This window comes from Pempheris klunzingeri, chromosome 17 (genome assembly GCF_042242105.1).
Source record: "Pempheris klunzingeri isolate RE-2024b chromosome 17, fPemKlu1.hap1, whole genome shotgun sequence".
NCBI classification, from domain to species: Eukaryota; Metazoa; Chordata; class Actinopteri; order Acropomatiformes; family Pempheridae; genus Pempheris; species Pempheris klunzingeri.
Window position 1 is genome coordinate 22,716,699 of NC_092028.1, and position 104,863 is coordinate 22,821,561.

At 43.6% G+C, this 104,863-nt stretch overlaps 9 protein-coding genes across 11 annotated transcripts; 5 read left to right on the plus strand and 4 right to left on the minus strand.

Moving 5' to 3' along the window:
• The first annotated feature begins 242 nt into the window (after positions 1 to 242).
• atp6v0a1a (ATPase H+ transporting V0 subunit a1a) lies at positions 243 to 15,246 on the plus strand. Of its 3 annotated transcripts, none has more exons than XM_070847555.1 (22): positions 243 to 307; positions 1,498 to 1,669; positions 2,233 to 2,311; positions 2,520 to 2,617; positions 2,715 to 2,843; positions 3,459 to 3,544; positions 4,097 to 4,223; positions 4,371 to 4,453; positions 4,539 to 4,632; positions 6,607 to 6,819; positions 7,686 to 7,836; positions 8,001 to 8,140; positions 8,316 to 8,482; positions 8,567 to 8,657; positions 8,892 to 9,010; positions 9,103 to 9,319; positions 9,420 to 9,527; positions 9,650 to 9,757; positions 10,402 to 10,446; positions 10,903 to 11,020; positions 11,907 to 12,078; positions 14,106 to 15,246. In XM_070847555.1, exons 2-22 carry the CDS (start codon positions 1,553 to 1,555, stop codon positions 14,197 to 14,199), a joined length of 2,556 nt encoding a protein of 851 aa, XP_070703656.1. In that variant the 5' UTR covers positions 243 to 307; positions 1,498 to 1,552; the 3' UTR covers positions 14,200 to 15,246. The 3 variants fall into 3 exon arrangements, with proteins under 3 accessions (XP_070703656.1, XP_070703657.1, XP_070703658.1); XM_070847556.1 differs by having other exon boundaries at positions 10,429 to 10,446; XM_070847557.1 differs by lacking the exon at positions 10,402 to 10,446.
• Positions 15,247 to 24,752: 9,506 nt separating this feature from the next.
• Positions 24,753 to 36,349, minus strand: stk17al (serine/threonine kinase 17a like). Its single transcript, XM_070848637.1, has 7 exons — positions 36,132 to 36,349; positions 32,399 to 32,611; positions 28,705 to 28,849; positions 27,854 to 27,980; positions 27,703 to 27,751; positions 27,221 to 27,400; positions 24,753 to 26,521 (listed from the first exon to the last, which is right to left on the minus strand). Exons 1-7 carry the CDS (start codon positions 36,242 to 36,244, stop codon positions 26,230 to 26,232), a joined length of 1,119 nt encoding a protein of 372 aa, XP_070704738.1. The 5' UTR covers positions 36,245 to 36,349; the 3' UTR covers positions 24,753 to 26,229.
• A 20,423-nt stretch (positions 36,350 to 56,772) lies between these two features.
• Positions 56,773 to 59,065, plus strand: hsd17b1 (hydroxysteroid (17-beta) dehydrogenase 1). The gene is made up of 6 exons (XM_070848428.1): positions 56,773 to 56,869; positions 57,052 to 57,213; positions 57,291 to 57,470; positions 57,580 to 57,673; positions 57,775 to 57,958; positions 58,910 to 59,065. The coding sequence occupies exons 1-6, from the start codon at positions 56,773 to 56,775 to the stop codon at positions 59,063 to 59,065; spliced, it is 873 nt and encodes a 290-aa protein (XP_070704529.1).
• A 2,105-nt stretch (positions 59,066 to 61,170) lies between these two features.
• Positions 61,171 to 64,400, plus strand: LOC139216927 (coenzyme Q-binding protein COQ10 homolog, mitochondrial). Its single transcript, XM_070848175.1, has 5 exons — positions 61,171 to 61,356; positions 62,160 to 62,312; positions 62,783 to 62,975; positions 63,356 to 63,457; positions 63,915 to 64,400. Exons 1-5 carry the CDS (start codon positions 61,253 to 61,255, stop codon positions 64,065 to 64,067), a joined length of 705 nt encoding a protein of 234 aa, XP_070704276.1. The 5' UTR covers positions 61,171 to 61,252; the 3' UTR covers positions 64,068 to 64,400.
• A 1,608-nt stretch (positions 64,401 to 66,008) lies between these two features.
• LOC139217273 (complement C1q-like protein 2) lies at positions 66,009 to 66,881 on the plus strand. Its single transcript, XM_070848594.1, has 3 exons — positions 66,009 to 66,267; positions 66,348 to 66,482; positions 66,595 to 66,881. Exons 1-3 carry the CDS (start codon positions 66,018 to 66,020, stop codon positions 66,879 to 66,881), a joined length of 672 nt encoding a protein of 223 aa, XP_070704695.1. The 5' UTR covers positions 66,009 to 66,017.
• Positions 66,882 to 67,322: 441 nt separating this feature from the next.
• Positions 67,323 to 73,583, minus strand: mylk5 (myosin, light chain kinase 5). Its single transcript, XM_070848723.1, has 15 exons — positions 73,465 to 73,583; positions 73,081 to 73,263; positions 72,579 to 72,614; positions 71,439 to 71,566; positions 71,168 to 71,321; positions 70,498 to 70,809; positions 70,302 to 70,410; positions 69,833 to 70,036; positions 69,530 to 69,747; positions 69,316 to 69,439; positions 68,449 to 68,601; positions 68,239 to 68,368; positions 68,050 to 68,137; positions 67,823 to 67,963; positions 67,323 to 67,742 (listed from the first exon to the last, which is right to left on the minus strand). Exons 2-15 carry the CDS (start codon positions 73,193 to 73,195, stop codon positions 67,537 to 67,539), a joined length of 2,118 nt encoding a protein of 705 aa, XP_070704824.1. The 5' UTR covers positions 73,196 to 73,263; positions 73,465 to 73,583; the 3' UTR covers positions 67,323 to 67,536.
• A 13,084-nt stretch (positions 73,584 to 86,667) lies between these two features.
• On the minus strand, positions 86,668 to 88,809 carry fzd2 (frizzled class receptor 2). Its single transcript, XM_070847505.1, has one exon. It carries the CDS (start codon positions 88,786 to 88,788, stop codon positions 87,163 to 87,165), a length of 1,626 nt encoding a protein of 541 aa, XP_070703606.1. The 5' UTR covers positions 88,789 to 88,809; the 3' UTR covers positions 86,668 to 87,162.
• Positions 88,810 to 89,690: 881 nt separating this feature from the next.
• Positions 89,691 to 94,981, plus strand: moto (minamoto). Its single transcript, XM_070848235.1, has 6 exons — positions 89,691 to 89,738; positions 90,826 to 90,998; positions 91,690 to 93,175; positions 93,720 to 93,854; positions 94,540 to 94,717; positions 94,791 to 94,981. The coding sequence occupies exons 1-6, from the start codon at positions 89,691 to 89,693 to the stop codon at positions 94,979 to 94,981; spliced, it is 2,211 nt and encodes a 736-aa protein (XP_070704336.1).
• Positions 94,982 to 96,631: 1,650 nt separating this feature from the next.
• ccdc43 (coiled-coil domain containing 43) lies at positions 96,632 to 99,372 on the minus strand. Its single transcript, XM_070848190.1, has 5 exons — positions 99,191 to 99,372; positions 98,632 to 98,719; positions 97,900 to 98,035; positions 97,053 to 97,108; positions 96,632 to 96,870 (listed from the first exon to the last, which is right to left on the minus strand). The coding sequence occupies exons 1-5, from the start codon at positions 99,362 to 99,364 to the stop codon at positions 96,683 to 96,685; spliced, it is 642 nt and encodes a 213-aa protein (XP_070704291.1). The 5' UTR covers positions 99,365 to 99,372; the 3' UTR covers positions 96,632 to 96,682.
• Between the last annotated feature and the right edge of the window lie 5,491 nt (positions 99,373 to 104,863).

A 104,863-nucleotide genomic window follows, 5' to 3' on the forward strand; every position in this document is an offset into this window, starting at 1 on the left:
GATACCTTGTAGACAGTGAGGAGGGCAGAGAGGGGTATTTTTTATTTTGTTTTATTTATTTATTATTGAAGGGAGCCTCTGGACAAGTGACTTTAATTAATTTTTTAATCTTTTAATTGATTAATTTTATTTTTTTAATCTAAATTAATGCCGTTGCAGAGGACAGCCAGCGGGGGGCGCTAATGAGGCGTTCAGGGACCCTGAAATCAGCAGCAGAAGAAGAATCGGCTTCAGACCAGCGACCAGTTCACAACAAACAGCGAAGAGGAAACCACGAAGGAAGGAGCAGAGGAACCTCAGCCGAACAGTAAGGGCTTTACTAAACTACCAAACTACCAAACTACAGCTCAGATATCAAGTTTCCGAGGCGATAAAAGCCTGAAGCTGCTCCGGCGATGATGTTATTATTGTGGTTTGGTGGAATATTGGCCAACAGGTGCGCTTAGTTAGCGTTAGCTCTCCTGTTAGCCTCACAGCCTCTAAATCTAAAGCCACCTCGTTCTTCTAAATAACAACCTGATTCCAGAAAACGTTCATAATAACACCACTACAGTTAATATTCTGCTTTATAACTGTTTATATTTCGTCAATTTAAACCCACACTTCAGCTAACACTTGCTAATCTGATTAGCATCCGTCACTTAGTCACTTATTGTTGTGCTAATGTTAAGTAACGCTAGCTAATCATCACACGTTGTGACTGTGTGGCTTTTCTACGTTAATACTTCTATGTGATGTTAACAGTCTGGGTGGATCGATGTCCAGGTGGCCGTGGAGGTGACATCAGATATTTGACACCAGCTCTGACAGGTGAAGCTGCAGTCAGGGAGCGTCGCTAAACTAGCTAACATGTTAATATCACCACCTGAATGGGATCCAAACAGGAGGGGCTTTACCTGTGTAGGTGTGTTAAGTGTCACCGTGTTGTGTAAACCCTTTTTTTTTTACTGAGGAAATCGGTTAATGGGCACTTTAAGAGAGTGTTGGGAGGCTTACTGGAGCTGCAGGTCACATGCTGCCTTGTAATCCACAGATAACGTTAAGCTCTGTGTGGTGGTTTTACTGTAGGAAGTGAGCTGCTTGGCTCAAACCTCCACCGTTTAATATGAAATAACAAACATTATTCCGGCATTGACTCATAATTTTGCACTCATAACAACAGAAACATTCAGTTTTACTGGCACAGAGAAAACTCTAATACAGCATAACCACATTCCTGCACCGATCATGAGATCAGCAGGAGGGAAAGCTCATATACTCTTTTTTTTTTTCCTTCTCTCTTTTTGTCACACACCAACTTCTCACCCTTGTGCTAAACTAACACACCGCTGATACAGGCCTCCCTCATTAGAGAGCTTGGCACCGGTGTGTCATGCAGAGAAAAGTGTTGGATGTAGAACTTCTCAGATCCCTTGTGTTTTACCAGAGGTCGTCTCTCATGTACTGTAAGTACAAGCAAAGATTTGAGTGTCACTAATGGACAATGTCCATGTTTAGTTTCTAGAGATCCTGGTTCATTTGAGGGTGCTGAGCACTCGGATCCTTCTCAAACATGGGGGAACTCTTCAGAAGTGAGGAGATGACGCTGGCTCAGCTCTTCCTCCAGTCAGAAGCTGCCTACTGTTGTGTCAGCGAGCTGGGAGAGATCGGGATGGTACAGTTTCGAGATGTAAGTCCACTTTGTTATCTACACATCCTGCTTTGAAACCTGTTCTCCTAAGCTGGTACCTGCTGCGTAAAGAGTTTCGCTGGGCACAAACACTGTAAAGGCACCACTGTCATCTGTGGTGGTGATGAAAACAACCATATCAGTGACATTGTTGAGAAAGTGCATGCCTTCTGCATCGTGTTCATCATGTGCTCACAGCTGACCCTTCATTCCACGCATGAGAAAGCCCATTCCTGACAGGCCCTGAGGGGAGCTTTGTGCTAGACGGGCTGTAAGAGAGTAGGGCTGTGCATCAGCAGCACTATAATGATCATTTCATCACATTATATGTGGAAATCCTCCACCAGGTTGCTATAAATACAGAATATTTTCAAATTATAACACAGAAAAGGAGCTCTTTTTACACTTCTTAAAGAGATAATTGATAGATAGTCAGTGGATAGCTATGCAGATACTTCATTTGGCTCTTGGTTACTTTATCTGTGATATCTTTATCATGACAGTGTTTGTTCTGTTGCTTTACCATCATTTATGTTTTTGTTTCTTATTTCTTTTCCTTGCAGCTAAATCCTGATGTGAATGTGTTCCAGCGAAAGTTTGTCAATGAAGTGCGACGATGTGAGGAGATGGATCGCAAACTGAGTAAGTGTGAGCTCAGTCATGTGCCTGTTATGCCTCTCAGTCTCCTAAAACACAACAATACCTGTTTATGACATTTCCACTCTTGTGTACTTACTTACTAATCTGAGCGCTCCCTATTCTCATGAGGAAGGGTGGTTCCTTATGCAGACTAAAGCCTCTAGATGTACACCTGTATCCCTCCTTTTACCGTGTCACCTCTACCTTTCAGGATTTGTGGAAAAAGAAATAAAGAAAGCCAATATCCCAATAGTTGACACAGGAGAGAACCCTGAAGTCCCCTTCCCGAGGGACATGATCGACCTGGAGGTGACTGCTCTCTCTCTCTCTCTCTCTCTTTAAAAGATAAACCCTGAGCTTCATCGACTGCATCCCTCCGCTGACGCTTCTGTGTCTCTCCCCACAGGCCACATTTGAGAAGCTTGAGAACGAGCTAAAGGAAATAAACACCAACCAAGAAGCTCTAAAGAAGAACTTCCTGGAACTGACTGAGCTCAAGCACATTCTGCGTCGCACACAGCAGTTTTTCGATGAGGTCAGCTAAACTGTGCACGCAGGCCCGGCAGAACAATATGCTGAGGGCTTTCACTTGATTAGCATTGTCTAAAATCAGTGAATACAACTTGAGAAGCAGATTCATTGTTGTTTTTGTACTGATAGATTATTGTAAAACTTTTTAACATATTTACTGTGGTAACAGGCAAGAAAAACACACACACACACACACACACACACCCACACAGACACACTCGTGATTTTTTTTTAATAGTCGTTCACATGGCCTTGGCCCATAAACACCAGCTGTATTATATTAGTTTATATGCTGTAATTCCACTGCTGTTTGATACTGTGCACAGATTTAACTCTGTGTATACTTTTCCTTTGCCTGCTCACCTTTGCCCACATCAGTTCCACTTCATTGCCTTCACAAACAAAACCGTGTTCTCGTACAATGTTAAGCCGCCTTTTGTTAGTTCTTGTTAGCTTTAATTGAGGTGAATCATTTAGCCAAACACATCACTATTCAATCATTAACTGGCTGTAAGTGTGTGTGTGTGTGTGTGTGTGTGTGTGTGTGTGTGTGTGTAAATGCAGTTCCAGTAATGATCATGTGCCATTGTAGCTGATTTGTTAATTGACTCTTATGCAGATGGAGGATCCCAGTTTACTGGAGGAGACATCATCCACCCTCCTGGACCCCAGTGAGATTAACCGAGGGGCTCCTCTCAGACTGGGGTGCGTCTGTTCTTATGGTCTATTCTGATTCTACAGGATTAAGCTTTTCTCGGAGATCTCCATTCTGTGTACTTCTGCTATCTGGAGTGTCACAACAAGCCGCTCACCTCCCACACAACAGCTTAGTCAGGCCACCTAAAGAGTTCAGAATCCACATCCACAGCTTATAAGACAGAACTAAAGAGTAGACAGACATTATTATTACTCTGATATAGTGAAGACGACTGACTGAATTGAAGCAGATGATATTTATCTTTCATTTCATATGTTGTTGAGCAAGCTTTCACACAAGGTCTCCTCCAGCTGTTAAAGCAGAAGTTGTCTCAGGCTTTAAAGTAATGAAATATCTATGTCTATAAATTATATATAACAATAGGCTATAAAATTGGAGACATGACATTTAGCATTTGGATAATGTCACTTACAGCTTGTATATACAAAGGGCTTCTCATTTCTTTAGACTCTTCAGGCAAAGTTTTTAAGTTAAGGGCATTTTATGGTAGATTTATTGATACACCAACAACAATGACAGGCTTTTTCCATCTGGTACAGATTTGTGGCTGGAGTCATTGGCAGGGAACGTATTCCCACATTTGAGAGGATGCTGTGGAGGGTTTGCAGAGGAAATGTGTTCCTGAGGCAGGCAGACATTGAAGATCCTCTGGAGGACCCGACTACGGTTAGCCCTGTTAAAGAAACGAACGTTAACTTCAGTAGTCTCTGAAAATGTATTTTCTGACTATAAATTGAGTCAAGAACTACACTGATGTCCTGGGAAGTTGGTCAGATGTGATGCTAACTGACTAACTGTGTGATGTTTCCACAGGGTGACCAGGTCCACAAGTCTGTCTTCATCATCTTCTTCCAGGGAGACCAGCTCAAGAATAGAGTGAAGAAGATCTGTGAGGGGTAAGTGACTGGCTGACATTTGTACAATTGTATGAGGTGTTCCTCACTAGCAGCTCCTTATCTTCGCTTCTTCACACGTCCTCAGGTTCAGAGCGACCTTGTACCCATGTCCAGAAACACCCCAGGAGAGGAAAGAGATGCTAGCGGGGGTGAATGCTCGCATTGAGGATCTGCAAATGGTAAATACACTTGCAGGGAAAACGCAATGTTGACTCACTACACATGAACTGGTTAGTTCTCCTTTTTTTCGTTGTTTTCTGCCTGATCATGAAGAGATTTTTTATAAATGTAGCAGAAACAGTCAGTAGAGGAAATTTCACAAGACATGAAGACATATCCGCCGTTTGCAGTTCATTCTTTTTCTCTCTCCGATGTTTTTTAGGCACTGACTTAATTTGATTTGTTTTGCACAAATGACGGCTGATAGAAAAAAAGAGCTGTTTGCTTCACAGGCCGCTGATGTAAAGCACAGATAAAAAGTGTTAGATGAATGCTGAAACTGCGTGGTCCCTGTGGACAAAAGCAGCAGCAGCAGCAACACTGCGTTTGAGCATCTTAGAAACCATTAAAAAATAGAAATTCACATCGGAAAATGAAGCTTGGGTTTTGGATTAAGAGCAGCAAACCTTGAGATGATTCCTGCCCACATCATCTTCCAACCATCCAGCCAGAGTTTCAGCAGGCAGTGCGACGGCTCTGGGAGGAGAGAAGATGGGATAAGAGCTAAGCTAACACAGCATGGACCTGAGGCTGCTCCTGACTAACGTCTGGCCAGACCAGCTGGAGCAGGAGGGGCAGAGAAGAGAGCCGTGATAAACTGGGGGGAATCGTTTCATGGGAATCATCAGGAAGACTTCTCAGTCACTTCTTTGACAGACACAGTGTACTGTAAATGTGCCAACAGCATGGAGGCAAAACTGCTTCCCCTTTTAGTGTTTTTATGGCATGAGATCATCACATCCTGCATGACATAAAATGTTTTTATTATGGTGCTCATGCTGGTGAACTTTGACCACCTCCAGCTGTACCTGCCTGGCTGTCTCCATGCCTCAGTTATTGTAACTGCTGATCAACATATCAGCTGTCCGGGCTTAATCTTTCCACAGAAACTTAGCAGTTGTTTTTGTGCCTGTAGTGTTGAATTCCTCCCCAGTGCCTCGTTATCTAGCACAAGGTAGAGCCCTGGGGAATCCCTCCTTCCTTTAGCTCACATGTATTGTATTCGCTGCAGCCTGGGTACAAGTGGATCTCTCATCTTATCTCACTCAGTCAGCCACTTGTGGCAGTTTTGTTCAAGCGTCGTGTACACAGATATTATTGGATGATTGACGGTTGGAGCCAAAGAACAACTTGCATGTGACAGATACTTGATATTTGCCACATGTCCTGTCTTATAAATCGATGGGTTTCCTCTCACGGCTTTGTACAATGTAGTGAAATGTAGATCTTGGTGTTAGAGGACACCATGTTTTGCCTGTTGCTACGTGGGCATGAGGGCCGAATGACAGAATGGCATGGATGAGGAAGAATGTCAGGCTATTTGGCCATCAACCAGTTATGTGTGGGCTATTAAGCTTCTCAACTGCAGGCGAGACGGAGCTTAAATATCCTGCTATTTGCTGATCATGGGACTTGGATTTAAATGTGAGTCATACAGCAGCATACCTGGGAATATCCTATATCTCTTTTGGGAAAACCATTACTCTTAAACATATGACTTACTGCTCATTAGTCACACCAGGACATGTAAACCCTTTCTATGAAAACTAAGGAGTGTAGGTTATTTTTAGCTTTTTTGTTACGATAACCTTTCCTGATTGTGGTGGACATTATAACTCTCATAGTTTCGACTTTCATTAGATAGATTTATAGACTGCCATTGATGATTTGTAATAATTAGAGTGTGCTGGTTTCCCTCTTCAATGGCAGTTTGGTTGGTAGTTGTACACTGGTCATTATAACAAGGAGTTTAAAATAAAAATGTCCTCAGATCCTCTAGTAGTTGCTAGAAAAGCACAGGATGAACCAAAATGGCAAAAAGGGTGTAAAATTAAACAGAATTGTGATCATAAAATCATGAATAACTTGTAATACAGTCATGTGAAAGATTTCATACTGACCACGGCCACCTCTGCTCTCGTCTGCCCCCAAAGGTGCTGAACCAGACTGAGGATCACAGGCAGAGAGTCCTGCAGGCTGCAGCCAAGACGGTCAGAGTGTGGTTCATCAAGGTGAGGAAGATGAAGGCCATCTACCACACCCTCAACCTCTGCAACATCGACGTCACTCAGAAGTGTCTGATCGCTGAGGTGTGGTGTCCCGTGTCCGACCTGGACTCCATCCAGTTTGCCCTGCGCAGGGGGACGGTGAGTACCTGAGCATCTTTAAGGAGAATATCCACCACTTAGTCACTTTAATTCATATTTTATTAACAGTCGGACAGCCTCGCCTTTTAAACTTGTCATGTGTTGAACGTAGCAGAACCAGTTTAAAGCAAACAAGTTTAAACTATATCAGTGCAAACAGGGTGTTCAGCCTTCAGTGGCCTCCAGCTTTTGTGTGCGCTCAACTATAAACCTCTTCACTGTCACTTACGGTCTATTTATTTTACTGCATTGTTGCCAAATGGACGAGTTTACAAGTTCACAAGTTCCTCAAAACAAGTAAAAAGAGTTCCAAAAAAATGTCTCAAATGTTTCTGAGTGAACCAAAAATAGAGCTTGGAGATCAGCTGCAGTCTGTACAAGTTTGGAAAATGCTTAATTTGAACCATTATTTTTTCAAGGTTAGGAATATGTTTGAATTCAGGAATACTCCACGACTAAATGTGTGATTTAGGGTATAATCTGGTGTTTGTAAACCAAAAATCTTTTAATGTTCCAAAAGAAACGATCCCATTATCATTTTGTTTGTTTTCTCCAATATTAACACCTCGTAAAATGAGCAAAGGGACAATATTGCAGTGGGTATAAAGGAATCTTGTAAACAATTTTTCACAGTTGCATTAATATTAACAATTTATATGTGATGATAAGGTTTTGAGAATCTGGATATTTTTGACTTGGGTACCTTGAATGTGCTTTATTAAAGTTTGATTTTAAAGAAGACCGTAGCTTCATCCTTCACAACAGAAGGAGGTTCCTAACTGAAATGGCCCAGTAGTTCATATCTGTGACAGGAAACGAGTGCGTGTCTGATCTTGTGTTGCGCGACACTGTGTTTCACACTTTAGGAGAAGAGCGGCTCCACTGTGCCTTCCATCCTCAACAGGATGCAGACCAAGCAGACCCCGCCCACCTATAACAAGACAAACAAGTTCACCTCAGGCTTCCAAAACATCGTGGATGCCTATGGAATCGGCAGCTACCGTGAGATCAACCCAGGTAAGATCCCTAAAAGGCTTGCTGCCTGCTCTGCCTCATCACCCATTATCACCTTGTTGTTGTGGCATGCTGTGTATCGTGACATGTTTCACTCATATGTTGTTTCACCTGCCACACCACCCTCCCCTCGTGGGATGCTTGGCTCCCGACCCTCTTGTCTCCAGCTCCATACACCATCATCACCTTCCCGTTCCTATTCGCGGTCATGTTTGGTGACCTGGGCCACGGGGTGCTCATGACCTGTGCTGCCCTGTACCTTGTGTTGAGAGAGAGCAGGCTGATAGCCCAGAAGAGCGATAACGAGGTACGGATCCCTTCATGGCCATCTCATCAGCCCTACGCCATCCTCACTGGTGAAGCAGCAGCCCCAGAGCTGCACAGGGCTTATTGCCTCTGTGGATATATGATCATATTAGCAGCTGTTCTTGTTGTAGAAACATTTGATTCCAGTTTATCTCTGATTCATTGTTTTGTGGCAGATGTTCAGCATGGTGTTTGCTGGGCGCTACATCATTCTGCTGATGGGAGTCTTCTCAGTCTACACTGGGATCATTTATAATGACTGCTTCTCCAAGTCACTCAACTTGTTTGGCTCTGGCTGGAGCGTCAGGCCCATGTTCGACCCTCGGCGAGAAGGCAACTGGACGTAAGCTACAGCTCTGACCCATCTTCCATTGTAGGTGTGCAGTAATTCAGCTCAGAAAACTGACTGGTGTTCTCATCCTCTCAGGTTTGAAGTACTGAAGGGAAATAAAGTTTTGCAGTTGGACCCAGTAATAGATGGAGTGTTCAACGGGCCGTACCCCATTGGCATCGATCCGGTGAATATTTTTCACTGTAATCTGTATTTGCTTTGTTCAGCAAAGTACAAACTGGCAGTACAGCCATTACATGCTCGTTAATGATAGAACATAAACCTGCTGATATAACTAGGTTTATTGTAATTGAATATTAAATCGTTCTCTAAAAAGATGTTGAACCTTAATAAATGTTAAAAAATACTGTGATATTTGATTTTAGTCCGTTTAACACTCTTTGACTGTCTTGTCTCTCAGATATGGAACATTGCCACCAACAAGCTGACGTTCCTGAACTCATTCAAGATGAAGATGTCTGTTATCCTGGGAGTCATTCACATGCTCTTTGGAGTCACACTCAGTCTCTTCAACCACCTGTGAGATATTCATCCCCACTTATACCTCTTTCTGTTTGGATTAGTTCATAGTTGCCAAGGGTGACAAAGTGATTGTTTGTGGTTCTCTGCAGGTATTTCAAGAAGCCACTGAACATCTACTTGGGATTCATCCCTGAGATTGTCTTCATGTTCAGTCTGTTTGGCTATCTAGCCATTCTGATCTTCTATAAGTGGGTCGCATTCGATGCACGCACTTCCAGGGAAGCTCCCAGTCTCCTCATCGCCTTTATTAACATGTTCCTCTTCAAATACAACGACCCCACTAACCAGCCTCTCTACAGAGGACAGGTACACGCATTCATATCTTCATCCTCTTGTCCTGAAATATGAACCTCAGCTGATTGTTCTTGTAATGTTGTTCTTTCTCTGTTCTCTCCTGAATATGTAGGTGGGCGTACAGTCACTCTTGGTGTTAATCGCCCTGGCTTGTGTTCCTTGTATGTTAATAGTGAAAACTGTAGTTCTGCGGAGACAGTATTTGTGGCGGAGAAACTTGGTAAGATATAGGAGACGTGGATGTGATATTTATCACATAAATAATACACTGCCCCTCAATCATAAACCCATAAAAGACGATTTAGCCCTTTAATGTTGTTATTGTGTTGTCTTCTATGTCAGGGGATGCAGAACTTTGGAGGGATCAGGGTGGGCAACGGGCCCACTGAGGATGAGGCTGAAATCATTCAGCATGACCAGCTGTCGCAGCACTCTGAGGAGGAGCCTGAGGTAACAGAGACACGTCCTCGTCACTAACAATCATACTGTGTTTGTATGGCACTTTTTTTAAAGTACACAGTCACAAAGTGCTTCATCTATAGTGCAAACACATAAGTGCAAGTGCACAAAAGAGAAGAGAGGAAGTTTTATAACAACCCACAGATTCAGCAGATCTGATGGGAAGGGGAGGGCTGTTTCAATCCCCTCTGGATTTAAAATGGGAACTGGGAACAGATAAAAGACGTTGATCAGACGATCGGAGTGGCTGACAGCTACAATAGGGACTCAACAGGTTATAGGATCTACTCACGTCTTTGAATAATTCAGTCCCTCGGCCACAGTTGGAAACAGAAATCGATAGCTCACGTTTCCACTTCCACTGTGGCAATGAAAAACATCAATTATAGATGGAGGTCCGGCTTGTCAGAAAGGCTGAACCAGCTTAGACCACAGTGAATGCTCCTGTGAGATGAGATGAAGAAATGCCACGTTAATGGTTCCTTCCGTTGTAAAATCCCCTGAGTGTACATGTTTTCATCCTCTAATGTTGTGTTCACCCTCTTTCCTTTTGAGTAACTGGTTTCTCTCATTACGTTTCTGTTGACTGATGTCTGTCTGTCCATCTGTGTGTGTGTGTGTTGTCAATAACCAAGCGTTGCCTTTTGTCACCTGCTGTCAAGGCCCGCGAGGAGGAAGAGGTAGGACAGGAGCTCACGCTGCACCTCCACCCTGCAACCTATCCCCTCCCATCAAAGTGCATGTCTAGCAATTCTGTCTCTTTGTGCCCCTGGCTTTGTATACCTGCTCTTAGCTGTGTCCCTGTGTGTATGTAAGTGTTAGTCGGTGTGTGGTCGGTGCTTTCCAGGGGTCACTTGTTGAAATATGGGTTGCAGGGATGTGCATGAGCCATCAGCAGGGCAGCTGATTCTTTGGCTTCACAGGGTCCTAAGACAGCGATGCCTCTTCTAAGTTTGGGGACTTGGGTGATGTACATTTGCGATGGCTGTCTTATTAATTACCTGAATGATCATGCACACACAATGAACCAGCCTCCTCCCTCGTGGACCTCAGGACCTGTCGTAGAGATGCTGTTCTATAGAGATCCATGCTGACATGCACATGTTATGGTTTGATGTTGTATCTCTGTTCTACAGTTTAACTTTGGGGATGTGGCAGTGAATCAGGCGATCCACACCATCGAGTACTGCCTGGGCTGTATCTCCAACACTGCGTCCTATCTGAGGCTCTGGGCCCTCAGTCTGGCTCATGCTCGTGAGTCACATTTCTCCTCCGTCTTTCATCGGTGTCCGACTTAATTAACACAACATTATACCAGTGTCTGTGTCGAATGCTCGTTTCTGATTGGCTGCAGTGTGTCTGCTGTTATTTGTTAATGATACCTACTAAGTAGTTCACTGCTCTGGCTGCATGATATCAACCTCAGCCTGTATTTAAAATAAATAACCATAGCAACGGGGACACCAGTCAGAGCCCTTGGTTACAATTTATTGCAGCTCATTAACAAGCCAGCGTATTTCCAGCAGTCGGTGTCCTCCTTCAGGTCCTCATCCTCTGAACGCCACAGGAAGGAGACTGGAAGTGACCGTCTGAACTCAGTGAGACTTTTGATCACAGAAGAGATCACCTCGCATCTGATTCGCTGTTCAGCTCGCTGCTTTAGTCCGAACAGACAGGAACGTTACATGTGACCATTGATTTGGGGATACAGACTTTGAATCTCGCTAGCATCACGTTAGCTCTCTGGCTCGTAGCTGAGAGCACTAGAAATATCCCCCGTTGCCCCGTCGTCTCTAAGGCACGTCCTAGTCCCTGGAGTATTGAACAATGGTTCCATTGCAGGAACCTTATAGGATGGTAATGATTGTTGCAGGTATTAGTCAAATCCTCAGGTGTTACCAGGGAAACGCAGGTATAGGTTGAAAAAGCTTCAGAATTTGGTTGCGAAACACATGAAAGTATAAATTAATGGTCTCTTTTTCTCTAAGTGGCCCTCCGAGGTGTCCGTAATCAGGAAGTAGTGGACTCTCTGTTCTCTGCTAACTCTTGATCCATAACGTCCTGATAATGAACACCTTGTCCGACATTATCCTCAAATGTAATACATGCACTGAAACCTCGTGTCCCTCTTTGTGTTCAGAGCTGTCCGAGGTGCTGTGGTCCATGGTGATGCGCATCGGCCTTTCTTCCAGCAGCTTCGGAGGCTTCATCCTTCTGGCCATAGTCTTTTACTTCTTTGCTGTTCTCACAGTTGCCATTCTTCTCATTATGGAAGGCCTGTCAGCCTTCTTGCATGCACTGCGACTGCACTGGTAAGTTGAGTAACCGTGTTTGTTTTCTTATTTGTATTTCATAATTTTTTAGGCTATTTCGTCAATCTAGTGTAGTTTTTAAGAATCTCAGAAGTTTTAGACATAACTAGTGTTAATCCCACTCCTCGTTCCTGAACGCTGGATTTTCTATTTTAAAAGAGGAGGACTTTACTAATGTTCAGTGACGAGTGATGTAAATCACAAACCTCTAGCTCCACCTGCAGGCTAGTTTTGACTTTGCTGTTTCTCAGACAACCATCCCAGGGTCCACAGAAATAGAGCTATAGAGACTACTGCTTCTAAAGTCAAACATGGGTCAGTTGAATACAGATCCTCTGCCCGAATGAGTGGTAGGTACAGTAGTGGTCCAGCTTCATGGGCAGTGAACGGGCTGTAATGGTTGCCATGTAATCCTTCAGACAATTGTACCTGATCAAAGTACATTTACTACCTGTGCTGTAGACTGTTAATCTAAGTGTCTGTGACAACATTATGGAAAGAATCCCTGCAGAGAGAGACCTGGAAGATCATTTTGGTTTGGTTCTATCACTCACTGCTAACACACCAGACTCCATTGACAAGAGCAGTAATTTTAACTCCCAGAATGCAGGAGTTGCTGGTCCACCGCTGCCTCAATGTTTGTTTGTGTTATTGTTGTTACACAAATATTGTGTTGAACTAACCCTTTAAAAGACCAAAGTCATACAAGAACACAAATAAAGTAATTTATCAAGTCAGCAGCTCCTGTGTAAAATTCTAAGTTTTGTCAGTTGAATCTGGTCTTTCCACTCATAACAATCTGAGCTGTCAGGAGCAAAAACCAGCACTTATAGTGGACGTACTTTGATCGGGCACAATTATCCTGAAGGATTATATTACAGCCATTGTAGCTTGTTCACCACCTGTTCTTGGCAGCCGGCTGAAGCGATCTACTGGACCAACTCCAGAAACCCAAACCCAAAATATGTAAAAAATAAATAAATAGATAAAATAAATAGGGTCCAGGTTTAAAACTACTGAGGAAATCCTTTCATTTAGTCACACATTTCCCAACAAATTGTGTAACACCATGGGCGTGTCTCAATTAGGAGCCAACCAATGTGGCTTCCCTTCAGCCGCTCTCTTTCCTGGCCTGTGGCCTGGAACATGTCTGGCCCTACTCAGTGTTATGCTTTCCATTTTTGCAGTGTGTGCAGAGCAGTCTATGATTCCTTGCTATGATCGGGATGAGCTTTTGTTGTCCCCTCATTAATGTCTTTGTCTGGCTTTGCTGAATGTCACCCTGTCTTTATAATCCACTGGCACATTTGCAGGGCATGCCTGTGTTGCAGCCACGTTTCTCTATAATTATCCTCTACACATAATGCTGGTGACTCAGCTTTCACTGAATGGCCTTCAGGGACAATCGGGTGCAGTTTTGTATGCAGGAACGTGAATTAAAACACCGATCATAGGACTTTCTTTCCAATGGCTTGTGTCAGTGATAACTGGTTTTCACACGTAAGTGTGCCAAAGTTACCTTTCATGTAGCTCCTGAGATATGCTGGAGAACATTAAACACCAATATACAGTATATGCAGAGAAATGACAGCATCTGTTTTCATTACAGGTGAGACTCTGCAAGTCTAAATATCTCCTTCAGTTTGGATTATTCTGGAGTATTTTTGCAAGAAAACATGCAGGGTAGGAGGATCTTTTTAAAACGACTGCTCGGCCACTTTCCGACATCAGACAGACTACGGAATGACGGGTGTCCGCGGCCACTCAGTTAAAAGGTCATTCAGCCGTCACTTACTGTTGGCCTTTTTAAAAATAGAGCCTGATCATTTTCCAGAAGGGAAGAGATTGGGTGTCTGGTCCCAGGACCGGGGCCAGGAGCAGGGATGTAGACGGTGCAGGTGTGTTCACACTGTGGAATGAAGAGCAGGGGTCACCAGCCACCACTGCTCCGCTCAGCATTACCCAGTAGGTCCCTGTGGCGCCGTACAAGACGCTCCCAGTCATTGTGCTTTTTGTTTTCTTTGCAGGGTGGAGTTCCAAAACAAATTTTACACAGGCCAGGGCTTCAAGTTCCTCCCCTTCACCTTCGAAAGAGTCCTGGACGGGAGGTGTGAGGAATAAGATCTGACAACTCCTCTTCCTCCATTAATATCACTGATCTCTTGAGAATCTACTTGGTGTTGAATAGTGATTTATTTTTTTTTGTGTGTGTGTGAGAGATGCAGTTTCCGACCACATCTACACGAGTGACTCGTTATCTATCAGACTGCCATTCGTTTTAAACTTCTCATCACTTTTTAGAATCTAAATCTGGAGCATCTACTCAGAAATTATACTATTCATTCGTTCATTCCCGAGAAAAATAGCATCGCCTGTTATGTGTCTTGTCGTAGTGAAGTAATTTTGTTTTACCTGTGTTTTACTTAGTTTAATATTATTTATGTAAATCTTTATAAAAACCTCCATTTCTTTTTCTACGTGGCGGTGTTGCACAAGCAATCATAAATGTGGTGTGTTATGTGCAAAAGTCTCGAATGATTTCGCTCATTCAGAGTAATGTGATGTGAGTGTTTCCTCCTCTTCTATCTCGTTCTCCACGTTGTTATATCCAGGTCGTCTCTTGTCGCTCTGTATCGGCATTGTTCTTCAGCAACAATCAACGTCTTGTGCGCAGAGCCTCTCATCCATTTGGTTTCAAACACTCATGCCCACTTTGCATATGCAGACGCCTCCGTTACGCTGCAGGCTGACCTCACACACACACACACACACACACACAACTGTAACGGTCCAAAGGGAATACAGTTTATCTTGCATCAGCATGTCAGTCAGTGCTTTTGAGGATGGAGATGAACTGATGGTTTAATTCTTCGCTGTGCTCTAACATTGCCCTAAATGATCTTTTCTCTGTCAATCTAAAGTACACAGAGAGAGTGAAGGATAATCTTTAGGTCACTAAATAACCACTGAAATGATTCTGCTGTGTCTGTCTGGCTGCTTTTTGTTCCTCGTGCTGATTTAAATTGTATCTTAAAGTTCAAAATGTTTGATCGTCACACTTAGAAGGGAGTGAACTTGGCATACAGCAGGACATGTTCAGATAGAATTAATTCTTCAGAGATTATTTACCACCCACATTAACTGTGCATCTCTGCGTCAATAAAGTGGAAAGAGCTGCATTACGTTGTGGTTTTGGTTTGATTTTTTTCATCCTCTTATGTTCTTAATAATGCAACAGAAGTGGAAGAAGTATTCAGAGTGTTAACTGAAGTGAAAGTAGTAAAGCCACACTACAATATGTACTTCAGATATTAAAGATAACACTACTCATTATGCAGGAAAGTAAAGATGTTTGTCTTGTTTAAAAGTGGTCGATAAATACTTGTTGCTTGAAACAAGAAAGAATAAAGCAGGCTGCTACAAAAGAATTATGAAAAATGTAACCTGACTTTAGAAAACTACTTCAAACAAGTTGAGTTGTATAAAAGAACGAATGAACTTTATACACTTAAGGACTGAAATTATTGGATAAGCAGATTTTGTGCATCACATTTCACAAACTGCTCTCATGTTTTATACTTTGGGTAAAAGTCAAATAAATGAGGTGGAATAAAAAAAAGAATATTTCACTCAGAAATGTGGACTTGAGTAAATGTACTCAATAACTTTCTACTACTTATCTGCAGGAGTGGAAACATCTTACGTATCTGACAGAGAAATATACTGTTGGTGTTAGAGATTCTGAGTCAAACCCTGTACGTGATGCCTTCAGGGACAGTGAGGGTTTCACTCCTCTTGGTGGAGCTATTGGACAGGTAGTACAGCTGCAGTGAAGCGTTTTCTTGTGCCCAGGTTGATGTTGTAATAAAAGTACCTACAGTTATGTACGTTGGATTAATGATCTCAGTTACGTGCTCCACCTCTGAACTTCGGTCTGGGATATGATTCAGGCCTCTCATATAGAAAATGACCTGTAGGTGCCCTTACTGTGCTATAAATGAATGTACATTTATGTATCCTAGTGCATAATGAACCTTTTCTTTATCATGACACTCATAGTTTAATCGGCTGGGTTCGCTCAGTCTACCTGTCTACAGGTATTTATGTTATAAAGAGTCCAAACAGAAAAACTCATTCGTGTCTCCACCTGTTTTCATAAGGTTTGTTTGACTTTCTCATCCTGTCAAAAGCAGAAAGAAAAATTAGGCTTTACACAATATTACATTTTCATAATTCAGTAGTGGAGGAACAAGTTCTCTAATACTAGTAAGTGTTGGCATCAAAATGTACTTTAAGCACCCAAAGTAAATATACTCATTATGAGTTTTAATTTAATGGATGTTCTATTTTTGGATTATAATTATTGACTGAAGTTGGTAAAGATGGAACACAGTTTTATTGCTTCACATCCTGCTGGTTAGAGTTTGAACCCCCTTATAATTTATTTATCAAATAAATCTAGTGGAGTAAATAGAAAAATATTTACCCCTAAAGTTTAAATATAAAGGAACAGACAATAGAAATGCTCATGTAAAGTAAAAGTAGCTTAAAATAGTGCTTTAGTTCTGTATACTTGAGTAAATATACTGAAACATGATGACTTCCCACCATTATAACGAAGCCATCAGAAGAATTAAAAGGTTTTTAGAGGTGTCACTGCCGCCTTTAAAAGAGTCTCGTCCCACACGAGCGCCTTGGGAGGCGTCGCTATAAAAACCTTTAGCCACTCTGGGATGAGGAACATCATGTTCTCTATCCTGCATATTTTTTCAAAGGGGGGTGGCTGCGATTAGCCACAACAGCCCAAAGTAATAATAGAGCTCTTTATTTATCTTGCAATTTTTTTGCACAAGCTCATTTAATTTGATATTTCCCAGCGTGTCATGTATAACCAGGGGTGAGAGCAAGCTTTCATAAGAGCCCCAGAAATCCTGCTGTGTTTACACTTCCACAGACTTTTACTCTGCAGTTTCAAAGCATGAACCCCAAAGAGACTGTGCTTATTATTTTGCTCCTTTATCTAAGGCAAACAGTAAGTGCACTTTAGTTTGGCAGAAAACCGTCTCTAGGAATGTTGTGTTTCTCGTAAGGTTACAGCAGATTTTTCTTTGGGATAACAGAGATGCTTTTGCAGCTGTTCTAGTGCTGCAGGCCTCCGTGTCCTCTTAATCCAGGCACTGAAAAACAGGGGTTTGGGATGATGTATTACCAAGTTAGTAAAAGCTCCATCAATGGCAACTAATGATCAATAAGTATCACTGTAAACAAATCCATACCTTATTGTGTGTGAAAGCACGGAGCTGTTTGTGTGTTCCTGTGGCGGACCACAGTCACATGTCTCATTAATCTGAAGGAAATCTGGATTCTCTGCACTTGCTGGCATTTGTTAAACATCGTGTGCATGTCTGTGGGATGAGTTCTTTCCTCTCTAAAGGTACTGTACAGCTGTGGAAGAGTACTGATGTTCTCTTTTCCTCTTCTGTTTTCCACCCACGCACATTTTAATCCCCAGCACTGACTTCCAGACAAATAATAGCTTTTTAAGAGCAGCTCACCATCTCATATCGCAGCACTGTTGTTATGAAAGGAACCATCAGTCTTGTCCTAACATCTTTTATCCAACATTGCAATATCTTTGACACAGACTGAGAAAAACATTTTTTCCAAGCACAGGTTTTGTCACCTGAAAGTATTCACAAGCATATGGAAAAGTTGAGCTAAGAAATGCCAACTTTTATCATGCCTGCCCAGTTTAAAATGCTTTTTCCATTACTTATCATACAATTATTGACCATGAAGGTGTAATTTAATGGTACTAACCCTGGATTTTACACACACACACACACACACACACACATATCTAACCCTAACCCTCAGGGACAGTTTTAACACGCTCACAATGACAGAATTAACATGCTAATGTTTAAAAGGTTAATCTTCTCGATCTGTTAGCATGCTAACGTTTACTTATAAGCACTAAACAACTCAGGAAGATGGGAATGTCATTAGTTTTGCAGCACTTTGACCTGTTGGTGGCGCTATAGGAGAAGTCAGAGTCCTTGGGATTCATCCTCTTGGGACTATGAATGCCTCCACCAAATTTTACAGAAATCCATCCAAAGGTTTTTAAGATATTTTAGTCTGGACCAAAGTGGTGGACCAGCAAACAGGCCGACATTAACATTAGCGTGGTGTTATAGTTTGTTTGGTTTTCACTGTGAAAATGTCTGAGACGATCTGTCCGCGCTGATAATTCCAGGTTTTGATCCTTCTTGACATTCATCTGCAACACAGTAGAAATAAAAGCTGTCATGTTGTCAAGGCAGACTGCCACAGGTTGTCACATCAGGAGTGATTGTGGCTGACAGACAGAGAAGGTAAACTTGTTCATGCAGACATGACTGACAAGCAGGTCTATTCGGCTAATAGAAGGCGCAGGTGAGTCTGGGAGAACGGAAGCCGCTCTTTCCTCAAAGGGCTCGTACCTTTTCCACACCACTGGGATTTTATTACCAGGTCTCCAGATAACATTGTTCTTCTAACAGTTTTCCACGACCTGTCTGACCCCCAGCTATTGTTTTCAAGCTCTTTTTTCACGCGCCGATTTGGCCGATTACATCAGGAAGCTTCAGACAATATGAAAATTTGACAGCAATGACAACGTTGAACACACACACACACACACACACACACACACACACACAAGCATGCACACACCTCCACACCTCTGGGGAGGAGAGTTGCATAACACAAAAATCCAGGAGAAAAGGACAAGGAGGAGAACGAAAAGAACAAGCGACATTCACATAAAGAGATATGACAGCTGACTTTTTGACTAATTAAGTGCTCCAGGAAACCTTGAAAACATTCCTGGAGGCAACAATTTCCACTGAAAAGTCACCAAGTTCTAGAAAAGGACACGTCTGTCATAATACTGACAGATCAACAAGAGGCGGCTCACACTGCCAACACAAACCAAACGAGATGAACCTGAGAGCTTTTATTACTAACACAAGCACTTCTCCAAGGTAAGAGACACTCAGGTACAGGTGGCATCTCAATCACTATTACTATCTTGACATGACATCACTTGACTTTTTTGCCTCTTGTTGTTTTCTGTTCTTTTTTGTGGGCACGTCCTCATGAAAACAGGTTTTTACATATAAATATTTTGTAGATATACACATGTTGGACTTTGAAGTTATAGAACCTCATGAGATATTTGTTTACTGTTGATTTGGGCTGTGTCTTGTTCACATACATGCGACTAACCTGAAAAACTGACTTGCTTGTCAGTAATATCAAATATCAAAGGACATTGAATGTCTTTGATAGTTGTGGGGATCCGTGGTGAGTCTGTGTAGGATCAGGGGCAACTAACATGTGATTATGGCCCTGTACTTAAGCACTGTGTCACTTCACAGTGGATATGTCTCGAGAAAGGTGACCCAACCACTGACCCTTGTAGAAGATAATCAATGCAGAGGTTGGAGAAAAAGGGAATTGACCTCTTTTTCTTTGGAACTGGTTTTCCAATTGATTATCTGCACCACAAAAGAGATACAGCATGCGGTGTGCTTGTTGCTTTCTATTTGTTAGTTCATGAAAAAATACCTGCAAATCTGTCCCCATCAGTCTCAGCTGTACTTTGTGTTTAGTGCTAATTCACCAGTGTTTGCACGCTGACATAATGACACAAGATGGTCAACATAGTTATACGTACTAAACATCGCCACTGTCATTGTGCATGTGTTTGCATGCTCAGAGCTGCTGGCTGTAGACTCTTTTTGTCGTATTGATTCCTGAACTTTCCTTCAAAACAGCACAGATATCTGTCAGGGTTGATTTATTTTCCCATCTTTCCACAACCACTTGATCTGTTTCAGGAATTTGTTATTGTCATGCTGAAATAAGCCAGAAGTGTCATCGCAGAGGAGTTCCTGTGTTTAACACTAGATACAACATATGACTCCCATCCATTTATACTGCTGCTCCTTAGTGGGTGACAGGGGGCAGTAAAAGAGAGAAAATGAAAGAAAAACAGCAGACTATCATTCTAACTCATCTCTAGAGTAAAGCATGTGTCTGATTCCTGAATGTAGGTACTCGACTGTGTGTGTGTGTGTGTGTGTGTGTGTGTGTGTGTGTGTGTCCTAAATAAGTCCCTAATCCAGTCTCATAGTAAACAAGGAGAGCGCTGTGGGTTCAAAATCAAGCGCTCGAAAAGCTCCAGACCACCAGAATCTGTTCCCTGTCAGTTTGAAGTCCTGGACTCCCTCCCAGGCTTGCAGCGAGTCAGCGGGCAGAGTTCATTGTGGGTACTCTGGCGCGTATGTGTGTATAAACTAAAGTTAAAGTACATGTGAGCGGGCATTCGTGTGCACCGCGTCCTGCAAATCCAAACAACAACTGGCAGTGTTTTTGTTTCTTTCCATGAGCTTATCCACATTGAAATTGAACCTTCCAAGGATTAACTTAGCAGTGTCCCTTGTTTTGGTTGGGCTCCTTGCACAGCTTTTGAGTTGAAAAGTTCTCTCTGGGCTGAGTGTGCCTATTGTGTGGCTTTTTTAGTATGTGTGTGCCAGTAGTGCCCCCACGTTGAGGGAGGATAGTCACCGCAGACGGAGGAAAACAGGCAGCAGCATCAGGTCGTGCTACTCTTTGTTAAGAATGCTTTTGTTGTTCTTCAACCGTTTCCAGGGACAGAATAAATAGCTCTGCTTAACCAAAGGCATTTGCCTCCCTCGCTGCTATAATATGAATGCACCACCATGAGAAACATATTACCAGCGGTTACGAGTGTTTTGCCTCTTGTGGAATTCTCTCTCTCCTTTGCTTTTGCAAGCATTGCTGTGACACGTGAAAGAAATGTTCTTCATTGTTTGTCCCGGTCAGCAGCTCGTAAGAGAACATTGAGAATTTCAGCCGGGCTTTGGTGTTTGTCACGGCCGGTCTTATCTCTATGAAATACTACAGCATTTTGGGACTCAGACACAGAATTCCAGGTATCTGTGAGGATTTGTTTTCTTGTTTTCAACCTTTCAAGGTCCGCTTGTACCAGCCACTGATATCCATCAGCAGGTTCTTGAACTTATTGTGGGCTTTATGTGGATCTTAAAGATCCTTGTGAAGGTCTGCAGTAAGGTCGACGCTGGAATGTAGCAGGAGTGAACTAATTTGGAGGGAGTGATGGAGAGGTCGGAGTGCTGAGGATGTAAACTGAGCAGATTCCTAAAATCATTTGATTGATAATACATTTGACTACATTGTGTGATTGAGATCATCGGTCTATACGGCTATAATGTAAAGGTGGGCTGAAGCAACATCTATACAAGACTGAAGAGTTAAAAAGGTCCACACAATTGGAGAGGTAGGCTGTCACTCACACACACACACACACACACACACACACACACACACACACACACACTCTGACATCAGTGTGCTTTCTCCGTTACGGCAATATAATCAGGAACATAAGCGTAAAGGAATTTCCCCGTTATATAAGGTGTGAGTGGAACTACTTCTGAGAAAATTGGTGCGCTGAAAGAGATCTAGAGATAGTGAGATTGAGAGAGACAGGGAGAGCAAAAAACATGACAGCCAGAGGAGAGAGAGAGAGACAACCGAAGCAGTAGGTCAGGCAGAAGGAGAGAGAGGGACTGGGAACACTTCATTTATGTCTAACCGGCGATGGAAAGAGGTCATTCATAGAGGCAGCAGGCTGGCCTTGGACATTAGGATGGGATAGAAATAAGGGTTCTTCATTGTGGGTGTCTCCACAGAAGGACATCTAATCATATACATGTGTGTACTGGCCTCTGTGGGTGACTGGTTACAACACAAAGACAAATGGATTCCAGTTCAGGTATCATGAAAGGGTCAGCCGTTAAAGTAGGACAAGGCACAACGGATCACAGAGCTCCACAACATGGGCCAAAATATACCCAGCATGCTTTTCAACCAATAGATGAAGAAAAACAGGGTAAAAGAACAAGACTAGGCGTCCACAGCCATGCTCGTGCTTGGAGGTATATGTTAATGTCAGCATGCCAACATGCTGTTTAAACCATGTTCACCATCTTAGTTTGGCTTATTAGCATGTTACATTAATACAATGAACACAAATTACAGCAGAGACTGATGGAAATTCTATTTACAAACCAGAGTTTAAACAAATTACATTTCAAACCTGATGGTGATGCTGAGTGAAAAGTCAAAATTTACTGCAATTTGTCCTGCAGGGGGTTTGGGCAACTTTAATGGAAATGCATCCAGCAGTTATTTAGACATTTTACTCAAAACCACAGCTATCAACCTGGTGGCGTCAGAGGAAAAGTCAGAGGATCGTCAGGATCATCAGGATTCATCCTCCCAGGTTTATGAATGTGTGCACAAAACTTCTTTGCAATCCGTCTAAAATTTGATATTTCAGTCTGGACCAAAGCGGTGGACTGACAGACTGACACTATCATCCCTAGAGACATGCAGCTCACATGGCTAAAAGGGTTTGAGACACACAGAGCTGCAAACAAGTAAATATTCCCTTAAATTGTATATATTTAATAATTTTTACATAAACTCATATTTAATTCCAGGCACAATACCTTTGTTGTAGTGTGTTCCTACACTGGCAGCAGCACATAGATGAGATGGATGCTGTCAAACTGTCTTTGGTTATATAACCGTTCGTTTTGACCTATGCAGTGCAGAATGTAGCCTTTCCAGCTTCCCTAGAGATTTACATCGTGAAATCCCAGTTCTGGATTTCCATGAACGTCAGGGGATCAATGTGTTATGGCTGGAGTTGCTGACAGACTTGTCTTTGTGCTGTGCGGCAGGTTAGCATGAGATGAAACGCCTGCTGAGTGCCTACAGAGGAACACATCTTACAGCCTGGCACATGTCAGACTCTAGGTTTCATATAGCTCCAGGAAAATCAAGTTATATTAATCTGCTCTGACTGTTTTTAAACAGACTCAAGGGAGACAAATGGATTTTACAATTTCACGTGGGAGGGGGGGGGGTTGAAAGCAGTATTTGTTGCCTGATGACATCAAAAACCATTAAGCAGGACCTTAGTTTCATTCCACAGAGTTTGTTGAGAGCAGGTTATCACAGTAAGCTTCTTGTCCACTCTTTGTATTTGTTTGGATCTCTAGGAGCCGAGTGTCCTGTTAGAAAGGCTGATTTTGCAGCACACTCTCCAGTCAGGAGACAGCAGTCTAAAATCATCCACTAAAAGATCCATCTTAAAGATCAAAGTCACAGCCACTGATCCTGAGAGGCTTTCTGAGAAACACCCACTTAATCAACCACTTAAATAACAGCGTGTGTGTGTGTGTGTGTGTGTGTGTGTGTGTGTGTGTGCTGCATGAAGTGTGGAAACAATGCCACCTCCCACTGAGAAAACAAACTCCATAAGGAGGTTAGGAGGGAAGAGAGACATAAAGGACGAGGTTTGAAAAGAGCATTTCTGGCATTCCTCAGCTCCATGCAGCAGCAGGATTTTTGTTTAGGGGAAGTAGTCGGTCCAGCCAAGAGCCATCAGAGCAGGACCCTGCAGGGAGCCCTGCTTTCTCCTTATTGGCCACGGCAGAGCTGAACTGGCCCGGTGCCGACCACCAGAGGAAGAGCACATTAAAGCAGGCATTCGGGATATTGGCAGGCAGGGATATTGTTTAACCTGACACAAGTAAACAAGCACATGAGTGTGTGCATGAGAGAGAGAGAGAGACAGAAAAAGAAACTTTACTACAGTGGACAGCGTTACTCCGTGTTCCTCCGCACAGGATGCTGGCATTTCCTGTTCAGAGAGGCTGCTGGATATTTCTGGACTGGCCTGAGAGAGGACTTTTATTTTCTTTATGATACTCTGTTTCTCTAAATAGACACGACGAGAGAAAAGCAGATGCTTCACATGTGATCTGGTCCAAACATCAGTATGAGATCTGCTTTTCTGCTTTCTACACACACACACACACACACACACACACACACACAGGTGAACTATCAGCACCAGGCAGAAACACTGAAAGGTAAACTCATCTGTTTCAGCACCGAGGGATACTGAGAAAATATGGAGGGATGATACAAAATATAGAAAGAAAGAGGATATAAAAGCATCTATCAGTCTGAGGGGTGTCAAGATAATTAACCAGAGAGGGAATAAGAAGGCAAAAAAGTGACTTCCCCTTTCTTGTGTTTTATTATTTGAGACAAGAGAGTTTTACCAAGTAAAGTCTGTTAAAACATGTCACATATATCCAATCATGGAATACTGATGATGAATACTGATTGGCCGTCACAGACGTGTAAATCATACGATGAGGGCTTGCTGGTTGACACTGCATCACTTTAAAGCATCTTTTACCAAAAAGTTGGGGCACCACTGTGTTTCCCAGTTTTGCTTGCATTGTTAAATTCCAGAGATCTGCAAATGGCACTAGAGGAGGATTCAGGGATCACCAAAGTCATAGGGATGCATCTTCTGGCAACCATGAAGGTCTAAACTTTAATGGCACTAAATTTTGGTATGGACCGGAGTGGTTCACTCAGCAGTGTGGCTGAGAAATGACTTACTGTGGATGGAAAACAAGCCTGGATATGAGTGAATCATGTGCCCAAATCTAGAATCATACATTTTCACTTCAAAAATCACAAATACAAGCAGAAAGGTTTGATACAAGATGTATTTTTCTTAATTACATTTTGCAATACATGCCAACAACATTTATTCATTTTACATAACGTCCACAAGGACAAGTGCAAACCTGCCTGAAGTTCATGAGCAGAAAACAACAGGAATAAGTAAAAGTTAACGTACAAAATAAGACATGATATAAGGATGTTAACATTCATATTCTGGTAAAAAAAAAATTAATCTTAACAACAACTCACAATATACATTTCAGTAATCTTTTTAAGAAACGCTTCCCAATTTCTCTGCTCCCGAGCGTCTGAAGGCAAACATCACATATTCATACAACTCTGGGCTCTTCAGTTCAGATCTTCTCTTGTTCATCTGTTACAATTCTAACAAAACACAACTGTTGTTTTAGCTACTCTCTCTTTCCAAGGCCGACGTCTCCACAATATTTAAAAGGGATCAAATCTAGAGGCAACCTTGCAGTTAAGTACAAAAAAACAACAACAAAAAAAACATGTGCAACTTGTGCAATAGCCAACAAAATAAAATTATTATATTAAACCAGACGTGAGGTTGAATAAGTGGCACTTTGTGGGAAAAAAGGTAATGTGACCAAAACAGTGGGTGGTTGAAAATGGTTAATATGTACAGTACATTGAATGACAGCTGACTGTGCTTGATGAGCCTTTGGTTTCTTACTATCACGCGGAAGTCCGATAACAAAATAAAAAAGTGCTTAGGATTGTCCTTAAAAAATAAAATGCTACCATTTCCATCTAAAGTCAGACATTGATGTGGCTTTGAATATTTAAGTGGGTGAAGTGGTTTAACAGACACACATAAATAAACACACAACAGTGGAACAGTTAACTTCAGCGTAGGTGCTGTCCTTTACTTTAATTCTTTTGTTAAGGAGAACCATCTGTCAAAACCCTTTACTTCCTTTAACAAAACTCATCACAGAAGGTATGTCTGGGTCAGCTGAAGCATAACTTGTTTTGATGAGAGCACACAGTGAGTGAAGTCATTTCCCAAGGAAGCGGGAGGCAGCCTCTCCTCTGAAACGCAGTTCAAAAGGCTAATTGGGTAAAAAGAGAAACCAGTGTGCGTGCCGGAGTGAACTCGCCAAAGTGTCGAGCTGAGCCCGGTTCAGTTCTGTCACTTTTAAGGCAGCGGTGCAGTCCTGCGACAAAGTATTTGTGTGTCCTCTCCTGCTCCGTTCTCCTGCATCTTCATTCCTCTCACATTCCTTCCACGCAATCATAAATCAGCACGGAGTAGCATGTATTGTTCAAACACACACACACACATAGAGGTATTAAACTACACACAGCCCAGCTCACAGACATCACAGCAGTAGAAGCAGCCAGCAGCAGACACACAGCATCCATATAGCATGGCCCTGAGTCAGATCAAGACCGAGAAGCTGCAGGCTCACTGGCTTTCAGCATCTGCTCCGTGCAGTTCGGATTGGTTCAGTCTCTCCACATGTGAGACGTCGCTCAGCAGATCAGCTCCTGCTGCATCTCGGGCCGCGTGGGGAAGGGAGGCTCGCTGAAGGAGAAGGCGTCACGACCCGCCTTTAACTCGCCCTGGCCCGGGCACATGAGGAACGACCCGATCAAGTCCAGCTCAGGGGAGGGAGCCGGGCTCTCGGGCTCCGACTCAGACTGGCTCGTCTCCGTCTCGTCCAAAGAGGAGGCCGACCGAGCGTGGAGGTGCGGGTGGGAGCAGGGGTGGGGGAGTGGGTTCAGCCAGGGGTGTTTGAGGCCTTCTTCTGCTGTGGCTCTCTTCCTGTACATACAAACACAATAACACTGTAGATGAGTGGAAATTCCCGAAGAGTTTACATAACCGATGGATTGCCTGGATCTTCTGATTCACTCAATCTTTCTCTCGCGGACGTCGGCCATATTCCTTTTCAACATTTGGTTTGGAAGACCACAAAAAAGCACTGTTTCGCTCTAGATTTTTTCCATCCGTCTCCATCTCTCACCGATTACTTAAACACTGAGGAATCTTTCACTTTTTCCAACGCTACCAGTAAACTGCAGCAATTAAAAGATACTGACTGCACGTTATGGCCTCGGATGTGAGACACAAGTGGCTGCTTCTTCTCATCAACAAAATGTTGTGGTAAATTAAGGGCACAATGTTAGAATAAGGGTTAGCATAAGGTTTAGAGTTAAGTTCATCACTTAACACTGATGCATTAGTATTTGGTAAAATGTCTCTTCATCTTTTTTTAAATGAGTTGAGGCTACAACCACCATTTGCAAATAAAGGAAATTACTTCTTATCTAAGTGACGCAAATCTCGTTACCACACACACTCATTCACATGAATGCGGTGTACTACTGCGCTGATGTAAAGCTGACTCACATCCTTTCTGAGAAAATCAGCTCAAAGTGATGCAGATGGAGACATTTAGGTTTTAACCATAACCCGAATATCTGATCTCGCATCTTCATCTTTAACTGCGAAGAGCCTCACCTGGGGTTTTTAACCAATAAGGACTTGATGAAGTCGACAGCCAGGGAGGAGATCCCCTCGAACGTGTCCTGTGAGTAGTCTATATTGATTTGGGAGATGTTGAGGAATGTCTCCTGCTTGCCATCACCCAGGAAGGGAGACTCGCCCGTCAGCATGACGTAGGTCAGGACCCCGATACTCCTGGCAGAGGGGAAGCACAAAAGGGATCGAGGTGATGAGTGACTTTTGATGGTTACAGAATCCGTCCTGTGATTCACTGTCGCACAACAACTTTGGCCGCCTTCAGTTAGACATTAGCTGCAAGTATAAAACAAAGATGAACTTGTGGTCAACTGTCTGGACGGCCTTCGGCACATTAAGGAGCTGACGTCACTGTCCTGAATATGTCTTTATTCCTAGAAGTAAAGCAGACTAAATGAGGTCTGCATGGCACCCTCTGGAATCAGGGGAAATAGTCACATTAACCACTGTAGCAAACTTACCACATGTCTGTCGCAGTGCTAATGGGTTCATAGTTCAGGATCTCTGGTGCTGCAATGGAAACACATGGCCCAGATTAGTCATGATGAATGGCACTCGAATTGAGAAGACACAGTCGACTCTGGGTATTTAAAGGCTGACAGCAGGACTCACCCACATACTCTGGGGTACCAAGGATCTCTCTGACTTCTGTCACATTGTCCATGCGTCTGGACAAGCCAAAGTCCACAATGCGAATGTCCCCCAGAGGTCTGGCACTCGTCAGCAAGATATTCTGGGGCTGGAGAGGACGCACACACAGATTAGACAGAGGTACGTTACATAATGACTAATGATAATTCAAAAGCCTGAGCTCCGACATCTCAGGTCAGATGTCAGACTCAATGAGTCGAAGCATTTGAGGTCAGTGGTACCAAGAGGAATTGGAGTCTGGTTCGTCAGTCAGCATCTAGCTGCTCCTTTGAGATTATCCCCTAAGCCTATCAGATGGGACTGTAAACAGGTAAGATATCCCTGCCAATCACTTGGACGGCTCCACGGTTTGTGTGTGCAAATAGCGTAGTGTACGCACAACTGTGATTCATTCGGAGTCAGACTGGCCGGATGCCAGAGCTGGATGTTAGATAAACTGAAGAGAAGAAGTCAGGCCAAGGCCGACTATCAGGCCACAACAGTCTCTCAGACCACAAGAGTGACTCTTGTGAGATTCATCTCTTGAAACTACTTAACTTCACATCATGCTGATATATACCAAAACATTTTAAGACATCAGTCCTGCTAAACCAAGTATGTGATGTGAGGGAGAAAGAAAATCTTAATGATGAGAGTATTAAAGAAAACACGACAGTTCACTCAGATTCCTTTAGCGGCTGATTCCTCGTGGGAACAGGGTCGTGACACACTGAATGAGTTGTGGTTGTGTAACAGCAATCACTCCTCCCCCACTCGACCACTCGGGGGACTAGATTGTCCTATATTGTCATATCATCTTTCAGCACACTTACTTTCAGATCCAGGTGCACCACATTGTTCCGATGCAGGAAGGCCACCCCAGTCAGGATTTGCTTGGCCAGCCGGACCACATCTTTCTCTGTGAAGGCCTCGTCGTTATCGGCAACACATAGGTTGAAGATTTCGCCACCGGCGGCGCTGGAAGGAAAGCACAGGAAGGAAAACTGAGAAAACAAAACAGGGATAAGATGAGAAGAAAAGAACTGTGCATGGACAGCCACCCAGTGGCGTTTAGTTTGGCTTACTTTCATTTTCGATTATTCATGTTAACATAATAAATTAGACCTTAAACTGCACAAATACGCCCTTCCTTTCAGTTTGAGTCCCACAAGTTGATTCCTACACATCCCATTTGCATTTCCTCTCTCTTTAAAATGACGTAACAGCCCATCTCCTCAGCAGTGTACTTCAAAGTCCATCCATATCTACATATCAATATATTACAATCAATATGATTTTAGGTATCCCACCTCTGCATGTACCTTTTCCCTCTCCTATTCCAGGGCCTTATACGGCCTGATGTATTTCTAGTTGACTTACTAAATCAAAGCAGGGGAAACGGAAACAGACATTGGCCAACTAATCAAAACCTTAACATTTTCTTTGAATAATTAAAAAAAAAAAAAAACTCATCTTAAGCTATGAAAGTAGGCAGAGAAGGATGAGGGGGAGATGTGTCAACTTCTTAACTTATGAGTCTCAGCCTGCATAGTTTTTTCAACAACTCAATGGTGACTTCTCCCATTTTTGTGGACAGAATAGGAAGATTCCTGCCTGGTCTTGCTGTGCTTGTGTAACAACGTTAAAGGTAAAGTGGAGACATGGTGGATTTACCTTGGATGCTCCATCAGTCAGATCAATGCCTGAAGCTGACAGTTCACCCAAAAAACTAGAGCCATGTGTGGGGGATTTAGATGGCACACATGCTTTTTATCTTCAGAGGAAAGCTTTGTGACCAGGCCCTGAGCTCGACTGTTACATAACCAGCACCACCCAATCCCCTGTTGGCCTCCAGACCCTGCACTCTTTATTCTCCTCAGCTGTGAAAATAGCACCCATGTTTTGGGGGGATTTTGAAGATATCCGTGATCGGTCCTCATAATCTTTTCTTGGCTTCCAGCTCTAAATACTTGACCTGCCACCTACAAACAAGCTCAATCCCAATCAACAGCCCATTAAGAGTTTAGAGAGCATCTGATGAAACGTTGATCTGCACATTTATACTGAATTTAAGCAAGTCTGGTGTTAGGATTTTCATTTGGCAGAGGAAATTAAAGACATGTGAGTGTGGTTGGATGGATAATAACAAAAAAAGAAAACACCATGTCTCTTATGGAGTTGGCGTGATATTGAAAATGAACTTGAACCTGTCAACGTAACACGGGTATGAACCATTACCATACCTGTCCGAACAATTAAAGGCTTGACGTGACAAAGTATTTCAATAACCTCATTAAGCTGTCAGCAGAAGGCCTGAGAGGATTTAAAATCTTGATAAAAACCATCATGTTAAACTGCACACATTCTGGCCAAGCACTTAAGAATGATCCGATACTTCCCTGAAGTCTAAATACTGTCCTCGCACTCTCCCTGCTTCCAAGAGAGTTAAGGCACACACTCCTTGTGTAGGAGTCGTCCTCCCCTGCACCGAGAAAAAAAAACCCACTGCAGCCAACATGAGTGAGGGCGCGTAGAGGATAAACAACCCAGAGACAAGAGAGGAGAACAGATGAGCCTCTATCTCTGAATAAGCTTGTATTAAGTGGGAAAGAGGCAAAAATATTTCTCTATTGTAAAGCGGTAAACCAGGTTAACCTTGTTTTAGTTCTGCAGGAGAAGATTTTCACTCGAAACCTGGGGGCTCTTTGACGTCACCTTATCATCACGGTGTCATCGTGTTTCTACAAGTCTGACCTGCTGCCTGAACTTTTTGGACAACGCAGGAAATGAAAGACGGCTTTCTGGAGAATTCGTCACCCTCACCATTTAGCTACCGTGTGCAAAAAAGATTCAGCGCTCAGAGGTGATGTGCATTCATTTTTCATCAAAGTGGCCATCTCTCAACCTAGTCATTACGCTGGGGCTTTCTGTGGTACTGACGCAAGCCGGAGCCACGCTTTCAAAGATGATTAGAATTCAACTTCTCGTTTTTATTTCTCTGGCAGAACCAAGGATGTGGTTGCGGCTACGAGAAGTGTGTGTATGTGTGTGTGTCTTTAAACCAGCGTGGTGTGCTACTTTTGGGAGCCTTGCTTGCTGCTTACATTTAAACACACAGGAAATGGAAAATCTTGCAATTCTTGAAACTCATGCTGAGATCAGAGAGATTGAAGATGCAGCTTTTCTGTGGCCAAGGTGTCTCACTATGAAGTGCTCATGCAGCTTTCCGGACAAATGTACAGTGCAGCAGATAACAACTGACAAAAGTGCGAGAGCTAGAACAATGTGCATGTGCTGGCCGCTTGATTGATGCAGGTGCAGCTTCATTTGGCAGCCAAAGGGGAACTGTGGATCAGTGCCGACTGACCTCCCGCTATGTTTTCTCTGCAGGCATGCAGGGGTGAACTATGGTGCTACTTCCCCTTTCACACTTCAGTCAGAGGTCAAACACAGCCCCCCCCACAGAGCGGCCTTTGTTCTGCAGAGGCATTCCATGTTTGTGGGGACGACTGCCGAGGACTGGGCAGGAGAGCGTTTCCTGCCTGAACGGAGAGTGGGTCAGGGGGACATAGTTCAGCTGAACCGCTCGGGGTTATCTTCCTTTAATGAGGCAAGCAAGGTAATTAAGATGCTAAGTGTCCTTTCCAAATCCTAATTAGAGGCCATCATTAAAAGCAGTCTGAGGACACTTACTGGACATGCATCATGTTATCGAGCACCCCACCACAGACTGTCAGACAGACAGACAGACAGACAGGGTCACTGAACCAGCAGCTCCACTACAGAGCTGAGCTATAAGTTCTCACAGTAGGGCCTAACTGACTCATTTTAAGTTTTATTTTCACACAGTGACTTAAGAGCATTTCTGCCACACTGGTATTTAAAGTGACAGTTCCTGACAGCTCTGCAGCATAACAAGAAGCTGAGGTGTTGGTGGCTACGACGAGACGAGCAACTAACCACAGAGAGAGAGAGAATTTCCATTTAAGGTAAAGTTCACATAATAATAGTGCAGGGCTTTGCATTTCACACGTGTGTGGTTCTCTTCCTGAGTGACATGCAGCTGTACCCTCAGCACTTCTAGGCCAGGAAGCGTTTTTTTTCCTCTCTTCTCCACAGATCAGACAGATAAGCTGACAATTCACATGAAAAACAACAAAGATGTGGAGTATATGTCTTGACTTGATGTAAATTGGTAAGACGTCATGTAAATGCTTTGTAAATGAGTTCTCTAGAAGCCAGTTTGGTGTCCTCAAATCCCCCAGACATTCAGCTCCAGAAAAACTCTTGTGTGTGCGATAATTAAAGGATTTTCATCTCCGTAATGATTGAAATCATTTTATCCCAGTTTTTCCTGGCATGGCTCAGATGCCAACAAGTGAGACAAGTTTGAAAAAGCATTTAGATTACCACCATCGCATTCCACAAGTGTGAAGGTGTCAGACAAGGCTGTCCAAATGTGATTTAGAAGAGTGAACTTTTAAAGACCTTTGTGTTGTTTCAGCAATATCTGCAGTGTTGTCTTACCACTCCAGAACGAGGATGATTTCGGTGTTGGTTTCATAGACCTCATGCAGCGCCACCACATAGGGGTTTGCCTTGGCCGACTCCAGCGTGGCGATCTCATTTAAGATGTCCATGCGGCAGTCCGCGCCCTTCCGTCGCTTTCGCAGGAACTTGGCAGCATACTGCTTCCCCGTTGCCTTCTCAATGCACTTTTTAACCACCGCAAACTTTCCCCTGGGAAACAAAGAGGGGAGAGAGCGAGAGAGTGATTAGTGAGGAGACAGAATAATCGCGACCACATTACTGGCTTTTCAAATATATTTGGTCAAAGATAGTTCTGTTCTGTATCCAAGTAGCCAACTGGACCACTGGATTAAATTTAGGTCGGTTAAACTGCAGTAAAATGAAAAGCTAAAATTACTGGATGTATTCATGACAGTTAAAGTGCTATGAGGTGAAACCTAGATTACAGTGCAAGACATTTGGAAAAGCCCGCCAACCGGCCACGAGTGCACCACTGTGGGCGAGGTTAAAGAACAGTTTAGAGATAAGAAGGTTAAGTGGCATCATTTGAAACAGAGCTGTTTCTGACCGCTGATATGTTCAGCTGAGGAGGCGTCATTACACACACACACACAGATTTCACTCTTTCTCCTCCTGCCTTCAGGAGTGTCTGACAGCAGGCAGATAAGACTGACCTGAATAGTGGGCAGGGACCTGATAAAGCTATGGCCACTTTACAGGTCAAGCAGAACAAAGAGATGCAATAACTTGGTTAAACTAGTGAAAGGTTTAAAAAGACCTTCATGTTTACAACCTCATCATTTCTCTGCATTTACACTGATGGATTCACAGGAGGAGTTAAGGGGTCAGCCACGGGTGTGCGCAGGATGTCCGATGCGTGGAGAATTGCCTCTCTATGTCAAGCTGACCACAATCACCAGCCGTCACTCCCAGGCTGATAATGAGGCCTTGTTCACCTCCCTTTCTGCACAGCTGACACAAGCTGGGACAAATGGAACTGTGTTGACACCTCCGCGCAGACTCTCGGCCAGAGCCCGCTTCTCCTTTGACAATCGTACAAAAGCTGACCAGTGGGCTAACGCAGCAGCCCTGAGACCGAGACCACCCACCTGACTACGGCTGGGCAGGCCGGGCGGGGGGTCTCTGCTGTTACAGTCAGGCTGGAGCCTACGCAGCTTGCTAAAACGGAGACACTGAAACCTCAACGCAGAGCTCCAAGTAACATCTCAATGTTTTAATGAGCTATAAACTACAGGGAAATGTGAAAAGTGAATGTAATGACTGAACTGGGCAGAATCTAGATGAAGTGGCCAAGTCAGAGAGATCCAGTCAGCATGGTGCCAGTCACTTTCCCACACAGCGTTACTCCAAGCCCACTGAGCTGCAGACCAAAAACAGCAACCGTTCTGGCCGGAGCCTGGTTCTGTTTTGGCTACTACCCCAGCTGCTATGAGGCCTGTTCCTTCTCCTTTCCCAGCCCCTGCAGAATGGTGACGACTCATTGTTCAGAGTGAAAAGGCAAAACCCATCACAGCCTTTTCATCCTTAATTAGCCAAGTTCAGAGAAGCTCACTGTGGGCTGGGAACTACATATGGAGTGAAAAGGAATGACCGCCGGCCACGGAAGGGAGCAACAGGAGGTCTTTTCGAAGGCTGACAACAGGTCAGAGGTTACTACACATGGCCATCGTCCAGCCGGCTGCCTTCACACTCACCGCGTTACTTGGCAGATGCACAGAAGCTTTAATGTAATATTTAACACAAGTTTAACATTAGTTTGTTTCCTTTTTACACAGTTAGCTCTGTTACAGTAGAGAAGCTCGGACTAGCACTAATGAGTGCTTTCTCAAATCCTGTCTGGATCCCCAAATGCAATTATGCAGATCAAACAGCTCATGTGCAGAGTTATCCTGTGCAGAAACCAGTCTGTCATCACGTATCAACTTTACTGTGACACACAAAACTAATTCCTCCCCAGCACTGGAGATGGTGATAATTTGATTGAGAAATTGGTTTCCTGTGGCGTCTGCGTTTTGTCTCCCTCAGCGGGGCACTGACTCACGTCTGGAGTGCAATGAGAAATGACAGCCCTCACAGCTCTCATTTGCCTGTTTCACAGACAGACTTGACGCACAACAACACTTCCCCTTCCTGCTTTCAGGCTGGCCACAATGATTTCTGTGCACAGGTGTGCAAGACACTGAAATATATAATGCAGAGCTTGATGATGAGAAAGTTTTTAAAATAAGGCCAATGAGCCTTGTTGCTCCTCTAAACACCAAAAGAGCTGAAAGAAGTGTTTGGTGGAATAATTCAACTCAGACATCAACAAGTTCTAATATGGTCAACTTCCCCCCTAATGCATGGACCATACAGCTGATCTGCTGGCATGCAGCACTATGTACATTCCTGCACTTAATGCGATTATGAGGCCTGATCTCAGGATGTTGTTGGTCAGACTCATGGGAAGAGGAGGGAAGGTGGATGTTGGGCTGAGGTAAGAGGATGAGAGGAGGGAGAGTGGGTGTTAAGAGGCTGCCGCAACCTACACTTTATAGGCAGCCTCAAGCCAACCCCCCCCCCTCGGCCCTGGCTGCTGTCCCAGGATGTCCCAGGGTGTCTGACAAGGAAAACTGGCTGCTACCAACCGACTCTTTATTTAGCGTGCCGCACTGGACTCCACATAGGAACAAAGTTGCAGTGAAAATGAGAGTTAAGGGGACAGATGTAGAACAGCTGTCGAATTAAGTGAAACTGCAGCTCATTGTGTTAATCCATAGTGCTTCATTATTGTCTGGCACTTTGGGGAATCCCCGCTTAAATACCACTGGAATGTGTGCCTCCTTTCCTGTGTATCACACATCAGTGAGAATGCATTTGGCTGAAGAACGACTGGGGGAAGTTGGCTGTTGGTGGTTGATGTCATGTTTCAAGCTGCATCTCCTGGGAACACAGGTACGGGACAGGGGAGCAGGTCCGTTCACCACATGGGATCAAATTCATATCACAATTGCTCCAAAAGCCAAAGAGGGTACTTCATGTTTCCAGGTACACTTTTTCATTAGATGGATGGATGCTTTATTAGCTTTGTTCTGCATTTAGTCACTTTAAAAAAAAACTGTAAAGCTCCAAACTAATGCTGAAGTTCAGCTCAAGGCATTTGAGGTTGTTTACATTTTCACCACCACCTGCAGTGGGATCGACCAGACCAGACCACAGCACCCCACAGCACCCCACACTACACCACACAGGTGGGCTTCGAAATAAACAGTAGCACAGGTTGTGAGGTTTCAAAGCCCACACAAAAATATCCTGCTTTCATCAAAGTGTGGACGCTGTTAACTCTGATTAAAGCCCCTCCTCAACCCACAAAACTTAATGGACCCAAGACCTTTACGTAACTCATTACTGCTCAGCTCCTTTTTAAACGAAAAGCTCAGAAAATCCTATTTTTTTCTCAGAAACCTGCAGCCAGGACGCACAAAAGTGCATTTCGGTTGCGCGTGCCAAAGCGCGTCTCCATCTGCGCCTCTGCTCACAGATGAAATGCTGCACTGGAAATATTCAATTAACAAGCTCCCCATTAACACGTGCACGGCAAATCTAATATGCTTACAAGATTTGCACAAGATTATCAAGATATTATTGCAAATCGCATTCCGCCAGCGCACAGAAGAGTGTGTTTCCATCAGTGAACGCTGGAAACGATCCACGCAGCAGACAGACTCACCTGCCCAGCTCTCTGCCCACCAGGTCGTAATTGGCCGTGAACGGGTCAGCTCTTATCCTCGTGTGGATTGTTGTCACCATTCCGTTTTTATTCATCGTTGCTGAATCTGGCATTGAAGTCGTGCTGGAAGCGAAACAATCTTCTTCTTCAAAAATACGAGAAAGACGATTTTCTGGTCCGTTCAAGTAAAAACTCGCATGATAAAAGTGTCGGCAGCAGCTGTGTCAAACTAAATCCAGTACAGGAGAGGGTGATGCCCTGCAGGAGCGTCACTCAGTCAGTGTGGTAGATTAGTTTGAGTGCTACTACACATTCCTGACAATAAACTCCTCGTCAGGCCCCGCCCCCTGCGATGACGCTCAGCAGAGGAGGCCAATGAGAGGACGGAGGACGGACCCAAGGTGAGCCAGCTGGGAAGTGCTGCCTTCAGGTGACAGGGCATAAACATAAACACTTTTATCATGAGTTTCAGTTTAATACCTTGGATGATAACTCAAACTAATAAAAGGGATGATGATGATGATGATGATGATGATGATGATTAGACATAAACAACCTGCTCAACACACACACACACACACACACACACACACACACACACACACACACACACACACACTCAAAACTTAAAAACATCAACATAAAGGAGGTCAAAGTACTGTGCTTATTATCCTCCTACAATTTACAGCAGACTAATAGTGGTGATGGACATATTTCAGCAGACTTTAACTAAACGAGGCAGGTAAAGAGACGTTTGATATGTATGATTAATAAGACACTTAATTGATTAACCTTTTCCCTCCTTATTTCGAACCCCATATTGTACCCATTGGCCCTAAATTCAAACAAAACTCAGCATGTCCATAATGAAGCAGAACCGCTAACGTGAGCTCACAAACATTTGAAGCATGTTCCAGGTTATCGCTGGTATGTGCTTCGCTGGGCTTGGCTGAGCTGCAGGTGAGACTTTTTCTCACACAGTGTTCAGTCATGAATGCAAAGCTGCCCTTGGGGTATGGCAGCTTTCTGCTTTCTCTTCCTTATCCGTGGGAGAGTTGTTTGTCTGCCCGTTGAACCTGCACGTCATCAAAGAAGAATTCAGAGCATCCCATTAGACAAGTCATCAGCTTGCGTGGCATCGCTGTGTCCTGCACGCTCACTTGTTTAGCTCAGGAGGGAAAGTCCAGTGATGACCATACACACAGATATCAAAACTGATCATCACAAGTGACCTCACAGTGAACGTAAACACAAGCCAGTGAGGAGAACTGATTGGTATTTATGGCACGCAGAGTCAGCAAATGTGACAATGACCTGGACTCCATGAGAAATGTGCCACCTAAGCTCCAAGGGCCTGCTGAAGCTAAAACTGTGAAGCTGCTAGAAAGACAGAGGCCTGGACCGACACACACACACACACACACACACACACACACACACTGTAAACCTTCCCCAGCTGAGAGTCAGTCCCAGACAACAAAGGAACTGGTGGTGGAGGCTGTGGTTTTGCGCCCCAGTTTACACCTTGTGTAAAGAACCATATGAGACAGAGTGAGACGTTTGCCTTCCTCTTCGTCTTCACTGTTGTGCCCTGCAGCACTTGGCAAAGCAGCCAGACTCATGCTGGATATAAGTCATCGCCATCTGGGGCTACAACTCACAATAGATAAGATCAATCATTTAGTTGATAATAGTTTGACTTTTTGAAGTTTTGTGTGACAAGCTCCCTAAAACCCAGATTTTGATACTGACATTTGTGGAACTGGAACTTCCAACTTATTAGTTATCTTAAAATGCTAATCGATGGTTAATCTGGTGTTTTAGCACTCATCAAATGGAAACATCATTCTCCTGAAGAAGGGGAGAGACTCATAGCAGCCTGTACTCTCCAAGTTTGTAAATGAGGACATGAGCGTTTGTCCTGCCCTGAGGGAGATGAAGGGAAGGAGTGGGAGAAAAAAAAAAGAAGAGATGACGGGCTGACAGGTCCCTCTGTGCTGCTGGTTTTATGGCTCATGGCTGAACACACTGCTAGCGGATGGTCACATGCCCTACATAGCTGTTATCTAGCACACAGAGCAGGATTTGTCCAATCTTACCATACCAAAGCTAATTTTGTTGCCCCAAACAGCAACTGATGTAAAAGAGACCTATTGAGAGTGGACATTCCTCAGGCCCTATCAAGTCATTAGTATCCAGCGACAAAGTTACATAACCTGTTACGCCTCCTCAAATTGTTACCTTAAGTCTAAGTGAGCCCTCTCCGAAGCCTTGACCCTCTTTTTCTGCCAGCCTTCCCATTAAAGCTGGGGTCAGAGTTCAGAGGAGCCACGTTAGAGAGGGAGCTCTACCCGGCCCCAGAGACCTAATGAAAACACATACCAGCGAATTAGCCTGCCAGCCTGAAGTTTAGCTAACATAAATATGAGAAGTTCAGCCGTGACCCAGGGGACGCAAACACTTTCTGAGCCACTGGAACAAGTAGGTCCAGTCATGACTGGGTCAGAAAACACAGCTCCTGCTTTTTACAAGACATCAACTGCAGAGTAGCTTCTGGGTGCTTTCCAAAAAAGTGTCCGAGATATGGATCTAATTGATGTAAAGAGGGCTGGTGATGGCTTTAACTGGGGTACAGGGGTATGTAATTATGTTCAAACCTTTGCCTGAGGTTGTATTTATGATAGTGAAGTGCAGAGACGTTCATAATGTCATTTCTTGATATAACACCCAGAGCAGGCAGCTCACCCCCCATTGCCATTCTTACAGAGAGTGATAGATGCTGCTTAGAGGGACAGGATCAGGGTAAATGTACACTATAAAGCTCTCTTATGACCCCCTTAGGTAAATGTGTTAGAGACACAGACAGTCTTTTGTCCACATTTTCAAAGATGTCCTTTCTCTCCTCTCGTTTTTGTTGCCCATGGGTGTGTTAAAAGAGGGGGTGGAGGTCTTATTATGTAAGTGTTTTTCTCTCATGACTTTGTGACGCTGTGCTGTTAAATGTCCACTGCTGCTTGGACGCCCGTGCGGTTATGTTAAGATCTCCTGCTCTGATAACATCCCAGACTTTTCCTTTCTGATTGAAGGGCCACAATGACCTGTTTCCACCCAGTGCCTATAACACAGAGGAGCGATGTATGCCTTCATCCGGCAACAGCAGATGTCTGGACGTTGAGGTGTCCTTGTTATAACGTTCTGAAGCAGCTATGTAGATGAAAGTCATCGAGTCTCACTGATAAAATGTTTTTGAGCCCCTTTCATGCCTTCGTTCCCTTGTTTTGCTCTCTGAATGATTGTAGCCTTCGGTCGATCTCTCTTAGGAAATTTGTCTGGTTAAAACAAGGCCTAAAAGACTACATGTGCAACATTGCAAAATGCTGAATCCTTACAGAACATGACTGCAAGCTGTCTAAATTCTCTATTTATGGTTCTTAGTTGTAAACTATTGTTTATGCAGAAAGAGGATTCCACGTAATGAAGGGGTTCAGACTCAGGAGAGCTCCTCAGTAATCTCACCTCAGTCGATAAGTGTTCCCTGTCTTCTTTGGGTTGCTCAAAAAGGGCTTCAGTACATATCTTATGTGTCATGTGTTGTGCAATTTGTAATTAACAAGCAGCTGATGCTTTGGCAAAATGCTCCATGTCTCTGCACTGGCAGACCCTAATTTGCTGGGAGAACTTGCGTGTACGTCACCACTTGGAGTTAGGAAAAGCTATCTGCATTTAATACATGAAGTCATGCTCTCATTACCTCTATAAATCATTTGCACAGTGGTGTAATGGTGGTGAGCCTAGGTCACACACTGGTGTGATCTTTAATCTGTTTGCGGTGATCTCAGTGTAAAGCAGTCTGAATGGAGCAGCAAAGGTCTCACACCTCATAAAACTAAACAGCTCCAGTTGATTTAAATGCTTAACACGCCACCCACGTCCCTTTCTCTCTCCCTTACAACTGCTGGCATTTCTGCCACATCAACTGTGGTTAACAAAAAGGACAAACATCTCCTCTGTGGTCTTACTGCGGAGGATCAGTGGGTTCCCAAACGCTGCTGCTGGAAGTCATTCACCTCAGGTCTGCAGGATGACGTGCAGAGCTGACGCTCGAGTGGTATTAAAAGATAAGTTCCTAATCCTTTTGGCAACAGAGAAAAACGCTGAAGGAGGGATAAAAATAAGACATCAGAATAGGCTTTGAGATCTCATTGCCTTGTTTATAATCTAAAGACAGCAAATGGCAAACCGTCCTGGAGGGGAAACAGTGTGTGGCCTCATCGAGAACCCTCAACTTTCAGTCAGTTATCGTAAGATTTAACAAAGTGAAGTCAACGTTAGAGCTGTACTTTCTCATCAGTCCACCATAATGTGAAGGGAATGGTTTTTATACCCATTAATAAAGATAAGCCAAGTCAAGCTTTATCTATACAACACATGTCATGTCTGCTTTTAAGACTGTTCAGTGTTGGAGATAAGGTAGCTAGTGTTCCTGTATGTCTGGGCTGAAAGCTGCACAAACAATCAGCACATTTTGTTTATTTTGTTGGATTTGAGGCGCAACAGTAATTTCAGCTCGATTAACTAAAATAAATAGAGAAACCACATTTTTTAATTGATCCAATGATACATAGGGGGAAAATAAAGTCATATATTTACAAATGACCCTAACCCTTAACCGTACGCCGACACCCTACACTATGACTGCCGCTTGCCTGATCTGTACCTCATAATGTCTTTTCAGGTTTATCTAACAGGGTCTCTGATTTTAACTCAAAGCAACTATAATATAACGTTTTTGGCCACAGACATTTGCTCTAAAAGCTCTAAAAACCCACTGCGTGCTCCCTGTTTGGCATCAAATGGCAGACAGACATAGTTAGTGACCAGCTGGTGAACATAGTGGAACATTTACAGGCCAAAGTGGCTGATATTTCCCTCAGGGGGTGGTGGAGACCAAAATCAGAGCTAAAAGAGATAGAATATTGGACCAGATGGACAGAAGCACAGCTCCAAATGAAAGCTAATGTTGCTTCATACCTGCTTGATGTATACTGAGCAACTGTTTACTAGCAAGTTAGCCATATTAGCCAAAAAGGTGAAGATATGTCTAAGTTGTGTTCACACCTTAATTGTGCTCAAAGTCAGTTATTGCAGGACGTTCCAGTAAAAACACCACATCCTGATGTCTCCGGAGAGTAAGACAACATGTTTTCTAACTCCTCTCCATCCTGACAGTTCCTCATTTGTCACATGGCTTACATGTCTGATTGCATTTCTGCTACAAATCAGCCAAAAACAACAGCCATGTTTGACGGTGCTACAGCCAGCAACAGAAGGTCAGCCACCTTCAGTGTACTAATATTTTCAAAGGGGCAACACTTATGGGTGTTAATCAAGTTTGGACAGCTGGCTTTGGTTCATCTCTCCTGACCAGAAAACCAATGGGGAAGAATTGACGTGATGTTCAGGATAAATGCAACAGATGGGGCACACTGAGGAAAGACTGAGCAGAGAAGTGGGATCGCTCAATTTAAACATCGCAGACTAACTGATTGCAGTGGAAAGCTTGAGTGTGACCTGCACATCTTTTTTTACAGACCTTTTTCTCTGGGTTGCAGCAACTGATTAGTGATCTTGAAGCTCACACTGTGTGGGTTGGTGCAGAGCAGCAGCACAGGAAGGGAACGTTGAGACCGAGAAGATGAAAGCTGCATTCAGGTTGAGGCAGCCGAGGAGACGTTTGCCACATCCTGCCTTGCTTTCTGGCACCGTGACCTCCCAGACCGGAGGAATTCATAACTATAGCTGTGTGCACGTCTGCTAGACACTGTTTGCGCATAAAGGCAGTGATTGTGGTAAAGTGCTTATTTCCTTCAGGCAACAGAAAAAAAACTGCATAAACATGTTCAACACAGGCATATGAATTAGTGAGACTGTAAGTGTAAGTGATACTGTGACCAGCCATGCAGCACTGTATTCACAGAGATAAAAGATATTAAAACATCTTTACTTGGTGCAATACAAGTAGAGATGTTTTAATATCTTTTACCTCTGTGAGCATAAAAGCATAAAATAGAGGCAGCATGTTGCTGAGGTCTGTCTCGCTGACTCCACATGCAAGAACTCTCCAAACAGCTTAACAATGCAAGGCCAAATTGGCCAAAATAGCTGCACGCAGATTTAGATATAACACCACCCCAGAGGCCTTTGGGGTGTGGGCATTAACAGATGCAGCCAGGCTTAAACATGGACAGACACACAGCACAGACAGACCAACTTAGAAACTGAAAGGGCTTTCTCAGCTGTTGCTTCTGTCTCCGGTCTCCATCCCCCATCACAGCCACACCATTGTCTCATTAATCCAACAACAGGCAACATGAAGCCTTTCACAGCTCAATTCACTGTACATGCTTTATGGCTACATAATAGTAGTATTCTTCAGACAGTATCAGATGGGATTAAATACAAATTTGGGAATTTAAAAAAGCAGACACCTTCTTGGATGAGATAAAATATCCTGGCCAGCGCGGTCCTGCACCCGTGGCCATCCATCAGAGGCTTATCTGTGTGGTTCGGTTGCCAAAACAAATTACTGTTGTCTCAGTTGGGGCTTGACGACATGGAAAAATAAAGTTGTAAAAAATTGTGATTACAGCCTGACAGTAATAAACATGATTTCCCAGCAAGCCGAGATAAAGACAGGGGAGGGAATTCAGCTTTGCGCTCCTTTCTGAGATGGTCAGATAAACCTAAAACTATGGTCAGCGGGGCAGGAAGAATATATTTGGTACAACTGTGAAAGAAAGTGATGGAAGAAGACATGCCAGTGGGTAGAAGAAGGATGAGAGGGGGAAACAGAGGAAATGGGGAAGCCGAGAAATCCATTTGGAATGTCTGAGTCAGGGGAGAAATGGAAAAAATGTATTTTAATTGGCAACTGAGAACTGCGAATGGGAGGCAGGGGGAGGTGGGGTGGGAAGAATTAAGAAACAGAGTAGTGTTAGTCTAGCTGACAGAAACATCCGTGATGAAAAGTGTCAGGAAACAAAGACAAATTAAATGGAGTGAAAAGACAAGAGGAATTCTAGAAAATCCTCTAAATTAAGGACCGTAAACAAGTACTTGAGGAGATAATTTGCTAACATTTCAAAGCTATTTGCTGTGACAGCGTCTTGCCAAGGGAATTTCCTGAATAATTTTGAAAAATGGGTTTGTGTCATGAAAGAAAATATTCCCCCGTGCAGCCACTGGAGATGATGACAGACAACATGAAACCTCTGGGAAAAACAATGCTGATGGATTAAAAAGTACAAGCTGGACTTCATGTAAATCACGTTTTGTACTTCAGTCTGCACCTTCTGTCGGTGAGCCTGCATGAAACAAATCCCACTGCTGCTGCCTGCAGGTCACTGCATTTCCATCACACTGGGCCCAGTGGCTCCAGAAACAGCAGGTAGATAGGACCATATGTCATCTGAGGCATGGCAGGGTCAAAGGTCGGCCTGCTACTAATGATTACCTGCTGAAGCGTGCTGCGCTGCCTCAGTTCTCTGTGTTTGTTTGCGTAGTCGTGGTGACGGTGCAACAAGCTACACACACACACACACACACACTCTTTCCATCAGCATCATGCCAGCTTTCATCGTCCTCTGGCCATGAATTCATTTAATGTGAAACAATATAAAACTATTATCAAATAAAACACACAACTGGCTCAAGAGTTTTACGACTTCAAATCTAATGAACGCTTGATTTTTTTTTCTGCCCTCCAGAATAAATGTGTGTGGGAGGATGACTTTGCTTTAAACCGTAGCCAAGTAGATCTCTAAAGAGGTTAGCCCCGGCCCTACATCCCTCCCACCACAAGGCCAGCGGGGAGAGCTTTGTGGTTTTGGTCTGTGGAAAGGTCTCAACTTAAAATGAGGTGAAAAATCATAACAGGCCTCATAAAAGACACAACGGTCAAGACTTTGTATGTAAAAACGGCACAATGTCTCATGAGCTAAGGTTTGCATGAGACATCCCAGAACTCTGCTGCGTATTAATGACTGCTTATTGTAGCAGTTCGCTCTGAGCTTTGTGTGCCGGTGTTTGCTTATGCATATGTTTGATTTGTGTTCGCCCGTTCCTGCGTATGCTGGAGTCGCTGTTTTGTGTTTGACCACATGTCAGCGGGCAGCTTGCTCTGTCGCCGTGTGGCCCTTTGTGACCAGCATGAGGGACGAGGTGAGGGGAGGTTTGGGTCAGAGGTCGGACAAAGTGGACAACCTTCTTTTTTGCTCCAACTGTCACACTTCGTGCCTGCTCTTTCATTCACATTGTGAACAGGTGCACCGTATAATGCAGAAAACAAGTCTCTTGCCTTTGTTCCTCGATGAATAATTTGTTATTTTGAAAAATAGCTCAGCACAAATACTGGAAACAGGGAAACAGCTCGCCTGTAACAAAATAACTCTGTCCGGCATGTAACCCCTCATAACAAATGACTGTTTTTACACATTGTAGGAATTAAACAGTTCCCCCAGTTTTCAGGCTTATTATTATGAATTTGTTTTTAAAGTCGGTGATGATCCATTAAGAAAAGGTTCACCCAAATTACACAAACAAAATCTGGTTGCAATGTTACATTCCACAGTAACAAAGAGTTGGACTGAATGAACTGTGCACCAACAATTACACCAAAACTTTCAGGCTAAAGCTTTTTTTTTTCCCAGGCTGGTGACAGAGGAGACGTCACCGGCTCATTAAATTCAGAAGGATTTATGAGTGTAAAGACACTCATCTAGTGTCTAAATTGCAAATGGTTTACTGAATTTCATGGTAATCTGCCTATTAGGTTACGATATTTTTTGTGTAGAAGCGATCATTTGGCCTGACAGTGGCGGTAGATGCTTAGGGAATTATCCACTGGGGACCATGCATAGCCAAACCAAAGTCCAGCGCCTGAAATGTATAATGTATTATTATGTATTATTTGGACTAAAGAGTTGGACAGAGACCAAACACACAGAAAAATACTGCTGATGAAGCTGATCCACAGCGCAGAAATCCATTTTCTCCACTTTCTGCAAACCTTCAGAAAGGTGAAGTAGTGATGAGGAGGGTTTGGACCACCGGCCTTCCTTCCTTTTCCCTGGAAATCATTCATCTCTCGGCCCACTGGCTGCTACTGTTTTCCTGGGTTTTGTTCTCATTCACACAAACAAACACTTCTTCATCCTCAGTAAATCTAGGGGCCGCTAGAGACCCCCATGAACCTAAACAAGAATCCAGCTGCACATTCGCTCCCATAACTTTATATTCTGTTCTCAGTTTCTTTAGCTCTTTTGCTTTTACCATTACAAGACCTCCCAGGGAGACACCTAGACCTAAGTGTATGCAGTCGTTTGTGTGTGTGTGTGTGTGTGTGTGTGTGTGTGCTTCCACTTGGTTAGCACTTGAGGACCCCACTGCTATGACTTATAGCTGATGTCGACAGCTAGTTATTCATGCATCCCTGCAGGCCTCTGCGTTAAAACTGCCTTCTTCATCACCCCCCTCAGCTTTTCGGCTGATCACATCACAAATCAGGCGTGACCCACAGCCACCAGTGAATCAAACATCTCTCAACATGCTTTCCACAGGAAGGAATTTGTTTGGCCGCCTTTTAACGTAAACGAATATTTTACACTCCTGATTTACAACCTTGTGAGGGATTTTAAGTGTACGTGCACTGTAATGCTGAGCTGGTGTGTTCAAGTGTAATGTGTAAAAGTGAAATGATTTTCCTCTTAAACAATATGTAAAGAGCTGGAGAGCGTCCAGCCTCCAGTGGTCTGCAGCTCCTTCCTGAATGTGAACATAAAACACTCACTGGCAGGAATTCAGATTGAGTCAGCCACCCTCCAGCCCGATGTCTGTGGCTACACTGAGGGCGTGTCCCCACTTTGATGGGACACCCGCCCCTGAAAGGCCCTCTTCTAATTCAAAACCCTGAAATCCCACAAATAAAGGCAAGGGTTAGCACCCATCTGTTAGGTTTTAACATAATCTTCCTAATCAATTCCACTGATTGGTCTGAGAGACCAGAGTTGGATTTTCATGTTTGGTCACAAAGCCGAGACATCTTTCATTCATAGCTTAGTATTTATTATGGACAGGGCCTCTTGTGTTAACAGACACTGAATTGCTCCTTTGTGTCTCTTCCTCGTCTATTGAGTGGACTGTCTGTTGGAGAGGGGACCATCGTCACTGTGGGACGGGGTTATTTGGTTCTGTGCAAGCATTCGCCTCTCAGGCCATAACTCTGAGATCAGTGAGCATGTTTCTCACACCCCTCACTCCAGCTGGGGGACAGGAAATGACTCTGTCTGCGACTGCGGCCGTCGTGCTGTTGTGTCTCGTGAGCGTTGTGATGGAAATGTGCAGAGACGACAAGAATGCAGCACCGAGATGCTGGATCTTGAGGAATCCCCCTGCTGACGCAAGGCCAGGCCAGAGGAATCTGCTGCCACATCCCCGTTAAACCAGAGTGAGACTGAGACTCGACAGACAGATGAATTATTTGGAAAGAATAGATCACTTTATTGTCTAAGTTAAGAACAACCTCAGGGCCTCATCCTCTTTTATATGAATAAACTGTGGTGTGAGCAGTGTCCATACAGACATATCACATGTTTTCATTAAAAATAGCTGCCTAAATAAGGAAGATACTTTTTTTTATTTCACAAAATTATAGAGTCTGGCAACACGAGGAGGTTACACAAGGATAATTTTACAATCACATCCAAGAAAACAAAGGGGAGTAGTAATCTCCTAAAAATATGACCTCCCCACAGCCTGACATCCCTCTCATGTACTTAATGAGGAGAACAGCATATGTCCACTGCAGGATGTGGAGCGAAGCACTGATCAAAGACCCCAGAGACACGGCGGTCATATGATCTGTCTGAGTGTGCTGTGAGCCTCAGACCGCCAAGAAAGCAATGAATTAAATTAGAATTAAATTCAGAGCTCCCCAGGATGAGGCCCAGAAATGTGTTTCCCAGAAAAAAAAGGTGCATATGTAGGTATATTCAAAAATGTGTTTATCATCTTTGAATGATTTTCTCAGATGACAAAAGTGTTTGTAACTCTGCAAACTGTCTGCAGTTTTAAATACTCCAACAGATGAACACAGATAATCAAATAATTGTTTTCTTCTTTCCTCTCCATTAATCACATCTCAAATTCATCTAATGACCATTTAGAAGGGACTGGCCCCCAGACTGGGAACCATTAAAACCATTCATTTCAAATATATATAATATATATCGGTCACAGGAGGATTTTTCTGCAGAACAAGAACTTATACTTATAATATTTCTGTACTTTTAAATGAATAATTAGATTTTGAACGCAGTGTTTTTGCATTGTTGTATCGACATGAGAAAAGGATCTGAATACTTTTTCAGTGGAGGCTCTGCAGCTCTTTTCCAACATTACACTGGTTAGGGTTAGGGTTAACCCTAACCCACTGAGAAACCTTTGTGATGCAGTAAACAGCGTAATTGTCCTTTAAAATGGCTAATTACTATAACAGTATCTATAGAGCATTAAAATAATTCAGTATCATTAATAAAGCCATTAGTTAGAACTTATAATCCTTATGTAAAGTGTGCTTTTTATACAATAGGATCAAACAATGGTGCTAATTGATAAGCTTCCCGTGACTGTATGCCTGAGGGTGTTGACGACACGGACACCACCCAATGCTTTCAGACACACTGATCCTGTCACCATCCAGAAATGAGCCATAAACAAGGAAGGAATGTGAAGGTGAGTTCATAACAGCTACAAAAGCAGAAACTGAGAGAAGCTGGAATGTAACTGAGAGTCAAACTGGTCCATCAGCTCAGTATAATGCCCATATTAGGCTGCAATACCTTTGGCTTTACCCACATGCCCATCATAAAGATTTGCCATGCATGTCACCGCCAGAATTATTTGATTTCTCAGGTCGGAGAAGTCACGGAAAAACTTCTACAGCCAGCAGCTAATAATGATGTGTCAGGGCTTCCCTCCTCTTCCTCGGAGCTACGCTATCTGCTGCCTCCACAGAATGCTGCTTTCAAAACCCAAATTATAGGCCAAAAAACTCTTATGTAATAATTACTGAGCAAAAATGTTGGGCTCAGATACAGCTGAGTGATCCGCTCATGCTGGAGGACTTCACAACTCCCGGAGGATCGTGCAGCGCTGCACGTTTCCCAGAGCTTTTTTACTGACCTTTGCTCTGTCATCTCGTAACCGCAAGACACATTCACCTTCTGTTCAACACGAGGATGTCTGTAATTGACCAGCATGTCACTGTGACCTCTTCTGTCCCTGTCGAAATGTTGTCATCATCTTAAACTCCCTTTTAATCATTTTAGAACACAGGAGAACCTCATTTATCTGTAATAGCAATAAAATGATATGGCAACACTGGGAGTGATGTGTGATCAGCACGTAGCACCATTTACAGTGAGCACGAGTGGACTTAACGGACTTGGCTCCCGATCTCGGTCATTTTATATGAAGGAAGCGATGTTGAGAGGTGATAAGACCCAGATGGGAATGTTTTGCATCTACATCCTCAGCTCAGACTGGGATGTGGTGTAGGAAAAAATGCATTTACATAATGCAACTGGCATTTAAAAAATTCCTGTGATAATAAAGAATTCTTCCTGGAGCCAAAAAGTGTTTCAGATTTCAAGAGGGGAATATTATTCTTCTTAATTTGCCATTTTTATGAGCAGTTATGGTATTTGACTATTACTTGTGCTTGTGCTCTTTCATGTAGCAACACTTAAGCCTCATATTTCAATTTCTGGAGCCAACAAGCACCAAATGGAAACTGGACTTTTCATCAAAGTTGCGTAATCGGGAGATGCCTCAGGTCTAAGTGAAGCTGTCGGTGAGCATCCAGCACCAGTAACGTCAGGCGAGGACAGAAAAAAGAACAGAGGATTACCATGGAGAGAAAAACAAAGAGTCTCTTAAAGGCACCATGTGTACCTTTTCCTGATCAGCAGCCTCACGTTTAGAATATCACTTAGGGTTAGCTGAGTTAACATTAGCCATCATAAGCTACTGGTCATACCGTTTCATAAGGGAAGTAGTATTGCTTTAAGGCAAAAACTTAACTTCCCTTTGCTTATGGTTCTTTATTGTTAGTTACTGTTGTAATCAATTAAACTGACAGGAATTACAGCAGGAAGTGAAACAGGAAAACACCCAGATACTCTAAGCAGTTAGACTTGAACGCCACGAGGTGCGGCTCTATCTAAAGTTCTTATTACAGGGCAAGGCTTTGTTTCACTGCAGCTTTCTTTCAAATGTACCCGTGAACAAAAAACATTGAATCAACCAATGAGAACGCCGGAGAGTCGGAAAAAAAAACATGAGAAAGCAGAACAGGTATGTTAGAAATGAGGACAGGTGACATTTGTCTCTGTTCTGGCGTATGAGAAAAGTATTCGTTGAGGTAATAACATGGATTAACTCTCAGTTGTGGGAGTGTGGGACATACGGGACCTTTGCTGAGAGCAGATGACAAAGGGCCCTGAGGAAATATGATCTTCTAAGCGCGTCAATTAGCGAAGGGGGATAAGTGCTTATGGTGATAGGCATTTAGCAGGTGTAAAACTTTATGTCATTGTGTTCTTGGCTTCTGAGAACTGAGGTCAAGGCAGAGCTTATGCAACTATGGAACTATGGTATGGGCCAATAAATGGGCTGTGTTCTCATAACAGTCACTGACAGACTGAGGTATCACTGCAGCTTCCCTTTAACAGCAAGCTTATGCAAGCTAATAAAATAGGTGGAGTATCCTCGACCAGCAGAAAACTAAAGAAAGCAGCAACAATGCAGACGCTTAGACAAATATCAGGACGAGACTCCATTATTTAAGACCTGCGTATCTCAGCTGCAGAGCACGATAGTCTTCTGTTGTGTGAAATGACTGCATCTGAGGGTCACAGGGGAAGTGGGTTTGGTTAGCAGCTGCTCATGAGAACACAGGAAAGAGCTGCAGGAATACAGAGGCAGACGTACATATGACTGCAAAATGCAAATCAAAATGTTTGCTTTTTTAAAAAAAAAGGAGAACATAGGTGTGTTATGTGCGGTGTGTTGTTTATACTTGTGGGAAGGTCTGTAAAGGAAGTGTCTCTCCACTTACTGTCATGCATGCTAGCACGGTGCATCATGTTATGTCTACACATTCAGTTACAGTGTGTTCAGACCGAGCTGTAAACAGAGGGTATCCAGGTAACCAGGTGGTGGGTGGAGTGCACCACAGATTTCATCAGTGTCTGTGTGAAGGCAAGAAAGCACATGGAGGAGCATTATTTAGAAATGATTCAGACGAAAGGAGAGAGAAACAGGGGGACACCAAGTGAGAGTTGTGCTGCTAAAACCTGCATTTTCCGCTGAGAACTCTTTTCATATGTTATCAGGTAAATACCAGCATGGCTGAGTCACTTGCCATGTCCCGACACACCACCCATCACTTCGTTTCACCACATCCCAGGTGTGAGCTACTGATGCATGGAGTGCTTGGCATTCTCCGCCCGATGCACCTGGAGCAGAGACACAGAGAGCCAAGAAAGAGAAGATAAAACACAGGAATGTGTGCTGCCGGACAGTTTCACAGTAAAGAAAACAGGTTAAACACTAATACAGCTAAAGATCATTGTTTAATTGTTTAAGTTTCACATTCCGAGCTGGCACACTTGTCCTCCAGTCCTTCACTTTCAGCCATTGACCCACTGAAGCTGCTCAGCCGTCTACTGTCTCCAACTGTATTTTCCCAGCCTGACCAGGGACTTGACCCAGGAAAACCTCCACTGATGAGATCTACACTTACACAGTCTACATTTTCTTGAGTATGTTATCTAACAAGCTGGATCTCGTGGCGGAACGAGGATCCGATACATAGTTTAGATACGTTTGTGCCTGTCCACCGAGCAGTAGTCACCATGATGGTGCAGCTGCAGGAGGCGTGCACACTCAAAATGTCCCGCTTTGACCTCCAGCTTAGGCCGTGACTAAGACATCAGTGCTCTGAACTAAATACAGGTCTCGTCTAGTCTCGGGACACACTGGAGGGCCTGAAGGCCAAGAAAAAGAGCAGGAACAGGATGTCCTCAATATATCAGGGAGAGAGAATGAATGCCTTGAGCGCTTGATTCAAAACTGAGGGGACATTTCCCATGACACAGTTCCTGCCATTTCCTGGAGCTCTGAGGTTTTGTACACAAACTTGATCCTGTGGAACGTCAGGTCAAACAGTGGCTCTGAGGGTTACAGTTGACGTAAAAGCTTCATGTCCAGCAAGCAACCGTATCCTCCGCATCGTCCCATGAATCTAAAATCGCTGGGAAAATACACATGTATAAAATATGATGCCCTGGTCCCTTCTCATGACAGCTTCTGGGTGACCTCTGACCTTGCCATGGAGCTGGAGTTTGGCCAGATCCCTCCCTTGGGCCCTCAGCAACATTTTAATGTTCTTGCACTTGAAATATTGATGGCTGCGACCCAACACAATGAATTATGAACTTGGAACTTTCAGACGGAATATATTTCTTTCGGCCGTCAGGTTCGTGGTTTGAACCCGGGACCTTTCTGTGTGGAGTTTGCATGTTCTCCCCGTGCTTGGGTACTTTGGCTCCTTCCCACAGTCCAAAGACATGCAGATTAAGTTAACTGGTGACTAACCCTAACCCTAACCCTAACCCTAACCCTAAATTGCCTGTAGGTGCTGGGATTGGCTCCAGCCCCCCTGCGACCCTTGAGGATAAGTGGTTTAATCAATGAATGGATGTATTTCTCTCTTTCTTAAGAATACAACTTGCATCTCAGTACACTTCTAAGATTAAGCAGGAACACATATTTATCATGATTAAGTCTGCGCTCCTGCAGCTCTGTTCTGAAAATGTGCTGATTCTGCTTCTGATTCTGTGTAAGTGTGTTCAAAACCATTCATACTTTCCACACGTCCTCTCCTGTTTCAGCCATGATGACTTTACCAGAGATGAGAGCACCGCACTCCCCCTATATTACCTTGTGAAAAATGCACTGGGTGTTTCTCAGGCTCTCCCTTTACTGAAGTAAACCTGCCATACGTCATCAGAACAGAACTATTAGCTGGAGCCACAACTCAGTCGGTCAGCAGTTTGTAAGCATTCATATAAAGTTATAGCCGCTCGTTTGGGTTTTCATCATCCGGGATTTCATTCTTTCGATCTCTCTCTCCAGTTCGAGTTGTCCCGTAGGCTGGATGGGTTTCACAGAACTGGGAACACTTTCTATTTTTACATATATCGTTCAAACACTGACACTTTATTTACTTCAGCAGTGAGCAGAGAGCTACATACAAGCATGCATACAATAGTGAAACAGAAGAACCTCTGGAGAGACACCAGAAATAATGTCTCCAGGCAAAACTCTTTGTAAGTAGAACAGTTGAGTGGCTGCAAATTTTGATGAATTATTAAAGACATAATTGAGGAAAAGGATATGGATTAAATGTATGTGTGTTGAGAAGAGAGACAGGGAAAGGTCACATACTCAGTAACTCTATCTCATCGGATTTAGACGCACACTTATAATCGCACAATCCATCAAGTCTAGACCAAAGCAGTCAAACGGTGGTTTCATGAAGTGAAACTAAATCTCTCAGACAGGTAAAGAGGAATTCGTTTGATATCAGATGAAAATGCTGATTTTATTGGCATGGAGACAACACTAGACAAAAACACCAATCAAAATATTAAGTTTCTGCTCCGACACCTTCCTAAAAATGTAAGAGTTGTATGTTTTCCTGAACAAAATGGTAATCAGATGATAATCTGACCTGCAGAAAATACAAAGACACAGCATCTCAACATAAGTTGTTGTTTTTTAGCCTCAAGTCTGTGTGGTTGGTTTGTATTTGGACTACAGCCATTCTGTGGCAGAATTACTTTTAATGTGCTACCTCAACCATTTACTTTGATCTATTTTAACTTTTAGCAAACTACTTCAACCATTTATAAGGTCTCGGAAAATTGTGATGCATGTTTTTGCATGATGAGTGATCCTACGTGAGTATTCTGACGTCCAGAGGCAGCTTTATTTTTATGTATCCTCCTCATTAAAGGGACACATTTCTCCATCCTGTTACTGGATGAATGGAGACCAACCCACTGCTGGTAATAGCTGTGTTCTATTCTATAGTATTCTTCAGTTCAGCTGAAACGCAGCTCATTTAACTTCGTTGCCGGCAACGGTGTGACATTTCAGCTGCACCACATCCACCATAACACGCCTTCAGCTGTTTCACTTCTGCTCATCACTCTCACATGGGACATCCTGCCGAGTACATCTGCTCCTGAAGCCACTCAGTGTTGTTACAGGCCTTGTATTGTGTCTGCACCATGCACTCATTACATGTGTTGCCCTGGAAAAGCACAGTGCAATGTGACTCAGTTGGCCTGGTCCTCCACAGGGTGAGCACATGAATGGACTGACACCAGGGAGCTATTGTGGGTTTCCTCCTGAAGCAGTAGCAGATAGTTACTTTGCTGTTGGCCTTGCAGTCACTGTGCAGAATCAATGACTGCTCCATCTCAAGCATCCCCCCCTTTGAGCACGAGGTCAGCCTGCTGCCTCCACCACTTCCAACAAACACTTCCTTTTCTCCCAGAGATGCTGCAAAGACACACGGCTTTGCACGTGCAATGTCTTTGCTCTTTCTGTAAGGCCTCCAGAAGTCTGTTTACTGTCTGTACCGTGGGCCAATCTTCTCGAGGAGGTGTTTTAAAGGCTTTTCCAGACCACTGTGCACCTCCACTCGACCTTCTCCTTGTAATTACTGGTCCACAGGGAGACCTTAGGCAACGTGTAGCAGGAAGCTGCCCAACTGCACTAGACCATGGACCATAGCATGTACCATGCTGTCAGGATGGATTCAGAGACAACTAATGGATGAAGTACAGCCCAACTTCTGAGTGTTGCTTGACTGTGCACTGGTGAGAGAGAGAGGAAAAATGACAGAAAGCTCAAAGCAGAATCTAATGAGCTTGAATTTTCTACTGGCATTTGCTTTTTCACTCAAGTTAAAGCACTTTGCTCAGTGAAGCCACAGAAACTTGGATGTGCCTCATTGCCACTTCTGCAAAAACAGCAACAATGCAACAAGCATATGGCAAAGCAGTTCATAGAACTATATGTGCATTCAAGCTTCATGACCCTGAACAAGATAAGCATTTAACAAAATGACAAATGCATCACGTTAAGTTGCAGGAGGTGGACCCTAACGCAAGACACAGGGGGCAGCAGGAACTGATGACTGACTTTATTCATGATTTACAGACACAACTGAAGAGAAACTATTGAAACTGAACAGAGGATCCAGCAAGAATGAGCAGAACACCAGGACAGAAATATAAACTGGTATAATGAGGGAATGAGGAACAGGTGGCAAGACATGACGAGGGAAAGGAGCAGATAGGCTGCAGAAAGACTGGGAAGAGGGCGGGGCTAACGAAGGTGATTCAGGACAGGTGTGGAGGGAAAAGAAGAGAGCCAGAGAGGCAGACAGGGAGGCAAAGGAAAAACAGGCTCAATCACTAAAAAGTCCAACTGAAATTAAAGAGACACACAGAGAGAACACAAAGAAGACCCTGAATCCATGACAGAATGGATGTTAACATCATGCCATGAAAAGAGCTCAAACTCAGTAACATCTGAGGTCAAGTGGTTCAAGACTTTTAACAATGCTTTGGGAGTCCTAGATATTTGAAAGAGGCTCAAGGCCTGCTGCTATCTGTCCCACAGACTCTGGGACAGCAGCCAAGCTGATGCCATCTCAAGGGGAGGAACGCAACAAAATGGCAGGAAATTCCTACTTGGTTTGCTCCCAAAAGGAATTCTTTCAAATCAGGCTGCTGAAATGTCACAGATGGATGCGAGGGCTTTTTTTTTTTACTGGCCAGAAACTCGGCTGTAGGAGAATCCATATTGGATGGCAACCTGTTAAAATGCAGACAGACTATGAGTGCCTTTAAACAATTACTGTATGTGTGGCTTGTTTGCAATGTAAAGATTTCCTGAGAATGAGTGACGCCTTTATTTAAGAATTCATTCAAACTCAGCAGAGTTTCTCTGTGGCTCATAACAGTTAGATGCAACGTTCATAACTTCTAGACTTTACACAAACTGACAGATGAATGGTTTGTACCTGAGGATTCGTCGCCATCTAGTGAAATTTCACTCACATGCACACGATGACGTTTTGTGATCACAACATATTTTCCAACTTGCATGATGGATAACTTGCACTGAATAACTGGCTCCTCTGGATCTGGACTTAGGCTGGAATTTCTTGCTTTAAAATGGGCCAAGTTTCCTCTTAGTTTCCTCTCAGTCCAACAGCATTTTATTTGCAGTGCCTGTGTTTGACATGCCTTAATCCTAAACGCTTGAGATCACAGACAACATTTTTTCAGATTAATATAGAAAGTCAAGTCAAGTCAAAGTTTATTAGAGCCCAAAACCACAAGGTATGTCTCAATCGCCTTTACATGTAAAGAAATGTAAATGAATGAAATGTAAACTGAAAATCAGTAACAGCAAATGTAGAAAAATGCATAAAAACTAAAATAAATTTCCAAAGTAAAATACAACAGTACACTCTGCACATACAGCTTCTGTACATTCATACCTGGATACAGATGAAAACATAATACAAACCCTGAATAATGATAATTTAGAGCTTAGGACAAACTAAATGAAGATAAAAGCTGGTGGGAATCGATGTGTTTTGAGTTTAGTTTTGAAACACTGGACTCCTGAAACCACTGATTTGAAAGGTTCTTATGTTTAGAAGTCTGTTGTTAATCTTGTTAAAGGTGAAGAAAATAAACTCAACTCTGTTTAATAAGTTTTACAGAGTTTTCACCAGCTGATGATGAGAAGTGGTCACAGCTCAGTATATGTTGAGTATATAAGAATATTCTGGGTATTGTCTGTTGAAGCTTGAGTCAAAACTACCAGAGCTGAACGGTTTCAGCAAACTCTCTGTTAGACGTCCCTAAAATAACAGTTTCCCTCATCACAAGCCTGGGAAAAAGGATAAGGCCTCTCATTGCAGGACCTTGTGGGAACAACATGGGAACTTCCCTCCTCGACCCCTTTAGCTCAAACCCATTGTGCTCCTTTCTGGCTGCTCTCGCTGTCATTGTCTTGAGGTGGTGAATGGAGGTGGCTGCATTCACGGCGTGTTTGAGGACTTGTGATGTTTTGTCGCCACCTGGTGCTCATAAGGTGGTGCAAGTTAACGGCTAAAGAGGTTAGAGAGCATCGTTATTGTTCACCTACAGATATACATTTAAATTCACACTTACATGATCATTGATCATCTCAGTCACAGGAAAGATACGCCAGTGGTTCCACGAGGCAAAGTTTGTTTCCCACATGCCTCATAGACAAAATCAAAACATTCTAACAAGGACGTGAGAGAAGAAATGGGAGGACTCCAGGTGGCCGATAACAGCAAGATGTTTAGGAGTAACTGGCCTTGTGATAGTGAAAGACGTGGAAACACCGAAGAAGAGTCTTCTCCCCTTTTCTCCAGCAGAACATGAGCGAGCCAGACTCCATGGACAAGAAGGTGGTGCTGATCACAGGCTGCTCCTCGGGAATCGGCCTGAGCCTGGCTGTCCGGCTGGCCTCTGACCCCAACAAAGCCTTCAAAGGTAAACGCAGCTCACGTCGACCAACCGTGACCTTTTATTTTACTCCCTATGGGCTAAAGTGTCTTAGGGAGCTTACACTGCAAACAAAGGATTGAGAAAACCATTTACTGTACCTTTTCTTTTGCACTTCCAGTGTGTGTAACTTCCTTTATACGTCTTTATAAGTGCTGCCTTTTGTTTAGTTTATGCCACGATGAGGAACCTGGCCAAGAAGGAGCGTCTTCTGGAGTGTGTGAAGGGCCTGCACAAGGATACCTTGGACATACTCCAGATGGACGTGACAGGCCGGCAGTCCATCCTGGATGCGAGGGACAGGGTTGTGGAGAAACGGGTGGACATTCTGGGTATGTTCGTGTCTCAGAGTGTCCTGATTAAGATCGTTATTTGTGTTTGGTAACGGTCACATTCTCACCACCCACAGTGTGCAACGCTGGTGTGGGCTTGATGGGGCCGCTGGAGGTGCAGTCCTTGGACTCGATGAGGCAGATTGTGGATGTCAACCTCCTCGGTACCATCCAGACCATCCAGGCTTTCCTGCCGGGCATGAAGGCTCAGGGCCAGGGCCACATTCTGGTCACGGGCAGCACAGGAGGGCTTCACGGTGAGGAATCTTTGAATGTCAACAGTATTGAATTTGTGCAGTTATTGTGATGATTTCACGCATGAAATTTCCAAAATAACCCATTTCTATACCTGATGGTCTCTCTCAGGTCTGCCTTTTAATGAGGTGTACTGTGCCAGTAAGTTTGCAATAGAGGGAGCATGTGAGAGTTTGGCTGTCCTCCTGCAACACTTCAATATCCAGTGAGTGTTTTAAAGTTTCCTGCATCTTATGTCTGTAGTTATTAGGCTGTTGGGTGTAAACAGATCTATTTAAAGTGTTAACTTGATGCTTCGTCCTGCAGTGTGAGTGTCATTGAGTGTGGTCCAGTCAATACTGACTTCCTGGTCAACCTGCAGAAAGCGGAGCTCGGAGATCCGCCGCTCCAACAGGTCGATGGCCGGACGCTCGGCCTCTATGAAAAATACCTGCAGCACTGTGACTCTGTCTTCCAAAACGCAGCACAGGACACCGAGGACATTGTAAAGGTGTGTTGTTTGTGTGTCTCCAGTAGATCATAGTAACACAGATCAATGACACTGGTGGAAACGGTTCATTTCTCAAGTGAAATTTTACCAAATTTGGTGTTTAAATTTTGACATTTTGTTATTAGAAACTTTTCACTCAGTATTTTCTCTTAAATCATCATCTTGGAAACACTAAATCATGTCTTGTTTACGTATTTTTAAACCCTTTCACACCAATCTGAAACATTTACTTTGGTCTGAAGCCTAAAGATGAATTGGATAAATGAATGTTCACTGACTCCGGTCAGGAAGGTGCTGCAGTCTGTGCATGATTTTGAAATAAGATTCAATTGCATGGCTGCACAATTCAACCTTTGCATTTGCATGGGACTTAAAAACAGACGGTAACTTCCTACAATACATTTAATTAGAGCAGCTACAAAAACCTCTGATCTAGTGTTGATGCTGGAGCCCCCTGTGGACAGAAGTGGCAGCAGTAGGTAGATTGAAGTGACATAAGGATTTTGTTCTGGCTCTCTGCTCAACACATGCAACACCAGCCAAACCGTGGACTAGTTTTGTTTTAGCCACTAACATAAATGCATATATTGATGTAAAACCACATGTATTTTATGTATAAAACATAAATATTACAGGCCTGTAATAAGAAGTGGGCTTTGAATCCTTTCAAATTCTCTCCTCCTTCCCTCCATCTGTTGAATGAATGACTAAGGTTGACTCTGTTTCTTTCCTGTGCTCTCACACTGTCCCTTTTTTATAAAATATGAACTGCACAGCTGTAGATTAATGTACCCGTCAGTATATGAAGCAGAGGTGTAGGGATGCATTTTCTACATCTACTTTAGCAGAGGATCAGCATGCTGATAAAGCTTGAGTTTATCAGAGGTCAGTGCCAGTTTAAGATCATCTCTGTAGCTAATCCCTGTGCTTGTGCTTGTTCTTGTCTCCAAGGTGTTTCTAGATGCCATCCGGTCACCCAGCCCTGCGTTCAGGTACTTCACCAGCGCTGTCATGCCTCCTCTCACCAAACTGAAGATCACAGAACCGGACGGCTCACGTTACATCAGCACTATGAGCAAAATCATTTTCTCAGCAGAGGAGCAATAATTTCTCAGCACCTTGTTTTTAACCAGGTGCAAACTTGCTCTTCTTGTATTTCATGATGCACTCTGACTCACTGCTCAACTGGAAAGTCAGTTCACAGGAGGGAGTGACTCCACGTTTCTATTTTTTAAATGTCACTTATCAAAAGTTACATTCGTCTCCACAATTTGAATAAACTAAAAAAATGAAAATATAAGTGAATGAAAGAAAACCTTTTTCTGGTTTGGGGAGAAATGTTTTAAAACAACAAGTCCAGCTTTTGCATTCCTGTCGGTTGGTTGTGTTGTTGCCACGCTGGCTGCCATGTTTTCAGTGAGATAGGACAGCTGCTTCTGAACAGGTTTTTATTCCACTGAAAACACAAGTGAGCAGGAAGAACTCCCAGAAAATCAGGCTGCGAGGAGTTCCTGTACGGGAATAGTGATGATGGTGATGGTTTTTGCATGAACGAGTACTGGATGTTCTTTTCTTGTGTTTGCCTTGAAACGCCCATAAATGAATAAAGTATTCTAACTGAACTGAATGACTTTGGATAATATCTGTTATTCACTCACTGCAGATTGAATAGTACAGTTGTACTTTGATTACTCTGTGTCTCTACCAACAGGAAAATCATTTCATTACAGAGTTACAGGTTAAGTGAGAAAGAAAAAGAGTAAATAAAGGATTCTTTCTATGTTCTCTTCTGACACGTGACTTTTTCAGACAGGAATCCTCGTGTTTTTATCTGAGAGGTTTTGTACTTTGAACGACACGTTAATCTCTCTGGCTGGTTGAACGACGGCTCGTCAATGATCAATACATCTGTCCAAAAACAAGTGAGCCGATGATGCTCATTCAGTGACGTCCTCACCAACCAGTGACATCAATGCAGTGACATCGTGACGACAACAGTGTTTTACCCTGAGACGGCACACAAAGTAAAATGCATTGATTAGTACTGTAATTCAAGATACTAGAAAAAGGAAGAAGAGAAGAGGTCAGTTAAATACTGTAAAGATAAGAAACTGTAAGTAAGCTGTACACAGGGAGTTTGACTGCCTCTGTTGGGTTTTTTAATGTCTGAACTGTATAAAGTTCATGGATGAAAGACTCAGTCAGGGCCAGCTGGAACAGCGTCCAGCCTCTGTGCCATCAGTGGACCAGTCTGGGGCCGTTAAGCTCTTGAGTATGTTCTCTTATAACCGGAGACAGGTCAGCCTCTCTGTACGTCCAAGAGTTACGTCTCTGTCTTTGATGAGGCTCTGAAATCCCTCCCTGATCAAGTGCCCTAATTAAAGTCTTAAGATCCTGAATAGGAGCGTACTCTACCTGTTCTGGCTGTGCCACTGCAGCAGCCCTCGGTCGTACTACACAGATCAGTGTAATGGGAGTTAGGTGAAACGTATTAGAATAACTTTTGCTTTCTTACTATCATGATTTAAACACTTTATTTTAGTATTTTAGTATGAGAAAGCTGCTGGTTGGCCATCCCTGCTCTACTTTACTACACCGACTTTGAATGGCGATGATGACTTTTATTCCTCCGTGGCACCAAAGTCCAGGTGTGCCATGTGCACACACACTATCACTTAGACTTTGACTCGCTTGTGGAGATCAAACATTTTCAGTGATTCAACGTCAGGTGACTCGGGAATGTGCATGAGTCATGGCTTCACAACATTTTAATGAGGAATAAAGTTTTGTCTTGACATGTCTGTGTCTGAGTGAGAGCTGAGGAGGTTAGCTCTGTCTGGTTTAGTCATTTTGCACTTAATAACTGAATAACTTACAATGATAATATTCTATTCTATCTATTTTATTGGTTCCAAAAAGACACTAATGTCTTGTCACTAATGTGTAGCCAAAGCTCTGGAGCAGTTTTTCCCTAAATATCCTGCATACCCTCCAGCAGCACCATCACTGATAAAGTGATACTTGTTCAACAGTCTTACACCTCTGCATATCCTAAACTGATCGTTTTAATCACCTATAAGTGATCAATATCAAGGTTTTAAACTTTCATCAGCCTGACTCTCTGATTGGCCAGAGCCCGTGACGCCTCCCGTTACGTCACTGCTGTCCTTATTGGGCCTGAGCAGCGCCAGCGGAGGCAGAACAAAGCCGGGCTACTGCTGCTGCTGCCGGGCTGGACACACCGGCGACCCTCCGGAGGAACAGACCCACATTTTTAACTTCTTCCACCTCAGCATGAACAACAGGACGGTTCCTCTGCTCGTCAGGGCGCTGCTGGAGGCGTCTGAAGCCCACTCCTCCACGGTCCTGAGAGGAAACACGAGCAGAGCAAACGTCAGGTGAGCTGGTGTCAGAGATGCGCACAGGTAGCAGGAGTGCTGAGTCAAGTCTGTTCAGATGAGGCCTGATCACACTTCTGCACATGTTTGTTGGGTTGGAAGGATTGTAGGTTTGATTTCCAGTGTTTGGGAACTTTCACTTTCTGTCTGGTTCTTCTGGTGCTGCCATTTAATAAGCTGCCGGTAGGTTTCCTCACATGATGTCATCACCATCATCATCATCATCATCATCACCAGGAAATTATGAATCCAGTTTGTTAAAAGTGTGACTGAACACTTTGTTCACTGCAGGTGAAGTTTTAATATCACCATGAAACTTCCTTTGTTGGTTTCTCAGATTAGGACACTTAGTTTTCTGACTGTTTGTGTTCACATCATTAAACCTGCACACATTTCTGATCACTGCAACAAGTCAAGTTCTTGTTTCGTTCTGTCAACATATCTCCATAAATCAGAAAATACTGTTGATAAGCATTAAATAAAATGTTGTATAAATCCGTCTGTGAATGATACATGAACATTCAGAACATACAGTACATGTGTTTTCTGATGGTTTGGTGAAGCTCAGTGATGTTTCTGGCTCTAAAAACTAAGTTTGTGAAAACGATCTTTACAGAGAAGGAAGGATTTATGTGAAATTTACTGATGCAAATAGACAAAGTTTAGTTAAATACATCCGAAATGTGTTTCTGAACATTTTCCTTCCACTAGTCAACAGAGGACCAACCCTCTGAGCAAACCTGGGATCTTCTTTGTGTGTGTTCTTTAATATTTCCCATATATATCTCTTCTCCTCTCCTCAGACACTTGGTCTCCTTTGGGGCCGTGGCAGTGAGACGGTCCAGCCTGCCTGTCTGCCCCGCCACCCCCGTCAGCACACCCAGCCGCAGCTTCATCAACCTGGCCGCTCCCATCAGCACCCGCAGGATGGAGTACACCGAGTGCCGGACATTAGGGTGAGTGATGACAACAGAAACCCTCTGAAACGGGAAGCAGTGCATCTAAGGAACGATGGAGAAACTCAAATAGGAGAAATGAAAAATGCAGGTTTGCTTTACGTGCGTGGTAAAACATCATTTGGTTAACTGAAAGATGAGTTACATATGATGCTAATATGTCATTCTCTGGTTTCAGCTTCTCAGATGTGAGGATTTGTGCTTTTCTTTGTCTTCTATGACAGTATAATATTTTTTTGGGGGGGGTTTAGACTATTAGTGGGACAAACCAAGCAATTTAAAGATGCCACCTCAGAATCTGGGGAACTAATTAGCTGAGAAATGAATCTGCAGATACATCCATGTTGAAATATCTGTTAGGAACATTTATGTTCTACACATGCAGTTAAAACTGAGCATTAAACAGAAAAACTTAAAGGATTAAATCCATATCATGCCACCGGCCGTGCCTCTGTCCACCTGCTGCTCAGGTATTCTCCAGAGCAGATGTACACCGTGGTGGCCAGTGTGGACCAGTACCAGCACTTTGTTCCCTGGTGCAAGAAGTCTCGGGTCGTGAAGGGACGAAACGGTGACGTCCAGGCGGAGCTAGAAATAGGTTTCCCCCCCCTCGTGGAGCGCTACACCTCTGAGGTCACCGTCGTCCCAAACCACCAAGTCAGGGTAAGTCCTCTCCTGAGCCGCTCCAGAAAACAACCATCACAAATACCAGCTGGTTTTCAATGAATACTTGCTATTTAAGCCCACTTCCTGTTGAAAAACCTCCTTTTAAGGCCTCCAGAGTCTCTTTGTGCCATTTTGGGGCTTTGATTTATGTTTGATGCTTCACACTGCAGGCTATGAAATGTTAATTTGGCTGTGGATGAGACTCACATTCTGTTCATGTGCAGGAACAAATATCTAGCGTTGTTTTTAGTTAGTGTAAGTAAACTCTTGATTCTTTGGAGAAGAAACATCATAACAGCTGTCTGGGCTGCGACGTGGGGTTTTCTCATTTTGCCTTTTTGTCAGTGACAACTTAATGATCGTTTCTTTTTGGACAGGCCATGTGCACCGATGGATCCCTCTTCAGCCATCTTGAAACAATATGGAGGTTTGCCCCTGGAGCCAAACATCTACCAGACTCCTGCAAGGTGGAGTTTCATGTAAGTACGTCAGATGAAATGTGTACTGGACACCCAGAGTGATGAGGAGAGAGTGATGAATAGAACAGCAGAGACAGTGGACCCATGAGACTTCAGAGACTTGTTCTTAAAGGCTTCGTCTCTGTGCCATTGTGAATGGATTACTGAGTTGAGTAAAATCTCATTATACTCTAATTTTAGTCCTGAGTAGCATGCTGGTGTCCCTGGAGGCCTGAAATAGCAGTCAGGGCAGGTAACAGTGTTAAGGAGTCTGACCTTAATGTTGGCTCAGATCGCCTCAGGGTCAGCCAGGAAGTGGAGCGACTTCAGTAGAACATGTTGAATAAGGAGGACGGATTATCAACGAGCATTTAAAGGACGTCATGTCTACCTCGGGCATGTGGAGGGACAGAGTTCATTCTGATGTGTTCAAGAAATCAAATAAACTCACAGCTGACATGTTTTTCTCCTCCTGCAGGTGTCATTTGAATTCAAGTCTCTTCTGCACTCTCAGCTGGCCAGCGTGTTCTTCGACGAAGTGGTGAAGAAGATGGTCACTGCCTTTGAGTCACGGGCTGCGACGCTTTACAGGAGCCAGAAGGAGGCGTCACTGAGGAGGCGGTCAACATGACGCCTCCCCTCCACCCCCTCCACCCCCTCCATCTACCACACTCTGCTCTACCTGCGATCAACACCTGTCTTACACAGGAGACTGGATCTTCTTTTTGCACGCACTCGTATCTTATACTTGAGTTGACAAGCACACAGAACATACTTAAAACTATTTATCTACGAGCCACAAGCTAATTTATTTACTTTCTTGTACATATATATTTATTTTAGGGATAGGAATAAATGCATGGTTTCAAATTATTATGTTGAACACAAAAGTATTCTTTATAAAATATTTGGATAATGTACTGACAAGTTTCTCCTGCTCAGTGCTGAAACATCTAGAATGATTTGGAGCTTTTTCTTGTCCAGCATTATTTTTTTTTGTCCATGGAATTAAAAAGCTCTTATTTTGGTAAGCCTATGTCCAAGCGTGATTTATATTTCAGTATACTGTTCCTTTTTTCCTGTTTTATGCTACCACAAGCAAAGACTTCCTCTGTAGTGAATGTTATCTGAGTGCTCTCTCCTTGTGCTTGGACAAGCATTTGGGGGAAAACCTGCGTCTCCAGGAAGTGTTACGCAAGCTCTTCAGCGGTGACCTGAAGACGGGCTGTAACAAGCTTCTGAGAAAAACCAGCTTTACTGAGAAGGTGATGCTCTGTTTACATGTTAAGAAACTTTAAAAGGGAACATTTGGTGCTGATTTCACAACTGATGATTTAACAGCACAGAGAACAAACTGAAAGCACAAGACTGGTTGTTTATTCTACAATCATTCAATCACTGCAGCAACAAATGAGTCTTTTTTTCTACAACAAGCAGAAAAAGAAATCCATGAAAGCACGAAGGGTTCCTGCTGCTACTGCTAGGAGCTCATACAGCTCAAAGGTCTGATATGAGGCATCTTATGGACAGAAGACGACGCCTTTCATGTAATGAACTCTGCACTCAAGACATAGTTAAGGAGTGACACACACGTCAGAGGCACTGCAGTGGTACAGTGTTGAGGAGTGACTGCGTTCAAAGCATCAACGAGTTTAAAGTTTTCATGTAAGAGCAAACCACCTCCAATTTTAATGACTTAAATGACTTATTAGATTAATAAATAAATGCTCTTAATGTTTAATCCTCAGGATTCTAGTGATATTAAAGAATATTGATCAAGATATCCTTAAATCATTCAAAACTCGCCAAAATAAATCATACAAATTCACTGTGAAAGTGAAGAAAGAGACACTATTATACTGAAACGATCCAAAAAGTGTTTCAGTCTCAGAGTAACGTGGAGTCTAATTCAATAAATCATTTCTACATGGGGAAACTTCCCACTTGATTGTAACATTACCCGTGTGCAGTCTATGACCATCATTAAAACAGGTGCTGCTGATACACCATTAAATAATACAAGCTACATTAAAACACAATAAACTGAAGACAAACATTAGTAAAAATGACTTAAAGCACAAACTGTAGAACCAACATGTTTATCTGGTGGAAAAGATCAGCAGTCTGACCTCATTCACACTGTTACAGTTTACTTTACAGTCAATATACTTTTGTTTTTTTAAATTCAACATCTTTTTGAGTTGAGGTGTGTTCTGTGATTGCATCTGTAGATCTTTAACTTCCCTGTTAACCAGGACTAACAAACTGCAGAATGCCCTGTTTGGACAAGTTTGCTAAATCAACATTATCTTTTTTAAATCTGATCACATCTCTTTGAGCGTGACTCAATATTTTACTGTGTCAGACCTGAACAGAACTTAGCAAACTTTCCCTCACAGTAACATGTAACAAGATCAATGATCATCCTTCATCACTTGTTGACTTTGGTGTGTTTTCCCATCTTTCTCAACCCAAACCTTGATAAGACCTGTCGTGTTTTGCACAATGTCAGATGAAGTATAAAAGGAGGAGGCTCGACAGGGAAAGACGGCGTAAAAGCAGAGATTTCGAGACCGTAAGCATGAAGACGATTGCAGTCCTGATTCTGGTGTTCAGCTGCTGTCTTGGTGAAGAGCTTGTTAATGACAACAATGACAAAGTCCGTCACTGCTCAGGACCAGCCGGCTGCTGTGACAGCTGCACCTCCATGGCTCAAAATGTGGGAGCGATGGGAGAGAAGGTGGCAAACATGGCAGAGAAGATAACACACCTGGAGGCTAAGCTGCAAAATACTGAAAAAGATGTCCTGGAGCTGCGGAGCCTGGCTGGAGGTAACACAGAGCACATTTTTGATGGGATATAATTAGTCCTGTTAGAAGTTCTGACCTCTGATGTGTCCCGATGCTCTCAGGCACGCCTCAGGTGGCCTTTTCTGCAGCTCTCAGGGAATCTGGCTCTGGAGACATTGGACCTTTCACCACTGCTACTCCTCTGAAGTATAAGAGGGTTTTCTCCAACACTGGCAACAGCTACAATCCTGCAACAGGTGTGTGTGTGTGTGTGTTTGTGTGTGTGTGTGTGTGTTTGAGAGCGAAAGAATTCGAGGGAAATGAGAATGAGAGCTTGTGAAATTTAAGGCGTTCTCCTTATTTTGGCAGGCATTTTCACAGCAGTGGTCAAAGGGATGTACTTCTTTCGATTCTCCATGTTCAACAACCTCAAATCTACTCCCAGCTCCGTGGTGAGCCTCATGAAGGACGGCGTGCGGCTGACGTCCGTCTGGGACACCTCGGGGGCTGATGCCAACGACATGGGCAGCAACGCTGTGGTCGTCCCACTCGAGGTGGGAGACAGCGTGTACGTGGAGCTCCAGTCAAACAGGATGGTCTATGATGATGGCATGAACTACAACACCTTCACTGGATTTCTGCTCTTCACCACATAAATGTGTCTTCATGCTTTTGTAGTAGAAGTCTTACTGCTACACACACAAGCCAAACTAATGGTGTTAAATGTTGTTAACAAATGAGGAAATGTAAATGGAATTTGTTTGAGACTTTGTCTTAATAAGATTATTGTTCATTCATCTCATAAAATGTTTATTTCATAGCAGCTACAGTATAGGTGCACTAGCAGTGTGATATGTTTGGAAATATAAAATGAGATATAAAATACTTTTAAATGTATGTGCTACTGTTTTGAACACACACACAGAGCCTCCCCTTGACTCTGACGGTTAAAGTATCTTCACTATGTGGTTCAAACAGCATAACTTCAGGCCTTTGTTACTCATAATGAGATGTAGGTTTGGGACTTTTTTAACTATTCACTCATGAGCAAAAATAAAACATAGACTTTCTTTAACGTGTGAATGACCAAATCTTAGTCCCATGAAGAAATATCAACCTTTATCTATGGGTGTAGCTCTGTAACAATATTATCTGTTCATACATTTTGTACAATAACACGTGTTAATATTTCCAGCCACAGTACAGGATGTACAGTTTAGTTCCCATTTGCAGTAAAACAGGAATGTACAGAAGGCACTCATCAACATTATGTTCATACATCTTATCTCTGCATACACACACACACTGAATCTAGTCTTGAACAGTGAGCTTGGCTGAGCAGAATGCCTCCCCGTGGTCATTGGCAGCTCTACAGGTGTAAACATTGGCGTCGCCTGGGCCAACTTTGGCTAGGACCAGGGTGCAGCGGCCATCTTCCTCGTACTCTATGTGCACTGAGGGTGACTCCATCACAGGCTCCTCACCACACAGCCACACCACCTCTGGGTCGGGGTATCCTGCCAAGATAGACGGGAGGGGTGAGGACCAGCTGCTTGAGCTCTTGAATGAAAGCATCAAGATCAGAGGTCGTGTGTACCTGTGAGGTGACATGAGAGCCGGGCGCTGGATCCCTGAGCTGCTGTCTGGTCCTCCAGGATCTGGCTGAACTGCGGTGGCCCCTGCATCCGGCGCTCCAGAGACTGCAGGGCGTGCTCTGTCTCTGGGCTTAGGGGTGAGTCTAGGACAGAGATAGCAATACAGTAAAGTTAAACCAGGAAACTAAAATGGTCCTGATAAGATAATAAAAGAATGTGAGAGTCTAACCTTCGCCAGGGCTGGTGGGAGACACAGAGCTGTCACCTTTAGACAGCAGGGTCATTCTCTTCAAGGCTAACAAGGCCTTACCTGCTTTCTATGCGACAGAAAGAAGAAGAAAATTAAAAGTCTGGAGCACAAAACAAAACAAAAAACACCTGAAACTCACAGAGAAACAGCACTGTGCTGAGGTGTCACCTTCCACTTCTGCCTGGCTAGAAACCTCTTCATCTTTTCCTTGGACAGATTCTTGGTGGTGGCGAGATCTCCAGAGTCAAATGCTGCCATCCAAGGGTGGACCAGAGCCTCCCCACAGGACATCCTCCGCCTGGGAAGCACACACCGTGTTATAGGTGGTTATGGGAAGACGGCAGGCTGTGTACTGTAGCTTTATATTCAGGAAATCACCTGGTGTCCTTGTTGAGAAGGGAGCTGATGAAATTTTTGGCCTCGTCAGTGATCTCATCAAAGCTCTCCTCATCAAACTCCCACTGGGCGGCTGTGACCAAGGCCAGGGTCTCTGCATCGCTGTTACCCTGAAATGGAGACTCACCACTCAGTCTGAAAACCAGAGAGAGAGACAGCAGTGTCATCAAGAGATAACAGATAAGAGAGGCTTTATTTATTTATCCCACTTCACTTGTTACAGCAGCAGAGGAGACAGAAAAGGTGCAGAAACAGAAGTAGTAGCAATAAATACAGATATATGAATATGAGAATGTACTGCACAGGATGCTGGCAGCATCACACAGGGGTGAAATACAACTAATGAGAAGTGATAAAGTGCAGCTCGTGGCCGTGATATTAGTTATATTGTCTTTTTATTCTTCCTCCACTAGGTGGCAATAAAAGTCAGTAAAACCTTCAAACAGGTGATCCACCCTGAGCATCACCTCAGCACAGCCCCATGTGTCTGCAGCCTTTCTCTGAGAGCTGATCTGACTCCCCAGTGGGTGTTCCAGAAAACCTGCTTTCACCGAATTGACATCTAGTTTGTTTAGTCCTCACAAACTCTTAAGGATGAGATGTCTAGAGAATGGATGGATGTGTGGCAGATAGTTCAGTTCATGGAGAGCAAAGCAGCCAGTGGAGACTCCAGGTGGACAAAGCTGCCCCCCCCCCCTTTTCCTGTCTTTGTGCTAAGCTAAGCTAGCATCATATTTATTGTTCATCATATTGTTATTGTTTTCATCCAAATCTCTGCAAGAATATGAATAAGCATGCATCCCATAATGTCAAACTCCTTTCAGGTAGGAGGGTGAAAGTGTGACTCACAATATGTAGCAGATGACCCCGATGCTCCACATGTCAGTGGCCAAACCTACAGGCTCATAGCCGATCACCTCGGGGGCCACAAACTCTGGAGTCCCGTGCATCACCTTCAGAGGTGTGCTGCCATCTGTTAAACATACATCCCATAATTTAGTATTGAAGGATATATTAGAATTACAGCTAAATATGGATATGAAGGGAGTTTCATTTCACACACCGAGCCTGCTGGCTAATCCGAAGTCGATGATCTTTACGGAGGTGCCAGTGGTGTCAACACACACAATGTTTTCAGGTTTGAGGTCCAGGTGGACAATGTTCTGCTGGTGCATGTAGGCAATTCCCTCCAGGATCTGCTGCATGTAGTGCACACTGGCAGGCTCCGTGTGCTCAAAGCTGTCGTCCACAATGCGTTCAAAGAGTTCCCCGCCTGCGATGCTGCACACAAGCAACAGTGGCAGCACACGGTTATTACCCTTCTTTGTAATGTGCAGGCGCTGTAAGAACTGTCTGTGATACTCACAACTCCATGACCATGACCATCTCAGGCCTGTGATCATAGGCGGCAAGACACTGAACCAGTTTGGGGTGGTGGAGGTAGTTCATCAGTTCAATCTCTTTGCGAGCAGCCTCTCTCTCCTTTGCACGCCGGCCTTTGTAGAACTTGCCAGCACACACACGTCCTGTCTCTTTGTGGGTTAGCTTGAACACCAGGCCGAACTTTCCCCTAATGAAGAGACACGTTTAGTCTTTTTTTTTTTTTTAAATCTCTGGAACACAAGAAATACAAGCACATGTTGTGTCCTCGTAGATGCACTGGTGTGCGTCTGTTGCTCACTAGAGTAGAATCATGTCTCTGCATGCATCTATTTTAATCCCCCTGCTGCACTTGTCAGGACTTCTCTTCCACGCAGCCCGCATCAATAAATAGAAAGCTTTCCCTTAAAATGTCTGTGTTCACCTTAATGTCTGAAGAAAAGCATGTTACTCACATTCCCAATTTCTCCTGCAAATTGTAGTGATCTGTGACTTTGTGGGAAGAGTCAATAGTGACACAGGTGTAGACTTTAGGGGCCTCCTCCTCCTGTGGTTTGTCTAAATCTACACAAAGACACAATAGCTTTAATGTAAGCCCCATTATATTTGCCTCTATTTTCAAGTGTGGTATAAATATCCACGTCCCCTCACCTTTCTGCTCCATCCTAACAGCAGGTGACACTGGTCCAGGCTCACTCACTCCCACTGCGTTGTATGCACTCACTCTGAAACAGTACTCCTGTTGAGGCTGCAGCCCGGTGCACACTCTGTACGAGGTGCTCCCACACTGGGCACTGACCTCTCTCCAGACCCCAGGCTCAGCACGTCCCTGGCTCTTTACCTCCACCACATAACCGAGGACGGCGCTGCCTCCGTCGTAGCAGGGGCCCGACCAGGACAGCACGAGGCTGGTGGCAGAGACGAGGGAGATCACGGGACAGGAGGCGGGGGGCTGCGGCCTCTCTGGAGGGATGGAGATGAATAAAGTGCTCAAGTGACTGCAGACTTACGTTTAACACTTTTCAATAGGAGGAAGAAAGTACTTCACAACAGTCAATACAAAACACACACAAATCTGAATCTACAAGATCTCCTCTGGCAGATTGCTCCAAAGTCTTGGGGCTCTGATAGCAAACACCCTGTATGTATTGACTGAAAGACATTTACACTGAATCCTAAACTGCCATCCAGTGCAAGGACGCTAAAACAGGGTCGATGTGGTCACATGTGGACTGAAGAGCAGCTGTAGGCGGTGGCTTGGTTTCTGACTGAGACAGGTGTATAAGGACTAGTCGTTGGTTGTACCTGTGTGCTGTCTTACCTTTGACAGAGAGGGTGAGCGTGTGTTGTGCTGAGTTCTTGCGGTCCCTCACTACAACAGTGTAGCGACCTGTGTGCTGTGGTTTAACCTCTGCTATCACCAGAGTGCTGCTCAGATCAGTATTTTCTGTCCACAGCTCTGGACCATCCACTATCTGCAGATAGAAATAAAATGTGTAAGAGAAAGAGAGAGAGAAGGAAATAAATACTAAGAGGAAGTGGAGGCGGCGGACGGTGGGTATTTTTGAAAAGCAGCTTTAAAATGATAACACCTGTTCTTTGTTTCTGATCCAACACGCCACTACAGGAGGACTGCCGGTGAATAAACACGTCACTCGAGTGCTTTGTCCCACCTTCACCTCAACGTGCTGTGGTGGGTTTTCAAAACGTAATGCTGGACCTGCAAAGACCAAACAAAGTGAGTGTTCTCGACTCAGAGCTGCTCGTTGTTGCATAAGTGGTGCGAGTTGACGGCCTAAAACATCCCACTGGAAGGAAACTATCCATTGTGGCGTGTGAGATAAAGACGGACCCCGGTGGTGGGATGGGATTACATATCTGTGAGCGTACTACTTCCCCTGAGACCCTTATTATTGCAGCATACAGCGCAGCAGACCAAGTGTCTTCAATGGAAACAAAGACAAAACACAGATGACCTACCTCGCAGCAGAACAACCAGTCCTTGTGTAATCAACTGTGTTAAATGCTGTTAAACTAGTTCTCTGAAGACGTCTATTCATCCTGGTCCCATAATATGTTTAACACACATGCAGAACTATTTATCCAGACGAATATCCTTAAAGGAGGCAAACAGAACATACAGCTGCCTCTATTGTATCCTATAGCTTATCCAGGCTTCCACGCATTAACATTACACTAGAAAAACTCCATATATGAGCTGGAGTCAGTGTCATCTCTCACACGGTCAGTATTCAAATGTCGTGGCACCGGGGTGGTAAATTTGACTAAACATAATCTGATAAAATTATGTATAAATGGCAGCTCTGGTTTGCATATTGCATCTCAATGTGTCAAGCCATCAATTATATCTGATTGATTAAACCACAGAAAACAGTGTGACATATCCCGTGCAGTCATAACAAGCTTTGCATGCTTTTATTGTTGCAGCCTAAACCCTAAGGCAGGTTCAGGAGCATCTGAGGCCACAATAGCTTAGAGCCCAACAACACTGGAGCAAGAACAAAGACTTAAAAAGAAGGTGTAGCTCCAGGGCAAACCACAGCAGCATCACAAGCAGCCCACACACACAAAACACACACTCTAATGAATCAGTGTTATCAACATGAACAAGGTGACATCAGACGCTACAGCAGTGAATAATGAATAAATGATGGGAAGAATGTTTCTGCAGAGATGAGTGAGGAGAAGAAAATGGTGTGTGTGTGTCTCACCTGTCCCTGAGCTGGCTCTCTTCTTTGGGATGACATCTGCGGAGACAGATGAAGTGCAGGTAGGTTTTAATAGGGAGGATCTGGAGGTGTGGCCCTGCTCCGGTGCTCTATGGCATCAGTTTACACACTCAGCAAGTTTTACTGTCCTGTTCGCCGTCCACTTCCCTACATGGCATTCACTTGGGACTGAGAACCTTTAGTGGGTGTATCAACAAGCTGCATTATTGTGGAAGTCTTGCGTGACTGGTATTCATATCGCCTGACAACCAATCACACGAGGGCTGGAAATGATGTGTTTCCTGTGCTTTCAATGATATAGCATGGATATCCTGAAGGGGTCAAAACAATGGCAAAGAGGCCAAGACGTTCTCCTGATGCTACAACATGTAAATAAGGAAGCTGCACTCTAGGTGCTGTAATGTGTAATATACTGACCCTTACAATGTTTGTGAATGATCAAATCCTTTGTAGCCATGTGTGAAATGAATCATCATCTGATTACCTTTTGGAGTTGAGACTGGACTGAGCTGATCAGAGTGTGGAGAGGAAGTACAAACAGATCGTGCGACCGTCTGTAGCTTGTCTTTGGGAGACTGCAGCGGCCTTCCATTGTCCATAAAGGTGTTGGATGCAGAAGTGGGGATCTTTGAGGCACGATTCTGCACAGCGTAGATAGTTTCAAAGTCTGGATTGGTTTTCAGAAAGAGGAAGAGGACAAGAAGAGGCCGCAGAACATCAGAAATGAAACTCCTACTTATTGTGATCCGAGTAACTGACAGATTGCAGCATTACAACTTGCAAGAGGCAGAAGTTATCAAATGTCTGCATGGATTGCCTCTGAGGTCCATTATGGAACATCCCCAGTGCGTCCCAGTGTCTCCCTCACCTTTGACAAACACAGCAGCACAGCAGGACGTCTTCCCTGCACTGTTTTCTGCCAAGCAGGTGTAGGCGCCAGCATCTTCCGGCAAGCACTCCCTCACCACAAAACTCACCTCCCTGCCACTGAAGGAAGGATTCCCAAAACGGGCCACTTCACCTGCCCATAGGAGCAAACAAACAAGCTAGAAACGCTCTCTCCCACTGGTGTAATGTGAAGCGAAGGACAACGAGGAAAAGGCATGTGAGACAGGAAGCGCTGACAAGGATGCAGGAGAAAAGATACTGTTAACCTCTTGAACCCAATTGTGGATCTGTCATTACGAATGGCCCGGCATTGTTCACACCCACACTTTGGTTTATATCAAATCTCCAAAAATAGCAAACAACGCAGTCTAAGTTAAGGGAACTGTGTTGAAAATTGGAAAGAGGCATGAAGAAGGTTTCCATGTGATGTAAAGGTGTAAATATAAAAACACAGCAACATCTGCAACATCTGTCCAAACATAAGCCGTATTATGTTGTCAGACTGCTACAGACAGACCTGTAAGATCCACAGCCACCAGACTAGATCATTTTATACTGTATACTGGTCTGCTGTTGTCTCGATCGGTTAGTTTGTTTGAGTTATTGTGTGACTTTGGTCAAATCAGCCACTGCCATGTTCTATAAGGTCAAATCACTGCGTTTGAAGAGATCAATGTGTCTGATCTAGTTTAACCAAAAGGATCTTCCAGGTCTCTCTGTAGGGATCCTTTAATGCTGTCATACTCTTAGAATAACACTCGTTAGTGGTACAGTACATCACAGCCATTGTAGCTCGTTCACTGCCGCTCATGGCTGCTGGCTGAGGTGATCTACTCGACCAGTTCCAAAGGTTTTTGTACCCACCAGTTACCCTTTAAGGCTTAGAGGTTAATTCGTTAGATAAGGACCTCAGACGCTGTAAATAACCTGTTTTGAGTTCTTTCTTTTGTTTATTTGATGTAAACTACTATGAACTGGAGTTCACGCTATACTTAATTTATTTATCGGGGCCTTCTGGTACTTTGGGTCAACATCCAACTCCGAAGCACAGAATGTTCTTGCAGCAGTGAGAATTGTTCCTGCTCACCATTGTGCAGCCATGACACTTTGATCGGCTGACTTCCTGTGAGAAAACCTCGCAGTGTGATGTCATTTCCTTCGTCCACGCAGCAGTCCTCCAGGGGCTGTATGAAGACGGGGGGATCCAGACGTTTACAAGAGAGGAGGTTAGATGATCCTAGATCTGGAGGAGAGGAGGAGGAGGTGAAACAGGTCTGATACAGAAGACAAGAGCAATGATGTCAAAGTGTTATCCCAGAACTTCACATAACAGCATCCATTAAACCCTATTTTCAGTCTTTGTCTCTTCAGTTTGGTCTTCTGTATACATCTGGAGCTCATTTATAATGCAAAGTCTGATCAGCGTTATGATATTCTGTGCTTTACATAAATTGACACACTAAACTACTGTGTTATCAGACTGACGCTCAGTGGGACTGTCTTCAATGTGAAGTAGTGCTGCAGATTATGTTCCTTCATCCCTTTTCTTTCTCTTTCTTTTCACCCTTGTTGAACTTCATCAATCAATCAATCTTTATTTATATAGCGCCAATTCATAACAGTGTTATCTCAAGACGCTTTCCATAAAGAGCAGGTAAGACCAAACCCTTTCATGAAGAGAGAGACCAAAGATTCAGGAATTCAAAATTAAGGATTCAAGAACCCCCACATGAGCAGCATCAGATATCATATTAGGCAACAGAGGTTTCTTTGTTTCTGTTTTTTAAAGCCTTCCACAACTGAGTGTTGCATTAATCCAGTAATTTCCCTGAAACCAAAGGTGAGTCCTGGCTTGTGTATTCCCAGGAACTGCACTCACCTCTGATCCAACAAAGGTTCATGTATCAAAAGCACATTATCTGCACCACAGGCTGACACTGAGTGTTATCACCAGTGAAATCAGTCACAGAGGCCAGCCAGGTGTCCTGCAGTATTTTAACTAAACATTCAGTGAAGGTGGATCAGGTCTGTGTGTGGTACTGCTATATATAAAGCCATGTACAGAATACTGGTTATGGTTTAACTAAATGGGTGTTTTACCACCAACCTTTAGCCAGTGTTTACAATGCTGAGCTGTTTGAGGGTAGACGACGACTGTTCTTCAGTCTGTGCAACAACTCTGCACACACACCACAGTGAGAGGTGGATTTTCACACCACTGCCACATCATGACTACTTTTTACAACTCAGCAGGACTTAAAAGTTGCTCTAAAGCACCTTCTGACACTGTGGTCCAGTTCACAAGTCTGTTTTTATCAGTTCCTCATATGTTGACATGTCAAAGATTCTATAAAAAGTTGTCATCTGGCAAACAGTTGTGTGTGATGATGTCGGCCTGATGAAGACAGCACAAGACACCAGTTTCTGTTAGTACACACTGAAAAAGAAGAGTAAGGACGGAAGTTTTCTCTCAAGCTTTGAGCAAATAAATAGTTCGATGTTCAGGGTGGGCTGACATGGAAGGGAAAGGTCCCCGGTTCAATAAACAATCAGATACATGGATGATTAAACACCAGATACTAACTTTCACAGCACCTGACCTCTCTTTAGTCTCTCTTTGTTGCAGCATTAGGAAGCATCACCACGTTCAGACTTGTCCATTCAAACGCTGACATTAAAAACATGGTAAACGAACACACACCCTTAAATCATTACTCTCCTCTCTCATGCAGTCCTTACCTGCGTCAGTACATTTGTATGAGGTCCTGGTGTCAACAGCAGCCGGCCCATTTCGCTGTGCAGATGATGCACAGGGCGGCTTGATGAGCATCCTGAAGGTTGACACGTAACGCTGTTTGCTGCCATCACCATTCATGTCTGTTTAAGGCCACCAAAGTCTCCGAGCAGAGCAGCAAATAATTCACACAGTCATTTCCCAAGCTGATTATCACTTCCTGTCTTTATTACAGCTGTGAGGGCCTCTGCGGCTTCATCTGTCTTCTCTAAAACCAACCCTCTGTGTCTCTCTCCTCTCCCTGCTAAGCCAGTGCAGCTCTGGCCTCACTCCTCACACTTCTCTGCACATGTCTTTTGTCACCCTCCCCTGATCTACACTAACTCCACCTACATCACAAGTCTTTCTGTTTTACTCTGGCCCTCTCAGGCGGGACTCGCATCTCCTTATCTCTCCAAAGTCAACCTAAGGCTAGATCCCCCCACCCACTACTCAAGCCCCCTGCCTTTATTTTCCTTCCTAACAGACACACACTGCACATAAAGAAGGGGAGACACACAGAGGGAGTGGGAGAAAGGGGTTGGGCTTATCTGTCCACACAGCCAAAGGTCGTACTGTGTGCTGTTTGTTGAATGCGGTTCGATTTCTGTGTTTGCCCTCTCACTTATCAATGCTGCAGCTGAACTTTGTGATGACAAACGTTCTGTTCACGGCCGCCGACTGTAAAGCTCCGATTGGGAACAACAGCCTCGTAAATCCACTATGGCTTTAAGTCTGAGCGCCCGTCCTGGTACAGTACATCCCAGCACACACACGGTGCCTGTTTCCAGGGTAACAGCGTCACTTCAACAGATCCCCTTGCTGCTATGGTAACCAGAGATGTCTCAAGAGGGACCTGCTGTTGTTCTCATAATCAACATGTGTTGTTGAGACCTAATGGATCACACAATCTGTATAGTTTATTATGGGATGCAGTCTTGAGGGAACAAATGTCTGACAATTATCAACGTGTTGTGATCAATCTCAGTGAACACAACAGAAGCCCACTGAGTTGATTATAACATCTCTTTCAACTCCACTCCCACCCAGCTCCCTAAATTCCACATCAGTGATCACAGAGAAAAGCACTGCGAGGGGCTTGTTTTAGTTTCTGTGAGGGAAGAATTCTCAAATTAAACATTTACCAAATGGCTGCACACACAGAGACAGCATTGTAGGACTGTTTTTAGAGTGTACATTTATGCATACAACTGCATGCTCTAGTAGTTTGGGCCAAATGTGGGAAAATTCATGGTTGTTCTGAAATAGCAGATATTGTAAGGCATGTTTCACTTCTCTCTTTTTTTCCCACGACATTCTTCTGAGATAAAATGAACCCAGTGGGGGGATGAATCCGCTGGAATCCACTAAAACTTTGCTGTTAAGATGAATAATCATTAGGTGTATCACTCAAGTGATAACCAAACTCAAAACAAACAAAAAACCTGCAGATAAGAGACCTATCTTCTTTGTATTTTCTGGAGGCGCATGTCCTCCATGCCCTGTTTGAGATCTCCATGTAGCCACAGGCCCCAACTTGCTGACAAATAATCATGGTACCTTACACCACATGTGCTCAGGAACCTGCTGTGGCACACACTGGACGGCACTGTGTGAGTGATTCAGTGAAGGTAATCTTAATGGTGTTAATGGGCCCTTCAGGTGAGGCCAATAATCCTAAAACATACCACCATTTCATATATATATATATATATGTACTGTACATTCTGATAGACACAGTATCTAATAAGGTCTGACTCAAAGCTTAAAACAAGATGTGACAGCTTCCTGGCAAAAAGAAAACACATGCAGAGACTCTGAAGCTGCTCATTAAGAGGAAACGGAGTGAGAATGCTGCATTTCTCCCACAGAGCTTTGGCCCATATGAGCATTAATTAATGTCATTTAGGCACAGGGACACTTACGTCACACAATAGGAAGGACAGAGACATGCTGACCATCCACCCCCACCCCCCCCTCTGCAGTACCTTCTACAGCTTTTACCATCTGATTGCATTCATACAGGTACTTTGGTCTGCTCTCTGCTCTTAAATGGCTGTTGTGGTAACAAGTCCCCGTCTTTCCAGAACAATCCATCATGCCTCTTCAATCTTGATTAAGGGGATAGATTCAGACTGGAGATAGTTACAGTGGACAGAAGGGAGGGCTGTGGATAGGAATCTGTGTGGTGTGAATCTGGTGCAACTACACCCGAAAATGACATTTAAAGAAAGTGAAATGAACGTGATGATTAATTTCCCAAGGAAAGACACAATGAAAAAAAATATGACAGCAGGCTGCGACAGGAAAACTGAAACTGTTGTACACTGTAAATAATATATCACCACAGCACTACTGCAACACTGTTAGTACAATCTAGGAAGTAAGAAATGATGCGGCCTGGCCACTAGTTCTGAACGGTGAGCATGTCACCATGTTTCCTGACGTGTTTTTGAGGAAGTTGTTGCAGAAACAAACTGCTGTCATTAAGTTAAAATATGCAGACAATACTGCCGACAGTTTGGAGTTTCAAAATTGTGGAAAAGGAATGAAAATCAACGACAAACTGTGTATAAGTTATGACAGACATGCTATCAAATAAGAACGTATTAAGGGACACAGTATCACAGTGGTAGTAAATATCATTATCTTTAATGACCGTTTGCTATTCTGTAATAATATTTATCTATTTGTCATATAATTAATTGTCAATGTCCCCAAAACTAATATTAAAAGAAAACTTGGCATATCTGTCTCTACTATGTCTCTACTATCCTGACGTTTGACACCAGAAAGAACATGAATCTAACAACACGTAGATGCTTTTACATTTGAAACAGCAGTTTCCTCTGCACATGTGTCTGCTGCCAGGGAGTCAAATGAGATCAATCATTTGAAAGCAGTCAAAGGGTTAAACAAGGACTCTCCACTTGACAATAATGATCCAAACCTGCATTCTTGGCTAATTAGTATGTAGCTGCTGGCAGCAGTGGCTGCTTCACTGAGAAAGAAGACACTGACACCATCTAGAGGCCATAGAGGACATGGAAGCACTTTATTTCTTCTTCTCGTGTTCTTTACTTTACAGCTTTTGCTTGAAGGTGATTTAAAATGTTGTTGTGATGTCTCACATTAGTTCATGTTACTGCACCAAGACTATAGAACAGATTTATCTCTCCAGAGCTCAGACTATCAGTAGTACAGAGATCTAAATGTCACCTCATGAACCCATCATTACAGACACAGTCAAGAATGTCAGACATGTGCAGAAACCTAAAATGACTCCATAACGCTCCCCTGTGTTATAAAATGAAAGTATGGACCTCCAAAGGCACCAATAAGACCGGTGATTCATACAGTTCATCATTCATGATGAGGCTCAGTCTTGTTCCATAGAAGTGTTACACTTAATTACTCGTACTGTTCTCCATTTCATGCTCCTGTCTGCCCGACATTTCTAACATTTACATCACTATGTTTAATTGGTAACTTAAGACATTTGCTACTTTGCAGATCCTGATGAATAATACAAATATGATGAACAAAGAAATGAAGATTTGTTATCAAGACTAGATTTAACTGAATCCACCATGAAAGTAATTAGTGCATCAATATTAATGATCCAATGACAATATACATTATTCTGAAAAGGGGCACTTTTACCATTGATCCTTTCAGTACATTTAAACATATTTTACTTACATAAAGTTAGAATGCATGAGTATCTATTATTATTGTTCTGTTTTATAGCTGCTTTAAGTTGAGTAAAAGATCTGAGTGCTTCTTATACTGAACATTTCCTTCTCACAACCTAGTAGAGAGTCTCGAAGAACCCACTGACACTTTGCACTTACTTTATAAAACTGTATAAGTATGCATGCAACTTTTCAGTGAGAATGTCACAAAGCTTCCAAGCCGCGGTGGAAAATGTAACACTTAAGCTGACCGGTGACCCCTGACCGCAGACTGGGAGGACAGACAGGCTTATATGGCCTCAGGCTGCAGCACCAAGAGGCCAAAGCTGCTGTGTGGCCCGTGGGCCGCGCCGCCACTCACCGCTCCCACTGCAGTGGACGTGTTTCTGCAAAGGCCTTCTTTTGGCAAATGATGGGCTGTCAAGCTAAAATCCATCTAGCATTTATGCACAGTTTTATGCGTGGCCACACCTAACAGGAAACCAAAGAACTGCCTGTTTTATTGCCGAGGGATCTTTTCATCATTGTATGTGTTCAAGTTTGTATTGCAGCAGTGTATAAACCAGACCAGCAGGGGGTGTCGTTCACCGTAAGAACATGAGCTGTGACTGGAATCAGATCTTTGACCAAAATGTTTGAAACTCCAAATGTTGATTTTGAGTCTCAGCTCAGATCACGTTACGCTGCCTGTGTCTCTACATCTTCTGACTTGTACATACTTCCCCAAACACCACGTGTGCTATCAGGACTTCTTGGAACTTATGGTTTCTCTTCCCCGCTGCTGAAATAGCTCTCAATAGGCTCTGGAGAGGTGTCTTTAAATGCTGACCCTGTTGTGCAAAAGGTCCTGTTGTTTTACGCTCGGCTGGTTTCACACATTGACCGTGACTGTCTGGCCCAGCAGTCCTCAGGCATTCCAGGCCGACAGTTCAACACGTCTGGTGGGAGCCGCCACAGGAAAACACAGGATGCAAAGAAAGCCGCAAAACTCCTGAATTATCTGTAAAGGAAATTACTAATGAGCATGAATTAGACACACAGGCTTTCCTGCTTTTTCATAAAGTAAGAGAGTGAATTAATAAGATTTAATCTTGTTTGCATGTAGATCTGTGGTTTGATTTGTCAAAACAGTAATGTACAGTATTATTTTAGTTTTTAAATTTAACTCCAAAGCTACTGTACACAGGATTAAAATAACACCCAGTCAGATATACTATATATTTTCAGATAACCTCACCAAATTAAAAAAAAAAAAAGAAGGCTCCTCTTGCCATCTGTTACATTAGGGAACAGGCTTGGCACTGCTTATCCATGAGAGAGAGAGAGCATTTGTGAGCCTGTATGTGTCTATGAGTTTAACTCCCACCTTTGCAGCGAGGCCCCTCCACCACTCTGTTGTTGGTGAGGGCCCACATGGAAGCGATTACGCTCTGGAGAGAGTGAAATTACAGAGAAAACCTACAGAACTGGAGCCCTCCTATAACCACTCACTCATTCACTTAGATTTACACACATGAACACAGGCTCAGGAGCACATACAGCCAAGTGAACACACACACACACACACACACACACAGATATAGAGAGACAGATGGGCACACACACGCTCACACAGGAGCTCTGCCGCCACCTTGCCCGAAGCTGTACATTTCCACTGCCGGCTCTGTTGGGACAAGGCTGCAGTGTGCTTCCCTCCCTGCCTTCCCTCTTCTCCTGGACCGGAGTGGGATGGGGCCAGGGCTGTAAATTCCTCAGAAAGAGCTGTTAAGAGTGCTTCCATTAAAACAGGGGGGCCGGCGCTCGCCAGAGAGGAGCCAACTCAATAAGTCATCGTCGCAGCCCGAGGCCTTACTGGGGCCCACGGGAGAGTAACTATAGCCTCAGACTGGATTAGAGCCACCTCGCTCTGCTCAACACGCCCTGTTTACCTGGAGATGCAGGTGCTCAGAGTCCTGCAGTACTGCATCAGTGGGCCAATAAGAATGATTTTACTGCCCTGTAATGTGTCTGCAGGGGGTTGATTGACTCATCAGTTAAAAGCTCAGTGATTACCACCACAGCTGTTGGATTATGTGACTTTCTAGACTCAACTTTAAGCCACAAAACTCCCTTCGGCCCGTTGCTATTTCAAGAAATTATAATCTCCATCTTCCACTTACTGACTGTTTGCGTCAGGCTTTGTTCACACGCCAAAATAGCATTTAACAACTCGGGATTATTGTTGCGGTACTTCACAACAACACAGTAGAGGAGGTGAGAAGACTGGTCCGGCTGCCCAGCCATGAGAAGAAATAGAAAATAGAAATTCAATAAAGGCGGCGTTATATGTGCTGGTCTGTGCAATACCAGCAGATATAATATGACAGAAGATGTGCACTTCATTGTAAAAATACATACTCATAATCTACCTGTAAATATTCATCCATCCACATCAGCTCTGCTGTTCAAACACGTCCTGTCTTCTTATTAAAGTAGCAGTTGCACGTGTCCATTATAGCACCTCTGCTCAATATGTTTCCATCCTCTGCTTGGACCACAAGCTCCTGATTTATATGACTTTTATTGTTTTTTTGTTTGTTTTCTTTTGATTGTTGTCAGTTTTTTTGGTCACATTTGGCAGGTATCTTTCCTTTTCTCCTTTTATTTTGTAATTTTGTTTGTCTCATTGTGTTTATATTTTATTCTTGTTGGACCTTGAACATCTCGAGGAGTTATTCCTGAGAAAGACTTTCTAAACAAACTCAGTAGACAACAAACTTTACAACGTAACGAACTTACTGACAGATTTACTGACATATTAAATTGTGAAACTTTAAAGTACAATAACATAACGCAGTAGTTTAAAACACCAGGCGCGTGCTCCCTCCTTGAACCAACTTTTGCCACTTGCACCATCACCCTGAAGGTTTTTGAGGGTGCCACTGTTGTGTACATTCTGTGGTGTCTGGATGCACATTAACCATCGCCTTCCTTTTACACACACTCCTCCCAATCAAGCCCATTATTATCCCAGGCGTGCTGCAGGCTCCCAAAATATCTGTCACGCAGCTGTCGGCACCTCTCTGCTCGGCAGCTGGAGAGGCTCCGAGGCACTCCCTCACTTTCTACCCTGATACCATAGGCAGCACACCCTCGCCCCGAAGGACAGGGGGCAAAAAAACTCATCTCGTCTGTTGTGTTTTCTTGTCAAAGCCACCCATGTGTGGGCTGTGCACTTATGAGCCATAAAACCCCAGACAAATGGTGCGCATGAGGCATGAAAATGAGCCACCAAGAAGTTAGATGAAGCTCGGTAGCTTGGTGGGCTGAACTCCTTTCCACAGTTTCTACCATACTTGTCTGCTCTGCGAGGATGTAGCCCACATGTTGATGGGATTATTCACACAATAAGGTATGAGGGTCTGTGTTCAGTGATTCAGCAGCAGCTGGACATCTTGTAAGACATGACTCAAGCCTACTAACACAAATAAAACCAAGATATTTTCAAGTCTGAAGCAGTGATGTCCGTTTTTGCCAAGAACTGCAGTTCTACATCAGGAAAAACCCCCACCATGGTCACTAAGGAGCAGTACTTTGGATGACTGGATGCTTCAAACAAAAAGGTTCATGCGTTCATCCTGTATTTTTCACTGAATTATGGTGAAAAAGGGGGATTTTAGTGGACAAAAGATGGATGGAGAAAAGCAGGACACCTCCTCATGGTGACTGTCAGGACCAGTATTTATGGCTGGAAGCCCTGAATCAAAGTCAGAAACTGAAATGCACATTTAAACCTTCAGTCTCCTGGCAACTTGTTACGCTCCATCCCACTCACTGACAGCAATGATAGGAGGAGAAAGAACATATTGCACTTCCTGTTGAGATTTTGAGGCAGAGAAAGACAGATAGATATAGTGTGTGCTCTGGAAAATCTCAGTTGCTCTCCTATGGTTAGGATAATGTATGACTGCAACTAATCTAGTGTCAGCCTTCAGAGCATGAGTTCTTCTTGAGTTTGTGCCAAGATTTGATTAGAAACAGACTTACTACATGTCTGGGTGGTTTTTCTTTTTCGCCTCCCATTTTTCTCTGTTCCTCAATCCTGATTTCCTTTGTCTGTTTTCGAGACGCTTCATAGCACATTATTCTAAATGTTAATGGCACGTTCACACAAAATTGAGCAATGGCCCTCACAGTAACAATGAGGAGTCTGGCTCTTGTGACTAACAACATGATCCTTCTCTGACATGCTGAGGCCTTCTTCCAATAAGAGCGACATCATAATATCAACTGGAGGAGCATTCCTGCTGTCTTACCCCAGATCCTCGGCTTGTCCCTTCTTGCCTTCGAGCAAGCAGGAAATGGCTGCATGCGAGATTTAAGATCTGAGATCAACAACACGGGAGACGGCTGCCACAGAAAAACTGGGCACCGACGTTAGGGAGAAAAGAGTTTACTGTAGATAGTTTAGGTTTGTCACAGTGTTTCATCATAAACCTGAACGTGTTACATTTCAAAAAAGCTCTCTGCATGTTTAGAGGAGCTCCGGTCCACCAGGTGAAGTCTCCCTAAAACTCCCCAGATGGGCCGAGCAGCACTCACATCAAGACAAAAGGACTTTTTTCTGGCATACGTTAAATGCACAGCATCTGATTCCGTTTAGTGCTGATGGTCAAAGTTTTGAGCTGAAATATTCACAGAATCACATTCACGTCTCTCTTCATTTGGATTCTCCTTTTCTTCTTTTGTTGTTTTCCCCTGGAGAAAGACAAAAGCAACCAAATAATACTGGATTTTCCATCACGCTCTCCAAACCCCTCCTCCCTTAAACCCTAAAACAATCTCACTCTCTTTACCAGCACCGCACCCCGCGCCGCCTCTCTTCATTCTCTCACTCTTCATTCGTTTCTCTGCTTCAGTGCAAAGCCAAACAAGCCAGCCATTAAGTTGAGTTAAGCGCAGGAAGTGGGCCTTCGGGCCAGGCGGCACTGTTTACAAGGAGCTAGTCAGGTTTCAGCGGTGCTTTGAAGTGAGCAGCACACAGGAGACTGTCTGTCACTAGGCAAAGGCCCAGCACCGCTCCACTGACTCACTCGCATTCCCCCCATTCATCTGAGCAGAGAGAGGGAAGGAGGGAGGCAGCAGAGGGGGCGTCAGAGGGCAGATTTATGGCTTTTCCCCCTTCAGAGTATCTGTTCCTACCTTTAATCACTCTCACCTGCCTGTTATTACAACCTCGCTTTATTCAACATCAGATAAGAATACAAGAAAGACAAACAGCAGCTTGTCTGATAGGTCACGAGATATGAGAGAGGTCATCGATTGAGGCACTGCCGCTTATGTCGTGATTATACCGTATTTCATATGGCCGTGGTTCTCTAAGTGGAGTCCAGGGACCCACAGGGGTCCTTGAGAGGGTTTCAGCGGGTCCACAGCTATTCATTTTCACTATAATTGAATCATAAGTGCCTCAGTGGCAGAATGTGGTTCATACACTTTCTGTAATAAAACATGTAAAAGTAACAGTCCTTTCAGACAGGCGACTCCGGCACAAAGTCTAATCAAATGGGAGACTGAGGTCTAATTGGAGTCAGTTTAGGAGTTCTTGGCATTAAAAAGTCAGACGGCCACAGCTTCAGAGACACAGCTTGATACAGAGATCCTGTGCTGCACTGAGGACCCCTCTGAAGGAACAATGTGAATCCACACACTGTGCTGCATGTGCGTGCAGTTCTCAAAAGTCTGCTTCTAGCCCAGAGCCTCTGCTGCTGGGCAAGAGGATCAACTTTCACCAACACACCCATCTACTTCATGACATCACCGCAGAGAGGGCTCAATTTCAGCCATGCATGGCTTGGGGGATTCCAACTTGGCACAGAGCACAGAGGCTCCAGAGAAGTAACACTGCAGCAAAGCTGAACACTCTTGTTTTCCCTTCACCAAACAGGCAGGCAGGAACATTTTCACACCTATGAAACAGCAGAGTTTTCCTGCCAGATAAATCCTGTTGATTTAACCGAGCCCTCTCTAACAACAGGCAAAATACAAGCTTTCTTGTTTTGTTTAGCACTTGAAGGCAACGTTAGTGTACATGTGTGAGGAAGCCCTCCGCCACATTCCCACAGGTTGGCAGCAGCTTCTCAGACACACAGCGAGCAGACGTGAAATATTTCTGAATATATTGACAATTCAGGTGGTAAATGTTCAACATGGGGGTGTATGTTAAACTGGGAGTCTCGGTGTAAAGTCGCGCCTTGTTTCCCACAGGGCTAGTCGTGTGTAAGCAGCAAATTTCCATTAAGAATTCCAATTATCTTTTACGGTTGCCTGCCAGTCTCAGGGGACAAATGTTCAGGTGCGACCCGGCGCTCATCCCCCTGAGAAAACAACATGGCTGCTCTTTTATCAAAGAAAATAACTTGTTATCAACACATTATTTAATCATTAAAGAATACTGAACATAGGGAAGAGCAAAAAAAAAAAAAACAATCAGTACTGCTTCTCTTTGAACTAGTAATTTAAAATCAAGCATTTGATTCATAGTTATTTGAAGATAGCTGCACAGTCTGCTCAGTATCAGAGTCTCAGTATGATTAAAAGGGAGCAGTGGGCTAAAGCTTTTTGGATATCATCCAACACACTGAAATGTAGTTCTTTTAATCCTTTCAAAAACATAATTTATAACCAGAAATGAATAATGAAAAAGGAGCATGTTTAGTTCTACGGTATGTGGCATAGTTACAGTGCAAAAGTAAAGCAGGTACACTGGCAGATACAGAAACGTATTTACTTTCTTTAAATACAAATATATAATTTCACATTTTTACAAAACTATTTACAAGTTCATTAATGAAACGTTTACAGAGAGAACAAACCGCCGTTCTTCCACCGCTCGTCCCTCAGTTCTCGGCTGCGGGATCATCTTCGCTCCCTTTTGAGTTTATGGTGGCTTTAAGGAAAGAGCCAGAGAGGGGGAGGAGAGCATTTCAGCACATGGCGTCCATCGCCATGCTTGTTATTTGTTCAGACAGTCAGGTTCAGTTCTTGTTTATCCAGCCTGCCCTTTTGTCAAACCCTGACCCTCAGTTTGGCATGCATGTGTGGCTATAAAGCTGAGGTGAATACAATGAAAGAACCTATAGCTACTCACTGTGCTACTTACCTATCACATGAGAAACAGGTAATAATACACAAATTAGTCCCAGCAACAGCTAGAAGTCCCCCCTGAACTCTACACGGTGGTCTCTCCGTGTTTGCCATTTGTCAGCCGTGTGTAGAACTTGTGCCAGGATTGTAGAGTCTTTCCAGACCAGATCCAGAACCCAGAGGTGATACCTACTATAAGTGTCATCAGGTACTTGATCATGTAGACCGTGAAGTCTGGGGTCATGCGGGGTCCAGTCTGCAGAGGGCAGGGGATGGCCAGGCCCCTGCAGTTGTGGCTGACCCAGCTGCGCTCCCAGTGGGGGCGGAAGGCCTGCTCATAGAAGAAGCAGGCAATAACAATGGTGGCGGGGACGGTGTAGAGCACGCTGAACACCCCGATCCGCACCATCAGCCGCTCCAGCTTCTCCGTCTTTGTGCCATCGTGCTTCATGATGGTGCGGATTCGGAACAGCGACACAAAGCCGGCCAGCAGGAACGAGGTACCGATGAAGAGGTAGATGAAGAGAGGGGCCAACACGAAGCCTCGCAGGGGGTCCAGGTTGCTGAGACTGACGAAGCAGACGCCGCTGAGCACGTCACCCTCGATCTGCCCGATGGCCAGGATGCTGATGGTCTTGACGGCCGGCACCGCCCAGGCAGCCAGGTGAAAATACTGAGAGTTGGCCTCGATCGCCTCGTGGCCCCACTTCATACCTGCTGCGAGGAACCAGGTGAGAGACAGGATGACCCACCAGATGGAGCTGGCCATGCTGAAGAAATAGAGCATCATGAAGAGGATGGTGCAGCCTTCCTTCTTGGTGCCTTGGACGATGGTTTTATAGCCATCTGGGCTGAAGCCGTCATTGCACACCACTCTGTCCCCCACGAAGTAGCCAGCTATGTAGGCTATGGAGACCATGGTGTAGCAGCCGGACAGGAAGATGATGGGCCGCTCGGGGTACCTGAAGCGCTGCATGTCCACTAAATAGGTGGTTACTGTGAATAATGTAGATGCACAACAAAGCACAGACCAGACCAGAATCCATATGCGGGAGAAATGGATCTCTTTGTCTGAGAAAAACATGTACCCACCGCTCCTGGATGCCTCACAGGGAGCTGCACAATCCTTCTCCTCTAGAAACTTATAATTCAGATAAGGGGGCACTTTGAGAACAGGCGGGCACCGGAAAGGCTTCTCGTGCGTGGGGGCCTGGGTCCCCGGGACAGTCATGATGGGTGGGACGGTGGCGGCGGAGGACTCGTTTTGGCCCACACAGATCTGTCCGTCTCCCAGCACTGGGAAGTTCTCGCAGCGCAGTCGGTCCGGCCACTGGAAGCCAAACTTGTTCATGAGCGCCTCGCAGCCCTGCTTGGCTCTCTCGCAGATGGACCTGCAGGGAGGGATGGCCTTCTCCAGCACCGTGCACACGGGCGCGTACATGGAGCACAGGAAGAACTTCAACTCCGGCGAGCACTGCACCTTTACCAGGGGGTAAAACTGGTGCACCTCCAGCCCTGCGTCCTCCTGGTTGTGGTGGCCCACTAGGTTTGGCATGATGGTCTGGTTGTAGGCTATGTCCGTGCACAGAGGGATTGTAATCGGCTGACAAAATCCGTGCTCCGGGACGACTATTCCGTTGTCCCCTTGATACTGAGCTGATATCAGCAGAGGCAGCAGGAGCACAACAGACCAGCTCTTGCAAAAAATCATCTTCCCTAGTTTAAGACTGCAACTTTATCCAGGCGAACTTGCTCAAAAGTTTGTTCAGTGTTTATCATCGGTTCTGCAAGCAGCTGAGCGACAAAATAAAACTTACCAAAGTGGGAAAGTGGAGCTAAAGACCTGAACGCTGCTCTCTGAGTGCCTGCTCTCCGCTTCGAAAAGTGCAGGGTGACTTTTTTTCTTTTCCACAACTCCGATTTCCTCACCACCGTCAAGCCATAATGATGAATACAACTTCCGGTGAAACCTTGGAAAAATAAAATTCATTTTGACAAACGAATGATTTGTACCAGCGTAGCAAAAAAAAAAAAAAATTCTGCTACTAGTACCATTACTTATAGTAATTATAGTAAAAATAACTATGCATTAAAACACCCAGTCTATAATGTTTTAACATACATCACAGAATAAATTAAATACAGTAGCATAATCATATTCAATCGAAATAGATGGCCTGATATTACTTATATTATCCAGTTTTAATGAAAGGCAACGGTCTTATTGAGTTCATATGCGCCAACACCTTGGCAAACTTGCTTTTATTTTGAAAATCCCGTCGCTTGTGCAGGGCTGCTGGTCTTTTTTTGGTTAAACTTGCCTCCACAGCTGGATGGCGTGGCCCAACCAGACTGTGGAGAGGAGGGAGTAGACCTCCCCACTTTAACGTGCATGTCATGTTCATGCTGCACATGAAAATCTGACAATAATTCAATCTCTGAAAATAAATAAATAAATATATATATATTTACATATGCAGAAGTTTGGTACCAATAATATGATAAAACATACTCAACTTTAATAGCTCTTGGATTAAAACACTAATAATAATAATCGTAATATCTTTAATTAATTTGAGTTTTGTGTACCAGATAGATGAAGTCCAGGTGGCCATGGTGACCACCTGTGCTGTGATGTCACCATCTAAAACATGGAGGCCGGTGACACCAGATGTTGCTATGCGCTCGGAACTCCTGCTCGACGCTAATTGGTCCAAAAAATAGAAGTCCTCCGGCTCAGCCAATGAGCGCTCAGGTCGCGAGGAACCACTGTGGTGGTGGGGGTCAAGTGGGGGGGCACGAGCGCATCACTGAGGATAAATTAGTGACCGTGAAGAAAACTGTTAACTAGCTACTAATGTCCCCTTTACTAGAGTAACGCAGGTAGGTTAGTCGTGTGTTTTACTAAGATAACTAGGTTTGTTTAGGCGAAGTTAGCCAAGTTTGATTGGCAGGGAAGCTGTTTTAATAGGAGCGAAAGTTCATGTCAAGGCCGAACTAGCCAAGGCAGCATCAACAGCTAGCTAGCTAGCTAGCTAGCTAGCTTAATCCTCTAACGGCTACATTTAGCTAGTTAGTTAGAAATAGCAGTTAGCTAATAATCTCCTGTGTGATCCACTCACACACGGATTATTTTAGCACGGATTTAATGAGTGATTTGTGCTTTTCCAGGCCAGTAATGGAGTAAAGAATCAGGTCAAGTTCATGAGAGTTCAGAATGGAATTTGACGGGAATCAGAGCACATTTGCAAATTCTTTTTTTCCAACATACCAGCGTCAGGTAAGCTGTCATCCTTCATGGATCCTTTATATGACATGGCATATATTCAATACAATTAATGGTGGGAAATAATTTAATAAATATACATGTTCATTAAGTTATATTCTGAGAGAGAAGATCATGCTTATTGACATTCGTTCATCTGAGCAGAAATATCCTTAATGCCATCTCTTAAGCTTAAACTATCAATTATCTTCATTATTGATTGACTAACAATTATGGCCTTTGAAATGTAAGAATATAGGAATATAAGTTATGTCTGACCAACACTAAAAAAAATAAATATTCAATTTACAATATCAACCAAAATGGCAGCAAAGCATTATTGCTGAATTATTTAATTATCTACCAGTTTTGACAAAAGTGTTTTTACATTCTGTCCTAAGTCCTAAGTTGCACTGATCTATCGTGTGAGGAATAAAAATACTTTGGTAAAGCTTTTTTCTGCTGAACTTCTTTCTCTTTTAGGCCAGTTTAAATGTAGGTGGTGGAAACAATGGTAGCCTGGCTTTGCCCTTGGTTTCCATCCCCAGTGTCTCACTGCAGGAGGAGGACACAGCATCCTATGTGCCCTGGTCTCACAATGCTTACGATGATCCCTACGGCCTTATCAGTTGTGCCCAGAGCAGCAGTAAAAGCAGGTAATCAGTTTTAACTATGTTTAGAGTAAATGTGTGATTATTCATCTGTGAACGATCCTCGTGTTAGGTATTCATACTGCTATTCTGTCCAATTATAAACGGTTTTTGTGGAAGAAAAACGTTGTTGGCCATACTTTTAAAAAGAAAGCTTGTAGTGAAGGTTAGGACATGTGTTTTCTTTTCCTTGAAGGAAGCCCGCTGACCATACTGATTGTGATGGGGAGACTGATCTACAGGGTCTAGTGTCTAATATTTTGGATGAAGCAGATTCTCAGGACAGCTACTACAGTGAAGGGTATGTCACTTTTTTCATGGAGTGTTTCCCAAACCTGTCCTGGGAGCCTCACTACCCTGCATGTGTTAGGTGTTTCACTGCTTCAACACACCTGATTGAAATTAATGGATCGTTATCAGGCTTTTTTAAAACCTAATTATGAGCTGATCATCAGGTGTGTGAATCAGGGCCCCCAGGACCAGGTTTGGGAAACACTGGTTTAAGGTTTTCACGTTGTAGGGCTGAATATAAACTATTGTTTGCATTGTTTGGTTCACGGTTGTGACATCTGTTGAACAACAAATAAAAATATATTTGTATTTTTTATTTTAATTTTTTAAAATGTATATGTTTTATATGTGCTTTACCAGTTTTATACACAGTAGCATTAAAGGAAGTCCTCAATTCTTCTTTTAGGGGCCTGCCTACATGTAATCCCATCTGGTCTCCAAAGACATTAAGGGAAGAACTGCTACAGTATTTTCAATCAGAAGCTAGAACGCAACATAACCCCACCTTTCCTCCAAACTATGCATCCCGTGAGGCTTTAAGTAAAGCACAGGGACAGACAGTGGACAAAGATGTTGAAGAGTTTTATCAACAGGCCAATGGCACCAATCAACACTGGCTTTTTAATTTGCCTAACGGAGACACAGACAGAGACAGCTACACCCCCCAGCGTCAGAAACTGCCACCAGGTCTACCAGTGCCCAACATAGGAAACACCTACCCGTCACCTGAGAAAGACAGAGGGAACAGTCAGCCTATGAACAATTTCCCTGGCTTCAGTGATGTCTTTGGCCCTCAAAGTGAAATGAACAGCCCCTGCTTTCATCCCTATGAAGATAACTACATCCAGAGCAGTGCGAGGCCCATCAGTAATAATGAGCAGTATGTGCCACAAGACATTAACCAACTGGTCAGCAGTTTTCAGTCGTTCATGTCTGGTGAGCATGATAGCTTATGTCGTGGAGACTTTCCAAACATGCACAGGCAGACAGGGGGCATGCACCATGAAGACAGCATGGCTGAACAATGGAAAATCACCAGTCCTGCAGTGTCAACACAAAATACTTCTGCAGTGCAGAGCCAAAAACAGCTGGTGGGAGAATTTGGGTCTGTGCAGATGGAAAGAAATGGAGGGGTGAGGAAACAAACATTTAAGCGTGATGCCTTTCAAGATCTGCCTGGTTTCAGCCTTCAGAGCACAGAGTGCTTTCAGCAACCTAAGCCATTCTCTGCATCTTTAAACCTCCCAAACCAATACCAAAGCAAGATGAGCATGCACAGAGAGAACGCTTCACTCCCCATCAACATGAGCATGAACCAGTATTCAAAGCATCACACGCAGCAGGGCCAGACACAGAGCAAGGTCAAGCCACAGATGCAGAGGGAAAAGAAGAGTATGCATATATCTGGCTTTCTGGGAGATGGTTTCTCTACGAGACCTCGACCTAACTCTAACATGAGAGGGGGAGATAAGAAACAGGCCTTCTCACAAAACCAGTACTTTGACCACCTGGGGAGCCTGCAGGCTCGGAGATTTGATGGAGAAAACAGCCCAGGGAATACACAGCAGCTCACGCCTCTCCTGTATCCTGTAAATGATCCCAGAGGACACTCCATTAACTCCTATAACTTCAGCTCTAGGTCCACGCTGCCCTTTGGGAGTGGTGCTGCTGACCTGGATGTGGGTGATATGATGTCAGCCAATGAGTCCGCAGCTTTCAGCTCCTATGTCAGTGACATGATGACCCGTAAAGGCGAGAGCACTTATCATGGCATGGCCTCAGCCATGACGGCTTCAATGATGATGAGTCAAGGAGGACCTGTGATCCAGCTTTACTTCTACCTGGACGAGTGTTACGAGCAGTGGAGGTGTTTGGAGAAGGAGAGAAAGAAGGTATGCTTTCCAAATCTGATTTTGTGTCAAGTTAGAGGATGTCCAGGGCTGATTTTTAAGATTATCATCACAATTAGTGAATGTTTTTTTTTTTATTGTTCTCTTTATTACTCTACGTATTGGCTTATAGAGTTTGCTTTATTTGGTTTATGAAAAACCTCACATTAAAATTTTAAATATGGTTCATTGTACAGTTTCACTATGGTTGGAGGAAAAATATTAATATCACTTTGGGACCAGTGTTGGCAAATGCTCAACATTAGCTTGGGATCAGTTTTAGTGGTTTGATTGATTAATTTTTAAAGGTCTTTTTCACACACACACACACACACACACACTGACATTTATACAATATAGATATCATTACTGATGGGCCGTGTCTTTATTGCCTCTCATCTCATCACTGTCATTTTATCACCACATTTATGTTCAGATGAGCATCGTGAATTATAACACATTTTTGATAACTTGTGTATCAGCCTGAATTAGACAAATGTGAAAAAATAGTCAGGTAGATCATGTTCTCACTTATTTTCCATTTTAGATAGAGATCACCCTCACCAAGACATTTCCTGGGAAAAGGAGTGCTGCAGTGACTAACAGTAACCTTCCCAAAACTCCACCGAACCCCACAAGACTCGACCACCTCATTGTCAACCAGATGAGGGAACAAGCGAGGGTGAGGCTCCTGATTTCTTTGCTTCCATTCTGCCATCTACAGGTGAAGTGTGTCACAGCAGCCTTGTTACGATCTGAAGGTGACATTTGAGGCTTTGTTTTGCTCACACATGACTTCTCTCCAGAGAAAACTGCTTCTCTTCTGTGCAGCCTCCCGGAGATTTGTTCCATTTTTCTTAGTTTGAATAAAAACCATTTGTAAATACAAAGACCTCAGTGAGGCAAACAGTTAATCTTTGAAATGTCTTGTTGATAAATGAACTATTTCTGTGCAGTTATGTTTGTGTGATGGCCCATCAGCGCTGCGTCCTCACAGTAAGAATCTCTGGGATTAAAATATTGGCCTTTTGTTGTTTTATGTGGAGTTGATCACTGCACATTGCTGCAGACCACAAATAGCACTAATTGTTATGCAAGCTATCTTTAGTCTTTGTCTTGGATTAAAGATATAGTTCAGTTAATAGTTAAGCTCCTTTTTATAGATTTGATATTGTAGTCAACGTGTTACACGGTAAATTACCCTTGTTCTGGAATATTACGTTTATTTTTTTAATAATTTACAATTAAAAAAAGCACGTGTAGATGCTCCACAAAGCAAATATAAGTACTGTTTTGTTGTAGTAACGTAGAATATCAGTGTAGACTGGCAGGTGACTATAAGGGTTGATTATGTTGGTGTGTTGCAGGTGGCCAGCCTTCTGGACAGAATGGAGTATCTGCACAGCATTCCCTTCCATGTCAGCATCCACACGGCGCTGAACAGGCATCACTTGGCCCTTTGCGTCATACAGGCGAGGCGCAAGGAGGAGATTGCCAACATGTCCAAACACCAGCGGCAGAGAGCTCATTTCACAGAGGACAAAGGTAACTCATATGGCAGTGGCAGGCGGGTTCCACTCTGAAATGCTACCGGCTCTAACTTGCGTCTGTTTCACAGACACCCTGCTGTTGGTGATTGCACTGAAGGACCTTGCCGCCTCCACGAGGAAGCTCCGCACGGCCCTGTGGTATGCCCTCCAGATGACTCTGCTGAAGCCCGTCAAGAGGCAGGACCAGCATGTGACCAGGGAGGCCACACACACAGAGAGGTGCTGCTCTCCGTTTGAGGGCTACTCTTTTAAGTTATGATTTAACAGGCAACAAGCATGAGTTAAAGGTCTTGATTAAATTAAAACCACTCCAGGTGCCCTGATTATAAATTCCCTTTAGACAACAGGGTGATGAAAACAAACGTTCTACGATTACTTACCTGCAACACAGTGATCACTGCAGAATATGAGATGATCAGTTTGGAGCTTGATGGCTGCAGTTTTTGGCACCAGAGGCTTCAGGTGGCTAACTTTAGTTGTGTGGGAAACGCCACATTGAACCTGCCACATCTTAACTTAATTTCATTTAATTAGTGTCCGTTCCAAATTTATGTGAATCTTGCTCCATCACTGTTGTATTTAAAGGCATTATTTATGAGGAAGACTTCGTTGTTTTACCTATTTATTGGAATATAACCTCTGTTCTGGGTATTCCTAAGCAATAATTGAATCATATGGGCAGTAGTTTAACATGGACATGTTAAATGTTCCAGTTAATTTTTGCAGCTTCAATTTTTCCTATGTAACATTAACATGCTGTAATCAGAAAAAAAGTTTTATTTATCCGAATATGGTGAAGTTTGAACCGTGCCAAAGATACCCAAACTTCTGAAAAAAGTTAAGTTTTAAATTTAAATGTATTAATCACATTTTCCATCAGAAACATTATCATTCCTATCAGTGACAGACGTGACATAGCCAAGGTAAAAATAATAAGCTGGATACAGTTTAGTCTTTTAAGACTTCTTATCAATACTTTGATATGAACATCCTTTATTATAAAATGTTTTTGAAATGTTCCAGTTAGTTTTGTAACTGTAATCACAAAACCTTTTGTTTTATCTGCAATTTGGTCAATAGTTTGTAAGAAAACATACTGAAACGTTTTAAACTTAAATGTATTAATCACACTTCCTATGATTATTTCCAGACACTGTTATCAAATCTAATTCTTATCGGTGAGACAGTTTGTCAGCTAGCATCAGTCCCCTGACTGAATATGGGCAGAGTCGTTCCATTCGCTGTCATTTTAACGTTCATGGTTTTTTCTTGTTACTTGTTCTGTAAACAGAAAACTTTCAAATAAAGCAATCCAAGGTGCTGAAAATGTTTTTTTTTTTTTTTTTTATTAATTTAAAAAGACAGTGAACCTTGTAATAAACATTCAAATTATGGTACATGATTTGAGTTAAAATTTAGCAACCGCTCCTTTGTTGTTATGCTCAGACAGTAAAACTAAAATCATTGAACTTAAGGCAAAACAGTTTGACATGAGGAAAACAGCACTGAGGTCCTTAATGCTTTACCATAATCAATCCATTTGTGTTTCAAGGTTCAAGGCGTGTACTGTAATCATTTCAGGGGTAAATGTCAAAGCTCAGCCAAAGCGTGTTTCAACATCATCATCATACGCAGATACTTGAATAATTAATAATGTTCTGATCAATCACATAAGACTGGCTATCACAGTCATCATCATGGAAAGATCTGCAGCTTTACTCTTAAACTTCTGCCTGTAGTTTCTTGTATTGGAGCTTGTTAGAAAGAATCACAGATGTGCTTTGTTCTTCACGCACGGAGAGCTGCACAGAGTGATTAACGAGGAGGGTGTGATGACGACATGTTCACGTGCTGAAGGTGCCCGTCAGGTTTAGCTAAAAAAGACGCAGTGACTGAGGTTTTTTCTATCTTTGTCTTGTAACAAAACCTTTTCACGCACAAAGTGTCCTTTCTCTTGGTTTTATCTTTTGCGTTCGCCTTTCTGTGTACGCTTCTTCTCCTTCTCTTTGCGGTCTTGTTTAGCTAGTTTGTCCTTCTCCCGCTGCATCTTGTCCACTTCCTTCTTCTTCTGAGCGTCCTCACGGGCCTGGTCCCGCTTCTGCTTTTGTCTGTTCAGCACCTCTTCCACGTTGGTGTTCTTAAACAGGGCTGACACTTTCAGTAAAGGAGAGCAGGATGACAGCAAAAGTACTCTAAGGCTAATAAGGAACAGTGGGTCAGGGGTGTAGTCGGGGTTATGCACTTATTATATTTTCCACTCACAGTGCAATAAGTAACACTGACTGTTATTTTCAGTCGCCTCTGATGATGAACAACTTTAGAAAGGATACATTTATCACTTGCAGTAAAGTTATTTCCACATGGTAGGTCTTCTTCTTCAGCTTCAGTGCTTTTGTCAAGGAAGAAACGGACATCTTAAACAATAACTGCAGTATTTCTAAACCTTTTTTTGATCACCTCAACCGACAGCCGCTAAACAGGCTGCAATGGCTGCAACATGATCCTTTGGGACAACTGCTCCTGATCACAGTAGGTAGTAGTGCTTTTTAGCCACTGACAGGCTCGGAGTGTTATTCTGAGTGAATAATGTTGCTCTTTTCAAAGCCACCAGACTCCATTGACAAAAACAGTAATTTTACACAGTGGTTCCACTGCTGTCTCAGTCAGGTTGTTTGTGTGCATCATTGTTTGACTTTGGTGTTTTAAAGGATAAGTTTGGCTCCAACACAATATTCATGTATCAGACAACAACACAAATAAGCTGATCAATAAGCTGCAAACTGATCAAGGCAGCACTGGACCAGCCACTCATGTTCTGCCAGGTAAAATAACAGTTTTTGTCAATGGGGTCTGGTGGCTTCAATACAACAGCTTTCACTTTTAGTGGACATGCTGCCGGCTTTGTGATCTTCTGGAGTAAAACTAAAGGTTTTTGTAACTAGCAGTCATTTTGAGCCAGAAGGATGTAAAAATACCAGAGGTACCCTTTTAAGGATCGTGACTGAAGGAGCTTTAAGGAAACGATCACAGAGACAATATGAAACATTGGTGTTCTTCTTCTCATGAAAACACTCATCAGCATCTCTCTGCATGGCCAAAGAAGCAGTGGGGAGTGAAGTGAAACAGGTGATTCTTTCTAACATCACTGTCATTAGAATTTGCCAAAATAAAGGATATTCCTCATCGTCGGTTACATTAGCGTATTGAGCGAGGAGGGCTTCTTTCCTTTTCTTCGACTCCTCGGACACCTCCTTCTGTTTCACCACAATCTGGGCTTGTTTTTCTATCATACTGGCGATGGCCTGGACCTCCGCTACAGAATACAACAGACAGAACACAGACAAACAGTAAATAAAAATAGCATTTCGTAGCATGTCTTGGGACCAGAGTACCTGATGTATACACATCCTTATGGTTATGTACACAGTAAAACACCACTTCGCAGTAATAACATTGACAAAAAAAACAAACTCGGTGGAAATTACTTTATGACATAAACTCTCCCTGGGAGCACAAAAACTTTCTGCAGTCTTGGGAACTGTTTTTGTTTAGTTTTTTCAGGAAATGCTAATCTCTCCCCGAGACAAAAGTGTCCTGCACTCTGCTCCAAACTCAGAGCAAACGATTTAAAACTCAAAGAGCTAATCCCTCTGTATGTTTAACTGGCTTTGAAGACAGCCTCTGTAGCAAGATGTTGCTGTTTAGTCAAGATTTAAAATGAGCCTGCTGGCTTGATTTTGAAATGCTTATATTGATTCTTTTGACTATGGAGTGTTTTGCTGCAAAATGTATTTATGTTTGCATTAGAAGTTTATAGTGCTGTGTGAGGATGTTCCCCAAGAGGGTCTGAACTTTTATTACTACTGAAACTAAATCTTGGGAATAAAAAAAATAAAATCACATAAATACCATCATCAGCATTTTTCTTGGCTTCTGTGTGGCTGCTCGTCCACTGCTTGATGATCTGTCTGCAGACATCCTCCACTGTGTCCTCCTCCTGCACACAATAGGACAAGTAACAGTCTCCAACCAGGTTAATCTGTACTTAATGCTTAAACACAGTCTTAGTATTAGCTCAGCTGCTTTACAGATACAGGCACACAACTATTAAGATAAAAACACACTAACAACTGCCGCCACTTTCACTAGAACTACAGCCGAACCCGTCAGCACACCTTAAGAGGCTGTTTTAAGTCGTGACATGTTGCTTGTTGCCTGTCAGTTCTGACCAACAGCACAAACAACTCAAACTTCCAGGTTTTTGTGGCGGAGAACGGCTCACGCGCCTGCCTGTGGCGCCTGGACCTTAGCTTTAGGAACACTTCTGAGTCTAACTCGGATGTCTCTCTCTCTATAAATGTCAGCTGACATCAGCACTGTCAGCCCGGCACACAAGTGAGACAGACAGCAACACATGAAGACGCACAGCCTCGGTGGCTGAGCGGGACACGCCGCTGTGGATATTCACCAGAAATGCGGATAAAATCCCTTGAAGCGCGTCTTCTTTTTCCTCGTCGCTCTCCTCCTCCTGCAGGACCCCTAAAATGTACGCCCCGTACACCTCCCGGTCCACCTCCAGCGAATCCAAACGATCATTTAGCCAGCTTTCAAACTCCCCGGCGTCTGCTACGGGCGCAGCCATCTTGGCCCTTTGGGGTCCTTCGGCAGCGCACGGCTGTCCTTTTCATTGCCTGTGAAAAAAAGGTGGCTATAAATACTGCACGTGTTTGTTAGCTCAGGTGTTTGAAACAAACGACCGGCTCACCGTCGAGGCTCAGGTAACACAAACATCAAAAATCTTACACAAGTTTAACATGTGACTGCAGCTGAACCGTGGAGTTTATTCACAAAGTTTGTAGATGTCAAGTTCCAACAAAAAAAAGTCGAGCAGAAGTTACAAACTAAAAAGTCCCGTTCGTCCCTCACAGGTGCTCCTCAGTCATGTTTTGCTAACCAAACATTGTTGTTGGCGTTTCTGAAACCTTCATGTCGACAGTCAGTTAATGCATTTCTGCAACACGCTGAAGTTTCCCTGAAAAAGGTGAAACAGGTAAAACATGAAGACATTAAGGCTTCAAATAAGTGTATTTATATTAAAATAATCAGTCATTTGAGTTAAAAGATGTAATCCTGTTATCTGAGAAGTTTAAAGCCTATACTCTCCCTCAAATGACATTTACAATGAAAACTGTTTGATTTTTGCAGAAACAAAAATGGATTGATAAACATTTGGAAATTCTGTGCTTGTGAAAAACAAAATTTGAAAAAAATGTTAACCATCCAAATGCCCCATGTTATCTACCTCCATGTTGAATATTTGCCCTTGAAGCAGACAAACCTCCCCCCCCATGTCTGTCCTGTGTTTTCCCGCCGTCCTCTGTGACCAAATCTCCACGTACACTCCCATCCTCCGGTCGCCCCTCTCTGGTGTCTGACGAACACGGGTCTTGTCAACTGTCCATTTGAATGAAAAAGGCTGTGATAACTTTGTCATGCTGTTAGCCTGGCTTGCAGAATTAATTTCAGCAGCCAAAATTTCAATCAGTGCTAAATGCTCAGCGTTGGCAGTCGCATAAGTACCGTGGGACACTGCCACGAATCCCAAAGTTCTTGATTGAAAATGAATGTTCGATTGTCCCACAGTTTACAGACGTACTTGTGCACTCAGTCGTAGGCTTTGAGCACCAGGCGTGCCAGTGCTGGGCTAATTGAAATGCTGATTTCAAAATAAGGCATTCTTTTTAAATTCAGTGGGTAGCTGGCAGTCAGGCAGCCTTTGGCAGAACATAATCATTAACACAACACACCAAAAGAGTGTAAAATTGTTCGTTTCCACCATCTAAATTAGAGGAACTCTTCCCTGATAATTAATTCGGATGATTGTAAGTCTTCGAGAAGGTTGTAGCAGTCATCGCTGGCACTGAGGCAGCGTGAGGCGTGCTGAGAGTATCATGAGCCGCTTGAGGTGACGTTTATTTTTAGCAAAGATTCACCAACTTTTGCGTCACTGTGGTTCTTCGCCCGTCCAAATGAAGGCAGAGAGGAAGTGCAGATGTGTTGCTGTAGCCTGTTCGTGTGTGACATTCGGCTTCTGGCCTCTGGGTGGAAGTAGAGGACACTGGTTTGTTTACTGCTCTCTCATGGCGGAGACAGAGGACACAGCTGAATCTTGGATTTAGTGTCATGGCCGGAGTTTGGAGCTTATTAAGTATGTGATTCATAGCGAATTGCTCCATGCATGTGCATCAGACTCAGTTTGTTAAAGTATAGTTGTAAGCAGAGCTGTGGAGCAAGAAAATGCCCTGCCAGCTGTTTGTTCGTCCTCTTTCATTTGACACTGGGACAGCAGACAACACCTCCCAGCTGTTTGAATATATTAAACAATGTTTCCATGTGAATGGCTTGATCCTGCTTCCAGAAAGCACTTTGAGCAAAGGGGGTTATTAGTTACCCTCCCACACCACATATACCCCCAACATACAGCCGTGCTAACACGTGCACACGCTCCCCTTCCCACTGCTCCTACATAATGGCTTCACACGTCGCTGGCCTTGCAGTAATGAAGTGTGAAGCTTCTGCGAGGCCACAGGGAAGCTACCGTGTGGAACTGTACTCTCTATTTTAGTGCACCACCTTCAGTTCCTTACAGCCCAGATACATTTACGCACATGTTTAGCTCACTTTGTACTTTCTGTGGGCATAATTCAGAGTAACTTTCATCAAACCCCCTTAAACAATAGTGAAACCAGACTGATAAGTTGGTGCACCGTGCTCACTGCTTCCTACTTTTGTCCTTTTGCACGTTGGAGTGATTCTATGAAATTCATGAGCTGGAAAATATAAGCAGTACTTTTTCCCTTGGACTTGAACGCCTCACAATGTACAGCTACAATTATACGCTCACGATACTGGGTTGACGATATGCACTGCGATTTTATAGATATTGTGATGCTACAAATATTCCAATTATATATATTTAATTTGTTAATTTGACTACGGGAGAAGGTGAATCATTCACGTGTACAGACTGTAGATTATCGGCCGTATTTCCATAAACGATGCACGTCACACTTCAGTCATTCATTGATTTCATCATCACTGTTCTGCACAGAGGAGCTAAATACAGTAAACTGGAACTGCTGATGTTCCATGTAGCTCATCAGGCGAGTGCCACTGTGAGCTGGGTCAGTTTTCCATGCAAGTCCTCAGGTCGTATCCAGGCAGGTCTCTAACCTGTCTGTCTGTCTGTCTGTCTGTCTGTCTGTCTTTGGCTCGTTTATCATGAAGTGAGTCATGCTACTCGTGCACCACAACAATAGAAGCGTTAACTTCTTTCCAGCTCTTCATAGACTAAAATATTGATTCAGGTATTTAAAAAATTATAAAGGGATGAGGGGGGGGGGGAAATATCATGATACTTAAGTGAATAAATTTTTTGTCTTGCCATCCCTAGTGTGCAGCATTTCTGATAACAGCACAGGAAACCCAAAATGGGGTTGTGGCAGCTAATAAACCCTCTGAAATGTTCTTTTTTTCTGCTTCCAAATTTAAAATTGGATGCAGGTTGTAAGTTGCAGCTTCACTGATTCATTGAGTGCGTGTTGGCTGTCACTTGTCTTGTTTTATTGAGGGCAGCACAGGACGGTAAAGTACATTAATTTCATGTACACTAACTGCCAAAACAGTGGCGTGTTAACGGAGTGGTGTGCGAGTTAGAGGGACACTGCCGTTACAACGGGCCGGCGCAGTCGTATATTTCAGAGCTGAGGGGTCCAGGGTCGACGCATAATGCCGTTGCCTCTCTTAGTGCTTGCATAGCTTTAGGACGCCTGTCCTATTTATATTGAGGGGCTGTGGATTGATGCGAAATGACGAGGGCCGCGAGGCTGCTGAGTGGGTGGGCATCCACATGCTCCGTTCCACAGGCAACCCTCTCCTTCTGCACACACACACACACACACACAGATACACACACTGATACACACTTGTCTTCATATCCCAGTGCCACCAGCCTTAGAAAAGCCCTACAGTGTCAATGTGCAATGTCCTCTCTCTGTCAACATATCCTCTACCCCAACGTTAATGTGACAGAATATAACCAGAGCCCAGAACAAGCAGCCAGAGCAGAGCGCTGAAAAACAGCATGTGCGACAGACACGCCTCTTCATCTTCTCCAGCAGCTCGCTCTTCCTCATCACATGGTGCCTCCACTTGTAGTAACGGTCAAAGTTTACGATGCTCGTAGTTCCAGAGAAGAAGCATGCTGTAGTTTTTAAAGCCCCTTGAGGTGAATAAGTGGACTCGACTCAGCTGCAGTTGATGTTTTTTATTTATTGTGGTGCAGAAACAGGATTCACACACATTTAGTTAATTCTGCTACATTGTAGGTGATAATTAGAAGTGAAATGATGTCAGAGAAAGGTGTTATTTCCTTTAATATAACTGATAGTACTATTATAAGTCTTAATTTTCACGATTTCAGAGTGTACAGTGACATGACAGGTGGGGGGGGGGGACAAGTCACTGCTGCAGTTTAAAGTGTTTATCAGTGACAATGACAATAACAGCACCACATAATGACTCTGATAATATAATAATATTCATGTTCTGTTGCATTTTGAATTGTTAACTGTTAAAGTGGTGTTCTTCTATTCTTATTCCCTTCTCACAACACACACACACACACACACTTTACAGACACATGAACCATCTTTGTGTGGTTAGTAGAGAAGTAATGCAGGTGTCTCTGTCCCAGTAGACTGTACTGTCAGTGATGATGTTTGTGCTGTCAGATTCCTCTTATTAAACATCGCTGATTACTTATTGACAACATTAAGGGTATTAAATCTTGGTGGCCATGATTTCCTCTCCACATTTACTGTGTTTGTACTGATTTCATGTTAAGAAGGCTCTTAGCCTAAAGCCTTTTCATATATTATAACTAAGCCCTTACAGCTTAAAGGACTAGTCTGTAGAGTTTAGAGGCATCTCACAGTGAGGCTGCAGTCATAACCAACCCAACACCCCTTGTTGCAGCCCTCCCTTTGGAGAAACTGTTGTGGCCCAGGAGGATTCAAGCTCCCTGTACTGTTTCTTACACTAAATGATGGTAATGATGCTCCGTTTGTCACAACACACAATTGTATTCTTCTTCTTTCCTCTTTGTCTTTGCTGCAAAAATGCAAAATGGAACTATATGGACACTTTGGAAATATACTTCTTAGCTTTCATGAGAGAAATGATGAGATCAACACCACGTTCTTGTGTGTGCATTAAGTAGAAGGTTACAGCCAACTGCTAGTCAGCTGTATAATAATAATAATAATAATAATAATAATCTGTAATAATCTGGGTAGCTAATCTGCCTTCGTGTTCATCTTTTGGACTTTTTCTAATCTTTGTTTACTTCTTTCAGTTTGAATGAGTTTCTCATCAGCAACTTCAAGTGGAGCTTGTGAGTGCTCCTGTACACGATATGCTTGGCGCTCAAGTGGTCACGTTGCGAGAACACAGTTGCTAGGCAACGCTGCCTAGCAACATGGACGCCAAAAGACCCCTCACTGTCTAGGGGCCTCCGAGGCAAGCAATTTAGCTAGCTAGTGAGTGGGTAATGAACGTTAATGCAAGAAATGTGAGGCCGCTGGGAATTTAAACATTCTGCTCGGAGATGAAATTACTAGGAAAGTCTCAAATTAAAAACTGCAATATATTACCTTACCTTCCACCAACAATTACCTTCCACGGCCTCCGCTATTTCTGAACACGCCAACGTGCCACAACTCGGAGTTTTTATATTTATATGTATATATATAAAAAATCTGAAATGTGGTGGAGAACAAGTGTAAAGTAGCTCAAATGTGTACTTAAATACAGTACTTGACTTAATGTACTGACTTACTTTGCACTGCTTTTGGCTCTGCGACGGCGTCCCAAGCCAGGTGACGATGTGAGTCAGTGGTGTCGAAGTTAAAGCCAAACTATCGTTTCTTCTTGACGTCACCAGATTTGCGGTTCAAGTCCGTCTCGAGTGGACACCTCTGACGGATAAAGAGGAGCTTGGTTATTAAATGAAACCTGTTTTTTGACTGGTTTAATGATCTGGTGGCGACACCCCGGCCGTACGAGCCGGTTCATCGGTTTG

Coding starts and splice junctions, on each gene's coding strand:
- atp6v0a1a (XM_070847555.1), top strand. CDS start 1,553: ATGGGGGAACTCTTCAGAAGTGAGGAGATGACGCTGGCTCAGCTCTTC. Junction 7,837..8,000: donor CTACCGTGAGATCAACCCAG/GTAAGATCCCTA, acceptor TCTTGTCTCCAG/CTCCATACACCATCATCACC. Junction 8,141..8,315: donor CCCAGAAGAGCGATAACGAG/GTACGGATCCCT, acceptor GTTTTGTGGCAG/ATGTTCAGCATGGTGTTTGC.
- stk17al (XM_070848637.1), bottom strand. CDS start 36,244: ATGCCAGATTCAGCAACGATGAATAAAAACGGAATGGTGACAACAATC. Junction 32,612..36,131: donor GTGGGCAGAGAGCTGGGCAG/GTGAGTCTGTCT, acceptor TTTGTTTCCCAG/GGGAAAGTTTGCGGTGGTTA. Junction 27,401..27,702: donor AGCACTGCGACAGACATGTG/GTAAGTTTGCTA, acceptor CCCCTCTGCCAG/GAGTATCGGGGTCCTGACCT.
- hsd17b1 (XM_070848428.1), top strand. CDS start 56,773: ATGGACAAGAAGGTGGTGCTGATCACAGGCTGCTCCTCGGGAATCGGC. Junction 57,214..57,290: donor GAAACGGGTGGACATTCTGG/GTATGTTCGTGT, acceptor CACCACCCACAG/TGTGCAACGCTGGTGTGGGC. Junction 57,674..57,774: donor CTGCAACACTTCAATATCCA/GTGAGTGTTTTA, acceptor TTCGTCCTGCAG/TGTGAGTGTCATTGAGTGTG.
- LOC139216927 (XM_070848175.1), top strand. CDS start 61,253: ATGAACAACAGGACGGTTCCTCTGCTCGTCAGGGCGCTGCTGGAGGCG. Junction 62,976..63,355: donor TCCCAAACCACCAAGTCAGG/GTAAGTCCTCTC, acceptor CTTTTTGGACAG/GCCATGTGCACCGATGGATC. Junction 63,458..63,914: donor CCTGCAAGGTGGAGTTTCAT/GTAAGTACGTCA, acceptor CTCCTCCTGCAG/GTGTCATTTGAATTCAAGTC.
- LOC139217273 (XM_070848594.1), top strand. CDS start 66,018: ATGAAGACGATTGCAGTCCTGATTCTGGTGTTCAGCTGCTGTCTTGGT. Junction 66,268..66,347: donor GCTGCGGAGCCTGGCTGGAG/GTAACACAGAGC, acceptor CGATGCTCTCAG/GCACGCCTCAGGTGGCCTTT. Junction 66,483..66,594: donor CAGCTACAATCCTGCAACAG/GTGTGTGTGTGT, acceptor TTATTTTGGCAG/GCATTTTCACAGCAGTGGTC.
- mylk5 (XM_070848723.1), bottom strand. CDS start 73,195: ATGGACAATGGAAGGCCGCTGCAGTCTCCCAAAGACAAGCTACAGACG. Junction 70,411..70,497: donor TGTTAGGATGGAGCAGAAAG/GTGAGGGGACGT, acceptor GTCTTTGTGTAG/ATTTAGACAAACCACAGGAG. Junction 68,602..69,315: donor GGGGTCATCTGCTACATATT/GTGAGTCACACT, acceptor TCTGGTTTTCAG/ACTGAGTGGTGAGTCTCCAT.
- fzd2 (XM_070847505.1), bottom strand. CDS start 88,788: ATGATTTTTTGCAAGAGCTGGTCTGTTGTGCTCCTGCTGCCTCTGCTG.
- moto (XM_070848235.1), top strand. CDS start 89,691: ATGGTGACCACCTGTGCTGTGATGTCACCATCTAAAACATGGAGGCCG. Junction 89,739..90,825: donor CATCTAAAACATGGAGGCCG/GTGACACCAGAT, acceptor TTTCTCTTTTAG/GCCAGTTTAAATGTAGGTGG. Junction 90,999..91,689: donor CAGAGCAGCAGTAAAAGCAG/GTAATCAGTTTT, acceptor TTCTTCTTTTAG/GGGCCTGCCTACATGTAATC.
- ccdc43 (XM_070848190.1), bottom strand. CDS start 99,364: ATGGCTGCGCCCGTAGCAGACGCCGGGGAGTTTGAAAGCTGGCTAAAT. Junction 98,720..99,190: donor GGATTTTATCCGCATTTCTG/GTGAATATCCAC, acceptor TATTGTGTGCAG/GAGGAGGACACAGTGGAGGA. Junction 96,871..97,052: donor CTTTACTGCAAGTGATAAAT/GTATCCTTTCTA, acceptor TGAAAGTGTCAG/CCCTGTTTAAGAACACCAAC.